Source organism: Centroberyx affinis, unplaced genomic scaffold (assembly GCF_046629955.1).
Source record: "Centroberyx affinis isolate AG114_WGS23_722 - 3 ecotype Tasmania unplaced genomic scaffold, CSIRO-AGI_Caff_v1 ptg000131l_1, whole genome shotgun sequence".
NCBI classification, from domain to species: Eukaryota; Metazoa; Chordata; class Actinopteri; order Beryciformes; family Berycidae; genus Centroberyx; species Centroberyx affinis.
The window spans coordinates 1977-146155 of NW_027278831.1; the positions used below are offsets into that span (position 1 = coordinate 1977).

The 144179-nt window shown below is 40.0% G+C and overlaps 4 protein-coding genes and 1 long non-coding RNA gene across 7 annotated transcripts in view; 4 read left to right on the forward strand and 1 right to left on the reverse strand.

The window, feature by feature from the left end:
• The first annotated feature begins 12357 nt into the window (after positions 1-12357).
• On the forward strand, positions 12358-16166 carry slc2a11l (solute carrier family 2 member 11, like). The gene is made up of 10 exons (XM_071530288.1): positions 12358-12364; positions 12516-12689; positions 12887-13016; positions 13707-13855; positions 14021-14208; positions 14610-14720; positions 15072-15173; positions 15360-15435; positions 15615-15742; positions 15951-16166. Exons 1-10 carry the CDS (start codon positions 12358-12360, stop codon positions 16164-16166), a joined length of 1281 nt encoding a protein of 426 aa, XP_071386389.1.
• Positions 16167-16934: 768 nt separating this feature from the next.
• Positions 16935-28579, forward strand: nt5c2l1 (5'-nucleotidase, cytosolic II, like 1). Its single transcript, XM_071530275.1, has 18 exons — positions 16935-17278; positions 18960-19033; positions 19353-19470; positions 19925-20020; positions 24006-24097; positions 24468-24525; positions 24675-24768; positions 24899-24952; positions 25083-25166; positions 25288-25323; positions 25431-25538; positions 25618-25684; positions 25855-26025; positions 26122-26173; positions 26262-26322; positions 27592-27768; positions 27876-27938; positions 28131-28579. The coding sequence occupies exons 1-18, from the start codon at positions 17139-17141 to the stop codon at positions 28170-28172; spliced, it is 1587 nt and encodes a 528-aa protein (XP_071386376.1). The 5' UTR covers positions 16935-17138; the 3' UTR covers positions 28173-28579.
• Positions 28580-46557: 17978 nt separating this feature from the next.
• Positions 46558-78887, reverse strand: sppl3 (signal peptide peptidase 3). 2 transcript variants are annotated; one of them, XM_071530320.1, is made up of 11 exons: positions 78437-78887; positions 59807-59884; positions 58104-58195; positions 57770-57889; positions 57388-57466; positions 56258-56370; positions 53881-53987; positions 51952-52115; positions 51318-51508; positions 50989-51098; positions 46558-49987 (listed from the first exon to the last, which is right to left on the reverse strand). In XM_071530320.1, the coding sequence occupies exons 1-11, from the start codon at positions 78460-78462 to the stop codon at positions 49916-49918; spliced, it is 1152 nt and encodes a 383-aa protein (XP_071386421.1). In that variant the 5' UTR covers positions 78463-78887; the 3' UTR covers positions 46558-49915. The 2 variants fall into 2 exon arrangements, with proteins under 2 accessions (XP_071386421.1, XP_071386420.1); XM_071530319.1 differs by having other exon boundaries at positions 58086-58195.
• A 9006-nt stretch (positions 78888-87893) lies between these two features.
• On the forward strand, positions 87894-116649 carry gnaz (guanine nucleotide binding protein (G protein), alpha z polypeptide). 2 transcript variants are annotated; one of them, XM_071530248.1, is made up of 3 exons: positions 87894-88094; positions 104632-105991; positions 116305-116649. In XM_071530248.1, the coding sequence occupies exons 2-3, from the start codon at positions 105269-105271 to the stop codon at positions 116647-116649; spliced, it is 1068 nt and encodes a 355-aa protein (XP_071386349.1). In that variant the 5' UTR covers positions 87894-88094; positions 104632-105268. The 2 variants fall into 2 exon arrangements, with proteins under 2 accessions (XP_071386349.1, XP_071386357.1); XM_071530256.1 differs by lacking the exon at positions 87894-88094 and adding an exon at positions 102657-102685.
• A 23989-nt stretch (positions 116650-140638) lies between these two features.
• Positions 140639-144179, forward strand: part of LOC139653615 (uncharacterized) — a 5537-nt gene continuing 1996 nt past the window's right edge. Inside the window, exons 1-2 of the long non-coding RNA XR_011695999.1 lie at positions 140639-140903; positions 141007-141084. This is a non-coding gene — a long non-coding RNA (uncharacterized lncRNA). The remainder of the gene's footprint in view (positions 140904-141006; positions 141085-144179) is intronic.

A 144179-nucleotide genomic window follows, 5' to 3' on the forward strand; every position in this document is an offset into this window, starting at 1 on the left:
CGAGACGTTCCTGATGTCGTTGCTGTTGATATTTGTAGCCATGTGTCCACAAACTACTGTATTTTACCAAAATGTTTAGAAATGCTTAAAAGTTCTGTTTTGGCCACTGTCTTATACAAATTATTCATAACGTTCTGTTTTTATTTTATAATATGTTATATAGCCAAACAGTGACAGCCAGTGACACAAAGTAGGCCTAGGCTATGAGTGATTCAGCGGGCAGAAGTTCAAATTCAAGTGCTGATCTAACAAAGCAACCTCAAACCAGTCATTCTTTAGTGTTTTGCTTTATCGTAGAAACTGTGGACTGTTCGTTATTTACTTTCAGACTCGATTGTAAAGCATCTTGACTGTAAAGCAGGGTATGATAGCAAAGCCAGATCACAAACCACTGCGTGTGTTGTGCTAGAACCGCGGTCCATTAAAAAACGCGCGGATAAAACATTTGTGGCACTTATTTTTTTACTCGTGTAACAGAAAAAGGGCTCAAGGATTTCAGAAAGCTTATCATGTCGGCAAAATTTTGGTCAGGAAACCTTACCTGCACGAAGTGAAAGATTTTAACCGAACGGTTTTTAATGGAACGCCTTGGGACTGGCAGTGCAGCGCCAGTCAGAACGAAGCTACTGCTGTGCTAGACCCAAACGAGACTAGCAAAACCGACAGACTGTATTACTGTCACTCTAGCAAGCTTGCACGTTATGCTACCCAACAGCGACGTTTATAATTTTTTATTACTGACCTGTAAGAAAATACCTGCCGCAATTATTTTTTATTACTGACCTGTAAGAAAATGCCTGCCGCAAAACCCGGTCATGAGTGGTTGCTGCCAGCCTGTCTCCAGTTCTGTAGATGCAGACGGCCTGTAAAGTATTATCTGTATCCACCGATTCTGTTAGGCTGCTTTAAAACTGAAAAAGCCTAAACCTAATCCATTATGTACCAAGCTATATTTGGCATTACAGCCCCAAACACAACCTGATTTTGGCATAATCGCTAATGTTTTGTTTAGTTGACTCGTATTTACCGCTACTTAAAACGAACGATTTCCGTTCCGAAGTTATCGACCCGGATATAAACAGGTTGGGAAAGATTTCATGGGGTAACGTTAGGAAAAATTTATCACGACACACTTCAACTTTGATTTGGCAAGGTAACGTTACTTTAGCGACTAGTTACCTAATGTTAAGTTAGTTAAACAGCATATTATGTTAGCAGCAAACAAGGCTTACCTCAAAACCAGTGTCCATTATAGTTGTAGTACCGCAAGATCGTGGCGGAAAATACGACAAAGCAGTTATCTTGGTTCTGATTGGCCAAATGACTGCCAGACCACAACTGCTGGTATGAGAAGACTCGAGACGTGTCTCACCAAAGATGCTCTGTAACAACAACTTTCTGAACCGTCTTTGGTCTCATGCTAGTCTATGGGAAATTGTGCTAGCCACTTGCTGGCAGACCACATACCTCAGACCCCCCCCCCCCCCACAATTCACGTGGATGACATATTTTGAATTCAAAATGGCGAATTTGGCCAAAAAGCGACTAGTTTGCAGGTATGCATTTCATACTACTTTCATATTTTTTTATTTATTGGCAATCATACTAATTCATTAATCTAAACTATAAATCCATTTTAAGATAAACTACTTGTATCTCTAAAAATTATTTGACTAAAAATGTATAATTCCAGAAAATTGACTAACTCACATATAAACATAATATTTTATATATACACATAATATTTGGGCTACAGATTATTAGAGTTGGGCTCAGACCCTCATTGCTGGCAAAGGCTGTAAAGGTGAGAGGAGAAAGAGTTACAAATATGAATACTTAGTACGTAAAGTGTTCAAAGGCATGACTATATCTTGCTAAGCAGTCTCACACTGAAGTAGCACAGTGGAAAGTAAGAGTGTTGTGGCCAGGTGGTGGATAGTATGCATTTACCTTCAGTGCCAGCAACCAGGGTTCAATCCCAGCTCCCAGCTTTCTACCATGAGTGAAATTTTTGTATTTAGGGAGTTTTTTTTATTTAACCATGCCCAAAGCCATCCCCTAACCTTAACCAAAGTTGTTTTACTTGCCTAAACTTAACCTTTAACCAACTTTAGCTGGAAATGCCACGTCCAATTTGCGATCACAGAATCCAATTTGTGGTAGAGGAACGTAATTTTCACATAATTCGTGTCCACAGCACGTAAATCTATGCTTCAGAGTTCGTGCTCATTTCACAACTTTTTGTGAGATCATGTTGACTAACACGAGCACGTCAACGTTGTCAATGTCACTTCCGACATCAGATCCTGGTCAGCGACATTAGCTAGCCATCAGTCCACTACCCTCATCGATAATATATAAGAAAGTAGGGGAGAACCAGGTCGATTGTAGCAGCGGTACGGTTGTAGCACGGACCCTTATGTGTGTTACACAAGAGCTAGGAACTTGAAACTTGGTGAGCAGATGATAAGTATATGCCATAAAAAGATGTTAGTTAACTGTTTTGTGGTCCATTTTGAGCGGTGCTACATTCGTCCCCCGCCTGTGCTACTTTCGTCCCGACAGTGAGGGGCAAAAGTAGCACTGTGCAGCTTCTCTTTTCGGTCTGATGACGTTTGATGTATTGATCCGTGGGATGAAATTATTGTTTATATTGGTAGGGCACATGTGAAGGTTGTCCACATTAAAATATTCTAACTCTAGGTGATTTTTGTAATGAGGAAAAAACTAAAAAGTACTACAATCGCCCCGGATCTCTCCTACCCAGTGGAGCTAAGAAGAAGTGAAATGTCTAAATATCTTTCATTGGTGGGGGAATGCTTTGGTACAAGCTAAACTGGAGGGCAGTTACAAACCTGGTTACAGTTACAAACCTGGCCCAGCGCCATACAAGTCCATGGGACTACAATCCAAATTCTCAATAAAATATGTCATATGTGTCTCATAATCCAATTTGTGGTTAATTCCTGTGGTTGAAAAGATTGTGCAAGGTCTGAAGTGCACATAGTAGCAGAAACTGTAGTGGTACAAGACTACCCCTAACCCTAACTCAGAAATGCTATTGGGTAACAATAAATATAATGTTAATTAAGAGGGGGTAATTGGGTTTATCCACAGTTCAATTGGATAGACAGAGGAATTAAATACAGTGACAGCTCTGGTGAAGATGCTCACGTCCAGTTGGTCTTAATTGTCACCCAGAGGAAAGTTTTTGGAACAGATGGTTGCCTGAGTGGGCAGAGTCATGTCAATCCCTCCAGACCATTTCCTTGATGGAAGGCAAATGACAGCCAATCACCCATTCTGCGATGTGGCTGACAGATTGGATGCTTTTGATTATTGACCTGTGAAATTATATCGGGAATAATGGTGGGATATTAAGGTTTTCCATTTGCTGCAGGATGAGCATTCTGTGTTGGGCTCTCTTAATTTAGCAGGATATATTCTCTCCGCATTTGAGATGTTGGTGATGTGGGGCCCTAGGAACGTGAAAGACTGAGCTGAGTTTACAATTGAAGTATTGATGACCAAGGGCGGATAAGCAGGCTGATTCCTTCGAAAGTGTGTCATCTCTACAGTTCTGATCGTGCTCAGCTCCACCGTGTTAATGGGGCACCATGATGTGAGGCAGTCCACCTTTCTCCTGTTGGTGATGAGGGCGGTATCAACCACACACTTAAGTAGTATGATGGACAGGTGGCTGGAGATGCAGTCATTGGTTTTCAGAGAGTGTTAAAGGGGACAGAGAGCACACATCCCTGTGCATCTGTACTCACAGTGAGGGGGTCTGACAAGTAGGGTCCCAGCTGCACAAATTACCTTATATCTGTCAAGAGGCCAAATATAGCTGGCAATGTTCAGCTGATTTGCAGTTGAACAGCTGGTCTTTGTGTGTGTTGAGAGTTCCAGACCTTCTTAAAACGTATGAAGAGTGTAAGAGTGTGAGGACTTGGATGCTAGTGGTGTGATCTTGTCCTGCATTAGCTGGCGGCTGAAAAAATTTCATCTTGCTCACCTAGCGAAAGGTTGCTTTCAAAAATAGGATAGGGTGACTAGTGGGATTTAGATATGTTGTTATACTTTCATAACTGAGGATTTTACTTTGCCCTTTTGTGATCCAATTTCAGGCTATTCCAACTCCTCTCTCCCAGTTTTCTTCTCACTGGCTATAAAACCAGTCATCCTTTTCCTCTGCCTTTGTCAGGTGCGGCATATCCCCCAACTCTCAATTATAATCAGTCTCCGCTGTCACTTTTTCCTCCCCAAATGCAATGAACCGCATCTCTATATTTCTCTCTCTGATCTCTGTGCCCTAATTTCTTCTCCTTTCTTCTCTTTCTCTCTGGTTGTCTAATAGGACAAGGGTGATAATTTTTAGCTAGTTCACCAGGATACCTTCCACATGCCTCAGTAGATGCCCGTGGGAATGTAACCGATCTGGACTAGCTGTTTTAGCATAGTTTACAGAGGGACAAAAAGTCAGTGGTTTATTTAGTTTAATTAACCAAACACACATTTGTGGGTCTCCAAAGTGAAAGGCAATCTGCAGTGGTTCTTCCTGGAATCTACAGTGATTATGACTAATGCTGACTACCTAAGAAAGTCATAAATGATGAGTAATGAGTAAGGTGATGAGTAAGGCTGTTATTCACTAAATCAGGATACCGATATGAATATGAGCAGTTGACTGACTCATCTTCTGGGCACAAGAGATTGGTTTTGGTGTTCTCTAGATAATATTACTTATAATGTATCAGTTCATCTCTGCTTGAAAATACAAATAATAGCTGATGACAGTGAGTGACCTAAGGCCTGTGAAGGACACAAAACATGCTCAGTTATTAATCCCTTCAATCCTACATTCTTCACAGGATTGTTGTGGAAGAAATTAAGATTTAATAATTTATATGGATTAAGTATATAATTCTTTCTTTAGTGTGTATCTGTTTGCAGAGTGGAAACCTACTGAATCCTTCATGCAACTTGTTGACCAGATCTGTGTGTTCTGTTCCTGTCGTTATCAGAAGGTCAAGGACATGTGAAACTCACACATAGTACCCCAGCTGTTACATTTTCAAACCTTCCCTATCCACTCCTTGTCTTTGTACTGAAAATCATACTTTTTTTACACTTCACTATTCAGAAAACTGCATCTACCACTGTGCTGTGCACTTCTCTCCATGCACGTATAATAAACCTTTTTGGAAAGTGTAGCAGAACCAGGTCTCCACAGCTCAAAATGGACCCTTGAGTAACATTCTTTCCCAGGAACAAAAATGACCCTTCACCTTTAAAGCTACAAAAGTGTCACCTTGACGCTGACCAAGACTAAGAGGGGATCTCCTCCACCAACCAGACAACTCTTCTGAAATTTACAAGTTTTATCTACAAGCCACATCAGACTGCAGACCAGGATCTCACACAGACTAGAAGACTGAGTTCTATTGAATTGATGTTGGACAATTAGTCACATTAGATAATTAAATACATTTTGTATCATGTTACCAAAAGGATCAGGAATTGCCTTCTCGTTTTAGTTCTGTAGGAAAACCCCACCTTTCTAGAGCCATAAAATCCATAAATTCTTTTCATTCTTGGTTTAGGAACTGAAAAGCTCTCATGATCTTTAGATTGATGACTGATTAGTATAGCCAAGTAAAGGTCTATTTTTCCTATGAAGGTGGTGCCCCTACGAGTGTAATTTGATATCTTGATCAAAGTTTCATATTTCTATACCTTTACTAAATTCCAAATTTGATATTTTCGACGCTACACTACACATTGTTTCTCTCTTCTTTAGAAAAAATTCACCAAAATGGTGAAAAATTATGCTTATAGGAGGACGTCAATACCAATCAACAACCAGAATAATATTGACATTGCGTTGGTCCAATTAATCATTTCCAAGTTTCATCTTCAATTGTCTACCGTCGTATTGTAGTGTGGCAAACTGGTGGTAAAGCAATTGATAGCAATTTATAGCACATTACAAAATAAATTATAAAATGCAAATTTGTTATATTTCCAACGGAGTCCAAATTCCCTTTTTTTTTAAGACTTATCTGTATCCATTTTTTATCGAGCAGTAGCTAGCTACTTGCGTTAGCCAACTGCTAACACAAGCTAACAGTTAGCTTGCTAGCTAGTTGTACCAGCCCTAGTCGCAAGTGCTACAACAAGCTTTTGATTGGAAGTACTACTCAGCGAACAGCAAAATGGATTTCGAGGAGTTGTTGTGTTGAACACAGTCTTCTAGACAACATGATCTCACACAAATATGTGAAATAAACATGAACTCTAAAACTGCGACTTATGTGCTGTGGACGTAAAGGGGCGTTTCTCCACCACAAACTGAATTACGTTCCCCTGCAACGAATTGAAATATGTTCCTAATTTAAATACGTTCCTCCGCCACAAATTGAATTACGTCCTAAAGGTTGGTTAGCGGTTACGACTTTGGTTAAGGCAAACAGGTTTGGTTAAGTTTAGGGTTATGGTTATGGTTAAGTTTAGGCAACTAAAAGAACTTAATTAAGGTTAGGGAAATGGTTTGGTCATGGTCATGGTTAAATAAAGAATAAAAAAATAAATGTGACTTACAAATAAAATGTAGAGGTGGGATGATTTTCCTCCTGTCCTCCCCAATATTTTGAGTCACCAGCCGCCACTGGACTAGTAATACTAATGATGTCTGGACAGGGACATTGGTTTGATCCGATTGAGCTACAGTTGCCGCTTGTTCGTCCATCTGTCTGCGTTCCTAGTCTGTGTATTCTGGTTCAAATGAAGGCTAGGCAAAGAACTGTTGTCCCTCTTGTATATCAAAGTAGTCGGACAATTTCTTCTTTGAAAGCCTGATAAGTAAGCGGTTAGCACAGAGCTCTCTCTGCAGTTTGTGTGACAGACCTAGGAGTGTAAAGTTGGGAAAGTGTCTCGAAAACAACTGTAGTGAAGAATTGCGGTAAATAATGGTGTAAATATAGCCCTTCTCCACGCATTGTGTGACCATTTGGCTTCAGAAGAGTTGGATTATGCTGTACAAGCTGTATGAAATCATTTTATGGTCATTTTTTTTGCTGTTTTTGGAACTCTAAAGAACCAGACCCCACCAACTGTAGTTGTTTTGGAGGAGGCTGCTATGGAGTTGTCCTGGCAACCTCCCTGGGTGCCATGCCATTGCTTCGACGGCCCATTATTCCGAAACCCCAATAGTCCGAAAACTCCATGCCTGGCTCCATCCACAACCGTGGCTTCTGACAGCCTTGACCGTAAACTTGCTCTAACCCTAACCTCAGTGATCCCATGCCTCGACCCAACCACCTCCGGGATAACGGGCTGTCGGACAAATGGGTTTTCGGTCCAATGGGTGGACATTTTTCGGATTATTGGGGTTTCGGAATAATGGGCTGTCGGAACAATGGGCAGTCCCCCCTTCCTGTGCGTTATATGGACTAACAAACTTCATGTGTGTTTCAACTGGCATGAGTAGTTAATGATTTTTCATTTTTGGGTGAAGTATTTCTTTAATCATGTTTTAACCAATGGTATTCATGTGTGGGTATACTGAATATGATCTAATGAACAAGGTTGTTGTTTTGATAAACAGTATTATATGTAATTTGAAAAGCAATTCATTTTGCACTAGGATTGTACAATTACAGTTTTGTACTTTATTAAGTAGTTAATTAAATCCAAGCACTATGTCTTTTTAGCCCATGACAGCAGGGGCTCTATGGATCGCATTGTCGGTCGGTCGCACTGTTATGGGGGTATTATTGTTTCAAAATTAAATAAATAAATAAATGAATAGTGTGAACATGTCACAAATAAAATAAAATCAACAAATAAATAATATGAATGATACACAAATAAAATAAGAGCCACAAAAAATGTCTCAAAAATCCACAAATAAATGCAAGTGATTCCACAAATGCCAGGTGATGCTTACATGCAAAAAACATATTTGTGAACCTTTTTTTTTTGTGAGATACGAAAAATATTTGTGGATCTTATTTTATTTGTGTAATGTTTGAGCGAGATTTATTTGTGAGTGCATAAACATATTTGTGAACCAATTATTTTGTTTGTAAAACACAAATCATATTTGTGGATCTTATTTTATTTGTGTATCATTCATAGTATTTACTTGTTGATTTGATTTTATTTGTGACATGTTCACACTATTTATTTAATTATTTCCCACAACATGATTTTAGAAAAGTACCCCTTAGCCACCAAGTAACCTCCTTACGGAGCCCGGGAGTGGCCATTGGGAGAGAAAAAAAGTTCTATCGAGTCCACGATTTACTGTAATGTGCGCACGTTTTAGTTCATTCGTGCGCACGAGATACAATTCGTTACCTCGATTTCGTTAAACTGTGTATTTTAGGAAAAAATGCAACTTAAAAGGTACCTTTTAGGTATTACAGATAGGCCTAGTAGTATGCTAATATCCATTGTCTGTTTACACTGAATAAGCATATCCCCCCAAATATTGCAACATACATATGTAAACACATTCAGGTGGCTGAACACACCCAGGGCAGCGCCACATTTAAACATAATCACCAATATGTGCACTGATTCCTTATAAGCTCGTGAAGAGCGTATGTATTATATATTGAGAGCACGATATCACTATTTCGAGGGCACGTTTTGGCAATTTGTGCGCACGTTAAGAGGAAATCGAGGGAACGAATTGTATCTCGTGCACACGAATAAACCAAAACGAGGGCGCATTTTAACCAGATCGAGGGAATGAATTGTATCTCGTGCCCACGAAAAAGAGAAAACGAGAGCTCGAATTGCATATCGTGCGCACGTTACAGTAAATCGTGGCCACAACATAAATAATTTTTCTCCCGATGGCCACTCCCGGGCTCCGTACCTTCTAACCCTGAAGTTACAGAGGAAGTATCTAGGTCTTGCACTGTTCAAAAAATTATTCTCTAACTGTGGCATGTTTAAACTTCTATCCTTACTTACATCACTTATATCCATGAAATATCTTGCAAATATCCCTAATAGGGACTTGATGCCCGTTTTCAATAGCATGAATGTCTATGTGCCATTGTATCAAGAATACTGGATGACAACGAGAGGGCATGGAGGATGAACATGCTGGAGAAAGCAAAGGACGTTGCTCTCACGGGGGATCACTGGACTTCTGTGAGCAATGACAACTACTTGGGTGTCACAGCACACTTCACTGATGAAGAATGGAATCTGTCATTGTTGCAATAACTGTGAGTAAAACCATGGAGCGCCACTATGCGGAGGGATGTGCTGAACATTTTCTAGATGTTGCAAAGGAATGGAAAATCGAGGAAAACTTAACCACACTTGGCACTGACAGTGCCTGTAACATGACAGCATCCGTGAGATTACTTCCATTTCAACACCTGCCCTGTATGGCCCATCGTTTGCAAAGAACAGTCAAGGTTTCCCTCCGCAAATAGTTGGGCAGTTTAAGCACAGTCCATCAAATGCTCAGGAATTAAGAGAACAGCAAGTTGCACTTGGGCGAAATATTGCTAGCCTATATCTTCAATGAAACAAGGAGATTCTATATCTATGTCCATAACAGGGTACAACGCATCAGGTGGTCGACTAGAAAAGTCAATGGAACTGTGTTCCTACTGATCTTATTAACCAAGCCGATGCTACACAAGGACTATAGCCAGTCAGCTCGCTCTTTCCACATGGTCTAGCTTTTCTCACCGCTATGCAACAGAGTCGGCATAAAGCCTTCAGCCTTGTTGACCATGACCAGAACCAGACATGGAGATATACCCACAGAAAATAACCAGCACTAAACATTTGACCCAACAACAGCTTGGCAATGGATGCTTAAAGCGTTTTTGGCTGCTCAGTTGCAGGTAGTGGTGTTGGACCGGGAATATGGAGAGCAATGTTTTTCAATTCTTCCCAAGTCTTCTGGCTGCAAATATGGCCCCATTGCTGCTTGACCCATGGGCACCAACATCTGGGAATCAATATTAAATACCGTTATCAGTAGGTCAGGTTGGTTGACATTACAGTGATATAAAATGAATGTCAAATTAAAATGCAAAACATTGCCTGATGAAAATCACACATCATTTCAGAAAATGGTTGGGGGAGATTGGAACGTTTTTTTGTTTTGTTTTGTTTTTTAAACGGCTTTAATATACTCGAGTTTGGGTCAGACAGCGATACAAAATATCGCTGGATGTTTTTTCTGGATAATTTTGAGGTATTTATTTTGGTAAAATATTTGGTAACGCTATTGATTATGGCCTGCTCATTACAGTGTAACTAGTTTGTAAGTATGGGGTACTAATAAAATAATTACGGGTACGATGCTGTAGTTAAAGGGTAACAAAACAAGAAGTCCGGGAATTAAGGGGCAACAACAGGTAGGTACCTGGAAACTAGGGGATGGCAAATGTCATGCTCTGCCACCCTTAAATGACGCCTATGAGTAAAATGGCACTAAAATATACAGTAGCCTGGCCCCTAATAGATGAAGTTCTGTACATTACTGTAGAATATTGAGGTATGGGAAATAAAGCAGTACCTATGACACTGAAGCAGTATCGGTGATGAACCAAGACCATCAGAACAGTCACAGAACTCAGGATCCTGAGTTGTGTGGTGCCTGGATGGCCACGTGTTTTCCATCCACCGTGCTCTTATGCAGTTGGGAAACTGCCACCGACTTTGGGAACCCCTTGCCACATCCAACCAGTGTTACTCAATGGCGCAGGCATGTACAGGGGCTGCAGTCGGGACCAAAGTACACCACACCTTGGGCCAGTGTTGGGCAAGCTACTTGGGAAATGTAGTCAGCTAAGCTACCAGTTACTCTGCATTATATGAAGCTCCACAACATTGAAGCTATCCCCTAGAGAAATGTAGCCAGCTAAGCTACAAGCAACATGGCAACAGTAGTTTGCTACATCGAAGCTACTTTGGGTTTTTTTGGTAAGAAAACAGATAGTTTTGTGATTTTTTTTTTTTAAGGAATGTATCCAAAGTGTACAAAATCCCTAGATTAAAGACAAAAAAGTTAGTTACATTTGTGTAGAATTTATTTATTTATTGAGAATAACTAGACAAACACAAGTAAATGTAGATATCTCACATATTTGCACCAACATAGACACATTTTGCCATGCTGTTACTGCGTCCTAGCTCCTTGTCAGATTGGATTGCTTCTTGGATTTGGATAATTTATTTGAACAGCCACTATATGACCATTGGATTATGGGGCAGTGAACTCAGCAAAAAAAGGTAATCCTTTGTTGCCTGCTGTGAAATTTCTTCATGTGCCTGAACAGAAGTTAATGATTTCAGTTCAAAGTTACATTTCACCACAACCAGTTACACATTTGAATGATGTGACTACACTCCAGACATGACAAACGCCAGACAGCCCCTGGCACTCCTGGTAAGTAATAATGCTTTTTTAAATGTTTCTGCTGCCCATTACTTCTAAGTTATAGTTTGATATTATGATGATGAGGCTTCCGAAGGTCATTAAGGACCTGGAATTTGAAAATTGGGTTTTCCAGGCCTGGCAATGCTACGTAGATATAGCCTAAGATATGAAAAAGGTTTTGGAAATGTCTTGAATATATTTTTGGCTGGTTAAGTGTCAATATCAAGCTTGGCTGTTGGTAGACCTAGGTACAGCTATCACTTTAATGGGATAAAAACCAAAATAATTAATTTTCTGATTAATTCACTGATGCCCCAAGTGATAGCTGTACCCAGCCAAACCAACATGTTGGTTGTATGTATTTTGTCTGTATGTATGAGACAAAATATATATGATTCATGTTTTGGCTTTGTCATTATGATTGTCCACATGCTCAATTTCTGCAGCTAGAAAGCCCTGTTGTAATTGCTGCCATTTTCATCTCCGGCATTGGTGGGACATTCCAGTATGGTTTTCATATATCTGTGATGACCTCCCCCTCTTTTGTAAGTATAGAACTAATTCAAACCCTCAAGGTAAAATGTCAATAAATTTGATTATATGGTTTAAAGAAGTGGAATGATTTGTAATTTACATTATCAGCATAAAATATATGTGTAGCACCTTAATGAAGGAACTATGACTAAATTTAAGTAATGGCATAACTAAAAATAAAAATGGGATTGAAATCCATGAATGATTGAAAAATGGTACATTACATCATGACTTCTGGTTATTGTAGTTCATAAAGGAGCTGGTGAACAAAACATGCGTGGAGCGATACGGTCTCTCCTTGGAGCAGTGGCAGGTCTCTCTCATCTGGTCCTTTGTTGTCTCCATTTTCTGCATTGGGGGGCTGCTGGGGTCCCTCTGTGCTGGTCGATTGACCTCAAACTATGGCAGGTCAGTACAAGTCACTGTGCATGGATAGTGGACATAGACAGAAAAGATATAAGGGCTTTAGAAATATGGTAAGAGTCACCAAAGACCTAAACTGTAATTGAACTCTGTAGAATTTTAGACTTTTTATCTTTTTTGCTGATTATGAATTTAGATTCTGTACCAGGAGTCACCACTATACACTCTATCCTCGTAACCCACAGAAAGCAATGCCTGCTGTTGAACAACTTTGTGGCTATCAGTGGAGCGGTGTTGATGCTGCTGAGCAAAACAGCCATGTCCTTTGAGATGATCATGGTTGGACGTTTTCTCTATGGCGTCAATGCAGGTGAACCCATGAGAAAACCCATCACTTCTCTCTTTTTTCTTTTTTATCTTCATAGATGGCTGCTCCATTACTCTTAGCGTCCCATTCAACCTTACAGACAATCAATTTCTATTTATACTTCCCCTAAGTCATTAGTCACCCTGTTATTGATTATTGGCTGTTCTCATGATGCATGTTCCCCTTGTGTCCTCCTCTAGGAGTTAGTCTCTCTGTTCACACAATGTACCTGGTTGAATGCGCCCCCAAGAGGTTGCGTGGGATGGTGGGCGTGACTGTTGCTACCTTCGTCTCCATGGGGAAGTTCTGTGGTCAGCTGCTGGGGATCAGGTGAGATATCCAGCGTCATAGATACTGTGGAGAATCTATTAATGAGTCAGGTGGTGTTGGGCTCAAGTGACAGCTGACATGTGAAACGAGTTCTCTAAAAGACCAGTGGTGGATGCAGTTCATTCAAAACATGGTCTTGAATTTTACCTTTTTTTTCTTTTTTTACTATATATGACAGTTGTTGTCTCCCTCATGTAGCCAAATTTATTTGATAACCATTGTAAAAATCCACAATTGTTCTCTCTCAATTCCTGAAAAGTTGAGTTATTTTAGATGCATTTCTTTAGGCCACTATTTAAAGATTATTTCGTAACACTTTATTTGAAGGGGGGTGAATAAGGCTGACATAACACTGTCATAACTATGTCATGACAACTGACATGAACATGAATTAGACGTTATGAATGTGTCATTCGGTTGATAATGTCACTTTCAACGCAGAGACATCTAGAAGGGGGGGTGACATGCGACAAAGATCCTGGGTCAGATTTGAACTCAGATGTGTTTACATGGTGTGCGCCTTAAACCACCAGGACGCCCCATGAAAGAATATGTTAGGTAGACTTAGCTGCTTCTGTTTGTATGCTTATTAGGCATGCCATAATATAGATGAATTTAGATTGCCATAATATAGCATTGAGATAGCTCCGCTCTTATCTGATGGTGATGATGTTGATGGTGCCCTTGCAGTGAGTTACTAGGTACAGAAGAGAGGTGGCACTGGCTGCTTGGTTTCAATGGTTTCACTGCCCTACTCCAGCTCCTCACCCTGCCCCTCCTGCCAGAGTCTCCCCGCTACCTGCTGCTGGACAAGGGAGACCGCCAGGGTTGTGAGAAAGGTGTGAACTAGCTTATAGGCTTGTTAAAAATGTCTGAAACTGCTTCCAAAACAGAACACAAGGGTTCCTTTCTAAAGCGAATTAATTATTGGTGGTATCACCAACACCACCCCTAGACAACACCTAGACCCAAGATAAATCTACTGCTCTGTCATGCTCCCCAAGCTATTAGGAGGCTATGGGGCAACAGGGACTACAGTGTGGAGGTGGAGGAGATGTTGGAGGAGCACGCTGCGCTGCAGGGGGTTCGCAGCCACACGGTGATGGAACTGATCCGTAATCAAACCGTACGCTGGCAGCTCCTCACCACCATTGTTACCTTCATCACATTGCAGCTCTGTGGCATCAATGCTGTGAGTGATACACAATGTATCTAATAATCTTTTGCATGAGATTAATAAAATGGTAATTCTACTACAGTGCACATTCCTTTGCATGATTTGACCTAACTTTAAGATCAGAACCTCACCTTTTTTCTTCTGTATTTATGTAATGTAGTGTGCAGAAATAAGTGATTAGCATTATATGTTTGAAGCATCAAGCCTATTTACTGAAAAATGATCAATATATACCACCCCACGTGCCCATTGGACAGAACTGTAGATACAACCACTAAACATAATTTTTACTTGTATTTTGAGGCTGTAAATGTTTCTTTCACAATGGTTAAGTTTGTAAATTATGTATTGGGGGCTTTATTTACTGACATCTAACATGGCTTGGTATCTCTCTGTATTCTATTGCTCCTCTCCAGGTGTACTTCTATTCATTTGATGTGTTCAGTGCGGCAGGAATCCCAAACCACCAGTTGCGTTACGCCGCCTTAGGCACAGGGCTGTGTGAGTTTTCCACCTCTGTAGTCTGCGTAAGTCCCATTTCACTGTATATCTTCCACACATCCTGACATATATGACATACTATATGAAATAGTAATAATAATAATATAAAGCTGTCTGTGTTCTTCAAAATCAATCAGAACTTTTTTTTTTTTTTTTTTAATCTTACTCCTTGGTGTAATTTAATAAAAGAATTAAGGAAAGACCTTTCTGATGCTCTCACATGGTTATTTCAAAATTCAGTCCTAAAATACAAATTCTCTCTGACATCTATCTTAATATACACTTATAGCACCCCCATGTGGTTGACTAAGGCTGTGCAATTAGTGATGAACATTTACTGTAACTCAGTACAGGTTAAATGTCTTTTGGTGTTGCAGTTCATGGTTATTGAGAGCACAGGGAAAAAAGTTCTGATGTTCAGAGGTTACATAGGCATGGCTGCCTCTCTCAGTCTCCTCATCGTCACTCTCTACCTGCAGGTGAGTCACCATAACACGACCAGGCACTACTATTAGCACAAAATACTACCACAGCATGCGTGGAGACTCTGTTATCATATGCATATTTTGTTGCTTACAACATGACAAGGTGATGAAAGACACCGGTAATGTTTTATCGTGATCTATAATAACTCTAGCCATCTAACATATTTTAATTTTCCCCAGGATCAGGTCTCCTGGATGCCATACTGTAGCATGGCCCTCATATTCATCTTCATCTTCTTTTTCTCCAGTGGACCAGGTATGTTTGTTGCTCCAGATCTTAGCTAACACTAGTCAAGTTTTCAAAATTATTCTTACAATTTCTGAAAGAATTTGAAAGAATAATCCATTTCAAAATGTGTCCTTTTCGTAATGGAAAGCAACAACGGTGGCATCTCATTTTAGTTTATAAATCCCTCCTATGTTTTTGGCCCTCAGCTGGAATTACAGCTCCCCTTCCAGGAGAAATCTTCACCCAGTCATTCAAATCAGCTGGATATACCATTGGCTGCACCATCAATTGGACGGGCCTGTTCCTGCTAGGAATGCTCTTCCCTCTCATAGTGGTGAGCACATTACCTATTTTTCATGCAGACATCTAGACAATCAAGCAGCAGTGTGACTGTTTAACAATCTCTGAATAATACAGTAAAATATATGAGCAGCAGATAATGATAGATTCTGATGGAGTTTGTCAAGTGAAAATCAAAAGACAAAATGCTATCACTCATGCTCATTCACTTTTCTTTCACTTTTCTCACCTTTTCTTTCCAGGAGCATCTTGATTACTTCTGCTTTCTCATATTCCTATTTTTCTGCCTCCTCTGTGGGCTGTATGTGAGGTTCAATCTTCCTGAGACCAAGAATCGAACAGTCCTGGAGATCAGCGCAGAGTTCCAGAAGATGCACTCCAAATCTGGAGGATCACAGAAGATAAAATCCAATGAACAGACACCCAATGAAATCCCAACATGTGTGACCAAACTGTGATTATATTCACAAAAAGTCTAAAATAACAGGCCCGAATGCTAAGAACAGCAAACGTGCACATATACATACATGCACTAAATAAATCTTCAACAAGTTCAAACAAGATTGTATTGTATAGCAGACATATTTAAATTGTAGGTAAATATGACTTATGCAGAAAATATTATGTGAAAATGATATCGTGATACAGTCAGTTAGATTATATTATTACAGGCCATTTCACACAATTATTAAAAGCTTGTTCTTGCCAGTCACCCATGTGAACATTGCAATGCTATAGTACCATGGAATAAATATGGCATTAGTTTCTTGTTTGTCCTGTTTTTTTCTGCTGCTATTTTACTGGTAAATTACCACGAGTTCAGTTGTGTCATACCAGTTTTGTCAGTAGGTTACAACATGAGGTTTCTGAGGTTATCAGAAGGCTCTGCATGCTTAACCTTCCTCAACATGTAGCTATCAGAAGGGAGGATACCTAAGACTAACATCCTGCGTCCAGTTGTATTGACTACATGCTTTATGAAATGCAAGTTGCATCAGTCGGGGTCACATTTGCATATATTTTTAACAGACATTTTAACAGCTGTGTGGCGAATTTAACATTCAACTTTCTGTTAACTGTTGTGGCTTCGTGTCACAGTGGGAGTGAAGCAGTCAACTGCAAACTCCTGCCAATTACGCACGCGTGCAGCCCCACGGCATGTGTGCGCCTCTGATAACACAATCTAGATGTTCAAAGCGAAATTTTAGCTGGACGAGTTTGTGACAAATGCGCGGTCAAGAGGGTTATTCGTCTCCCACAACCGTTTTACAACACCAAGCCAGGTAGGTCCCCGGAAGGGGTTTTAGCCTACTTACGAAAACAGTGGGAAAACCTCTAGGCTCACGCCTACAAAATTTGTGCAAATTTGGTATTTTAAATGCCTCTCCAATGAGTGACGGCAAAAGCGACAACGCACTGTGAGCTGTGACATGGGCAGCCTTAGTTCAGAGTTTGAAACTACGCCGATTATGGAGGAAAACACACGGATATTGAAAGATGGACTCAAGTTGGACCCAGATCCTTGCATCTCCTCAGATGCGCCCGTGATGAAGAGAGACTACCATCAAAAGTGAGTCAATATGTGGAGGGTGCCTTACGCCAATGATTCATCGGAATATCACAGAAACAGAACATGATACTCTAAAGTAAACAACAGTAATAGACTACTACTAACGTAACACATCTGTTCACCCCACTGGTACATTGTTCTTTATATGGTCACACTGTCAACACTAGGATAAGAATTTGTGCAGCTTTGTTTATATTTCCCAGAAAGAACATCTTTTATAATTTAGGTTCTCATGCGATTGAGATCGCAGCACCAAGCCAGTAGAGGTGCACATATTTCCAAAAATGTAGTTTACATGTTATTAGCAATGATATATTTTGTCCCACTAATGTACCATAGTTTCCAACACTGTTTTCAGTAAATACATTACACAAGACAATACACCAATGCTTTATGACACTGTTCACCTGTGTTTTTTTTCCATAAATATTCAGAAAAAATACCTGCTTACATCATACTGAACACAATAGTCCCCTCATCAGTAAGCGCTCGTGCAGTACCATAAACCACCTGTATCACAAACACTGTCTCCCTGCCAGCTTCTAGTTGCCATAATAGATCTCACGTGAGGCGTCCTCAGCGCTCAGCAACATACTTACAAAACAAGAGCTTGTAGGTAAATTATTAACAGAAACCCAATAGGTATGAACTGTTCAGGAGGGTTGAGTGTGGGCCGTCCAGTCTGGAAGTAGATAGGCCTCTCTTTCAGGGTGTCACTGATAAAAACAGTATCTGGGAGCAAGTGACAGGAAACCCCTTAGAGTTAACTTACACTGAACTCAGGACAGGACAGACCTGAAATGACATTTGTTAACAATAGATAATGGATCCTCTCTTTTATATTCTGTTTTCACACCTCTACTGTAAACGTTTAAAGTCATTTCAAACATAGATAGTTGAGTATGGGCTTTTGATAGCATCTCTAGTCTCCACCCAAGTATAGAGAGCCAATTTTCAGAGAGAGAGGTGTAATGTGGGACCATCATAAAGATTTTTTTTTACTACAGAATTGACAGATAACATGTAGAATTTAGAGGGACCATTCAAGATATCTAATTAGAGTACGAGACATTACCAAATCTTGGCTATAAGTCATAATCAAATTGCTTCTATTTCCCTGAGATGACCTCTTTCCCCAAGGCCTAGATTAACATTACAACCTTACGTTTTGCAGGATTGATACAAACATATGCTATAAACTGATAAGGCAGGAACAGTAATGACGTGATGCAGCCCCACTGCCAGCAGACTGAGTGTGTAGTGAGACAAATCAAGAAAAGCAATTAACCATTACAAAACTTTATTGTTCACAGTGTGGGAATTTGCCTTTGGCTTCACCACATAAAGGATGTAACATAAAAAATAAAAATAAAAAATGTAAAATAATAAAAATACAAAAAATCAACAATATAAACATGACCAAAATGCATTGTACAAAGTGCAAATATGCAGGAAATAGACTGTCCAATGACCTCAGCCACGTTTTAGGAGCACCACAGGAATAGATTGTGCTTTTGCTGAATTTGATGACAGCTTTCAGAGTTCAGTCGCAACCATGAACTCACCACATTTAGTCCCGTGCTTCAAAATGGCTATGGAGCAATCTGACAGTGTTGTCCTCAAGCATCATTCCTGCTCACATGTCTGAAGACTTCAACTGTCTTATTCAATTTGATCACAGGGTGTTCGTCAACAGGAGCCTGACACTGGAAAACATCAAATGCTATGGCTTTGATATGGACTACACTTTGGCAAGTATGTAAAAACTGACACCACAACAAAAGGACCTTTGAGTGAGAATTGTTGTCCAGTATAGCAGTAGGGACATCATGGCGCTAATGCTGCCAGATTTAGGGATTAGTTTCCCACTGGGGCCATCCATGTTTCTTACGGTACCATGACGATGCCCTCATGGTACTACAAGATGCTTTGGATGAAAGCATATGCTATGTTGTGGTGAATTATCATAGTTTCAGAATTTCCTGGATAAGCAGTATTTCCACTGTACTGGCTACATACGTTTTCTATTTGTTGGCTGTATGGTAACGCCTTTGGTGTGTGTGTGTGTGTGCAGTGTATTCGTCTCCTGACTACGAGGGCCTGGGCTTTGAGCTGATGAGAGACAGACTGGTGTCCATTGGCTACCCTCATGAGCTTCTACGCTACACATACGATCCCAGCTTCTCCACACGGTTAGTTCTTCGCTATACCTCAGTACCTTATAACTCAGGGTTCATGTCGCAATACTTCATAAAGTAACCTGTTCATCTACCATGGAAGTACAACATGAAATTCAAGCTGAGGCAGGGCAATCCAGCCATTTTTAAGGGTTAGGGCCACTTGCTGTGTATTCTATTTTCAGTGTCTGTGGCCCAGGGAACACAAGTGGGCAAAGGCATCAGATATTCTATCGTTCCATCAGTGCAAACAAATAACCCACCGATTTTTCCCAAAGGCCCCACACACCGGTAGAATGAAAACAGTGGTCAAAATAGAGGAGAGATAAGAGCCTTACTTTAAAGTCAGAAGAACAACAAGAACGTAAACAAACATTGCTCTCCCTTTATATCTGATTCCCCTCTCCGTTCATCTCATGTCTGGATAACCTTGTTCTCCCCTTCCTTTTTTTTTTTTTTCAACCGTCAGTGGTCTAGTGTTTGACACCACATATGGAAACCTCCTGAAGGTGGATTCAAATGGGAATATTTTACTCTGCAGTCACGGCTTCACCTTCCTCAAAAGGTAAAAAGAAATATCCCAGAGAATCCAGTGCAAAAATTGCATGCGTCTGTGTGTGAGTGTGTTTACATGATTTTTATATGCCTAAAACAATTCTGGGGTCTGCCATTCAGTAACAGGATATCCCAGCCTCTTAGGAGAATACATCTGCAATATCACTTGAAAAAAACTGGCAAGAGAATAGGGTCTTACACAAACACAAACATAAATAAATATAGCCTTTGGTGCTCACACAAATACACACACACACACGCACAGTGTTTGGCCAACAATTCAGCATGTGATTATTTTTAAGTGTTCTCAGGTCAAAGGCTACATTCCTTGAAATTGTAAAATAGCCACTGACATGAAAAATAACCTTCTCAAAATGTGGCACATTCAAGTTGTAGATAAATATTTGTTATATACACACTTATTGCTGTATGCTGAAAGTATGAGAAGAAGTAAATCATTACACTGTGAGCACAAGGGGATGAGCTGCCTTGAGTGGGCTGCCCTAACAAAGAAGAATTTTGTCCACCAAGCAGTATCATGACCTGTTTTTTTGTTTTACAATATCATACTTATTACAATAGTAACATGACACCATTTTCTGTGAGCCTGTTGATTAACAGTGACTAATTGTTTCAGTTTTTACTACAGCGTGAATGTAAACAACATTTTTTCTTTTAAACTAATTGAAGACAAAAATAGCAGCACTATCTGGAATTCCCTATGCTTTGTGTTGGCTTACAATGCTGATGTAACCGCTCACAAATATCAAAAGTATATTTATATCCTCCACCTGGCACTGTGGGGATTTGGGAGTGAGTGTCTGTGTGTATGTTTGGGTTTTAGCATGATTATTAGAGTTCATGTTGAAATCAGGTCATGTTCATATCTGGGTGGGTTACCATGAATAATATATTACATACACTGTGTGTTTGTTGTTTTATCATATATGGATAGTATAATTATGATATGGAGACTAAAATAATAATAATAATAATAATAATAATAATAATACTATAATAATAACACAATTCATTTGCATAGGACTTGTCAAAACAAAATTATAGAATGCTTTTATAGGCACAAAACCAATAATAAATAAAAGCCAAAAAATAAACATTTTAAAATGTGATTTAAAAGAGGGGACTGATTGAGTGTAGTGCAGTGTTTAGTTATGGATGGGATGCTCATGTCTTGCCCCTCCTCCATTTATAAATATTCCTCTGGTATTCCTTAGTAGCCATCATAGATACCAATGGTTTCTGACTCACCTTCCTATCACCACACTGTAAGTCACGTCAGGTTTATTTATATAGCCCTTCATCACAAGCATGTCTCAAAGTACTTCACAGACAACAAGCTTAGCTAGATCTAACTAATCAACAAATAATCACAAAACAAAATGAAATAATGCAGCAGCTGCTGCTATGTATGTATCTATCTCTGTGTTCAAAGGCAGACTGATGCTGCCTCAGTACAAATATCAGGGAAAGCTGCTATGTGTAAAAGTCAAGGACCTTTTATTTTGTTAGATGATAAATATTAGGTATTGATATATCAGAACTGTCTAATAAATGAAAAATAAAAGTCCTTACTTCATTTTTGATACGTGATCATACACCTGATACATGGTTATTTATCTGGGCAAAAAGTCCAACTTAGCAGAGTTGGGATTCATCTATTCAGGTTTTTCTTCTCCAAAATCAAATATACCGAATGGAATTAATTTAAAATGGTCATCAAACAAGGAGAGTTTGAATTTGAACTTGCGTTGTAAGATATAGGATTGAATGAATTGAAATTCAGAGAAATTCAGAGGTTTACCATGGATCCAATAGTAGAGAGGACATCTTTGAGTAATTCTCCTTATGCCTTGACTTACTGGAAAAAAAATGCTTCCCTTCTTCTACAGCTACAGTTTCATAACATTGTACTCTCTAAAAATGAATAAGTTTGGACCCAGCTGAGAAAAGGTTTAAGCACAAGTTTAAGAGGTTTAGGACCCAGGTGCAGGAATTGCTAAGGGCCCCCTTATCTCAGCACGCCCCTCACCCCCCACCCTCCCGCAGTACAACCTACCCACCTCACAAAATGGACTGAATGCAATTAATGTCATGAATAATGAATACCAATTTTACACTGTTATGCTTTCCTATAAATATACATTTTAAAGTTGTAAGGATAATTAAAAAAAAAGGATCACTGAGAAATACTTCTAAACAGTGTTCTCCCCTTTATGTGCACAAACCCTGAGGTCTACTTGCTACACACACCTTTGCCTTCATAAAATGGTCTCCATTCATTAATTCAGTAGTGCTTTTCAGATCTCCTCTCAGGACTGATGTGGAGTGATTTATATGTAGTATTAATTTATTGTAAGAGAGCATAAAAAATATGTCCTGATACACCTGTGATACATGGATGGATGCGGGAGAAAAGTAAATCAGCTAGCTAATTTATTTGTAAGTAGTATCACTAACATCAACTTGATTGCAATTTGTTACTAGGTTGTTGTTATAGACCATAGTCCCTGCTGACAGGAAAACCCAAGTGTTAGGGTTTTGGATTCAAAGCCATATTTTGGCTACAGAGCTACTTATCTTTTAGATTTTATTTTTTTTTTGGCATTTTCACATTTATTTGAAAGTTCAAAATAGAGATAGACAAGAAAGATTGGGAGATAAAGGGGGATGACATGCAACAAAGGTCCCAGGCCAAATTCGAACCCAGGATGTCATGTTTACATGGTACAAGCCTTAGACCACTGAGCCACCAGGACACCCCACAACAGATGTTCTTAAACGGAACCCTGTCAGATAGTAGGAGACAAGTCTGTGGTGTCCCGCAGGGCAGTAGTCTGGGGCCTTTTATTTCTATTTTTACTAATGAACTTCTTGTTACTCAAAGCTCTGATATAGTTTTGTATGCAGATGATTCTACATTATACTATTCTGTACATAACAAGTAAAGATCTATATTCAGTCCTGTCTAAAGATTCGAATGCTGTCTCGGAATGGGGAACATTGAACAGATTTGTTTCGAATGTCTCTAAAACTAACTAAACTTGAGCTACAGGTATTGGATCAACCAGTGAAACAAGTACATAAGGTTAAGTTACTTGGGGTGATCCTTAGTAGTACACTTTCCTGGTCTGAGCACATTGACCAGATTGTTGGTAAAATGGGAAGGAACATTGCGAGTGTGCAAGTTGGCAATCATAACCTGTTATTGTCACCTCTGCTTAATTTCCCATCATTCTCACTGCTAAATCATGGGGAAGAAAAAAAACACGATTCTCCCATGAAACTGTAAAATTAAGTGTTACTTTTAATCAGTGTAATTTTGCAATAAAGATGGAGGATCAAAATTGTATGTTGATGCAATGACAAAGAACATGCCCGTCATACATAGTTTGAAAGTGGCATATATAAAGGCACTTTTCTTAGCATGATAGTGCAGACACTTTAAGAAGTACACCCTTGTCGTGGGCCCCTGCACAGTTGAGACTTACGCCCCTGAGTTTAATTGGATATTGTTAATAATAAAATACAAAATAAAAACAAAATGTGTGAAAAAATAGAGGAAATATATGTCACATTTCAGTCCATTCAATTTTATTTGTTTTCAGTTTAGATCCCATTGCAGTAGATTCAAGATTCAAGATTTCAAGATTTCCTTTATTGTCATTGTACAAGTACAACGAAATTGCAATTGCAGCTCCCTGAGTTTGATGCATAACAAACTAAACAATAATCAACAAGTAAATAAAGTAACAATAGAATAAATAAAAAACCCTAAGAGTAATCAGTTAAAAAAAAACATGAGTGTGTCTAATTTGTGTGTTTATGTTTTACTTTTTTACAGCAAATTTCCACAAGTGTTCGCACAGATTTTTTTTTATAGCCCTCAAAGTTACATTTCCTTATAGCCTTGTGTAAATTGGGGTCTGTCTGTTGTGATCTGTAATCCTGACCTGTAATATGTTTCTTTACCACAGGGAAGACATTCCTGACTACTACCCCAACAAGTTCATTCAGAGAGATGACACTGACCGTTTCTACATTCTTAACACTCTCTTTAACCTTTCTGGTATAAATTTAATTCTTCTCATTGTTCTTTAAAATCATAGTTCTAGATTTTAAAATCAGTTACATTGATCGTTATTGTGTGTTTTTGCGTACCCCCAATTCAGTTATCTTGAGGTGAAGGCAAATCATATTTTTAGAAGTAGAATACATCTCTTGGCTTGGTAACTCTTAGTATTAGGATTCACTTTAAGAGTATGTGAGTTTGTGAGATTGAGAATCTGATTTAGAATTACAGTACAATAATAATGACTTTATAATGACTTTATTGTTTGTCGGCTTTTCACTATTACACAAGTAAAAAAAATAAGCTGAATGATATAAGCAACTTAAATTTGCTGGCTCACTGGTCTGTGTTTACACTCACTCTACAGAGACTTATCTCTACGCTTGCCTTGTGGACTTCTTCACCAGATGTAGCAGATATACAAAGTGAGTGGATACTTTTTATTCCCCTCATCCTTTGACCACTCCCCTCTGCTCCTTTTACCTCTCTTGCCTCAAACAATTGTAAAATATACAATGCATAGTCAAACAAAACCACTTTCTCCGCTCTTTCTCTGCTTTTAAATTTCTTCCAGCCTCCTGAAAGGCTACCAGCATGGCGACTTGTTTATGTCCTTCAGAAGCATGTTCCAGGATGTTCGAGATGCAATGGACTTTGTTCATGATACGGTTAATTAATAAAACATGTCATTCTGTGACCTTACATAAAAAATATTGGAGATGTGAATGTGTTTCACTGTTGGCATGGCAAAAAATACATTTGTCTGTATAACAACTTTAATATCTGTGTGCTATATAGGGAAGCCTGAAAGAAAGAACTATCAAGAATGTGGAGAAATATGTTGTCAAAGATGTGGGTACTTAAGATACAAGTCTTTGATCATTTCATGTTCCAAAATGTCTCCTGGCCTTTTTAAAAGAATGGCTAAAAGATTGTGGTCTCACATTAAATTTGTTGAATCTTTACTTACTGTCTCACTCAGCCAAATCTCCCTATACTCTTGAGTCGGATTAAGGAGGTCGCCAAGGTCTTCCTTGCCACCAACAGTGACTACAACTACACTGAGGTGAGCTTCTAAACTTTGTGTACCATGATTACACAACAAACAATAAATGATATCAGTATGAAGAGGAATGCCTTTAAAACTGCCATTCATTCTAACAGTTTGTTTTATATTTTTCACTAAGGCCATCATGAAATACTTGCTTGAAAATGGTTCTAAGGTAAGATAATTTGTATTTGGGTTTAAATATTTAGTATTGTTGGGACCAGTGAAGTTCCCAGCTAAGATGATCAAGCACATTATTTACTGCATTGTTCTTCATTCCAGCCTGGCAGTACAAAAAAGTCATGGCGCTCCTTCTTTGACCTTGTCGTTGTGGATACTAGGAAGCCGCTGTTCTTTGCCGAGGGGACTGTGCTGAGACAAGTGGACACGGTATTAAAGAGCCTGTCATAGATTCACATATAAACGGGGAACTGCAACAGATTTGTAATCTGTTATATTTTGGACCCAGAACACAGGAAAGCTCCGCATTGGGACTTACACTGGAGACCTCCAGCATGGAACTGTGTACTCTGGAGGTGAGAAAGGGGACAGATAGGGAGAAAGGGTGAGAGGCAAAGGTATGTGTGTGTGTGTGTGTGTGTGGGGGGGGGGTTAGGTGTTTATGCATTTCAAAGGAAGAATAGGTATCTCATTTTGTCCCTCTATTGTGTTGTCTCCTTCTGTATTTCTTAAAATCTCGCTGCAGGCTCCTCAGACATTGTCTGTGATCTGCTGGATGTGCGGGGAAAGGACATCCTCTATGTTGGAGACCACATCTTTGGGGACATCCTCAAATCTAAGAAGCGCCAAGGCTGGAAGACCTTTTTGGTGGTACCAGAGCTCGCCAAGGAGCTGCAAGTGTGGAAAGAGAAGAAACGTAAGAACAAGCAGACTGTATCTTCTCACTCTATCATTGTGGTCACTTTGGGGGTTTACAGAGTTTTGATGATTTTTTGGTTTTTCTTGCTTCTAGATCTCTTTGAGGAGCTGAAGCGTCTCGATGTCTTCTTAGCTGAGCTTTACAAGTGAGATTGTGTACATCTGCGCTGCATAATTTATTAAATTAAGTTACATAGCTGTTAATTATCTGTCTTCTGTCTATGTCCTCCCAAGGCACCTCGACAGTGGCAGTCGAGAATGTCCTGACATCAGTACCATTCAGACCCGGATGAGGGTGAGCTCCATCTACCAAAACAGCCTCTTTCTCCTCTGTCAAGGAAATTCTTTGACCAAGGAGTTTCCTAAACATTGTTGGAACCTGTTGTTGTCAGGGAATGGTTTTAATAGGTTTTTGATTCCATGGATGACTTTGTTTAACTTGCTGGGAGCATTACCCATTTACATTTCCCAAAAGGTAGTCTGTGTCACCACCCTTAGAAATATTCAAGCACATCAACAAGGAGATGGAGGAGGACCCCTGGTGGACGATGAAGGAACATACCATGTGCTAAAGGGATTGAATTTGGTAGCCCATTCAAATCCTGCATCCTTACTGCATCTCCCCTGCATGTTGACAGCTCAGATCAGTACACTGAGAATGGCAGCACCTTGTTTATAACAATAAAATAACAAAAACATAAGCATCAGGTTAAATGATGGAACATTTGATGCCTACTAGTAGGCCTTAGGTAGGAGACCAAACATTATACTAGAGTGAGATTATGTGGCTCAGCAGTGCATTATAATATTGGCATGTGTAAAAGATATACATTTTACATTACTTTTTTTTTTAACAGAGTGTAGAAATTATTTAACGTAGGGGGCATAAAATATGTGGGTGGCATTCTGCACTGCACAATTTCTCATAAAGAGAAATAGAATAAAAAATAAACAAGTTTAAGGAAACTGATGTATAATAATGCCAAATTAGTGCTAAAGTGAGGAATGAGTGGCATGCCAGCATGTTGTACATACACCCCATTGGTTTTATGAAAACCTTGTGATTACAGTTTTGATGTCTCATTTTCTTAGTAGAATTGTGGGTTTGCATAGTTCTTATGATGCTGAGCATGTTTCATAACACTAGGGCCCATGAAACCTGTTCAGTTATGATTCAGCTTTCCTGTTCATGGTACAATATCCAGAGTAAGAATAGTTTTCTCAATTTCTGAAAAGTAACTTCTTTGGAGTTTTTATCTGACAGCAGTGATGCGTATCAAAGCCAAAACGCATCTCCCAGAGACATGAGACACCAAATGCCAAGAAAACTAAAAAGCAAGCAACATAAATGACAATCAGTAAAGTGGCTGATATGGTTATAATGGTGGCTGAGACATCATACATGTTATTCTTTCAACTTCAACCACTATGCTGCTACCTTGAACGTGTTACAGTGTAATTATATGTAAGGCCTTGTCCAGTGTACTTGTACATTAATATGCCTTACTGCAACAGAAACCTGCTCTGTTTCAGAGGTTTTTGTCCAATGCTGGTTGTGTTGTAGGTGGTGACCTACAGAATGGACATGTCCTATGGACAAATGGGCAGCCTCCTGCGCAGCGGCTCCAGACAGACGCTGTTTGCCAGTCAGCTCATGCGTTATGCAGACCTATACTCTTCCACCTGCATCAACCTGCTGCACTACCCATTCAATTACCTGTTCATGGCTCCACCAGTTCTGGTTAGTCGCTTTCCTCACCCATAGACTCAGAATGAATCCATCCACAACACATCATGTCGTTGTTTTTTACAGCAGTTAGTTTTCATATCACTGATGAACTCTTTCAGATGCCCCACGAGTCGTCAATGGAGCACCACTCTGTTGCCTTTCCTTCAGCGGAACTCGCTATTGTAAGGACAAACAAAACAAAGGCTGTATTATCATTATGACATAATATCATTCAGCAGTAAGCTATGTACAACTGTATGTAAGCTGTGTGTGGTACATACATTATACTTGATCTTGTGAGTATTTAAAATCCATCTAAACCATAGAGTTAAATTACCAAGTTATTAACATTTTTCTCTCTTGCTGTGCTGAAGACCGGTGACCAAGACAATACAGAAGAAGTTGTGGACTCGTGAGGATGCAGCGTTTACCAGAAATATCGACTATGCTTCCAGTTGAAATGGACAGTTTTTACTGATGATGGTGGCTGCTTGTAACTGTGCATATGAGAAGGGTTTGTTGCAGCCATAATGTGCCTAGTAGATGTTCATAACCTCATTTAGATAAAATGTAAAACTAACTTATTGCGCCACCTGCTGGATATGAATTTCTATGCCATGTAACGTTTACCAAATAAACCCATTATTGAAGTGTATTGAGAGTTTATGATTAAAAACAAAAACAGATTCAGGGTTACTGTTTTTAAACATGTTTAGCTATTTTTATTAATATCTAGTGGTGCTGGTCTAGTGGTTTGTGTAATGGTTTTTAAACTTTTACCATATATTATCATTATTTATTTGTTTGTGTAAGATTTACCAACTTCCATTGAATCATTTCAATAAATGATTAATATTCATTTCTGTGCTGTCATTGAGAAGTGGGCAACAGTAGCTAAACACATAGCTATACATATCTGGTATTTATACTAGAGCACCCCAGCTCATATGGTCATTTTACATTGAAGTAATATTACCTATTGACAATCTGAAGCAGCTGATGAGTTGAAAAAAGTAAATTTTGCCGTTCTGCACTACATCTCTAGTCCATTGGATGGCACTGAGTCACCTCTGCAACTGACTTGAAAGCAGAATGATCTTGGTGTATGGAATGGCTGAATTAAATAGTCTAGGTTATTTCTCATTCACTGCAAACAATCTAAAACTGTTCTCAAAGTAAAGTTAGGCTTCATTGTTACCTGTATTTTTACAAAACAAGGGTAACTTTTCCAATAAAACAAAACTGGTAAAGTGAAGCACCACATCAACACCCTGCAGATACAGTAAAATATATGTTTTGAAACATTAACTCCACGCAATAAATAGCATTGCTATGGCATCCATTTTTTTTAATAAAGATTACATATTAATTATCCATTCACATTGGCAGAGAATATTGGTGCTTAATAGTGCCACAAGATTCTAGTACCTATCATTAGAGCAACAGAAAAAAAATCAGAATGTGACATCGGTGCTGCCATTACACACACACACACACACACACACACACACACACACACACACACACGCAAACACAGATAAATAATAATAACCTAATAAACACATATAATGACTAATGACACACAAACACACAACATCCCTTCTGTGTTACTTTCTCAGTCTGTGTCTCTCTCTTTCCCTCCTTGGTTCAGACAGTCCCATGGGAGCTAAAACCTTTATCAACAGTGAGCTGATATGGACTTTTGGTCTCTCTCTCTCTCTCTCTCTCTCTCTCTCTCTCTCACACACACACACACACACACACACACACACACACACGCAGACTATCCCTTATGCTGTGATCTCTCCTCCTCCCCATCACAAAATATGCCTCCATGCGCTGTGATTATGAGAGCTGTTTTCTCACAGGAAAGGATAGTGGTCTTATGGGGGTAGAGGTGTGAAAAATATCAGGGTTTTCTTGCTGTATTGATGTACAGAGGAACAGCTTGTTCAGAGCCTCGCCCACATTTCACTCTGCAGAAATATCTGTCAGCTTCAGAATAACAGTTCACTGCCCATGTGGATCTTGATCACATCTCTGATACTGATGTTGACCAGGAGGAGGAGAGAGGAGGAGCACTAGGGGGGAAACACTGGGAAATGTCTGAGACAGTGGACAGTGTTGAGTTTGACCCTGATCATGATGAAGCTTCCACTGATGTTCATAAACAGCTTACACTTTGGCCTCAACACCTAGAAGAGGAAAGGCAGCATGGGACATAATATAATGAGTGTGACCCAATGCTCAGTCTGACTTTTATATTGTTGCTGAGTTGTCGCAAAAACTAGAAAGAGCTGGTTTAACAAATAGCTGCTTATATCTGGATCATACCAGCTTGTATACAAGGCCACGCTCACATGATCCATATAATGCTGTGAGAATCTGTTTACGGTCTAACTGGTTATTCACTGTCAGCTACGACTTCTGGATTTTCAGACATCGACTATTGGCTACTTCATTGTTTTTGTCTTCCATTTAACATGAATAGAAAGTACAAATTAGGATGCATCCTCTCTGTGACACAGTAATATGCAATTATTGGAACCTCCTGCTTGTACCCACACACACACACACACACACACGTATACACACACACACACACACACACACACACACACACTTCCCAGATGATTTCATTTCCTGCATCAGAGCTATTTCCTATGTAATTTTGTGTCCGCTTGTCCGCTAAATTTTTTGTTGTTGCTGTGTGTTTGTTTGTTTCTTTCATTTTGAGGTGAGATATTTTTCTAAGTCATGGTTATTTTTTGTTATTTCATCTTCACAAATTAATGAGTTGCATCTCTTCTGTCTGTTTTTTTAAGCAGTTTTTTTTAATCACTTCTCTTCTATGTTCAATCATTGTGCACATAAACTAATCTTATCTAAACTATGGCCTCATCTGATTAGGAGGTTTAAGGTTAGCGCTCATCCTTAAACTGATGCTACATATTTTAACTTTACTTTATTGCAACAGTAACTGTGATGATGTCAAACTCACTAGTCAATGAAATTAATCCAAATCATGTTGTTTTGATCATGATGAGTGTAATTCTCACAAGTCTCTTAAATTAAGGTTGAAGTTACCCTCCAAGGATTTTCTAGAGCTATTACATCAAAAGGACAGATCATTACTAAACACCATAATTTTGTTCTTTACTTTTGAATGTAAGTCATGTTAATCATCTACTGTATAAACCAAAAATATTGTGATTTTCAGTTTACAAATTGAAATCAATGGCTGACATTCTGCACTACATCTCTTGTCCTTTGGATGGCATTAAATTGCCATTCTGCAACAGACTTGAATGAAGAATGGCCCTGGTGTCTGTGGGAGCTACATGATTAGCCCAGGTTGTTTCTCACCCACTGCAACCAGGCTATTTCATCTCAACGTGAAGATAGTTAGAGCATTGTATAGAGGCTCTATATATTTTTTTTCTCAACAAATTAAAGTGTTTCTGACAAGAAAGCGACTGGTAAAACATCAATGCCCTACTGATACAGTGAGATATTTAGTCTGAAATCAAAGTTGTTCCTTCTAGTTAAGAGTATAGTCGATAGCACCTCAAAGTTCTAGTGCCTCAACACTTGTTAAAAACAAACAGACATGTAAATAATGACTTTGCCCCTCACCACAAACACACAACCCCCTTATGTATGACTCCTTCTCTGTCTGTCATTTTGTTTCTCTCTCTCTCTCTCTCTCTCTCTCTCTCTCTCTCTCTCCCTCCTTGGGTCAGACAGTCCTGCTCCCATGGGAGCTAAACCTTTATCAACAGAGAGCTGATATGGACTTTTGGTTTCTCTCTTGCTTTCTCTCTCTCTTTCACACACACATGCACACACACACCCGCAGACACAGACACTATCCCTTACTCTGTGATCTCTCTTCCTCCCCATCACAAAATATGCCTCCATGCGCTGTGATTATGAGAGCTGTTTTCTCACAGGAAAGGATAGTGGTCTTGTGGGGTAGAGGTGTGAAAAATATCAGGGTTTTCTTGCTGTATTGATGTACAGAGGAACAGCTTGTTCAGAGCCTCGCCCACATTTCACTCTGCAGAAATATCTGTCAGCTTCAGAATAACAGTTCACTGCCCATGTGGATCTTGATCACATCTCTGATACTGATGTTGACCAGGAGGAGGAGAGAGGAGGAGGACTAGTGGGGAAAAACTGGGAAATGTCTGAGACAGTGGACAGTGTTGAGTTTGACCCTGATCATGATGAAGCTTCCACTGATGTTCAGAAACAGCTTACACTTTGGCCTCAACACCTAGAAGAGGAAAGGCAGCATGGGACATAATATAATATAATGAGTGTGACCCAATGCTCAGTCTGACTTTTATATTGTTGCTGAGTTGTTGCAAAAACTAGAAAGAGCTGGTTCCCATGAGTCTGTGAATTTTATTGCATTGATTTTATTTCTCTATGGTTCACTTTTGTCACAGAATAAAGACTCTGATATATCACTGTAATCATATAACAAAACAACGGAAATATTTTTTGTCTAGTACTGCGTTATTATACAGTATTATAGCTTTATGTCTTCATAAACATTTTAAGTTGCGGCTTTTTATTTGAAATTCAAATGTTTTATGTTATTAGGAACATAATCAATGGACTGTCACTGAAAACACCAAAGCATGAGTAGACTTTGTAATAAGTTGGTTGTAAGGTAAAAGACTTTACCCTAACCAAGGTCTGAACATTGATTATGCAAATGCTTGGAGAAATTTACTCCTGACTAATGTGTTTTCCCTACCTTTTCATTACAACTTTTAAAGCAAGCTACCTTTTTTCGGCCTGAGATTTCCCAGTTCAAGCTATAGTATTTCTATGAAAGAATGAGGTTCTTTTCGGTTCGTCACTTCTCATTTAAAATCTTTCTTTCATTTCTAATTATTTTATTACTCTGGCCAATCAGGCACAAAAACCTGATAGCCTTGAAAAATATAATAAGATTTTATATAATTAGAATATTGATTGTCAATTTATTTATTTTTAAACATCAGTTTTTGTTTCATTTCGTTCCCCAAGAACACAATTAGGACCAGTTGGAAACATTAATTTAATCATCTTTATTCAAAGAGAAGGTCACAAAAGCAAATAACAATTTATTTTATTAAAAAAAGTATAATAATCAGTGCCACATCTAAAAATAAGTATACATTTAAATTAATTTAACATCACTATAAATGTTTGTATAACAGCTGATCGTTTCTTTTCCAACACTTTTTCCAACACACCCTCTTACATTCACTTAATTTACGTTTCCAAAAAAGTTAATCAGCAACAGTACAATGAAAACAAATCCATTCATGTGCAGCAGACCTTTAAGCACAAACAATGAAAAGATCCATTTGTTTTATGTGTAACAATTGCAGTGTGGCCTCTTTTATGTATTTAGTGAAATCCAGTTTTCATTAACTAATTAGCTTATATTCTCTTATATTCTCTGCAGTTTAGTTTGCAGTGTTGCTTGTCTAATTCACACAAAATGCTGCTCAAAAACACCACTGATATGTTGGATTTCATTGCAGGATACTTGGTGCTCTATCCAGTCAGATAACTGCAGAAGCACCACCGTCCCCCATTCCACACATTCCAGGATTTCCCAGAAAGCATTGCAAGCAAGCCTAAACAAGTCACGTTCTTCACTCTGGGAGAATTTCACACAGTCAAGTGACTGAGGTTTGCCTGGCTTTACGAATGCTGCCTTCCCTTCAATATGCAAGCACACCTTTACCTCTGAGTCACTCCTTACAGTATTCACCAACTATTTTTATGGCCAGACAGTAAAATGGCTTTACAAACAGGCTTTAATAAGCCTGACCATTCTGACTGAGTAAACATGCTTACACCTGAAACACTGTATTGGAGTGGAAGTTCAGAACTAAAAACATGTGTGACATGGAAGGATAATCTGTACCAGAAATATTTCCTCTCCATTTTTTTTTTAAATAATTACTTGTGTCCAGTTGTGGCAGCTTATAACAGGAGTTGGACTGTGGTTAAACATTTCCACCCACAAAGGTCTGCTGACAGTCATCAAAACAAACAAACTTGTCTTGCTCTTACTATAGGGTTCACACACGAGGCACACACAGGAGCAGTGACACTTAATCTCAACACTGAAAGAAAGAAAGAAAGAGAGAGAGAGAGAGAGTGAGCAAGAAACAGAAAGAGCGAGTAAGAGAGAGAGTGAGAGAGAGGGAGAGAGAGAGAGAGAGAGAGAGAGAGAGAGAGAGAGAGAGAGGGCCTGCTCCCTACATTCCTCCCAAACTTCCCCTCCCCCATCGACCTGCTACCACTGAGGATGCTCAAAAACACACTCACATCAACTCTCTCTCTCTCTCTCTCTCCATTTTCTGTATTTTATCTGCTTCTATCTTTACCATTTACATACTTGACACATTGGTTTGTATGACAACCCAACAACATACAGGTTAAGAAAGCATGACATGATTCAACTCTACTGAGGAAACTTTGGATTTAACAAAGAATTCAACCAACATAAAAACTGACATACTACAAAAATGGAAAATACAGCACAATTCAATGCATAGACAACAGAACCAATCGAGGATTTAAAATCTATCTGTAACAGATTTTTGTTAACACTTTCCACTTTAATGTACAATGATTCTACACCTATTGCTCCTGTGATGTTCAGTAAGCATCAGCACTTTATGACCGCATTTTTACACTTCACCTTAAATAATTAGCCACTTTTTTCATGATATCTTCACTCCTTGGCAGTGACGTATTGGTAAATAAAATGGTGGGTGAACTATAACTTCCAGTCAGTGAGGCATCACGTGAGGCATCGCAACCACAAAGATCAATAATACTTTTGCAAAAAGCATTATGTAATATTTTTCCCTTAAAAGACCCTATTTCCATATAACTTTTATGAGTTTGATGCTACCTACTGTGATAAATACTATGAATTTACGTCATGCAGATTTATGTCAGCCTAAAAATGTGGGTAAAATGTATTCCGTAAAAATAAAAAGGTAGGTTTAGGTGGGTTTACCCTGCACTACATCGCTGCTATCAGTAATCAGCCCACTTCTATTCAAATTTCTGCAGCATTTAAAACAAGCCTTTAACATCAGTTCAGACTGAACTGAGGCCAAATGCTATGACAATACTATTGCACTGCTAGAATGGATGGTACAGTAGTGCAACATTGTCAAAGCAGCTGACCTCAGCATGTGTCAGCACGTGGACATGGGGACAGCCATTCTTCATTGCCAAACTAAAATTACATTTACATAAGCAACGATAGTATTTGTCTACCCACACTGTAGGACATTCCCAAGAAAGGGCAATTATGCAAATGTTCAAATTGTGCTGAAAGGCAAATTTGTTTGTTTTGTTTAAATGAATATGGCTGTTCAGTATGAGCTAAAATAAATATGAATCAGGTTTCTAAAACCATGGCAATCATTTAAACAGCATCTTTGCACCTAGAAAATTTAGTATGAGCCTTATTAACTGAAGGGAGAGAGCGAGTCACACAACAGTTCTTTTTTCATTATGATGTCATTAAGCAGGGAGGTATTTGGTATTCCTGCTCACAAAGACACACACACACACAAGCACACATACAGTACTGTGCAAAACCTCTTAGGCACGTGTAAAAAAATCCATAAAGCGAAGATGCTTTCAAAAATAACGAAATGAAAAGTTTCTAAATATAAAAAAAATCACAATAAATAGCAGTCTACAGATACACTAATGCAGTAAATAATTAACATCTAAGACAAAATTTATATAAAAAATATAGGGCGCCTAAAACTTTTGCACACACACACACACGCGCACATTTTAGGAACCCCTTATATTTGTGGCCTGACTACATCTGAAGGGTGAGACTTAAGGCAGTAAAGGGAGGTGTGGGTCTCCGTTTCATCAGCCAATGCCCTTTTAATATTGCACTGCTCATCTCAATGTCCAGTAGTGCAACAGAAAAAGGGCAGTGGACAACAACATGGACACCATCAACCTCCGGTGCAGATACTGGCTCAACTATCCACCAATCCCTCCATGACAGAGTCAACCAGCAAGAGATGATCACTTTTGATACTGTGGACCCAAATTACAACTCATTCATAACACTAATAAATGGATTATAAACTCCTATATTGTTATTTGTAAAACTGGGAAATTGGATCTAATAAAAACTACTACTTCTAAAGTTAGATCACAGAAATATGCCAGTCTATACAGGCTCAGAGTGTTTGAAGATTTCACAATCCAGTTAAACTGAGTTATAAAGTTTGCAAACTGCTGACATACAGTATCTTGGTAGCAGTTTCCCTGCATGCCCTCTGCACACCATCTCTATAGCTGCAATTTTCACAGAAAGATTTAATGCACTAATTATGTTGTTGTGGGTGACAAAAGGTTAAACAATACAGTATAATAATATAACTATTATAAAAAATTGAGTTTAATCAACTTCATAAACTTAACAGCATAGGTTACTCTCACCCTATAGGAGAAGGGGAATTTCCCAGCATGTGGGCCCATACTATTCTTTTCCAGTGAATGACATGCATTCTAATTTTGGGGGAAAAAATGGGAGGTTCGAGATAGGGGACATACTCTTTTCAAAGGGCTGTAGGCTGAGCCCAGCCACCCACCATACCTACTTATCAAAGGCATTTTATCACTTAAGTACGAATTCTTAACTCTGCATCCAATTGGTCATTATTACTTTAAAAAAAACACCGAGGTTCCGACTAAATAAATTAGGCCTAATTTGCCTATCCGATGTGAACAGTCAAAGGGAAAAAAAACTTCTGTGTGTCTGTCGATCACAAAAAAGTTGCTTTTCTCTATTTCAGTGACACTAGCAACAAGAAAACTCAACAAAACCTAAAACATGAGCAAAGTACGTCCTGCAACTTTGCACAATTAATGTTTTGTTACATACCATGCGGAGGATATTGCATAAAAGAGAAAAAAAAATACATTGGAAATCTCTGGATAACGAGGTAGGCTTTCTTGGGCCTGGTCCATATGATGATTACTATAAACACATAGAGATATTCCTATTTTTGTTTTCTCCGCCATATACATGCATATATCTATGATAGGCCTATAAGCCTCCTTAACACTAGAAGCACTGAATTTGCTCTACAAACCATTCGTGCCAGCTCACAAGCCTATCCTACATTACAATACTGACGACTTGTTAGATTGCACAAGAGACTAGGTTACACGTACAAACCAGGACCGTGAATATGCTTCCCTTAGAGGCCCACTACAAGAGCCCAATAAGATGCAGGACGCGTTTATCTATCTACAACGCATTTAATCGTAGTGATCAAGTTTTGAAGCGAGCTCCCAGATGCGCAGCGCACGGAATTGACTTCACTCTTATTGGTGTTTTCCTCCTCAAGTCGCATAAATAAACACTTAATCGCCACATCTCTACCTTTACAACTTCTAAGTTTGCACCGAGCTCCTGACAATTACGCAAAATGCAACTCACAGCGGACAACCCCCTCCAAATTCATGAATAGTATCTAGCCAAGGGAGGGACAATCCGTTATAGGCAAAAAGAGAAGAAACAAAAGTTGTCCATAAAACAAAGAAAACCAACCCTCTCCACAAACCACACTCAATGGTCCGCCGCTTTGGGAATTCACGCCGCCATTCCTAAAGGACGGGAAACATATAAAAATCATATCTGTGGAGCTTGAAGATTGAAAAATCGCAAGTCTTCCATGCACAGCCACACGGCCTCCCAGATCCGGACTCCATCTTTGACTACTTGACATTCAGAGCCTGCCGGAGCAAATTCCTCGTTTGCATGCCTCCTACTGATTGGCCTCTTCTTGCGCTAGTCTTTGCTATATGATGAGCCATTGGTTTGGTTTCGGCGTGTTCAACATTTCCATCGGATACAGGATTGGCTGCACACAGGGAAGCGTCACACCGTACAACGAATACCTGATTAACTGTCTCCCATTCACAAATTTCTCATCATCCGTTTCACTGTAAGGTTACTTTATCCATCTCGTTTTCACACAACAATTTAGCGTGCGTTTGTAAAGGGAATTATAGCCTAATTAGCCTGTTGGCCGCTGCAGGAACAGTAATGCTATTCATTAGTTCAAACTACGGATTAACCCGTGGTTCATGAATGTAGGCTATCTTCTCATAGGCTATACTATAGGTAGCGGTTATTATACTGATAACGCTGCATAATTTAATGCGTCGTAGCCTATGAGCAAAATGACTTGAACATATTTAAAAAAAAAACAACAGACACTTAGTCCTAGGCTCTGTTCTCCAGTACATGCTGCTTATTGGCTTGGCTGTTATAATGGGCGCCTATAGGACAGCTGACAGATTTCTATACTTGTGTAAACTGCTAATAAAAATAAAATAAAATAAAAAAACACCGAAGTAATTATGCAAGTGACTCAAAGATCACCAATTGGGTAAGAAGATGCATGATTACAGTGGATCACATTTATAGCGCCTGGTGAGGACCGAAGGATCAATTCTTAATTAGACGGTGCTGTGGACACGGGTGGTGTGGACAGTGGTGGAGGCGGTCCCAGTGGGCGCCTGAACCCCTTGCGAAGCTTTGATTGACGCACAGAGAGGAGTAGCGGGCTGTGAAATTTGGCATTCCTGGCCAGAGGAGCTGAAATAATGGTATTATCCAGTGGGAGAGGGCCCACTTTTTACTCCCCACACACCCACCCACTTCAGCCCACTCAGAAGAGATCTGATTGTGCAGCCAGTCGGCAAAAATGTTTGATGTAAGGCGGGGCATGGTGGATCCGGTGAAGATTTAGGAGTAGTGATGCCCCCTTTGCCTCTCAGACTGTCTTTCCATTGACTCTCCTGAACTGGACTGAACTTGTCAGACGTTGTTTTTCAGTGTGAACACAAAAGTTATTTATGAAAATGCACATGAAATGTAGCAAGACATTCTGCAGTGGATAGAATCATGTAGGTCTATTTGTTTCCTAACTCTTATTAAAATGGTGTTTGTGCTTATATTTTTTACATCTCATATCTTTGTAAATCCATGGTCTGCATAACAAGTCTTTATTGACTCCAGTTGAACTGGAGGCAGCCCAGGAGCAGAAAATTATGACTTTAAATGGATGTATCTGAAATGAAAATCTAATATTAGTGGAGAGAGAAAAGAAACTGAGGATCATTATTTATCTTCACTTCAAAGAATAGCATAAAGCATGGTAAAAAGATGTTGATAACATGGAAATTAACTTCAGTCAAATGATCAGTCTATATAAAATAAAAGGCTGCAGTTATTTTGCACATAAGATACATTTTAGAGTTGCAGATATTAAGTGAAATTGAGATACAATGATTATGAAAGGAAAGGTTTCAGAGGTGTTATTGAACTGACATACAGATTTAAAATCTGGTGTCAGATAAAAGACATCAGAATCTGACAGAGCATCATTCACAATTCCTACAACATCTTCAGATTTTCAGAGAAATGAATACAGTCCCAGAAGAAAGATTAAAGAATTGTTTATACACAGTTTGGTTGATTTTCCCTGTCCATCAACACTTGTTTTCTATAAATATTCCATTATAGAAGAGACAAAGCAGGCACAATAATTGTTGTACAATAATTGATTTGTTTTAAAGATTATTTAATTGTATATTAATATGGGTTTAGTGACTTTCAAACAGAGTTAACTAATGAAAAGCACATTCACAGTGGGAATTTCATTCGTTAAAGTCAGTCCATCTGCTCTGGGTAAATGAAATCAACCAACTTTAAGAAGCACTGAGGATTACATTCGTATTTTCTACCAGATTTGTGCAATAAAAACGTAAAAAAAATTATGTATTTACCATCTTAAATAAAACACCATCTGATAAAAGGATATATAGGCTTATTGTTTTCATTAAACAAATTTTCCTTCACCTAATTTATAGATATTTTCAAATCAGTTTCCATTACTGTTATTATCCTGTGGTTTATATGTATTCAAAAATATGTTAAAATATTTAATACAATGGTATTCAACTCAAATTCAATATTATTACACCCCCGAATAGAGGGAAATCACACTGGTATTGAATTACTTGAAATTAACTGATATCAAAATGTTGAAATTAATCAATTCATCAATTGATTCATTTTGGGATTTGTCTTTACTCAAAGACGTCTGCACTAGAAAAACATTAAAATAATTTAATAAGATTATTTCAAACGTATGTTTTCTGAGCTGAATGTAATATTCAGCTCTTTATGGAATTTTAAAACCCAAATTCAAACATGTAATTGAAACATTTTGTAAATAAACACTGAATAAACAGAGTAATTCCAAACATAGGACAGTAAATTACTTTTACTATCATTGAAATTTCAACTTCCTTTCACTGTAAATGAACATCCAGTCTAAATAATAATGCACATAAGTAATAATGCAATTTCTTAAGAGTTCTGATAACGAAATAATTTGCTTTCTTAGGCCACTTCATCCATGTTCCTGTAAGATAAAGAGCGGCTGTAATTTCATCGACAAATTCCTAAAAAAAACAAACTCGTAATCATATTTGAAGGGATTAAACAATTCTTTTTTGTTTGATTCTGCAAGCATTTCTGGTTCATTGTGGTTGTAATTGTATGTTTTTGTAAGTATCTATCTTCAGAGTGGCAACACAGAGACACTTTCAACTTAGATGTATTTAATCTTGGAAAATAAAGGATATGTAGTTAAGAAAAAAAGAGAAAAGTCTACACGGTTTCTGTTTTTCCCCACATGTTAATATTTTAAAGTGTACCTTTTTTCGTAACAGACAAGAAAACCAGAGAGGCAAAACAATTCAGTTGCATGTTTTGGAAATGTTTATTCTGAAAACCACCCTGGGGGGAAGGTGCAACAAACAACCAGTCCCATCTGAAAGGCCTGAGTCTAAACTGTTGGCTGTGTGAGGTGTCATGGGGGCTGCGAGGAGCCTTTTAAACATGGGAGTTATTGTTCCCTCTCTTTCCAACCTCCCATCCTCCGAAAATGTACCTCCTTTCTTCCTCTGCCCTTTAACCTCTCCCAACCCCCACACCACCATCTTACCTCTCTCTTCAGATTCCCTCTCATCGGGAGAAGACCAAACAACTATGATGGATTGTCATTGATAATTTCCCACCAAAAAGGTTAATGGATTAGTTTTTTTTTTTTTTTTTGGCTGTGTGGGTGTGCAGGAGGTGTGGGGGTGGGGAGTGGGTTTTCTGCCTATCTTTTTCCATGAAGTAGGAGACCCCACCTCGAGCACCAAGCCCCTCTGCACCCTGTCTCTTCCAAAGAGGGCTCCCCTCTCCCCCCCTGCCTCCCTCTTGAAACAGACTCTATGGACTGCATGCATGACATTCCAGCTGTGTGGGTGGCACAGCCTTTTACAGCGTCTCCAACAGCACACAGGGCTCCTAAAGCACAACGCCAGGAGAACCTTGTCCCACGTTCTATCTTCAGCTACACATTCTCACCAGCCGCCTGGGTGGTGCTTCCCCAGGTCCGCAGCTTTGCCAGTGAAGTTTAATGAGAAATGTTTATATTTTGCTATTGAAATGTCCAGAAGTTCATAGAGAGGGATGTGTAAAGCAACAAGTAACTGAAGAAGACATTCCTTCCTTCCTTTTTTAAAACAATAAGTAATGTAAATTGTATGTAAATTGTTGAAATTGTAACTGTTCTGCTTTTAATCACATGTTTTTAATGATAAACATTCAGCATTATTTTAATCTTTGTATTGCAAGACAGAATGGGAATAAACTCAAACTATTCATCTGAATAACTGCAGATAATACAAATGTTTTCACACTTGTAACCTGTGTGCTTTTGATATGTAATTGCCCACGGTGATAATACCATTAATATTATTGCTACTATATTTCTCCACCAACAAAGTGGTCAGAGCAGCTGAAATAAACCAATGGAAGAACTAAACAAACTCCACTTCCTCAAACCTCCACACTCCTCCTCCACACCGGCCGCCATTAAATCAATCACTCATGATCCCAGAGGATCATTGTTGAAGTTTATTGAAGCTTGAAATCGCGATCTGCTAGTGGGAAGAATGGATTTTTAACCACAAACTAACAATAAACTTCATCCGTAACTCACACAGCTGCCTAACAGTGCACACCAAGATTGTTTTTCCTTCCACTGGGCGACTGGAGCAGAGTCCAAAGGATGAAAACTCAACTCCATTAACTGAACTTCAGAGGAATTCCTCACTTTACATACGGAATGCACTTTAGGTCAAAGGGCAAAGGGCCAGAGGGGAATCCACCCGCGCCCAGGCAAGCAAGCCTTATTTAAACAAGCCTGGAATGCCTGGCTAGGAGAGAGGAGAAGGGGAAGGAGCCGCTCTGCCATTAATATGGGCATGAGCAGGGGCCATGGCCAGCAAACACAGACACATTTCTACAGTACCTCCAACTGGCTGACTTCATGTGCTACTGAATTTGAACTTAATTATGAGGTTTTTACAATTACATATTTGCTTATTACCACTTTGCCACATGTGAGGCTGGGAATAGACGTGTGCAGCAATGATAGAAGGTAGAATTCAGCATTTTTAAATGTCTTGGCCAGGTACTGGATAAAACGTACAGGTAAATGCAAATAGTACATTCACACAGGATTAATGCTCCTTTTGTGGTTCATTTCATATGCCATTTCAGTCACAGAAATTATGAAACATAATCTTCCTCAAGCCTGGGGAATCTATGCCATCAACTTGCAAATAAAGTAAGTTTTGTCTTATTTTGAAACTGAAAATTAAAGAGTTCTTGTCCCTCAACATCAAAACCTAAAATGATTACTGCAGCAGTGGTTGGTTGTTTTGGGCTGCCCTATCACCTGCCTGTCTGTAATCTCAGGATCAATGGGACAGGGATCCTAGGACCTCCTCTAAATACAAAACCCTGCATTCCAAATGTGGGCCAACCTCTCCTTTTTTAGGACCATCTCGCCAAAATGTTTTACAAATGACATGCTACAATCCCCATGGCCCTGGTGGAATTCTGTCCACTTCAGGGCTACAAAGCTGCAAAGAACTCATTGGCCGGTCTGGCCAATAGGTGATGAGGGGTGGACCCTGCCTGCCTTGACCTCACCGACCTCCCCCACCCCCAGTGTCCTGGTCCTCATCCCCCTTCCACTTCATCCAGGCAGTCAGTCAGCCAGTTATTCACTAGGTCAGTCTGTCTGTCTGTCTTGCAGTTTGTCTGCATGCTTACTTGAATGTCTGTCTGTCTGTCTGTCTGTCTGTCTGTCTGTCTCTTTCACCCAACACCTTTTAGCTCAGTACCATCAGCAATCTGGAGAACTAAAAATTGCTGTGAAAATAGACTATTTCATGTAATAGTGTTTCAGAAATATTTTGGGGGTGAAATGCCCCTTTTAAGCATGAAAACATGACTTGTACCTCATTTCAACTGACGGAAATGGCAACAAATATCGAAGTAAAGCTCACTGAACTGTGAACTGTATTGATTATATTTTTAAAAAACTTTAAAAAATTAGAGGCTAAACGCATATACTCAGTGAGTACATTTTCCATAACAGTGTCATTCCCCTCCCTCATATACTTCATTCTTGACTATGTTCATTTTAGTTCCACCTACAAGTATTCGCCCTACATTTGTCTTTATAACAGGCCTGTCTTCCAGAGGGCTAAAATTTGTTTTCACTGGGCAACTAAATGGATCAAATAGACAAAAGGCTTCACACCCAGTGATGATGAATACAAGCCCAGAGAGAAGAACTCAGCCTTTCTGAGTGTTATTCCTATTCTGCACCAGCCGTTCTATAAACTCTTGACTCAGCATCTTTGGCCTGTCATTGAGGCCGCCATTTTCGCATGGAGGCTCAGAAGATTTCTCCATGGTGGCCTACAGGAATCGATTACACAGTTTAATGAGGAGATGTCTTTCATTTGAACAGACTTCCTGATAAATGAGACTGATTTTTGTGAATTGGCCCACAGAAAGCCCACATCCCAGAGACGGTTTACTGTGAAAATGTGGTTTTTGTAGCTTTGAAGTTTGTATTCATTTTAGCAAATTAAGCTGTAAAGCCGCTGTAATGTTACTAAAACAGTTTAATTTGAACAATAGCCTTATCATTTTGGTTGTCATATGCCATGAACTGATGATCACTCATGCAGCATGCACCAGCTGTGGCTACACAGTGCTTCAGTGTGGTGTATTTGAGGACCGACATGAAGGCTTCTCATGTTGCTCTGACGTCTGGTGTTTTCAGTGATTTGGACTGTGTCGCCATCTGCTGGACACTGTTGGAAATACAATTTTATGCAAATTGCCAGTGGAGACGTCATGACTGTTGTCTCACTTCTACACATCAGTCAAAAATAGAAAGTTTGGCCCCAAGAAGACGTATAAGAACAACATTCGAAAATCTTATACTTAAATTTCCTGATTATGTTTTAGTTATAGTACCTATAAAATGCTGTGGATTCATCCGTAGCACAATTAGTACTGTGTCAGCTGTTTCGATGGTTTGAGTAAGGACATTTTTAAGCTATATTTTGGACACTTTCATGTCATTAAAAGGAAGTAAATAACACAAATTATTTCTAAATCCATCCGTCTTTCCTAGATGTCTGTCAACAATAGTTAATATTTTGTGCTTATATTTTCTTTGAAAAATATAAATAATGATTCCAAAAAATCTTTCAGCTGTATTTATGTAAGGATTTCTGTGTAAAATTGAAATAAAATAAAGATAATTTTGCAAAAACTATTCAATCTAACCCTTGTTTCAGTAAGGATATATACACTGTACCTATAAATGACATTTTTTGTTTTACATCATATCCGGTGACATAATATTCTTCATTTTCCCTTGCACAGTTATTCATAATGAGATGTCAAGGTAACAGGCAAGAATGAGAATAAAATATAAACCCCTATCTCAAGTAAGTCAGAGCAGACATGATACATTTGAAAAATTCTACTCTGGCTTCCACTCTAAAAATAGTAAAGCTACTAGGAGCCAGAATGATGCAGATAACTTCTAGTTTTATTGAACTTAACATTGCCAATGATGCTGTTGATAACATCTTAATTGTCAAGTTTTGTGGGAATTACAGACACTGCTCTTTTCGGTTTATACTGTATATCCCTCAGATAGGCAGTTCTCTGTTTCCTTGTGTAGCTCTAAATCATCATCATCAGCACAATATAACTGTGGAGTTCTTCAAGGATACATCCTGGCTCTTATTTTTGTTATGCTGTTATGCCGATAATGCATACAGTAGCTGTATTTGTATCTGATATTCTTACAAGTTGTCAGGAAGGCATTAAATGTTTGTCTCAAAACTTCCTTCTTTATATTGACTACTGTACCCTTCTCTATTCTTGGAACAGCTCAGAATGCAGCACTAGGCTTTTAACAGGGAGAGATCACTTCAATAGTAATCTAGCTACCTTTTAATTGTAGAGTCTCTACTGGCAAATTTCTTCACTTGCTACATAGCAAGATTTGCTATAGGATTAACTCACTATAGCCTATCCCAGCATGCATTGGGCAGAAAGCAGGAAAACAGACAAATGCAGATAGACACTCACACTCACATTCACACCTATGGCAGTTTAGAGTCTTTAATCCACCTGCCCTATATGTGTTTGGACTGTGGGAGGAAACCCAGGCGAACATGAGCAGAACATGTAAACTCCACACAGAAAGGACCGGGGCTGAGATTCAAACCCACGACCTCCTTGCTGTGACAGCACTAACCACTGAGCCACTGCACGCATATCTGTCCTGTAATATGTGATTTTGTAAGGTGATTTATATTTTATTGGAAGCCCTAACAACTGGACTTGCATGTCCCCATAAATGAACCATATATTTCAGTTACTATTCCCACACATTTTCACCAATGAAATTTCAAAACTTTTCCATGACTTCTCCATGACCCCTTTTCAGATTTCCATGTCTAAATTTTAATGAGACTGAATTAAACACTAAGCAACAGTTTGTGTGTGTCACTTTAAAATCAAGGATTATAATATTATTTTAACTCTGTCAACAAAAAACAGTCAGCAACCAACCAACCACAGCTTTTTGTGACATTTGACATCATCATCATTAACTTCACAAATACAATTTCATGACTTCTCCAAAACCTTTCTCCCTTTCATAATTTTGTATAACCTCTCCATGCCTGGAAAATACAATTTTAAAATTCCATGACTTGGGGCATCCTGGTGGCTCAGTGGTCCTGCATTCGAATCCGGCCAAGGACCTTTGTCGCATGTCATCCCCTCTCTCTCTCTCTACATTCCACTGTCCAATAAAGGCAAAAAATACCAGAAAAAACAGAATCCATGACTTTTCCAGGTTTTCCAGGAGTGTGGGAACCCTGTATGACCCAATGAAAGTTAAACTTACTATACTATACTATTCTATCCATAACAAGCAATCATCCAAGTTGAGTTTCAGAAATGTGGGCTAAAACAGACTCCACTCTTGGTCTGATGGGATTCTAAGTAAATCTGCAGTAGGCCTCACATTGTTTGTACAGAAGGAAATTTTAAGTATCTTGTAACTTTTACACACACTGTTTGTCAAATTTCCAAAATGCTTTTTGCAAACAGTTACACATTGTGAGATCTATGCATATGATTTAATCAGCTTTGCAGAATACTGATAATATGGAAAGGACTTTATGGACGGATGTAAACAAACTTCTTATAAATGTTTTTGCATATGACCCAATGAAACACAGACACTGGTAGTACAGTTAGAGTCATGTTTATTTACAGCAGAATCCTGAACGAGTAGGGAAAGAAGGGAGAGGGAAGGGGCACAGGGAGGGGTTAAAAGGAGACAAAGTGTTTAGGTTAAGCGCTTCAGGATCCATGTTTCACTACACAGTTCTTAATTTATTTATTCACCTTTTTTCTATACAGAATCCATTCAGCTGTAATATCAACGCACCAACAGAGCTAGAACCCTCTGCTGGAGGGGAGAAGAGGTGGAAAGAAAAGTATAAAATGGAAAACCTAAAACTAAAGCACTAAGAAAAAAAAAACAAAACAAAACAAAAAAAACAACCCAAAAACTTTACAAACAAGGGGATAAAAAGAAAGCCATCTTCCATAAAAAATGAAAACAGACGTTATTTTTTAAAATTGTTATCACCATGATCGTCATCAGTTATTTATATACGTATATATATACATATACACATATATATATGTATATATAAACATGTATATATTTTTTCTTGCCATGTCCGTAGAGAGGCGGGGGGGACAGGGTCGGGGGTTGTGGTTCCATGATGTCCGAGTTGAGGCAACTGGACTGGCGGGCGAGCCGAGTGTCCCAACCTGACAGTATTCAGGTAATATTCAGCCTTTGTGAAATCGGTCAGGCCTGTCAGAGGAGGTCAGTGCTGACCAGTCTCAGTCTTTCTGACCTGTAGCCTTTGTCCATTTGACGTTCCTCTGTTTAGCCTAGCTCATAGGTCCAGTGCCTTGGTGTAGGCCAGCAGAGTCTCAAAACTGCAGTAGCCCTGTTAATGCAGTCTGAGAAATGACACACTGTACACTTAACATGCACGGCCAGATAGCATAAAAAAGTAAAAAAAAACAAAAACAACAAAACGCAACAAAAACAAACCCAAAAAAAAAAAAAAAAAAAAAGCCAGCGAACTGCATCGTCCATACATCTCTCCCTCTCCGATTTCCAGCCGTGCGCTCACTCACACTCACACACTTTCCAGTATACTTTAGTTATTAACTGACAAGCACCACAAAACAGCGGGAGGACTGACAATCAAAAAATCAAAGACTGTAAGACTGTTGGGTACCAAATGGTGACAGTAAAAACATCCTATGAATTAGCTTTAACTTCTAAGGGTCCATTGATTACAATCCATTTTTGACTTCTGAAGGGCATGACAGATTTCCTCCCCTCCCTAGGTCCAAACAGACTTCATGAAGGTAATGTTATTTGATCAGGCACTCACACACACCTAACCATCCACCCAGAGAACTTCAGTGAAAGCCTTGGCACATGCCGAGGATCATGTGCAAAAAAAAAAAAAAAAAACTCTTGAAGTGTAACTTATCTTTCAGATTACTACATATGGATCTACGTCTTCATGTCCCACTGACCCTTATCTCCAGGCTTTTATGTCCAGAATCTCACAATAGTCAGGTCTTCATCAACTTAGGCAGAAATATACTTTTGACATTTACAAAGTTCAGACAAAATAAAGATGTGTTCTTTCCATTGATCTATTTTCTGTCAAAACAATATATAAACAACTTGATGTAATGATATCATGCCCAGAAAAAAGACTTTTACGCATAGACTTGTGGAAGCTGAAAATAAGATGCTTGTAGTGTTTCCATGGCCATAAATAAGCAGAGATTTAGGATGACATACCTTGTGCAAAGCATGTATTCAGTAGAAAACGCAGCAAGATATATAATGTCCATGGGTAGTTTGCAAATAACCTTCAAACACAATTCCTTTTGTTTTCACACCTTAAGTGTGGGTTCATATGATCAAAATGACATAGCATACCTTAAAATAAATTTGACATTCATTTATTTGAAAAAACACTGTTTACATTTCCACTTGTCCCAAGAAAAACTGATACAAGAAAACTGACCCCCCTGTTGAAAATATTTTTTTTTTGTAAATTTCTAGAAGATTAGAGACGCACTGTTTCCATTAGACATGTCATGTTTTTTTATTGAACAAGCCCAGGTCAATGGAAACCTGACTATTGTCACTGTTTTAACTGTGTTCTGGATTTCAAATTAAAACCAAGTAAAACAACCGTTCACACGTCTCTCTCGCTCTCCCACACACACAAACACACACACGCACACACACTGTAACACTAGGGCAGGAAACTAACTTTCTCGTCAACCAGCCACAGAGGCAGAGGTACTCCAAAATGCACCAGCCACTTTTCCATTATACCAGCCACTCAGCTTTAGAAAAGAACCTCCAAATGATGGACGCTCACTGCTAGACTAGACAAAATTCCCAGCCACAGCCCAAATTTACCAGCATTTGGCTGGTGGCTGGTGTTAGTTTCCCACCCTGTTCAACATGCTCCCAAACACAAATACAAACTCAAGATACCCCAAATACATGTGTACACATATATACAAATAGAAGTGCCCCCATCAACACTGGGGACACATTCACAATTTATAATGCATCATTTCTGTATATGCCAAGAATAAAATTTTTCTAAATAAAATACATATCGTATCTGTGGAGGGTGGGGAATGGGGACAGCAGATGAACAGAGGATAATGGGTTTGGGCAGGGAGTGTCAGAGAAGGGCTGGAGTGTTGGTGAGAAGCCACTGTGGTGGGATGATGGACAGATTAAGAGAGCAGGGGAAAGAGGGAGATGGATGGAGGGGGAAGACTCTTCTCCTTTCCTGTGTCGCTGCTCCCAAGCACTGTCACTGTCCTGTGCGACTGCAACACTCCGCCTCTTCTCCACTGTATGTTTGTTTAAATCATTCCATAATAATAATAATAATAATAATAATAATAATAATAATGACCACAACAATGCTAAAAAATATATATATATAAACCCCAGTCATGTCTCACAACCGTAAGTCCACAAAAAGGGGAGGCCTGGCTCTCAAGTTCATCTGAGTCAGTGAAATACAGAGATGCAGGGGGGTAGATGGAGAAAATGAAAGACCCAGAGAAAGAGGGAAACAGCAGAGAGGAGAGGCCTGAAAAATGGAATGGACCATGGGAGGGAAGTGGAAAATGAGACCGAGTAGAGAGTTAAAAGAACTGAAAGAAAGAGAGGGGAGGCGTACGACAAAAACAGCATAGGCAGGATGTGCTATAATGAAGAGGAAATGGACAGAAAGAAAGAAAGAGGAAGCGGAGATAAAACAGGGAGGATGTAGGGAACAGAGACCAGAAGATGAGTCGTGTTGGGCGTTGTGGTCCACACACTGGTGTCCTTCTGAGGGATTCACAGAAGACTGGCGGAAAGCATGAACAAGTGATGACGACAACATGGCCTCACTGTGAGTGCGCCCTCTCTCCTTCCCTCTGTCAAGGGTAGGGTTCTGCGGTCCTCCCCGTGCTGGTCGTGTATCCCAGGGTGCATCATACCTCCAGGAAGCGGGAGCTGCTGGTCTTGGCATGGAAGGGCTCTGACCACATGCGCCGCAAGTCCCCCTGTAGACCGCACACCACAGTTTGGACACAAATCAGAATGTTTCCATATACATCCTGACCTATTGTACCTGTTGTGCCACTAGCCAGCTTTTTATTGAAGAAAAAAATAACATCTCTACCCTTTTCTAGTCCTTATTATTGCTATACACATATTCCTCCATTCTACTTGTCCTAAGTTTGCTTTTAGCCATCCTGAATTTCTTAAACATTAATAAATACGTATTTATCAGGGGTCACCGATTGGCCTCTGATCATAATTGGCCAATAAACTATCTAAATAGGTCATCGGTGATCGGCCTGATCAGAAAAAACATAAAGTTTCAATTGCCAGATCAGGAAAGCGGTCAAACGTTTACTGTAAAAAGTATGAGCAGATTTGCAGCAGTCAGCAAAACGTTAGCAGCGTAGGCATGACAGTTCATTTCTGATGTTGTGTTTGAATTTCACAGCCTATGATCCTACATTAGAACCAGTTTAATGTATTAGACAGAAGGCAGAGCCTTTGCTGCCGCAATGAAGACCTGACTCAGCACCTCAGTCGTCAAGCACACACAACATGTAATTACTATGCTTGGATAAAACCTATGGTTTATTTATGTTATGCAGCCATAAGGACAATCTGTTAAACACAGTGCTATACTGGAATATTACTATGCATGCTTGCTGTGCATCATTTCAATCGGTGATCGGACTGATAATCACCAGGTCACACCATTAAAAAAAAAAATCGGTACATCTCTAATATTTATCCTTTTGTACTTCTTGCCAAAGTTGCAGTTTTTCTTTACCAGGGTGCTTACAATTATGGAATTCAAGAAGACGATGTTCTTCTGTGGAACTTATTTAAGTAGCTCTGGATAAGAGCAACAGCCAAATGACTGAAATGTGATTTTTTATTGTGAATTAAATAAAATACTACACTCAGTTAAGTGTTAGATGCAACTGCAAAGCTTAAAAGCCATTTAACTCTCACACAGGTATGACTCCCATTCCCAGTTTACCTTCAGGTAGGCCATAGTGAGCAGAGGCAGCAGGGTGAAGGGCACCAGGTAGAGCAGGGCAGGCTGGGCTGCGCGGTGGATCCTGGAGGCCACAGTAGCAGTCAGTAGCCCTGAAGACAGAGTCACACACAGTCAATGATATGTGAATGTCAACCCAAAGTATCCTCATAAAACACTGAAAAAAGCAGCATCTGTGCAACTTGAGCTTCAAAGTTGACATCGGTATTTGAAATCATTCTGAAAGATTATACTTCTACATTTTCAGTTCAGAAGCACCTAACAAGCACCTTAACCCTTTCCATCCAGTCATCCATCGCTTGCTTGCTTACCCACAAAGTATCCGATGAGAGTGCAGTGGAAATAGGAGACGCGCTGCATGCGTCCGGACATGTTGCCAGGTCCTGGGACTTCCCCAGATGCCTGCTTCTTATAGTTGTCATAACGCAGCACAAAGCATAATAGCAGCCCCGGCATCACAATGTCTCCTATTCCCAGCATTGAGAAGTGGCTGCCTGTGGAACTGAACGGGTGAGAAAAAAGGTATGAGTAAGTTTGCAATGCTAAAATGGATAGAGACTACAAGCATCACTGGTAAGTTAGTTGTACAATGAAAGTACCACGTATTCTCATGTGTATCTACTGTGAAGAATAAATCAACAACTTGTGGAATTATTGTTTTAGATTACCAATTCACTACTTTCTGTAACACAACTTAAGGTCCTGGCCTAGGTGTCAAACAATTTGAATTCGTTTTGTTATATTACAGCAGAAACCAGGACAGAGTGAGGGGAAGAGCTTCAATGAGTGAGGGGGGGGGCAGGGTTCAGTGAGGAAGAGGAAGCTCAGGTTTCAGAGCTCATATGAACAGCAGAGGTTGATCAATAAAACTTGAGTAGATACATTTTTCCTGAATGAACGCGTAAAGATCACTCTCTGCTACTCCCACGGTCCCATCAGCCTTACCTGGGAAAGACCAGCTTGCCGGGTAGGGAGAGGCGGGGCACGTCGCGGCCCATCCCCGGCCCCAAGTGGAGCTTCCTGGACAGAACGTCTATGGGATTTTCAGCAGGTTGGGTGGCGACCTTAACCATCACATTACTGTTGAAAATGTAGGCAGAGAAGAACACCTGGAGGGAAATGCAAAGAGGAAATTTAGCTAGTTACCAAGGGTATTCAGCACAATCTGGTTAGTTAACGACAGAACATAAATAATATGCAGAAGATTTTGTTGTGCAATCCGAAAAATGATGTCCTAATGCCAGTCCAACTTAAGAACCATGTCAGTTAACCTTTCTTTCAATTAAACTTTCTTTAAACTTTCTTTATTGCACACATTCAAGCACAGAAATATTTGTGGGAGATGATTTGTTACAATAACTTTCAAGTCTTTAAATCAACTGAACAAGCATGGATTTTTCTATTGATGGAAAAATGATTTTCTTATTTATATGCCTGAACACATTACAGCATTGGGTTTCCATTACATTGTCATGACTTCTGCATAACCTTGAGCCAAATTCCCTTCCATTCCCAAGAAATTGTAAAATTTTCCTTTGAAAAAGAGTTTAATTCTGTCTTTCTTGCCAGCAAATTCAAGAGTACATCACTTCAACATATTCGAATGGGATTCTAATGGGATTTCATGGTGTAAGGTGAATCTTGAACAGTATGGAGTATATGGTTCAATTATGGATTGCTTTCAAATGCAGTCACTGACAAATCCAAAATCACTCTTGAATCCCTATATGCTAAACTGCAATGTTATTAGTACCTCTCAGACTTCTGCTGCTGCAATTTACTGCCATATCACTAACTGAGTAGCTTCCCAGCTGGTTTCCAGGAACACTAGCTAATATTACCGAGGTAAGCTGAAAGGCAGACTTGATCAGAGCTTAAAACAACTGATGCTCTCAAACATAATCCTACCAAATTATAAAAAGAGCAGGGTTTCATTCATATGTTTGCCTATTTTCACAATTTTATGAAAATAAATGGCCAAAAGAAAAAAAAAGTAAATAACTGTACTGATTCAGCTTTTGGGGGCGTTGGGTTTCTTAAAGATGCTGATAATACTCATCTTTATTCCTTTATTCCTCTCCTAAGAATCAATGGCAGCAAATGTCCCAACCGACAATTATTATGTTACTAGTATTCAGTGGTTTACTGCAATTAATTGATGTAAAATACATACTGCAGTCTATCAAACTGAATAAAATAAAATAATATACTTCCACCTCTCACAATCACCAACTCAGCCACCCATATATTAAAGTGATAAACCACAAGATTCATGTCTTTCTTGATTTTGGTGACACCTTTGGAGATAAGCGGTCCTTGCTTTGGCGTTTTGCACTGACTGCAGGGATTGGCCTAACATAATAATGAAGACACTCAATGTCGACTGTGGCTAATGAACAATAGAGAACCCTACCAGTTCAAAAGAGAAAGAGACATCTCCAACTCTCCTCAGTCCCTTCTCATCTTTGAGTTTTTTTTTCCATCTTGAAAAGACAATGCCGATGTTCACTCTAGTATTGGCTCGGAGACGGTCACTATCCTTTTTAGCACGCTTCCCTTCCTCTGAGTTCCTTCCTCTATTCTCTGTTGATGAAGTTTGATTTTCTGTATGTATCGATCTATTCTTTGTCTGTTCAGCCATGGTGCTTATCGCTGCTCATGCTAACTACCCACATCTTCTACCCACATCTTTTACTGGGAAAGAGGTACCTGGCTCATGGGTGTTTAAAATAAACAAATGTAAAAGCTTTCATGAACTGGGTATAGGTTGAATCACTATTCAGCTGTAGTGTGTCCCTGTGTGTTTGCTGTTTTGATAACTCAGTGGCTTGTGCATCAGCTGTATCTCAGGTGGAAGCATATCTTATATCTTACCCAGAACACGTCATAGATGAGCAGACCTGACAGCAGCAGGCAAGACACCTTCAGACTGGGAAGCCGCACAAAGGCGATCATGGCCACACATAAGCCCATGGCTAGAGCTGAGGAGAGAAAAACACAAGAGAGTTAAAACACATGATCCCACATGAAGCCACACGTGTCACAATAAGCAGAGCAAGGCTTTCAGTGACAGAGAACAACATACAGTACATGACCTAGGTGAAGTACACTGACATGAACACACGCACACTTCAAATTGACAGGCATGAAGGGAGAAGTTGTTCCAGACTCTCTTTTCAAACTATGGGCTTTAACCCACTATGGGGTTCCAGCAAACTAGATAGGTGATGTTCATACTTTTTACTAACATTTTAGCAGTAATGACCTAAAATGAATTCAAGCTATATGGGGATTGATTTTAGCAAGTTGACTTAAAGAGCATTGATTACTGTGCACAATGGCCGCTGAATCTAATTAGGGAGAGAATACTGACAATTGTTCCCCCATTTCCTGCTTCAATGCACATATTTTCTTGGTGCTAAGGATGGAACACCTCTATAAGAGCTGGGCTCTGTGTCCGTCAGTCCTCACGGAGTCTGCGGGTGCGTCTGTGAGGATGTACGCCCCGACGAGACACTAGATGGCGTTGAGATTGTACACGCGGGCATGTCAGGGTTTTTCATGCATTAAAAGTTCCTGGGCAGCTGCCTGGATCATTTTCCATGCCACATTGATAAAGATATGCCCAGTGTTGGCCAAAGATGTGTGTATATAACCATAACAATAGCTGTGTTGCGCATGGTAAAACTCCTTCAGTGTTGCACTTATTGTAATAACATGCAATGGCGATGGTAATCCAGAGGGGCATTGTAGTGTTATCTTACTATATCCACTGTAGGGACAAAGAGGAACGTCAAGCTTGTGTGCCTGTACGTCTTGAGTTGGGGCTTTAATCTGCATCGAAAGCAGCTTCACTCAGAGAATTTCCCCGCAGCACATTACACGAGAGAAGCCACAACCAGCAACTTGTGTGGAAAAGGTGAATTCATGTTTGAAACTACCACTTTAGATTCACGTCAAAGATCCACGTTTATTTGACTAACATGGCTTGATCAAATATTTTAAAACTGGCAGATTTTATCATGGCTGGCAAGATAACAGCTTCCTTTAGAAAGAGTGTGCAGGGAGGATGAGCAATCAGAGCAGCGGGACAGGTGAAAAGAAAAATGTTTAGTAGGAAAATCATGTAATAGCTTAACAATATGACATCATCATGAATGATTATTTAACCAAAGCCACGATTGTCATTAATTACATTTTCTAGTGTTTTATAATAAAGTATTAATTGGTTTAGGGTTAGTGCATGAAAGTGTAAACTTAATGGATTAAAGATAATTTTGAAAACCATGTTATATCAATCATAGCGGTAAGGCTTTACTCCATTAAGTGAGCATGGGCAAAAAGAGGGCACATGCACTCACAGAAGTTTTGGTTAACCCGAGTTACCAGCTTTTCTAGATTTTGATCCAGGACAAATCTGCATTTATATATTTACTGTTGCCCTGTGCCACTCCAATAATGCTCGCTCACCACCCTCCCCCCCTCCTTCTTTAATGCTCCATTTCGCATTAGGCTGTCATGTCCAGGATCGGCAAAATCTATTCTACTAGTAATAATTTAAGTAGATGTAAACAAATGCTGGAGATGTTCATGCTTCCTGTGTGGCTAGTACATTGGAGTGGCAGACATGCTGTCCATGTTCCTTGGTATTCATGCTCAGTGGTGCTGTAGGAAAAATTCAGCGCTCCACATCCCCCAACAAGACAGAAGAAACTCCACCGGAATCGGCCAGTAGTAACAGTTCCTATTTGCTCAGCCAATCCTGGATGGAGCTGCTGCGGTGCCGTCCATATTGTTTGAAATTTCAGGTGGTGCACACGACTCCAATACACCCAGTCGTTTTGGCCACAATTACATCATTTTAATCACACACACTCTGTTGCTTCTGTTTCTGTGTGAAGCATGAACCAGGCTGAAGTCTGGCTACTGACAATAGACCTTCCCCTGTTCTCCGTTAACTCTCTCTCCCTCAACTTGTCTCCTCCGATCACGCTTCTCTCTGCACCATTCCTTCTCTCTCCACTGCATCCCATTAAATCCATTACTCCATTAGGGAAGGCCGGGGCGGGGGGGGGGGGGGGGGGGGCAGTTTGATGTGTTACTTTATTCCTCCAAAAGATTTTTGTCAATGTTGTGCAGTCCTCCTTTAAATATCAATTTCACAACTTTCATGTATCAAATTCTAGTGAATTAAGGCTTAAATGGAAAACCCGCCACAGACACATTCACACAGCAGCCATGAGTGACGCACCGTCCATGAGTAGCCAGTGTCCAGTCAGCACCCAGATGAGCACCAACATAACAGAGAGGGAGAAGGACAGGAGCTCAGCCAGAGTGAAGCGCCCACAGCAGCCAAAGGAAATCCTGTAATGGGACACACAGCAGAGGTGTACTGTCACACTTAACTATTCACCAGAAAAAAACAACGCTGAATGATAATTTGATTTGAATGAATGAGAACTGCACCATGTACAATGGGTGCACTAGGAATTTGACTTGCTTAAATCATGCTGACACATTAGAAGACACAATACAGGATTGATACAAAACATGTACAGACCAGACATACTGTGACAGACTAACCATAAAAAGACAAATATATATTCAAGACCAAACAATTTTCCCTGTGTAGTAGCACTGGCACAGAAGTGCAAAGAACCACTAGGCTTCTATACAAGATGCACATGACAGATATGCAAAATACAAAAAGCTCGATAAATGGGCTATATAGTTTATATTCGTGTCCATGTGCAGATTAGCAGGGTTCAGTGAGTGCGATTGTCCAGTAATGATTAAAAATTGGTCCTCACAAGGAGATTGATCTTGCTCATTAAGCTGGAAAGTAAAACAGTGTACAAAGGAGTACATGTTTATGCAAAGAGTATATAGGGTGTATATGACGAGGCAATACACAATCATGCATCGCAAACCTTAATCAACATACATAAAACAAAATAATCAAAGCCCTGCTATGTACCAGTGATGCTAACGTTTGTGAACTAAGGGGAGGACAAAAATTTCCTCAGTGTAGCAACATTATTTCTTTCAGTTTCTTTGCTGGACACTTGCCAGTGTTTCCAAATGTGTACAACAACAGGCAACGTTGCATTTTTAATATCTCATTGATGAGACCGATGATGCAAGGCAATGAATGTGCAGCTTCTGTAGAGGGAAGGGAAGCTTATTTGCATATGCTGTGAAATCATTATTGAGATTTGGCTATTTTTGTTGCATAATTGACAAGAGACTGATGCACTTAAATGTTGATTCACATGGCTCTATGCAGATTTGTGAAAGACGCAGAGAGAACCTTAGGAAGGAGGGTGATGACGAGATAGACAGGATTATAAGAAAGAAAGAAAATCCACATGGTTTCCTTACTTGTTCTGCGGGGAGCAGGGTCTGGTCAGATACTGGCACATTGGCAACAAGAGGAATGCAAATGCAATTGTTGCAAGAACTGAGGATAAGGAACAAAGCAGAGCAGAGAGACCAAAATCTTATTACACCTAGACTGGTTGGTTCAGTTGTTCTCTGTCAGCCTAATAGGGCAGCTAATGGTCTTTATAGTTTCAATAATCAATCCAGAAAATAGGCTTTCCCCAGTCTGTGACCATTTAACAGAAATAGGAAAGCATTATACCGCTAATTCTAAAATAAACGAAATATTTCCTTCCTACTTGCCTATACACCACACAAGGGGTGTGAAATTGCTTCACTGACATTGTGGTTTTCTTGTGTTATATTTAAGAACGGCAGATACCTGCAGTGCAGATGGTGAAGACCACCTGTACTGAGTCAAAGAAGAAGAACATGACTAGCAGAGACACAGAGGCTCCTATTGGCAGGAACAGGGCCTGTGTGGAGTCTATGGTCTGAATACCTGCAAAAGAATACAGACATGCACACATCAAGAGAAAGCTTTAAAAACACACACAAAACATGCACAACATACAAATTATAAATATGTACACCTATGAATCATGCCTATTATCAGACTGGATACGAGCTAAACAGCTAACCAAATTATAGGGAACCCATGGTCCACGATGAATTGTAAATCAAAGAAAATATCTCACCATATGTGTAACACTCACTGTTGTTTGTGTTGCTGTTATTGAAGGACCCTGCTGTCGAGGGGTTTCCATCTTTATCCTTCTCCTGGTTCTCACAATCCATGTTTAATGATCTGCATGAGGGTGGACAGGAGGGAGGAGGGAAGAGCAGGAGAGAGTGTTGGCATCAGTAATCAGAAAATAGCAAGCATCTAGATTGTTGATAGAGGTGAGGAGTTGTATACTAGACATGGGAATTTAGACTAATTTCATTGCCAATTAATTCACACTTATTTAACCATCTAATTGAATACAAATGGAAACACACTTCAAAATACTGGCTCTTGTCAAAATCACACAACCCCTGCACAAACAGTAAGTTTAATAAAAATAAAATAAAATCTGTGTGGGAATGATGAGTGTTTACATTGATGACTCACAGAAATACAGTGTTTAGCTGAGCCAATTTTATGTTGAAGTTTAATCAACATTGATTTCATGTAGACTAGTAAATCACCCAGAAATTAACCAAATAGTGCTTTAATCACTCTCTTCCCTTATGTATATGTTACAGCAAATGCAGTAAAATGGTATATTTACCATTTACCTGTAAATATACACATTTTGCACCAGTAAATGTAACTTTTCCCAAGGTAAATCTTGTAAATGTGTACATTTCCAAGTTAATGTGTGTGGAAAACACTTGTGACAGTAACTTTTGGCTCTCTCACAGTCCTGTCACTATGTTCTGTTGTGGGTAATTTATCTTTTCCGATTGGCCTCTGTAATAAACTGATCTGTGAGGCATGGGAGAATCATTAATGTAACACTAATTGGCAAATGCAGACCCCGCCTTAGCGTTTAGTAAGTTTTCATGAACGCCCTCCTGGCTGACCCACATCATGGAGTGAGGACGGAGCCCATCTGAGGCTTTTTTTCCGCCATATTGGCATGCGTTGGCATATGTGCCTCTTTGCTAGGCAGATGAGACATTGCTGTGCTGAGAGCCCATGTATTCATCTAGATGTAGTTTGGCCAAGAAACTGATACCTAATTGATTTTATATTTTAGTCCAATAATGCATGCACTAGTAACTCATTTTCATCCATGTGTAAAAAGATATGGACATGTAAAACTTGTCTCTCAATTAGGCCGGTGATTTTAAGGAATCTAATTCCCTGAGGCCAAATACCTGATAATAAAGCAATGAATACTTTTTGGTCGATATCCTAATCTGCTTAAATTCATCAAAAGACCCTCAGGTGCAGAACATTAGCTTTGGACAGTGCACACAATGCGCAACCATTGTGTTACAGATATGCAACATCAGGGCACTCAAGGACTGTGAGAGGCCTTGTGCTACTGTGACTAGTGTTTTCCACTTACATTGACCAGGAAATGTACACATTTACAAGATTTACCTTAGGGAATGTGTACATTTACAAACTGTGTGGTAAATGTGCACATTTGTAATTTTCTGCAACATAGACACAACAAAAGGTCTTTTCTTTAGGCCTTAAATTCCTGCAGCCTGGGACCCAAATTGAGAAAATTTAGTCTGACCCTAGGACCCAAGCTTATTAAAACATACTTCCACTTTTGTTATTTGGGGCCCCACAAGAGACAGACCTGTGACCCAATTTGGAAGTTTTAAGAAGAACAAGACATGCTTTGCAATAGTCATTGCTGTCCATTACCCTCTTATCATGTTATGTGATTATCTGGGCAGGGCTGATGACACTCACCTGAAGCTGCCATAGACGATGAGAAGGATGGAGATGAGGAAGGTGGACACCTGGCTGGAGTCAACTAGGGAGTACGCCCTGAAGAAGGGAAAGAGGGAATTATAAACACAAAACTCTTAGCACAAAGGCCTATGCCACGTTATCAAACCAAGTAAAATAACTGAGTAAACAGTTTCATATAACTGCAAACAAAATATTTCTGCTACATATCCAGAAAATGAATAGCCAGTTTCCATAACTGTCATCATACTGACAATACACTGATGAATTGTGACAACATCATGTTTAAGCCTTTCTACAAAAATACGTTACAAATTGGCTCTACCCTAAACATCCAAGGACAGAGCAGCTGGAATGTAAAGTTGGCTTTAAAGACACAAATTAAATTCTGAAAAGACTCCAAGGAGGCACAGGAAACTTGTAAATGTCCTAGGAGCTCAGTGAGCACACTGACAAACAGGAAGAATTGCAGACTATCTGCAGCAGAAGCGCTGCAACTTAATGCATTTAACATTCTGACCCTCACTAATCTGCTACCTCCTCCTTTCTTCTGCCTTGACTGGTTTGTTGGCTCTCTGACTAGCACTCTTGGTAAGTGTTGCATCGTGTTGCATCTTTTTTTGCATCTTTTTTTCACCTGTTTGTGACTTAATATTAGAAATCATGATAAAACGATCTTATTTTTTGTCTCTATGGCCCTGGTTTATTACAAGGTCTCCATTGGTGTGGGCATGCCGCACGCAATGAGTCAAACACACTTATTGGTTGGGTGGTATCCTCATCTGATGTGATCAGTTTTCCTGTGGTCTTTCAGATCAAACGCATTTTCATAATTCAGTATGTTAACGTTACACTTGGCAGGCCTCAGTGATTGCCTTTCAAAAGGTGGGAATGGTGTTTTACGCAAACAGACAAGTTGTTTCACTTAAATATTAGAGGATACTATAGTTCTGACTAGTAACCATGGAGCTATATTGGACTTGGGAGAGAAGAGAGGACACGGTGAGGCATGTGCCAAACCAGACACAACAGATAACACCATGGTTTGCAGGAAACTAAATTTGTTTCTAGGGCTGTAAAGCTATTAAAGCTACTTAAAATAGAGCCCTAAACAACGTGGCATATAAATGACTGTGTATGGCATCTAGTTAAGCAAAATAATATATCTTAGAAGTAGAGCTGAACAATTAAGTAAAAAAAAAATGCAATTGCAATATGAACTTCTGCAATTTTCAAATAGCAGAGGCTGCAAGTAATTGCTTATGAGCGGAGCATCCAAAATGGCCTAATAAACAAGGTATTTTAGTGCTCTGAGTAATCTTTGGTCCATGAATCAAGTGCAATATTGGTGAAAACCTTTCATCATACTAAAACTCAGCAAATCCTGCACACTGGCATCTATTTTTTCCCCCAACAATATCAATTTTCTTTAGCCTAAACAATTTTAGAGTTCTAAAAAAACTGTATGGAAAAACTATTAATCGCAGTTTAAATCGCATTACAATATTCTGTCAAATTATTACAATTAGTCTTGATTTTTTGTCAATCTTCCAGCCCTACTTATAAGTTAAAAAAATGATTGAATTTCTTGACCATGTTTCTATTGGTCCCATAAAACTAATACGTAGTTTGCCTCACAGGCCTAAATATGACAGATGAATGGCTACATGGTGCTTAGATTTAGCCCTCTAGAGATTGTTTTCTGGCCTCTTTGCTCCCACTGCACACCTGACACCTTTTCTTTGATGCAAGTTCCTCAGTCCTTGGAATCAAGTTTTGAGCTGCAGCTACTTTCACAATGGAGACAGTATGCCAGGTCAGACCTGAGATTTGTTAGTCATGATTGAAATGAAAGGGACAGTATTCTGGCATCCTCAGTGCATCAACTGCAAATTGCTTTATGAACATAAAAAAATGACTTTCTGAGCCTCAATATCAGCAACTCCCAAGGGCAACAAACTGTGCCCTTGGGATTCTTTAAGTGTGTTGAATTTGTCTTAGTATCCCGTTCTCAGGCAAGTAAAGATAGTTTACCTGTTGACTTTTCTCTCTGACAAACTCAGTGACATGTGATTTTATCACCACCTCTTTGAGTTCCTGTGTGTTTTGTTGACTACTTAAAATAATATCTTGCCTAGTACAAATCAGCGGTCATGCAACATCTCTGCCGGGGATGTGATTTCACAAAAAATTTTTTTGACAGAAAACATCACTCTTTACTGCTATTTCCGTTTCAAACATTAGCCTACTTTTTGAATTTGCATATTGCTCTGCACATCTAGGTTTGTATGACTACATTTTTAACACTGTATATTTTATCTTGAGCACACAACTTCCTACCAACTTACAATAAGCTTCTGAATCTACAAGTGGATTGTAATTAGGGCTGGGTGCAAGTAGTCAAATCCTCTATTACCCAAAATGGATGTACAAATCGACTTCTGACATCCAGAAGTCAGAAGTCGAATGGATGGATAATACACAATAAATACTTCAATTATTAATCAACTTATTAACTTCAACTAGGGCTGGGCAATATATCGATATTATATCGATATCGTGATATGAGACTAGATATCGTCTTAGATTTTGGATATCGTAATATCGTGATATGGCATAAGTGTCTTTTCCTGGTTTTAAAGGCTGCATTACAGTAAAGTGATGTCATTTTCTGAACTTACCAGACTGTTCTAGCTGTTCTATTATTTGCCTTTACCCACTTAGTCATTATATCCACATTACTGATGATTATTTATCAAAAATCTCATTGTGTAAATATTTTGTGAAAGCACCAATAGTCATCCCTACATTATTGTTGCAATATCGATATCGAGGTATTTGGTCAAAAATATTGTGATATTTGATTTTGTCCATATAGCCCTCACTTCAACTTAATTAACTTTACATAAAAAGCAAAGTCCTGACAAAAATACACAGGTTAACGACCCATTTTGAAATAATAATGGCTAATGATTTTGATCAGTGGTGTGGGTGACATGGTTAGTTGGGTAGAAACTGACTGATTTGTATGACAGTGTCATTGAGACTCCGGAAGCTGAAAGCACCACAGCAATTAACACTCTTTTTGCAGACTAACTGCGCTACGGCTGCAGAGCAAAACAAGACGGAGCTTGACTGAAAGGAGACGTGCATCTCACCCAAGCAAAATCCACTCCAACGGCGGCAGAGGAACAAGAAGCGTTTCCAGAGACTTAATGTCCTTACCAAACAGTACCTTGCCTTTCCTGCAACCTCTGTGCCCACTGAGGGAGTATTTTATAGTGGTTAACAGACTCTGTACGTGTATCACCCCAGAACATGTAGATATGCTTGTTTTCCTTCACAAGAACTAGACCCATACATAGTAAGGCAGGGTTTCCCACAGTGCTATATAGTCAAGGTGGGCCGCCTCAACAAAAGAATACCACTGCTTTGACAGAAAAATACTAAAACAAACAAACAAAACAATCTATTATTAATGACTTCACTTTCAGTGATGCCAGAGTAATAGTGAACAGTGTCCAACTGCCCCATCTGTGGCCAAAAGCAGTATTGTGAATAATGAGAAGCATATCTGAGAGCATCACGTTGTGTGAGTCAAGTACATTGCTAAAACTTCAGCTAGGCCTAACCTTAACAGTGTATTATCAGCAAGCTCTGTCAAACAAGTTGATATCTGGCTATGTTATCAAGTAAGATAAACCACAAACCATGATTTTGCATTGCCCTTTTCACTGTATCCAACTACTGGTGTCATTCATGACCATCGATGAGTTTGACTTGGCAATACAAATAACTCTCCCCCTTCATGCCATTGCCAAACATGACTTTTCCCCTGCATTTTGCACTTCCCTTTTCTCTGCATTTAAGTAGCTATGGCTAACACCATAATATCACTATAAACTAAACTGATGATAATTGGCTATGTCAGTAAGTAAGCAATATCTCAAGTTATTTATTTCATAAAAGCAAACAATGACTTTTGCATTGCCTTTTCTCTGCATGTAACTACTGGTAGTCTGTTTGACTTGTCAAAGCAAACAGAATGACTTCCTTTGCACATTATTGCATATCATATACCAAAATGGAAGATAGAAAGATAACCATTAAGGTGTGCACAAGCTTATTTCCATCCCATTTATTTTGGTGAGCTAACACCTGCATTGGGAATTGATAAGATTTTCTCAATGTCAATTCCTGCTTAACAACAAATCTTCATCAGTCCCCTTATATTACCTTTATCGCACCCCGAAAATATTAAGTCTGAATTGATTTAAATTCTGCTACTAATCGCAAATGAGAAAGAATAAGATAAATGACCTGCTCATACCATGATGTTTTATCATATCACTCAATACCCACAACTCCAAAACTATACAAACATCATAAAACTGTATGCTGTGTATGCAGGTGGCTGAGCGGTTGTGACGTGACTTGTGAGTTTAGGGGGAGTGTGTTCAGTTCAGTTCTCTGTGGAAAGGGAGCAGTTACTTAAGTGCATAGCAGCATAGTGACAGAGGACAAACTAGACTCTTTATTGAAGTGTAGCCACACTTTCAATCTCTTCTTTCTAACGCTGCCATTCTCTTCAGCTCCTGTGTTGCAGACAACTGAACACACACTGCTCCCCCAAGATTACTAGGCCTCACAGTCACTCACACACAGCAGACAAGGGAAGAATGGCGAGTGAAACAATTCGATAGTGAATTGAGAATTGCAAATTTTGTTGCAGTTAAAAAAAAGAGCAGGGAGAAAACTGGGAATTGGTAATGAGAATTGATAAGGCAAACGTGTTTTGATCTGGTCGGTTCTAGAGACATTGGAACCGGTCTGCAATGGAACGGGGCCTCAGTTCCCAAACCTGGCAAGGTAGGGTTGTGATTTGTTTGTTTCTTTCAAATTTGATTAGGCCTCTATGACACATTGCTACGTTCCAAGATACTGGTGTGACTACATATAAAAAATGTCAATTTACACTTTTTGATTTTACTATAAAATTCAGGTCACTATTCAAAAATAATTGTGAAAAATTTGAAAATGCCCATCCCTATTTGTAATGTATGTCCTCGCACAAAAGGCCAGCAAAGTCAGGAGCCGAGCAAAAAGAAAAAAAAGACAACAGAGACTGACCCATAGTTTCACAATAGGCATCAATTACAACAAAGCCAAGCCTTGTCAAGGCAACCTGCTCAGTCTGAAAGCCATGTCACAATATTATCACATTTACCTCGTTAACAATAAATGAAACGATAATTTGTTTATAGTTTTTACCTTGGTGCACAAATATTGCATTCTCCATTAGTGCTGTGGCCCTGTGTCAACTACAGCACTGGAATAATCAGGATAACCACAACATCCACTCTACTGCTACACTCAGGTAGGTTCTCTGTCTTTCGGTATCTTAGTAGTTTGCTAGCCAAAATGTTTTCTTAGCATTGCCCACACTTATAAATAAATTCCAAATCTGTAGTTGCATAGATTATCCACCGCAGTTACAAACACACATTGTGATACACACACTAGGCGATTGAGCATCACTCAGTATGAGGTAAGAGTGTGCTGTTTAGTTAGCATTGGGCAAACTTAATGAATTCCACAACTGTTACGCAAAACTGCTCAGTTTGCATTGTGGCAGTTTCACATCAGCTCTTCTGTATAGTTATTTGTCTTCTCTCTGCAGTGTGCAGAGGGGGGACAAGTGGTGAGTCGCCTTTTGGAAACTGATGTTAAACACTACCACTAAGGGACTCAGGGCGTCATCAAGTTTCAAATTCTTCCAGTTGCAGCTTTAAAGGAACAGTTCACCCAAAAATGAAAATTCTGTCATCATCTACTCACCCTCATGCCAAATGAAACACAGGTGAAATTTGTTAGTCCATATAACACACAGGGAGGCTGCCAGCACAACTTGGTAGCAGCCTTCTCCAAAACAACTGAAGTCAATGGGGACCTGTTCTTTAGAGTTCCAAAACAAAAACAGCCAAACAATCACACTGTGAATAGAAAGACCTATACACCATTATTTGTTGCAAATCAATCAGCCGTAGTTAAGATTTGCACTAAATTATGGTGTAAATATACTGTAGGTCTTTTTGGAACTCCGAAGAACTGGTCCCCACTGACTTCAGTTGTTTTGGAGAAAGCTGCTATGGAGTTGTGCTGGCAACCTCCCTGTGTGTTATATGGACAAATTTTACCTGTGTTTCAACTGGCATGAGGGTGAGTAGATGATGACAGAATGGGTGAAATATTCCTTTAAATTTAAGGAACACACACAATGGACTGCACTTACCTAACATACAGACGTGGAAAATAAGGTCAGTGAAAGATGCAAACATTTGACCGACTGAATTTTCCCTGAGAATCTAGCTACCTCTTAGCCTAGGCCTACATTCTTCCAGACTACTTGTAAGTTTTATCAGAGTGTTTGAGATAGCCTAGTCAAAATTTAGAGGAACTTGGACAACATAATGAAAAGTCCTCTGCTCACAGTTGCCCTCAAGAGTATCCATGCATTTCAAAATAAAACACTGCTTTAAAGACTGAGGTTGGAGATGAGTCACAGTAACTTAAGACTTACACAATAAGCCTTCTGGTCTATGAAAGAGAAATTGAACTGTCTTGAGGAGGGAGGAGTGCTTTGAGGGATGTGTTTGACCTTAAAAGCGCTTACTCAGTAGCTCTGTCTTTAGTCTGTTAATCAGTCAAACAAACTGATTCTGCCAGGCGTTCTGATAACAGAGGCTATAACATTAGCACATCTTTCTAGCTAATCAATCCTCAATTTCAACCTAAAGCGAACACAATTTTCCCCCAGACAATTAAGTGTGTATTCAGGCTTCTAGTTTGCAGACTGACAGTGCTTCTAAAAACCAAATGCTCCCATATCAGTGATCTGGGGCCTTGACATAGCCTAGACCTTACGTGCGACCTTATAATGCAGGCCTTTTTCTGGGGCAAAGACAAGACTGGCATTGTGAAGTGCCGTCTTCAGTTGAGAGGTGCAGATCTGACCCCTAGTCCTGACCCGTCTCTCGTTTAGCTCTCCAGCCATGGGTGTGGAATGTGGTCTGGGGTTAAGAGGACCCATCACCCAAATAACAGTTTATCTTCGTCATCACCGCTCAACCTGTCAGCTGGCGTTAAAGCTGCACTTAGTCTGCATTTTAGCTTCCCAAATTACACCACAAAGTATTAGGGGGCACACAACAGCTCTAATACTACAATCTATTAGCTAGTGTTTCCCACTGGTTGGCAGTTTACCTCTATTCAACTGTTCAAGCAATGATTGTCTTGATGTTGTTTTTCAGTTGTGTGTATATTTAATTAGGATATATTGTGGCTGCATTTTTATTCGAATTTCATTTAGTAATCTCAGTATCATATTTCTATTTATCAGGCAATAAATTATATTACTCTATTAACTATAAGCTAATGAGGCTAGCATTGACTAACGTGCTACTGCAACATTAGCTGGCGATTATACTCCCATTTGATTATTGCTAATTTTGCGAAGCAAATGTAACATACAGCTAATTATAAATCAGCTTATTTTTCCAATATCACGTAGGCTGCATTTCAAACTTCAGTTCGGTTGGCACTGCCAGCACAACTCACAGGAGTACATTGCGCGCTGTGTCATAGGGACAACGAATTATGGTTCATCAACATCTAAATTCACTAAAATCTTTTTTTTGGGAACTACATTGATGAGAAATGCCAGGTTTGAAAGCCAGCTGAGTATATCATAGCACCCAAAATATATATAAGAAAAGTGTAGCCTACTTGTGTGGCTGTTAATTTATCTCAATATATTGAAAACCCTGGCTACTGAGCATGAACTCAGAGGATAACACATTATCACCACCATAACATGGACAGGAGCCATGGTGTAATGGATTTTGCTTTGGTCACAAATTTACCCTTTCAACAAAGTTCAGATAAAATTCAATTTACCCTGGACACCCACTGACTCAGACCCATTTGTGACACAGGTTGATCCAGTTGGAAAATTACTCAGAAGGGATATTTGTATGTGTAGAGTAGCCAGCAAAAATATCAGGCCCCACATCTAAAATCTGTCGTTTTCTGCTGGGACACAGTCAGTAGTACTGTTTCAGTTCTGACTATCACTGGGCTGCTTTTGGCTGGTCTGCATTACTAGTTTTGTTTCAGGTACAGAGAGAGAAACAGACTTAGCATAAAAGGATTTAGCTCTTTCAATCGCTTTTCATTCTAGCGCACCTCTGACACAGGAATTCACAGGTTTCACTGGGGTGTTGAGGATAAAAAGCGAGAATTTCCTGTCTCTTTAATTCATTCAGTAATACAGGAATGACTAGAGGGTGTCTAAGAGGGGAGGGGTAACATGTAGTTCACTGTTGAAACAGGACACCAGGACAATGCTTCATGTCCTAGCTGTGGCTGGTCCTGTGTGTCCAATATGGGCCTTCTCCTAATGACTGAAAAACAGACTCGGCAGGCATCATCTTTACAGATATATCAAAATACAATGGGGCTGTGTATCCTTGACCCAACAGATCTAGGCCATAGTAAACACCTTCTAAAAAGCATACCCAATCTTTCTAAATATGGGACACCATTCATGCAGGTGTCTCTCCTTTGCGTGTGTTACCTTAAACAGCTTAACTGTCTAACATACAGTTTGGCTTAGGCCTACATTTGGTCAAGCAAAAGGTGCTAAAAAAAATTATAAGTGTTTTCAAAAGTGATTAAGTTAAGCAAGTGATTGAGTTCTTCTTGCTGAAACCTAGACACTAATGATGTCACTGACTCACTGTCAACATAGCAAGCAGATAGACAGCTAGTTTTATCTAGCGTAGACCTAATTCATATTCTAGTATCGAACTGGTTCCTCTGAATTCTGTGCACAGAAGCCTGTAGAACATGGGTGAGATAGATGAATGGAACATTTAAAAACAAAATACAATCCCGGACTGTTGAGGGCTGGATGGCAGCCCAAAGTGCCATAAGACGTCCTTGTTCACTGACAGACTAGGTTTTCAATAACACAATTCCAATACCGTCCTCCATCAAGCCAATCGCATGCATGACTTGACCACTAAGGCCTAGGTCACCAGGCAACAATGAAGACTTGATTTTTCAAATGTTGCCCCTGTGACAAGTGGCTGGTTGAGAGAGTAGCCAAAAATATCTCACTCAGGTCTGTCCTCATACAGACATGCATACCTCAAAACTGATGGACTTGTGGAGCCCTAGCATATGGTTAACAGCAATTTATTAATTTCTCTAGTTTTATGATTTACTCCAACCCAGAGTAACCAATGTGTGGAGTTGCCAATGGGTCTCCAATTGAAAATTTTGATTAATTTTTGACCCCATTGTGATATGATGGGCTACACCCTCTAGGAGCATGCATGTAATTTGTGATAAGCTGCAACTTATTTAGCTCTATGAAAACAACCACACCTCCTCTGTATTGCTCTTCTGATGTGCCATGTGTATTGGGCTTGTGTTTGAGGCATGTTTCCTGATAAGCTGTCAGAGCTTTACTCTTTTGTCCAGAAAAAAAACCCACAGAGAATTTAGTCATGCTTATCAGTGCAACTTTGGGATCAATAGATATAGACAATAAAGTGCCAATTAGGAAAATATATGACATCTAATCTACACAAACCGAAAAGCTGTCACTCATGCCAGTGCAACTTTGGGTCCAACAGATATAAGCGATTAAACATGTGAATTGTGGATCAATAGATAAAGATGATCAGAATAAAGCCAATCGGGAATGGGGGAGGGGCTTTTCTGGGGATTACACTCCTGAGTCCAACAAACTGTCACTCATGTAAATGCGACATTGGGATCAATACATATAGATGATCACACGTAGGGTTGTCAAAAGTATCGATACTTCGATAAGTATCGATACTAAAAATTTGAAACGGATACAATACTCATTTGCAACAGTATCGATACCAGCAGTGCTTTCTCTTAATGAAAAATCAAACATATTATTTCTCTGCTTCCACTAGCCACACACACACACACACACACACACACACACACACACACCCTGCACCGCTGCCCACAGCCTCTCCTCTCACTAGTAGCAGTCAGCTGGGTTGTTGCCTCAGGCAGCAAACAATGCTACAGAGTGTTGCCGACGAAGGGGGGTAACACGCCAAACTTGGCGAAGCACCTTAAACATTTATCATAAACATTAATGTACCCTGCACATCATCCGTTTTAGTTTAGCTAGCAAACCAAACGTTAGCTACAGAGCTAGCTAACGTTATCAAGTAGGTTTGCCAGATGCCCGGTTTTCGACCGGACTGTCCGGTTTTCAGATGCATTGTCTGGGCCCGGTCAGAAGGCTTGACCGTGTTAAAATTATATTTTAACATGAAAACAATATTTAAAAAAAAAGATTGAAAATTCATTTTTTCCCCCTGTGGTATCGAAAATGGTATTGCATATCGATATTTGCCTGGGTATTGTATCGAAGTTAGAAATTCTAGTATCGTGACAACCCTAATCACACGTCAATGCGACTTCAGGATCAATACAGCCAATCAGGAAAGGGTGAGGAGCTTAAATGACATTACCAATCCATATAACTCTCTCCCGAGTTCTAGAATCCATCAATCAAGTCAGTGCGAATGTGGGATCAATTGAAAATCTGATAAAAAAAAATTGAAAATTTTGGGACAGACAAACAGAGCAACCTGGTCGCAGCTAATAAGGCCAAGGTCCAATAATTTTGTCAAATTTCTCTGACCGCACTGTTCTTAGACCGCATGGCTGAGCGGCTTAGCTTCACAATCCATACAACCTTGTAAATTCATTACAGTGCATACTGTCCAATAGGAGGCTTAGACTATTGTGTCTCCAAAGAATCGTATAAGTCAATGTAGGCTCTAGAGCACAGCAGCATTAGTTGTGTCAACAATCATAGAATCTGTTACAGAAGAACAAAGGGGGAATAAGGGACAGTGATTGGTACAATTAAAAGAATAAAAATGACTACCCAGAACAGATTCTCCTTAACAAAATGTTGAACATCAAATGCAGCAAGAGCTACACACTAGTCACTACTTACAACTTAGTAAACAGGCCTATTTTACAACACGATTAACACTTATTAGTCATATGCCAAGTGAATAATCCACATAACGCTTTCTTACATGACGCTTTCTTACACTCTTTCAATGCCTTAAAACTGTCCTTACAGGAAGGTAACACCAGGAGAGTTAACAAACATAAACATGCTTAACCATGCCTGTATATTCCATTACATTGTGCACCAATATTTTTTTAGAAACGGAGTGGGGAGAAACCAGGAGTAACAAATTGCTTAGATACTCAGTTTTCAGAAATGTACAGAGAGCCATCCCCCAACAATTGTAGTTTTCAAAAATCACCGCGCTAGGATTCTTGACACAATTATAACATAGCAAATCCGGAGTTGGTATTTCCAAATGGAGGCACGACACTCCTATGCTTGCTTATAAACCTACTAAATAAGATGTAGGCCTATGTTGTTTTGTAGTGTTGCCTTTCTTTAATAATTTCCTTTTATATTCCTTTTATATGTGAGCAGCTATATAAAAAAATCTTCATGCAGTAGGCAAACAATACCAGCTTCTGACCAATATTTTGTTTGATTTTCTTCTTTCAAGGTTCCCAGCTACCATATTAGCAATCTTAAACTAATTTAACCAACTAGCCAACACATGGCTGGCTAAAATAACACCAACTTATAGTCATGGTGCACAAGGCCACCACAATTAACACGTTTTTCAAACTTGTCATTTTCAGGGATATTCTAATAAAGGAAAGCAACACCACAAAACAACATACATCTAATGCCATCGTTTTTTAGGCGACCATAGGAGTGTCAGTGCTTCCGTTTGGAAGAACCAACTCTGCTCGGGTATTTTCATTTTCTAAAGTCTGGGTTTCAGGAGTTGCTAAATTAAAATTATGTTGCGAATCCTAGCATGGTAATTTTGAAAATTTCAACTATTACGGAATGGCTCTCTGTGGCCTCCATGCCTCCCCCTCTCAAGGACGAGCTGGTTTGTTAGGAGAGTGCACAAAGACTTAGAATATCTGTTGTTGTTGAAGGCTAGCATATTAGCCAGTTAGCTCCTGCTCTGCTTATTTCCAAAAGCTGAGGTAACTATGGCTGCAGAGGGGAATGTCCCCGTCGAAAATATATAATGAACGACAACAATTTTCACACATTACCACATTTTATCAAAGTCAACGCTTCATCCATATTTGTATGCACCACAATACAGTGCTGAGGAAATTTTGCAAAGGAGTCAAGAACAAGCTAACGCTGCTAGCCTGGGGGTAGGCGTCACTGGGACAGATGGAGGGGCTTGAGAGGCACAGGCTAATTTTGACTGCGGGTGCATATGTACGGATTACTGGACAGCCATGCTCACAGAGATTGAGAATAGCTAGCCTATATATTTGAGTCCATGGATGACACTGAAGTTCGTTGCGAAATGAATTTCCACAATGAACACATCGCAAAGGAATGCAATATCAAAAAAGTGTAAAAAATGTAGTGTGCATCTACATTGTACATTATGGTAACACGTGTGTCACCTAGCGTCAGACTGTACGCCTAGTCGCCTTGTCAAGTCGACAACGTAAACAGATCCAATTCCAAGGATAAAAAAGGCTACTCTGAAAAACTTTTCAACAACATATCCGCTCATCTCCCCATAGCCCGGCGAGTCAGACCCATGGAAGGATAGCCATTTAGGCAAGCTTCATATCGCCATTGCAAACAGCCTACAATAGTATTGCACATTGCGTATTTTCCCCACATTGTGCAGCCCTACGCTGAAGAACAGTGATCAATGCGTGTTACTGAACATCAGAGTTTTTTGCAATTAAATTTGCATTAAAAAAAGCAATGCCGATATTCAGGGATCTTGGGGGGTCTTGTCTGATGCACATGTTGCTGTTTCTTACTGCCTTCCACCATGACTGTTGTTGCTATGAATGACTTCCTTGCACTTGATAGCCACTAGCAAGCTCACCACTGGCCACGCCCATGCAACACTCATTCATCGATGTTGGACCTATATATAATTTGTCTCTTACATACCTGTAATACTTGAAGCCACAAAGACTATTGGCTCCTGTGTAAGCTGTCAGTTGAAATGGTGAGCTCTACTGCTAGCCTCTTGCTGCTAACAAGCAGTCCTATGGGGCATATCAGAATATCTCCAAAAAATCCAGGCTATCAAAACGATATGGTGACCAACCATCGTCTTGATATCCACAGCCCGGAAAGCAGCAGCACCACTACTACCATTCCACCCAGTGGATAGTCTTCTCACAAACTCTACCCGGCAATTGTTTACAATCTGACCTGACCTTCCACAAAACTCTAGATCACACGGAAAGTGGCGCACTTTTACAGCGCAGCATTCTGTAGCAGATAAAAAATTGTGATTTCCTGTTTAAAATGAAAATGTGCATGATGACGGAAATGCATCATGAAATCACGGCAAATTTTAATTTATGTGCTTTGCAACTTTTCAGTTTACTCTAAATTTCCCTATGGAGCCTGCAAATTGCTTTTTTGGAAATATATTGACATAACCCATTTACTTATTAGCAGCAAGAGGCTAGCAATGGGAGCTAATATTCTCTGTAGGTCCAAGTAAGACAGGTATGTAAGAGACAAATTATATACAGGTCCAAGATCAATGAACTGAGATGAACTTATCCTTTAAGTCAATGCAAGAATTAAATATATTGTTCAGTGATTCTCTTGGTTATAACACTGTACTACCATGGTAGTTTTGGTGTTAACAGATGGGAGTTTTAAAAGCCGTAATGTAATTTTACTCCAACCATGCATACTCCACAATCCTACCTGACCTAATTCAAATGTGAACAACTGTGAATCATGTATTTTTGTTTTTCACTTGTCAGAGACTGTCAAGTTGAGAACCCTACAATAGTGATAATACAATGACTAAACAAGTGAAAACTACCTCAGTGCTCATTTCAAGCTCACTACCTGTTTTGTCTGTGAAGCTGACCAGTAACAGCTTAACGTATCAAACCTAATATCAATTGTACATTCACAATTTCCAATAATTCCAACATCTAGGCTAAACTGATGACAACATGCCTGATCAACCAATGGAATGGAAGTCTATGAAAATTCTCACCCAAAAGGTTCCTCCTTATGGACAAACCAACATAGAAGCTCTCCATATAGTGGCAAACGTAAAAATGTAGTGTCTGGCACTGTAATGATAAGTTCTGCAAAGGAAACAGATTGGGGATAATTTGGTTTCCTTCTGATAACCGAGAAGGCGAAAGCACAAAGCCAGCAGGGGCAGGCTATATGGACAAAATATATTTTTTGTAATATTTTCAGATATGATGCATTGTGATTTCTTTCACTTTGCTTCTGTAAGGCTAATGTTGCTACAAGTAAAAGAATCATTTTACAAAGACAATCAGGATTGGTCAGTAGGTTTTCAGACCTATTTTAAATAGTAACTAAACCCCAAACCCAAAACTGTGTAAAGCCTAACATCTAATGGTAAAAAGCATGCTACTGAAGGTGACATCACCTGGCACTAAAGATCGACCAATGGCAGATAGCAAATCAGCAGCATGCTTTTTACCATTTGGTTTGGTGTTTAGTTACTCTTTAATGAAGACTCAATCAGGGCTCTTAAATACCAATACACTATAAATTGCTTGTCGTGGCAAAACATTGTAGTTACATCTTCAAGTTGGTCTGATATTTTGTTGCTGCATTCAAAGACCGCTTGTGGAAATACCAGTTTCAGAAAAAGGTTTGCAGCAGGGCATTCAATAATGAGGTTCACCCACTAGAGAAATCTATTGAAACTTAAATTTTCAAATGCTCCATCATTTAACTGAACCATCATTTGCACGGTACAACATTACAGCATCTGTCACCTCTTGCCAGTGTTTTCTTACTTTTTCTATGTGCTTCTCTCAAATAACTTAAAATGCACTCGGTCACTTCACGTTTGTTGCTCCAAATTGCAGCGAGAGCTAACCATTTGAAAATGTGAACTTCCATACCCAAAAATCAGGTAATGTAATGTCAGTAAAATGCACACAGCACATTCATGTTTACCAACCCAGCCAGTCTGTGACTGCATATAGTGGGAGGAGAGAGGCAAAAGATCTAATGTAGGTGGTCAAGCTTTCCAAACCTTTCTCTCAATGTTTAGGAGAGTTTATATTTCACTGTGGGTGGAGAAGTGCACATACCCGACATGGATTTAATTGAGGCAAATGGGACGAACTACAGCATCTCAATCAGTGGGATGTCTGATGCTGCCTTCAAGTGAATACGTAAATGCATGACAATTACAAGTTAAACAAAGACTGAAAATAGAAACATACAACAGTACTAATTATTGACATCGAATGCCAAATAATAAGTTACACCACTTGTTGACATGGCTTCCATGCTCTCCGCCCCCTAACCGTCACACCTTGGCAATTTGGGTATCAAACTAGTCCTGACTTTCTCAGTCATACTAAAAAATGTTTGTCATTCATGCGCACTCGCCACATAATCATGATAATGCCAAGAGCACTTTAAGGCAGCATAGGTCGGTCCCTTTGGCTGTGAGATGTTGAACAATGCAATTGTAAGGTTTCATTGTAGTCGGTGTAATCTGCCTGTAAAGGCAAATTGTGACAAAATTTTAACCGGTGATGATGAAAGATTGTTATATTGTCCACTCCTGATTACCAATTAAATGCTTTCTCAAGCTGGTACAACCAAGTGTAGCAATTGACATTGGTTGTCAGATTGTCTAGGAAAAGTGGAAAAAATATTCATACAAGTGGCACGTACCTGTACATAGACAAGTGGCACATATCAGATACATGGGTCAGAATAACAAGTACTCTGAATTTAGGCATATGCTCTCTCCGATACTGTGTGTATCTACGTATGCGCGTAAGTAGCATTGATCACCACTGTTACACTGATTGTAAGGTGTGATTGGTTGAAAAGTTTTTAGTTGTGTGGTACGAGCTTTGTCAAGCTGTTAAACTCTGTGAAAGAGAGAGAGACCAAGTGAGAGAAAACAATATAAAACCAGTAAATTTTTCCATAACATGTAAGAGCAATCCGCTATTGCCTTGACTGACAGATGTGCTGGGTAACAGAACACAGCGGTGACAGCTATTGGAAGTTAGCTATCTAGCAAAGGTCACCGACAGTGGCACAGATTTCTAGCAAACTATGAATTGCAGTTACCAAACAGGATATCTTTGATACTGTACATTAGCCAGTTGTCTACCACAGGGCTAAACAGAGCTAGCTGAGGCTTACTTATTAGCCACTGGTTCACTACAGGGCTGAAAGGGGTCGCCTAGGCTTACTCAGCTAGAAAACATAATATATAATCATAGAAGCACTGCTCATACAAGAGTGTGCTTTATTATAAAATGTGAGTTTTTCTGTATTATAATCACAAAAAGATTTACTTGACTATACCGCAGTAGTCCATGCATACTAATCGCAATGAAAAACCTATAAGTAAGTTCTCATGTTGTGTGATGTTGTGAATTTCATCTTCAGTTCAGGCCAACTCTGCTTTGGGTTTCAAGCATAGCCCTTCTGGGTAAAAAAAAAAAAGAGGAGAATTAAGTTCATAATTTAAGATGGTCCTAAACTCTTCAACAGTGACTAATGGCAAACCAAAATGTGATAGGGAGGATTTGAACTAAACTCTTCATACAGATTATTTAATCACCTATTGTAGAAAATAAATTAATTAATCTCAACCACTATTATACTTCAACAGGCGACACATTCATCAGCGTGTAAGAAGCAGTCGCCAGATAATCGTTTTCTATTGACCACTGTAGAAAACGCATTGGCCCTTTGGAAAAGTAGACCCTCCCCAAAATCATCCCGGCTCAAACTCTGCTAAAGAAATACTCAGGAGTCGTGTGATCTCATCAAATGTTAAAGTAGCAATCTGAAAGAAAAAAATAATAATAATCATTTCCAAACCTCACACAGCAGGCTAATTTGAAGTGGGACTTAAACTTTTTATAAACACTGGCAGCTTGGCTTCCCTGATAAAATGTCTGTCATTATCTACATCCTGAATATCCCTAAGTATTATGGGGGTTACAACAGTTTTTACTTTACCAAATAGCATGTAGGTCAAATTCTAAATGTTAAGGCTAATTGACCTCCTATGTCAATATCCTGGATGGATTTTTATCATGGATAAACATTTAATAAACGTTAATTATCTATCTAGATAAGAAGTATTATTTTTACAATAGACTGGGACGTCTGCAGCGATTAGGCTTATCCTTAGAACCATTTCCCCTAAAATGTATTACCCAAATAGGACAGCTTATTAGAATATGTTACCTTCTAGAATGACCAATAGCCCTTCCAGTAACAGAATAAAGAAAATTACCCAACTAAAGACATGGTGGTTAGCAGTATCTTAATACCTGGGTAAGGCTTCATTTAATCCAGGGGTTCACTCTCAGAACCTTAAATTGATAGGCAAGTGATGCATGTGAGAGGACTACAAGACAGGCATTTCCTTGGAAACTCAAAAAAAGATCGTGACAAAATCACAGAATAAGCCAAAACTAGGCTACTAATACTCAGCATTACTGGGGACCCCATACCCTTCAGTAAACCTGGACTCCACCTGGAGTGTCACTAATTTAGGCTATTCTTACACAAGAAGATGTGGTTCAAAAAATAATATTTCAACTCCTTACAAACACCATACATGTTGCAGGGCCCAAACAAACATAATTTAGCTATGGTGACTTAGGCCTAAACAAAGTCAGGGCATTTTCATACACGGGGACAATACAGTTCAATGAATAGAATCATTGGCTACGTTCAATGTAGCCTACCAGCTCGTACTGCAATTAAACTGTAACCTGGCTTTAATACGTACACCGCACACTTCTGCAGAGATGGTTTATCACAACCAGTCGCGTGTCACAATGGCAAGCTTACCCTGAAACTGGCATTTGAGACATGATTGCGCTGCCAGCTAGCTAACCTAGCTCTACGACAGAACCTTTGTTATTGTGTGCAGTTGGTCGACGACGAATGCTAACTAATCAGCTAATTTGTTGGTATACTGTAATCTTTTGACGTTGATACGTCGACATATAACATTATATTTATTGAACAATATTAGAATTTTCGGCAGGCACGCACTAATATATTAGCGAAAGAGAAAGTCATTCACCTACTAGCTAACCTAGTGAGCTTATCAAACCGTTAGCTAGCTAGCCCCTTAGCATTTGCTCACAATGGCACCATTGGAATTGGCCGAAGCTGGATAGCACACCATCAGCTGGTGGGTTTGATTAGCCGCTGCTAGCTAGCCAGCTCAAGTTAGCTGTTAGCAATATCAGAGCTGCAGGAAAATACTTGGATGAGTAATATTTTGCTCTCTGGACATTGGCAAATGTATCAGAGAACATCAGCGTGCAGATCACAGTATTTATGAGAATTGACAGAAACACGATTCATCGGTTTGTCTCAAACAGACTTGCCAGTAGCAGCAGCTAGATTGCTACTAGTTAGTTGGTAGCGCGATTCCTGTACGCACTCACCAAGATGAGTAGCCCTGCTCCGCCATATCGCCGAAAACAGTGGGTTCCGCGACTGTGGCTAACACAGATTCAGGTCCCAGTGACAACCCGTTGGGACCTCGGAGACGTTTTCTGTCTTTTCTTCAAAATCAGGCGTCCTAGTAGTCACTTTTAGATGACAACATGGTGATACATCCCAGCCCCAGCTAGTAATCACTAGCTGAATATCTTGCAATCGAAATGGCAATGATGGTTTGCTATCGTTCGGTGGCCAAGACAAAGCACCCCGAGAAAAAAACTAATGTTATTTTCGTCGGTTTCGCTAATGTCCTGCCGTCACCCTAGCCAAGGAGGCTCGGTCTCCAACGATGCTACACCCACTGTAAATCCATATTCAGAGTGATGTATCCAGTCTAAATTCGGATATTCCTGAAGTCTGCACCCCTAGCTGTTATGGAAGACGTTCAGCTTTGTTTTCTATGGCGAGAGTCACGGGGACGCGCAAAATCGCCCTGCTGTAGAGGTTTACAAGTAGGACGTGCACTGAAATGCTTTTGTGCACTGAAAATGCTTGCAACGGTTTCTCTTCAGTTGATAGCATTGCAGCCTATCACATACACCTACAACTGAAGCATTTGTCAATCATAAGCATTACGTCGATTATAAAATGCAGTACACGGTATAAAATAAATAGGAATAATTAATTTTACTGCCTCGTGAATCAATATGTAATTACGAAACATGATTATAAATACAATGATATTAGAAGAATAAACCTCACAACAAATCACTATCAGGCTCTAAGGTTCTGCCAATTTACTAAAACCGAGATGAAGAATAGGCATGAAAAATATTTTTGTGAACTGGAATAAAAATGATGACTAAGGTTAATGAAACACTGTAACCAAACTGGGAAAAAAAAGAACCTGAATTATTTTCAATAATATTCTTTTGACCACTGTCACAGCCAACTGTGAGAAGGATGGATAAATCATTCTGTGGAAATTAATAGGCCCACATCAACCATATGGCCATCCAAAGACAATTTTCTGTCTGTAGAGTAGGCTGCACAAAACAGGTAGGCTTTCAGTTCAAATCACTTAGGTTTTTCAATGAAACCTAAAACTAAATGAAAACCAAACAAATACTAGCAAACCCTCTAAAAATTCACTGAAACAATAAAAAAACAAAACAAAAAAAAAAAAAAAAAAACACAATGGAAGTGGAAATTGTTAAATCTGTAATGACGCTGGTTTATCCTCTTGTAAATTGACCAACATTGTATCTACACCAGTCTCATCTCTTGGCCAGTATGCTGGTCTGGGGCCATAGCATTGCAAAGCTTTTAATGCCCCGCCTGATTAACTATAAATCACAGAGAAAAAGAGAAGGAAATCATTGTTTTCCCTTTCCACCATCTCCGTTGTTAAATTTGAGCATTGATCACTGAGGCAAGGTCTTGGTCATGAATTTCACACTTTGATATGATTAGGTCAAGTCCAATTGAATGAGTAACCATGCTTGACAATAGAAAACCTCCCTATTGGGCTGTAGCTGATGGGTGACAAGACAGTGCCTTTCCTGCAGATAGAAAAGGCATTAGGGTTTAGAAAGGGGTCAAGGGGATTCCCTCTCCCCAAGGAGTGAGGGGATTACCAAAGTCTGCAAAGAGCTGCTTTTCTTACAGATTACACACAATCTGTTCTAGGCAACACAATCACATATCTTGAGACAGGAACAGTATCCTTCAACAGCCTTATGAAATCGAGGGCAACTAAGGTTATCTGAGTATCCATTAACCTGAGCTCAGACCCTGTGATGCAAAGCTTCCGTTATCTGCTGTACATTAGAAACAATTCAACCTTCTGCTAGTGAAAAGATGGCCATTCTGTAATTTACACTTATAGTTTAGGGGTCAGTTTGCAAAATAATACCCCCCCCCCCCTCAAAATTGTATGGACTCCAGCTGGAGAGATGGCTTTTCACATCAAGACAGGGTCACAGCATTAATGACACTAAAGTCAACTGATGCTGTGTCAGCAGTGTCCATCACTCTGAGCTTACCCAGACTGGGAAGTGGACTCATAAATTACCTGCTGCCCACTGTCAGCAATGCTCAGTCAGTCAGGCCACTGAAAAGCTAGATGTTCTGTGATTTAAGTATTTCAGGAGCAGGTGCGCAATAATCCATCTACTGTACTTGCACAAACCTCACTGAGGGCCCAGCTACTCTGGACTAATCTGGCAAACACTTTCAAATATGGCAAAAAACCCAGAATTATGTAATTTAGTGGCCATTACGATGGTGAAGTGGTGTATTTTTTATGAGCTACACCAGAACCTCTGAGGAGAACGATGGCTTGTATTGGGTATATCTGTGACTTAAAGGTCTTCATTCAGGTTCTCAGAAGTCACAGCCGACAACTGGCTTTGGAGCAACAGTTCACAAAAGAGCATCAGACGAACATCAGAGATGTCTGGGAGGAATATTCACTGTGGCTGTCAGTGGAAACGCCAGCTGGATCCCAGTGCAATCAAGGAGAAGCAGAGGCAGATACAGAGGGCCTGAAGTGGCAAATAAGAAATCACTGTTTGTTTAAACATCAGGTGATAGACTCAAATCCATGAAACTCTGAAGATTGAAGGTGCCCGCTTGAAAACCATATTTTCCAATCTGGATCTCAGCAACTCCTGAAGAATGAATGAGATTAGTGCATAAGGAGCGTTTAATAGCTATGTTAAGGGTTAGTGTAAGGACTGGCATGAAACTCTTGATTGCTGGCAGGATGAATATTTTAGACAATGTGCTCCAAGTGTTTCAGCAAGTTGGATGGTAGAGATGGAGTACCCCCTTTCTTGTGTTACAATTAGGAAATCAGAGAGCAGTCCAACCAAGTTCCCAGGCTGTGTATCGGGTTACTGGATTGTAATGCTTACAAGCCTAAAACAAGTTAAAGATACTGTGCATATCTGGGATGGACACCCACACACTGTAGACCGAAATGTTGCTGTTTTATATAATCTATTAGCAAGTGAAGACAGTGCGCAGGCATCCATCCTTTTAGATAATTCTTACAAAATAAATTTTTTTGTTGTTGCACTAATGCTGATGTTACCTATATAGGCTACAAAGTGGTGTTGTGTACAATGTAACTAAAGATAATAAAAGTTGTAGATGTGTTATTTGCCTGTTCACTAAGCACAAAGCTATTTGATTTGCAGTGGGGCATAGCCATCAGTAAGTAAATATATGAGTACCATATAGCCTACAGTACATCAACCTACATGTGGTATAAACAATACAATATGATGTTGCATTTTAATACTGTTCTATAGCTTTTAATAAGATATGTTTTTCATATTCAAATTTCATTTAGCATTTGGTCTATGTCACTGTTTGTCTGGCACACCTGCTGAACTTCATCCCCATTTGATATTGAACTGATGTTATTTTAAAGCTGAGCAAGCTGTGCAAATACAAAATGTTCCTTCTTAATGGCGTAGTACATAGTTTTGTCCGCTAGATGTCAGCCTAGACTTTGAAAATGGTGCGGAAATGGTCTCAAACCGGTGGGGGGAGGGGGACGACAAACACAGCCTGTCGTGGAGGGTGGTGTAGTAAGTATTTCTATAGCCTACTTTATCCAGGTAGGCCTATTTCCATGTAGGGAAATTTATACTTTTATACTTTTATACCAAAGCATTTGCTTTGGTGTAAAAGGTTTTGCTTGCAAAATGTAATGAGCAGGTAAAAGCCAGGGAAAGCAAACACAGCAAGTGTAAATGCATTGAAGATGGAAGCCTTACAAACAACAGAATATTATGACATTATATCAAAACATGTGATTTTACTTTAATCATAATATCAAACACTTTAATACTTCTACTTAGGTAGAATTTTTCAATGAGGACTTGTAAAGTCTCAACCAAGAAAATGTGGGGAAGGTGACTGTGGTGGGATGATTTTCTAAAGACTGGAGCCCAGTTTCTGTCTTTTAACTGAAATCAGTATAATGTATACACTAAACTAATTTTAAATCCTTTGCTGCTGGATGTTAAGTAGGTCAACAGGGGGAGTGCTTAGACACTTTTTACGCCTGTATACCACAACTGTGATTGAACAACTGTTCTCAGGCATGACATCCTTGGCAATGCTCTCTATCTCATGTCTCATAGCTACACACACATTTCACTGTCGTATTTATTGTCCAGGATAATGAAGACTCAGCTATATTTATCACAAAATAGATTGCTCTCTCAGCCATCTTAAGTTGAAGAATGGAGCTCATTATGCCACATTACTTTTCTTTTTACTGTTATTTCTTCAGCTTTCTCCAACTATCCTTCTATTATCTAACTGTGATTTGGCACATTGGTGTGGCAATTAGACTGACCTGACAACACTTCAGCATAAAATTACCTTTTTTTGCAATCTCTGATGGTGGAACTCATGAGTGGTTTCATACACTGAGACAGATAGATATATAGATAGATAGATAGATACTGTAGATAGATAGATAGAGAGAGAGAGAGAGAGAGCGAGAGAGAGAGAGCAGGTGGGTACATACTATGTATATCAGATGTTGCACATCATCCTGTACACAGCTGGGCCATTCTTCTAAATGCCTCATTTCTCTGGCTGATTCAAAGCACCTGATTACATTTCTGAACTGATTAAATATGGAGTCTGAGTACACTGTCAGTATTGTTGTGGATCTGCAGAGAGCTGTGGCCCCCAGGTCATGTGGTGGTGAAAAGGGGAAAACTTTATGTATATAGGAACCACTCCTGTTGTTGCTGCGAGGTCCCATGGTCTTGAACTGTTGTCTTACATGATCTCAAGATACCAATATAGAATGGTATGTGAACTAATCACCTTTCAATTTGCTGCATCATCTCTAGATGTATAAGAATGAATAACTAATTGTATGTGGTGATAAATTAATTGAGCATTTTCTTTAAATCAGTACAACAAACAACTTTCACATCTGTTGAACATTATGACTTTGAAGTGCACTATACTGCAACGCCAAGTCAATAACTGTCTTTTCCAGAGAGAGCGCCCCCTCTAATACTAACCTGAAATGAAAGGAGCCAGTTTGTTTGAGTTATTGTAGCGCAGTGAGCATTCCCAACAAATCTGCAGAGTCGGAGGCTTGGACTGAATTGATGGAGCAGAAATCGCTTTGGCTCAACACAGATTTGAGTTTTCTTTTTTTTTTTTTTTTTTTTTTTACAATTTTGTTGGATGCTCTGGGCAAACCTGACCTTAAAGGAAGGCTAATTTTCCTGTTCATGATGTATTTGTACCACAAAACCAGCAAGTGTTGTGTGACATGCCTCCCACTCAGCCAGGTATTATCCCTGGGTGTGGATCACAATACCAAAACACCAGTGACACAGATTCCATGCTTGAAGTCAAGGACACCATTGATAAAAGTGGATAGACTTTCACATTTCTCTAATATACTGAGCCACATATTACGTTATCTTGGCTGCTGATCTCCTTTCACATGACAATTGAGTTTATGCAGAACAATGTCCAAAAGGAAATGTATCATCACAGATAAATGATGTCCAATCAAGACACAAATGTTTGGTAAAAGAAAGAAGGGAGGTTGATGTCAGAGTCCTGTACTGTAGCTAGCGGTGGAGACAGGAACTCTGCAGCCTTTCTTTCTCTTCCTCCCAAGCAGAGCTAGGGGGGTGAACTCCTGTTTGAAGCTCTACCCCCGGGCTCCAGGGTTCTGTGGGATCCGGGTGTGCTGACACTGTTAGCACGCCTGATATGAGAGCCTGATCAAAGCTGGCTCGTTCTGCCTGACCGATTTCCACAGGATTAAGGATTAGGGAGACAGGAAGCTGGGAGAGGCACAGAGACAATCTGAGAGAGAAAAAGGGAGAGACAAAAAGGGATAGTGAGGGATATGGAGAGTGAAAAGGGATGGAGAAATGGGGAATGAGACAGAGGAGTCACAACGCACTGACAGAAAACAAAATCCGAGAGACAAAAGACAGGGAGTAAAGTCATGTCAGATAACTCAAAAGTAGCAACACCTCTGTCAGTTTACAATAGTAATACGTTTTGTTTTTAGATAAGAAGATAAATTACTAAAGTGGATTAAAATGTCATTACAAAATTACAACAGGGGTAAAACGGGACATAAAAGAACATCATAGAAAGGCTTTCCTGTAGAAGTGTGTTTTGAGAAATAATTTAAAAGACAACACTCATCTGGCCCCCTGACCTCCTCCAGCAGGACGATCTGACAGCAAAGACTCGTTCACCTTTATTTACCAGCCGAGTCCCTGAACAACCAGCAGGCCTCTGCCAGAGGAGCTCAGGCTGGGCTCCGGCTCATAAGGGGTTAACAGGTCTGATATGTAGCTGGGGGCCAAACCCCGCTGTGCCTTAAAAGTTATCAGTAAAATCTTTAAATCAATTCTAAAACTAATGGGCAACCAGCGAAGAGCCGCTAATGATCCAGTCTTCTTGATCTGGTTGAGCGCCTTGCTGCTGCATTTTGCACTAGATGCAACTGGGAGAGGGAAATCTGACTCAAACAGGAGTAGAGGGAATTACAGCAGTCTAAATGTGAAGAGATGAAGGTGTGGATAACTTTTTCCAGGTCAGCAAAGGACAAAAAAGACCTTATCTTGAAGAGAGAAGAGTGAACAACCCTCTTAACCTGATCATTAAAGCAGAGGTCTAATTAAATAGCACACACATATCTGCATTACAGGCTTAATGTCTTGAATCTGATTGATGGAGTTTGGGGAGCCAGATAGAACATTCTCAGACTTATTTTTATTAAGTTGGAGTAAATTTTTGAACATCCAGCACTTTATATGAAAGGCAATCGTTATTAAGGGTGCTGGAGTCTCCTGGTTTTATGGGCACACATATCTGCGTGTCGTCTGCATACCAGAGAAAATGAATATTATGTTTACAGAAGATGTCAACAAGTGGAAACATATAAATGGCAAATAATGAGGACTTACTCTTGCGGAGCGCCATATTTAAGAAGAGCTGTAGAAGAAAAGGAGTTATTGAACACAACAGAGAAGGTTCTATTCAGAAGGTAAGATTTAAACCAATTCAAAGCTGTGTTAGTGGGTCCTACCCAATTTTCCATCTGATCATGCAATATATTGTGATCAACCGCGTCAAAAGCTGCGCTAAGATCAAGGAGAATCAAGATGGAACAGTTATATTTATCAGCAGTAGGTCATTAGTAACCTCAGGAAAGCAATCTCTGTACTATGGATGTCTCTAAAGCCTCACTGAATGTTTCTATTGAGGAAAGATATTACCTTAGAGGAGACTTTTTCTACTAAATGGCTAAAATAGAAGGTTTGGAGATAAGTCTGTAATTGTTGAGAGCAAGGTGTTTTTTTCAGTAAAGGTTAGACAATGGCAAGATTAAAGTAAGAGGGGATTGTACCAGAAGTCAGTCAGCTATTTACCAAGATATTGACAGTTATTCTATTGATTGAAGTTGATTGATAGGACTTTGATGTTTTGTATTCAAACCCTCCTACTAGATTTTCATAATCAGATGAGACATGATAATACAAGAGATGACAGCGGGAATTAAAAACTTTGCCTTTTGATTCTCATACATCAAAAGATGTATGACCTTAATGTCTCTATCAGACCTGGAGATACAGTATATCTCCTATGTGACGTCAGGCAGAACTTCACAGAGCTGACATTTGAAGGTGAAATGTCGATGACAGCTATTGAGCCTCAGCGGAAGCACTGACCTGGTTCAGTCCCAAGGCTATTGTCTGTGCCATCTTCTCTGAACAGGCACTTTCTTTGTACCAATAAAGGCCTCCAAACGTATGCCGTATTGATTGTCAGATGAACTGTTCGCATCAATATAGGACACTTTTGAATTTGATTGTTACCTTATGTAGGTCATATATAAAGGAAATCACAATGTCATGGTTTTGTGGCAGCTGAGAGTATTGGTAGTTAAAGTTTCATGCAATTACTGACACACACTATGACATTGTTTTTGAATGAGGCAAGAAAAAATGGGCTTTTATGGTAATCTTGTAATCTTGATCCAGAGACATTGCAGTTACTCATTGCAATTTATAAAGTGTAAAACTATTGATATGTTCATTGTAGATCTGTCTGCTCACTCTCTCCACTGGTGCTGACATTGTAAAGGGCTAAATTACTGTCATCCAGTATTTTTTACAAGTGACCAATAGATGGGAAGGGCCCGATTGAGTTGCGTCTCGAGCTAATTAATGATCTATAGGTTGGAGAGGTGATAGGGAGAAAGAGAGAGAGTGAGAGAGAGAAAGTGACAGAGAGAGAGATTGGGGACAATACACCACCTGCCTGTCACAGTGGATTAAAAGGGCTGGATGGAGGGTCGAGGGAGGCAAAGTTGTTCACCCCCACCAGATGTGCACTTGCACTGGCCTGCGGCTGATGAATTATCTCGCTGTTCATGACACCAGAGTTGGTGTCCAGGCAATTACATTACCCAGCACACCCTGAGCAACCTGATATGTTTTTTTTTTCTTTTCTGCTAGACAGTGTGTGTTTGTGTGTACGTGTGTGTGTCAGGTGGGGAGGAGTCTTTTTACACACTGGTGGCATCCATAATGACAAAGGCATAATCCACGTCATGCAGCTGGTTCAACAACTACAATCGTTATGTTGGTTTCTGTGTGTGTGTGTGTGTATGTGTGTGAGTGTGTGTGTGCGTGTGTGTGCATGCATGTGTTCTATGTGGCTGTAGACAAGCAAAACACATGCTTTTTTCCCAGTGATAGATAAGGGGAGGGAGAAACAGTATCAAATAAATAGAACCACCCATTCACACCCCATGGCATGCTGCCTCATTTGCCCGAGTCTCTATCAATTCTTGGTTAGAGCCAATAGCAATAAAGGAAGTGGTCCCACTGTCACAGAAACAGTTGGCACGGAAACAGCACATTACACCATCATCCAATCCCCCTCCCAGTCCTTTGTCGTCATTTCTCCCCTCCCCTCCCTTCCTCTCCTCTTCTCTCCGGTCCCCTCCTCCTCACTCTCTCCCTATCTTGTATGTTTTTTCAGTCATCAATGAAATCACAACCAATCCTGCTGTTGACCTGTCAGCAAGCGTATAATATCTTAACAAACAGATCTAGTCACACATCGACTCCATTACTGCCAGTATTGCTCTGCCTCCTCATTACAAACGTGTATATATTCACTATAGCATAGCACAAACATACACTGTATGGTCTTGTTGTAGCTCCTCTATGGCAGCCTTTTTTCTCTGTTACTCTCATGATTTAATCCTGACCGTTTCCCCCTTCTCTCTATCCCTGCTGACTCCTCCCTCCATTTCTGTCCTGCACTCCCTCTCTCTCGCTCTCGCTCTCTGACACACTCAAACACACGCACACATACACACACGCCCTCCACCCCCATCGCTGCAGTGTCTCAACTGCCTTGGAGCAAACAAGAGAGGATATAGAACACAGACAATAATAAGACAGAGAAAGCGGGGCGCTGAGAGAGAGGTGTACGTGTATCTGAGTGTGAAAATGAGAAAGATATGAAGATGGAGGAGCAGGACTAAGGGTGGATTGCACAGAGCCTTTCTCTCCCTGCAAGGGCTTGTCTGCAGTATCCTTTGTAAATGGATGCTGGATTGTGAGCACGGTAAGCCTGACTACTTTATTTTCTCAAGCACACATGCACACACATACCGTTTTTTTTTGCAAGGTTAGCCTCCTTTGGACTCCCACCGTTTGTCCAGAGGAGGGACGAGTTGCTATTTAATTGTAACCGTTCTGTGGAGGGCGAGTATGTTTTCCTGATCAAATGGGGAAGGTGATGTTCAGAGATGGCACCAAGGCAGGCAGCCTCTCCAGTCCCCTCCTCCACCCTGCTAGCTCTGTGCCAACAGACGGAGCTATCTATGCTTGCAATTGACTCATCCTCTCCCCAGTGCATCCCTGATTCTTATAGAATGCTTATGGCTGAATGCAGTGCTCAGTTTATATAATTCATGTATATAGGACAGGACAAGTGGAGGATGCATCAAGGATGTGTGTGTGTGTGTGTGTGTGTGTGTGTGTGTGTGTGTTTGCGTGTATATGTCTGTGCTCTGTCCAGGCCATAAGCTAACAGACAGAGAGAGGGAAATGGGAGTAAAAGCACCATCACGTACGATCAGGTGTTCAGTACTCATGACTGGCTTTACGAGACATTGAATGTGAATGTGCAGTGGGAGGTGCACACATCCCGCGGAGCTTGCCTCTGCAGGCACTAGGATAAGCGGACAAATTGTGGCCCTACAGTGGCTCAGGAACATTGTAGGATTTGCCCCTGCAGCTCCACTGCCTACCGTTCTACAGGAAAAATTACATCAACATTGATTAATAATCTTAGCCCAGGATTTATTTGGTTTATTTGTGTCTAGCTGTGTGCGTGTGTCTGTTTATGAATGCAATTCTGAACAGTGAGAGAGAGAGATGGAGAGAGAGAGAGAGAGAGAGAGAGATAGAGATGGAGAGAGAAAGAGAGAGAGAGAGAGAGACCATGTTCACTACTCAGCAGCCAAAACAGGAGAGTGATTTGTGACATTTTCTGTCTCAACAATCCCTCATAATTTTATCAGAGTATTATTGTGTTTTTTCGATGGGGGTTGGGCTCAGTTGTGTAGCATCAGGAGAGCATGTGTATTTGTGTGTGCTGTATGTGTGTGAGTGTATGTGTGTGTTTGTGTTATATGCTTGAGAGAGCGAGAGGGAGAGAGAGAGAGAGAGAGAGAGAGAGAGAGAGAAAGAGAGAGAGAGAGAGAGGACCGGTGCAGGGAGGGGTCGAGGGGCTGGGGGGTTTAACAGTAGGGAGGCAGATGGGGCAGAGGGGCGGAGGTTGATGCAGCAGAGAGAGAGAGAGAGAGAAAGAGGGAGAAGATTTGGAACAGAATGCAATACAGAGAGAGGAAGAACATAATAATTTGAAGGTGGCAGAGAGGAGTGTTTTTCTGAGCGTCTGACACAGAAAGAATGCTGGACATGTATGTGATACTTCCGCCAGCAGCTCACTCTGAGGCCCTCAGACAGCAGCAAATCAAGGCAAAAATGGTGGATAGATTCCCCAATGCCTTGTGTGGGAATCTCTTGAGCACTACTGATATAGCAAAATAGATTAGGAATATTAGATTGATACCATTGCTGAACCCTCCCTGCAACATACAAAATCAGATAACCTGCTCGATTGGGGTTTTGCAAGATTGATCAAAAACTGGATGCTGAGAGATTCGGATGAGCCGTCATGGGTAGACACAAGTTGAAAACATCTGAATTGAAATATTCAAAACATTTGCGTGCATAAGAAATATATACATATATATATATTTTGCAGCCTAGTATGATCAAAGAAGGTATCATCATTTCTCAATATGTATAGCTCAGAATCAGAAATCAGTATCAGAAAGGAGGCATCTGTATCATGTACTTGACATGTTTTATTTCTTTTTGATCAATTCCTCCTGATTTAATACCTTCCTGTATTACCAAAGTTGATAAATCAAATGAATGGATGTCTGCATATTTATAAAGTAAATGTGTAAATTGATAATCCAGAGCAGACAGAGTACACTGATGTTAGAACAGATGATGTGATGTCGGTTTCAGTGAGGCTTAAAGGGGTCTGAGGAATAGCAGTGAGTTAAGGTGGCACCCAAAGACAGCAGATGTTTAAACGTTGATGATGATGACATCACAGGGGAAGTTGCCTGTTTCTCAAGGTACTGCCATGTCAGTTACTGAGAGGAAGAGCGGGCAATATCATCACAATCAATAAGAACCAACCAAGAGAACAAATGTATTGCATGTTTTTGCAGACAAGACACTGTGCAAGTCTTTCCCAGTCTCACTGTCAGTGTCTTGAGTGGCTGTGGTAATATTGTCCAGTTTTTGTTCTTCTCTCAAGATCAGCTAGTACAACTTCTAGGTCACCACAGGGACGTCCACTAGAAGTGAAACCTCACTACTTTCACTTCCATAAAAAGATCTCACACACACCCCTTGTCAGGCTGCCACTAACATCTCACCAGCGTCTGTTCATCAAACTGATGAGATTTCGGTTTTCCCCAGCAACATGTCAGAAAATGTCAGAGGTCACTGATGACCTTGGCTGTAAAATGAGGGATGACAAGGACCAGTTTGTCAAATGAAGGCAAATCACATGCCTCCATGGTGGGCCCTCACTGAGTTTCACACACACACACACACACACACACACACACACACACACACACACGCGCACACGCACACACACGTTATTGACAGACTTCAATGAAAAATTATGTAATTAATTGGTAACAGTTAATCAATACGTGATAAAATGTTAAAGTCATGATCAAAGTGTAATCACAAATGGTGCATTTGTTTGATGCCAGAGGGAGGCAGAAAGGAAAATAATGATGAAAAATGCTTCTACTTGTTGCAAGTTTAGTGTTGAGCAGCTAAATCCAAATATGAAACAAATAGAGTTAATTCTTGAAGAGGAACTTTGACATGAATGCTTAAGTCAGTGGAATACACATCACACAGCATCAATAACTAATCTCTTTGTTATTGCGAAATGCCATTCAACTAACCTTTGTGCATATGAAAACGAGGAGAGCAATAGTCCGACTAAACCTATGTAGGGTTGACCTCCTTGAACCTCTTTCATTACTTGCTCCATCCACTCCACTGGGTGACATAATGGCCAGGGACAGCAGGGACAGATTTGGTTTTAAAGTGGCAGTGACTGTTGGAGGCAGTACACCTTAAACTGAGAAGGCCAATGTCATTGCCCTGTGCACATCTAACCATCTTTAACCTTGCAGGTGAGCACACCACTGACTTGGACAATTAAATTCAGCTCTATTACAGTAAAGTACCAAGGGGGCTTTGTATAATATCAAGTCCCCTCTGCAGCCTACTTAATAAAATGATTAATCTGATGTCATTTTAATTCCTGGAGAGGGAGCAGCAGTGCACAAATCTTATACATTTGCTTTAGTAGTTTAGAGAATGAACAACGCCGCTTTTAAAAATGTACACTAGAGAAAATTAAATAATTTATATATATGAATTGGATCTTCTCTTGTTAAATTACATTACATTATACTGTATATATGTAGATTGTTTTAAATTGATCAAATAAATCAAATCATAATGTTTATCTTCAACACTATGCAGAGGCAATGGCATATCCCATGAAACATGATTGGAAGTATCTGTTTCTAAGCTAAATCCCTGGTCTCAGAGTCGCTTCATGACTCCATAATTTTCAGACGGGGCATTGCTCTGATTCAGCTGGCTCAGCATTTGTATTTGTTTTGGGTCTTTAATCCTTGTCAGGTACTGGGCCAAAGTGTCATCTCCACACAAATGGCAGTAAAATGCTGTTTGGCAGCCCTTTCTTCCTGATAGGCAATGATCTATGAAGGACTAATAAATTACTGTACATTAAAGCATCAGTGAGGATTGCTGTCAGTCGGATTGAACTGGATATTAGGGCGGGGCTTTGTGAGCGAGTATGGTTTAAGTTATCTTTGGGTGTTACATAAAACTACAACAGTTCAATATGCCTCTCTCTCTCTCTCTCTCTCTCTCTCTCTCTCTCTCTCCCTCTTGCTCTCCTTCATAACCTTTGCTGGTAGTCAGAAATAGGGCCTGTCTGTATTCCTGAGGACGGCCAGTGAGAGGGCCTTCCTTCCAGCACTCAGTACTGAGAGGGCAGAGCAGAGGGGACTAACAGAGCATCTTTGTGCTCCATTCCACACACATAACAGCGGTCATATGACAACAAGGAGGTGGTGGAGAGGGAGGGGGACGATGAGGGCTTGCTGTGGCCTACCACCGGTTGTTGGGTTGTAGTGGAAGAAATGGAAAGAGTGTATGAGTGTAGGTGTGTGTGTGTGAATGTGTAGGTGTGCGTATGTGCGCATGCGCATATGTGGCTACATATGTGTAAGTCTATATGTGTGTGCTTTTGTGTGCTGATGCATGTGTAATTGGACTCTGTGTCTGAATGGGGGTGGTAACGCACCTTCGAATATCCCAAGTTAAAGTATTTGTTGGTTATGTGCCTGATAAAAACAGCATGGACTGCCGCTAAAGCTAAATAGAGCAAGTAGCTTGTTTTAAAATAGGGCATGTAGGTCTAGTTTTCCATGAAAACACCTCAACATGGCGGAAAGCTGAAGGATATGTCAGCTCCAGTGCACCTCAGTGACCTCTACGGGCCACTAGTGACCTCTGTCTCTGTACTGACTATAAAGTTGTTACAATAAACAAAAACAAAAAACTATTTTATCCTATGGTGGGGCAGAATACTCAATTCTGACTTACTGTATCCATTGTTTAACATGCAGTATAATTATCTTGCCCCGTTTAAACAGGCAACCTTTTCTCATATCTGATATTTTCTTATTTTTCATAAACCTGGGCTCTAAATGTGTCCCTCCCCTCCCCCACCCATCCGTCCTGTAACCAATACCACAAAATCCTGCCTGCATTACTATCCAATGGGGGCTTGGCACTAGAGCAGGTGTCAAGTTCATGTCAGGATGCTCTTTTCGGTTTATATTTGTTCTGTCCTATATCATTCAGTTAACATTTTGCTCTTTGGAAGGTGATTTCATTATTTACTGTAGCTGTAAGGATTGTGAAGTCTCTGCACAGGGAACAACCCACTGCTTCGCGTTGGATGGATCACCTCTGTGTCCTTCATTCAAGTAGTTTAGTATACACCTCATTGGTCATTGTCTCAATATAGTATATAATATATACTGTGTAGTGCTGACAAGTTGGTTGCATGGCTGATATATTGCTGCACCTGCAGCAGTGTGAGATCTTTCAGAGTTGCAATTGAATTTGAAATGATTTTCACCCTCTTCCTGTCCCAGTGATCAAATCAGCAACTGTAGATAATGTTTGTCTCAAAATGGCTGTTTCCCACAGTTTCCTTCAGCTGCAAAAACCGTTTATCTTATCTGACATGACCCAAATGAATATTATGCTAGTGTTTGAACATAGATAAGAATGCTTATAACACTAACCTCAATTGGCTGAGGTATGCAATATAGCACAAGAAAAATAATTGCAGAAAAACCAGATTGCAGATGAAATGAGCTATTGCCACCAATGAGAGCTGATAAGTGCTAGCTTTAGCATTTCAAAATAAATTATCTTTATTAAACGGGTGAAAGCAAAACAGATACATCGACTGGTAATCATGCATGAGCGTACAAACAGATCGACAGACAGATAGACAGGCGCACACATGCATTCACATTTGCATGTACGCCATTGAATGCGCGCACACACAATGTACCTACAAGGTCACACATGACATGTATGTGCAAGCATGTACACACACATGACTGTAGTGTCCACCTTGTGCCATCTCATCCCTTCACATCAGACAGCCTGCCCATAGCTCTGCCTGCGCACAAACGTGCCATTGTCATCACTGGCTGGCCTTGTGACTCAGTGTGACCCGCTGGATTGGAGCAGGGGGAACACAGCCATTGAGATCAGGAACGCTAAACAGACCGTTATCACAAAAAAGCATCTAGCATACTGAGACCTCACTCCCACCCTGCCTCCACCCTCTCAACAGCCCACTGTTTTGGGCGAATGAAAAGGAGAACACTGCCTATCATTGTTTTCCATAATGAATGAGTAGTGTCCTCACATATATACAGGCGTCTTTCTGTGAGTTCCACATTCAGGACAGAATATCAGCAAAGGATAATATGAAATGTTGAACAAACAGTTGTGAGAGCCGAATCAAATCTAGAGCTTACAAAATCATTTCACTGTTTCATATAGCATTTTTTGATAAGGGAGAATAAAACACATATTAGCCCATTTAGTTCAGTTGATTACATTGGAATCCGTTGTGACTACTGGATAATCTGGTACATTGATGATGAATAAGTGGATTCATCGCACTGGAAAAGCAGATACTCAGCGCTCAATGTTTTCACATGTCTGCAAATGTGTCATGTGGCATGGATGTTTATGAGCCAAGGACATTATGGGTCAAACTGATTTTTTACTGTAGTGCATTTCAGTGAGGTGGGGAATGGATCCGGTCCCACGGAATCAGATGTGATGTGTAATGATGACAGTCAGTGATAAATTTCAACACACCTGTGGTTATGGTTGTGAAAGCCTGACATCTTAGGTATTTCTACATATCAATGAGTCACAGCTCAATTGCACATTTAAGGTAATGACTGAGAGAAAGGCACAATATCGTCAATTATAATTATAGTTTATGAAATGTTCAAGCGGGTGTTTATGAGAAGCATAAACACTGAAAATTATGACAGAACATTCAAATTAAACCATTAAATCATTAAGCCATTTATCCAACAAAAAAAGTCCCTCTCAGGTGAAACTTCATGAAAGCATGTCCTTTGTGCTATGCAGTGTAATGGGGAAATTGACTGCGTTCAGGCCTAAGGCCCAATAGGGAACTATGCTGGGAATTTTCTGAGGCCAACTAAAAGCTCCGCTCTGAGCATGAAGAACTTTCTGAAGTGACCTTGGTTATACCCCAGGAGCTTTGACCATAATGACGATATAAATGACTTCAATTTGATGATTGAACACAAGGGCACTGATCGGCTGCAGTTCTAATTAATTTATCCCCACAGAATCAAATTAAACACTAGTGCTTCACCTCATGTGACAGGAATCCTGGGTAATCCAGTCGATACAGTGTCAGCTGACACATCATTCAGCAGTGAAGGTGTTATCTGCCGTCCATGGTTCTCACTCTGCTTCCTCTAAGAGTCGTCTGGTAGACAGATGTCAGACATGCGGCTTTGACGGACTCATTTTTAAGACTCAGCCCATTTAGTGTCCTCAGTGCATAAATATGGTAAACTACTGTAATATATATGATAGTGGCCTCAATGTATAAAAATGTGCGCTCAGAGAGGGCCCGCTGCTTATTAACTTTTTGCTCTATTTTCCAAGCAGTCCTCAAGGACAAATGAGATACAAGGAGGTAGAGCTTTGTATTGGGATGAGGTCTGGTTTATTGTAGGAACATCAAGGCTAGTCACGGCACACTATCCGGCATATTTAAGCAACTCTTTTTGGACCAAGTGCTAAATCTTGCATAATGCAGCGCAAACTGTTGAATGCTGAAGATCACTCTGTCTGCGACCTACATCTCATATGATTCTGACGTAGGATCGGGCGACCGCGCGGCAGTGACTCACCACACGGAAACGGGCCTTCTAGGTTGGAATACTTCATTTGTTTTGTTCCACTGAGGAGTGCGCAGCAAAGCATGCCGGTGCCTTTTATTTTTTGCTTATTAATAAACAGTAGCAAGGCACATAGTACGGATTTCAGAGGCATCACATGACACGGTGCTATCTGCAGAATCTGCACAGAAACTTGTGCCGGGGTAGACAGTGATCTATCACTCTGCAGCTAGAAGCATGTTACAGTGAAATTGACTGTGTGCTTTTTGTCCCAGATTCCAGAAGGTTATGTGACTTGCATTTTATGGTTGCAGACAGTATTCATTCAGTTTACCACCACACAGATCACCCACCTATATGTTCTAGCTATTCAAGTCTTGGGGCTGTCTCATCCTTGGCAAGTCAAGAATCTTCCTATATAACCACTGACTAAATACATCCATCCTCATAATCCGTTTTGCCTTGCTGAATTTATACTTTGCAAGCACTGCTTCAATTGATTTGTGATATCAGTATTGAGTCATTTGTAAGTTTCCTAGGTATTTCTCAGTTTCTGTCTTTAGCCTTAGGAACTGGAACTGGCAACACCTAACTGTAGTTACTACTCATGCAATAAATCAGCTCTAACTTTCATTATGCATTTATTCTCATTGAGCATCTAAGGTGTGGTAAAACAACAAAACTCTGAACTAGTGTTACCTGGGGGCAGAGGTGAGGACCCAAATGCAGACAGGCAGGCAGAGGGCTTTACTGTTGTTAGAGACTTTTAATACAGGCAACAGGCTGGCAACAGGCAAAAAACAAGGCAAGAAGTAGAAAACCGGTGATGAGGCAGGATAACACAAGGACGGGTAACACTGGGAAATAGAGCAGGTAACAAACAGGTAGCTAAACAGACGAACTGACCAGGAGTGGATGATGAACCGGGGTAAATATACTGTGGGGATGGGTGATAAGTGATGAGGTTCAGGTGTGTAGGTGAAGCAGGAGCTGGGGGAGAGAGGGAGCCACACCCACACTACACACTGACAGACAGACCAGGAGGCGGAGACACAAGGGAGGCGGGGAACACAGAGAAACACAAACACAAGGGCAGGCAGAAACCATGACAACTAGAGGCTTAGAACACCGTTGCCTGAAAATATTAGGAGGGTTTCTAGGTTCCATTTAACGTAAATATGGGGTTTGATCCTGAGACACGTAAACCTACAGTGAGATCCATAAGTATTTGGATAGCATCACATTTCTTTTGTTTTGACTTCCCACTGCAAGAGCGGATTTTCATAACACGCCTCTTTTTCATTAATGGTTTGCTCTTTAGAGTGCCAAAAGGATTTCGATAGATTAAGATTATATTCAATAAAGTCGCCAGTTTTAATATCTTGTCAAAAATTCTTGCAATGACTGCTAGATAAGGAAACTGGAATCCCCACCAGACTGATAATATATTTTTCTCAGATTGTCTTTCCAGTAACTCAATGAGGATTTAGCTGTGACTCCACGTGGCTCTGAATTACTCTGAGGCAGTGTGCAGTATGCTGTTGGGGTAAATGGGAACACATAAACAACGGAGCGAGTTATTAATCATCATACTCATGCGATAGAGATTAAAGATTCGGATGATATATAACTGTAGTTTTATTACGTAGTTTTCATTTTTTTCTTTTTTCTTTTTGGACAGAGAGAATCCTCCTTCAACTTTGGGTTGAGTGATAAGCCATTTTTTTTAATGACATGGCACTTTGGCTGGCAACTTTGAAGGGCTTAAACTTTTGTTTAAGCCCCCAGTGACACAGTTTTTACAGCATTTCCTGCAACAAAGTTTTGTTGCTAAACAGTATTAGCCAAAACTGGCATTGAATTTGTTTCCTGGCAGTGTTATTATATTGGCCATTTTATCATGAAGCATAGGGAAATATTGGGGCCTCAGTGATTTCAATGGCATAATTCTTTAAGATAAAAAACTTCTAGTCAGGGCAGATAAGACTTGAAAAGGGAAACTGCCTCATGTATATCTCTTCCCTTACAGTCGCTTTTCTTAGTTCCACCTCCCTCTTATCTACCTATCTCTAATGTTCTCTTGGCTCCACAATCCTAGAATAGTTAAATGTGAGTTTGAGCTTTCATGGGCAATTAAATGGTTGATTTGAGTCATGTGTAGCCTATTAACCATTTAGACATTGTGGTGCGCAGTCCTTTGCTTGGTGCTGCAAAGATTGAAAACTCATGTCTTCAATCCAAAAGAGGATTTTTTTCTTTAGAACAGACAATTCCAAGATGTGTTTCTTAGACAATGCTTTTTAATTTAAGACTTGTACTTTTCCAGTAATTCATGAAAAGTTAACAATCCCTTGCTGTAACATGATGTCACTGGCCCCATGTACATTAATGGTCATCATTTTTGCATGTCACTTTGTTAGCATTTTATTTAATTTATTTGGGGACATATAATTGAGTTCAAACAAGCTATAAAATTCTATTTGCAAGTGAATCTATTATTGGCTCAGAGGTATTCTTCTGATATTACATTGCATTTGTTTGTTGACAAAGGGTTGACTGATCAGTCACAAAGCAATAAAGCATACTCAAATGGGTTTTAAACTCTATTTCAAACTATGCAAATGGAAAATTGGAAGACATGAGGAAATTTAAAATCACATTTCACGTTGCTTTATGGGAATTACCGGCACTGTTGGAACTTGTCTGATCCATTAGATTGCTTGGATGAACGTATTTGTTTTAAAATATTTAAAAAGCACAGATGATTACAGCCTCTGAATATTACTGTGTTGTCAGTAACAGGCTCAAGAGAGCTAATATGTATTAACATTCAGATGTGAGTTGTACTCTCATACAGCAATCATTTAATAATTTTTTTCTAGGTGTCACATTTCTCAAATAGTTGATATTTCACTTTGAAATGAAACTGTTCAATTCTGCTCTGTCAAAAGGAGTGCTGTTTGAAACATTTTTGCTATTGCAGTTGATATTCAGAGAGTATACTTTTCAAGTGTCAACAGTGTCATTATAATTTTGGCCTTCAAAATTCACATTCCTTCCATAATCTAAGTGGAGATTTTACATAGCTTTCAGTATGCATATAGTACACACAAACTTTGATGATAACAAACCACCCAACCCTATAAATCCCCACCTCCAAAAACACCATCAACACAGCAAGTGCTCCAATGATCCAGACGACCCTGTGCATGTCACCCCAGAACAGGACCAGGGTCTATAGGATAAACTGACTAACCACACTGTGGATTTACTTCAGTGCAATTATATATATTTCATTTCATTTCAATCCCCCAACCAATTCTGATCTACCCCAATCGGTTCAATTCAATTCAATTCAATTCAATTCAATTCAATTCAATTCAATTCAATTCAATTCAATTCAATTCAATTCAATTCAATTTATGAAAACACAAAGCATGGAAACAAAAGAGCATACATCTATAATGTGTTAAACAAATTACATGAAGTTGTAGAATTACATCACTCATCAGGGTAAAGAGCTAGATAGGTCAATCAGATGTTAAGATGGCTTTGGTGGGTTTATGCCAGATGCAAATCAACTTTTCCTCTATAAGTTTCTGGCCTATCATAGTCACTCTTCACTCTAACTGAATTTGTGGCCTTCTGTCTGGAAGTAAGTTCCTGCAGATAATAATCAGAACCACGATTAGTTGGCCCTAACCTCCATCTACCAAATCTTTTGACAAATTTCAAAGCATTCCATGTATTCTTTGTTCTCTATGAACTCGAAATTCAGCCATCTACTGTGTTTAACTGTTCATCAAATGCCTTTGCTGACTTCTGTAAACAGCCAACGTCTCTGTCTGTACCACACTGTCTTATCTGTGACCTTGTGATGGCTGTACAAGCTGTGGAAGACCACTGCAGGCAGGCATGACTATTGATTACCTCACATTTTCTGACTGGTGCATTGCTTATTGAATATCTCTGTAGCATCACATACATGCATAAAGTTGTGGAAAAGACACAGTGGAAGAGCTCCTTGTCCAGCTTAGAGGCCTTCTCTGCTCAGTTGGGCAACTTACTGTCCCAGGAACCTCAAAATGCTGTTTTCATTGTAATTCCATTTGGTTTATTTTTCTGTGCTGCTTTCTTTTGCTAAAATACACACCTCTGAGTCTCTCATAGCATCAAGTGTTTGTGTTTCATTCAAGGAGTACTAGCAGTTACACAATCCTGACCGTTGAGACTATAAATCCAAAACCCACATAATATGACTGGTCTTGACAACTGCTGCAGAGCTCATAAATATCCAACAAGGACCAGAGGATTGATCACAACTTCACTGTGACTGCTAATCTTTATATAATAGCAGGACTTGGGATCTCGGAGTTAACTACTGTTTTATTCACAGGGTTGTAAATATTATTGTAAAACAATTACCATACAGTTTTTATGATCACTTCATTGTGCTCCAGTATGGGCCCTGAGGCATGTAAGGACACTGACCAGACAGGCTTGTGTCTTGAGTAACCTCATTTTGCCAGGCAGCCAGGGGAAAGCCAGCCAGCAGCAGGAAGAAACCCTCCTACCACTTAAACAACTGCCAAAGCTTTGGACTAGCAACAAAAAAAAAAGAAAAGAAAAAAAAGATGCATAAAAGCATAAGCACTATGCAGCTGATCCTAAGGCAAGTTTCAGTCCAAGAGTATGAGAAAGAGAGAAGAGAGAGAGAGAGAGAGAGAGAGAGGGAGAGAAGAGAGAGAGAGAGAGAGAGAGAAAGAGAGAGAGATAGCAAAGGAGAGGACACCTCAGCAGGAAATGAAGTGTGATTCTTGAAATATGGCCTAGGGTGAGACAGTTTGCGTGCACGTATGCGCTGTATGTTAGTTTGCGGGGGGGGGAGGGGGTTGTATATGGCAGAAAGTACTCCAACTGCTGGGATGTTGCTTTATGTAATGCCAACATTCATCAATAAGGCAGAGATGTGATTGCGCTTTTTTATCAGGACTTATATAACAACAATCTATTTATTACACAAAGCTAGGCCTGTTGTGTGGCAGGGGGAGGATGAAGTGGTGACATGCTAGGTGCAGTGGGCCTGCTAACCCATGGGACACATGGATATGAACTAATGCATACAGGCATCATGACTCCAGAAAGAGGCCCATTGCGCTAACACCATACCTTTCTGAAGACTCACTATAAAAGTGGGTCCAAATATATTTTCTTACGCAATCCTAACTGGTGTTTAAAATGAGTCCAGCATGTCATAGCAGCATTTTTCTAAGCCAGTTTTCCCTAGACAGGTGCCTATCCCCGGGATATTTAGTCCTTGGCCTGCTTAACTGTGATGAATGGGCCATTTTCTTGTATTAGTATTAGTTTTAATGCAAATGGGTACTGATTAAGTGGTTCATAAATGGGAAATACAATTGCTCGCTGGTCCCCAAATGAAGACAAATGGTTATAGGTGCCCAGACTGAAAAATGTTGTGTGAGAGTGTACAGCGCTCTTCTTTCCGATGCCCTGTCTGTCCGCTGCATGTTTATTCTGACTGGGACACCTCATCTGATCCCTCTTGAAACGCAAGCCCTCTGACCAAAACACTGACATGCACACCTGCATACCTCATTCATAAACCATTACAAGACAACTAAAAGCACACCTGTGCCTTTCACCTTTCTTTTAACATCACACGCGTTTGCTTCTCATTCATAAAAAATCGGTGCCTCTTCTGCATTTGTTCTTCATCGTCTCGGAAACATAAGCCCTGAGCGCAAGCAGGACCCTCCTGTTCCCTGCATCTGTCCCTCTCAGCATTACACATTACACCACTGCACCAGAACATCACCCGCATTTTCCATCATTTTATTATTATCATCATATGTAGCTTAAAAAATCTCTCCTCTTCAGTAGTTTAATTAATCTCACACCAATGTATAATGGATGGATTTATTGGATTTGAGATGTTCGTGTAGCTTTTTCCAATTATGTACGATATATTGACTATATATTGAGTGATTTCCGTATGCTTAGCAATGGTTGCATTGATCTGGAACACAAAATCCATTGTTTCCGGTCCAGTTGTTTCCAGTTGTTTCCAGTCAGCCTGTCTCTCTCCAAGCAGATGAGAGGACACTAGTCAACTGACCCATTTATCCCCTTTTGAAACTTACATTTTGTTCTGTAAATGTAATTTTTATGACACTTGATGAATGGATATCAGAATACCTGGATTCATGTTCTCACCTTCTGAGGTATTATAAGGCTAAACAAAAAAATAAAATATATAAATAAAATAATTATAGATAAAATCTATACTGAAAGTTTTAATAAGATCTGTATTATTTATATATGTGCATGTAAGTGTTAGATCACCAATGTGTTTATTCTGTGTGTGTATATTCACAGATTGTTCAAACTGGCATGGCATCTATAGATTAAACCTGACTGTAGAGATGCATTTTCTTTGAACAAATGTTGTCTCTGAGCTAACCGGTAACCTAATGTTACTCAGTCTCTGATGGATTAAAATTACCACTCAATCTAATGTGATTGACCCTAATTTTAATGGAAATACTGCGGATTCAACAGCCACAACAGAAATAGAACATTATACAACAGTAACAGACTGTGACTACGTGTGCTCATTTCTAATAAAGAGCATGATTGTAATTATTTGCAGCACGGTAAATTAATAATATGAGGTAAGCGCAGGGGAGAGCGAGGGACGGAGGGAGAGCTATTGTGCCGTGTGCAGCAGGAGCTGTGAAGGAAAGGCAAGAGAGTGACAGGGCTTGGTCTCACCCTGGCTATCACATTACCTCAGCCCTCATGATACAACAAGATACTGGCCTCTCTCCATGGCCCCCATGGCTCTGCCTCCACTCTCTTACTCTTAAAGAGACACACCTCTTCTTCGTACAAGGACTAACTATGTGAGAGCGTAGCTAGGACTTCCTTCATAAGACAAACACTTTTTTTTGGAAGATGGTTGGGAGTATGTGAGGATAGATATGAGGTATGAGAGTGGGTAAGCTTTGAAATGAATCCTTATAGACAGTGGCACTTCAGTGGCAGGAATCTTGTGAAATCCTGCCATAGGGATGATATTTTGTCAGATTCATATATTATTATCAACTCCACTCTGTATTACTACTGATTATATATGATTATTTGGAATCCATTTGTCGTTGCTTGCAGTTAGAAGTATTTCAGCTTTGAGTTAGACTGTGTATTTTGCATTTTGAGTGAGTTTCCATCCTTAATATTCTGTGTGAGTTTTGCCCATGTTTTTATTTTTTTATTTTTGTATAAACTTCAAAGTTCCACACATTTCATTATCCTGCATTATGCTCTATTCATTAGGGTTTAGGTAAGCAACGGTCCACATTTTCACTCCATACAGTGTAATAGTGCTAGAAATATTATTCATAAACTGTTTAATGTGATAATAATGTGCGGTGAAGAAATGCACTGCCTGCATACTACTTCCTTAGCAATTATCTAAAGTGGTATTACTTCAAAAACAGCAGAACTGCAAGTACTGCATATTTCTGAAATAGCAATTGAAGAGACTTCACGCGCAGCTTTAATGTGTTTTATAGGCTCTCAAAATCAGTGATGTGCATTAACCGGTTTGGCTGGCTATGCCATTTTGAGAGGGTAGTCAGGTGCCTGAAGCCAGGGAACAATGCTCTCCACTCGGTTTGTGTTGTGATGCTTTGTTATGGCTTTGTTCTGCTCTGTTTGTCCTCTCAATCTTTTGAAGAGTGGACCTCACTCACTGAGCTCTGCGTAATGCTCTCTCTCTCTCTCTCTCTCTCTCCTCTCTCTCTCCCCTCTCGCTCTCTCTGTCTTTCTGACAGGTCTGCAGAGTATAGTTTCGCCAACAAAACTAGGCCACAGTGTGATTTCACATTTGTTACTCAGCCAATAGCATACAGCCTGTCTCAATGTGCATCTATTTATCACAGAATCCCACAGGCACTCACTGCTCTGAACTTGTCTTTGCTTTAAATTTATCACATACGATAAGCGACTATTGTATTCCGATTCATGTCCCCTAAGTCAATAGAATTCAGTATTTGTCTTGAAAGAGTAAAAGCGGTGCCTTCTGAACAGCCAATACATCAAAGCAGATGTAGAATGAAAACAAATATTCTGAAAAATATTTTATGGTAGCACCTGCAGGATAATAACACGGATGTCTGGGGAAAGAGAAGGGGCTTTACAGTGCTATGAAAGCGTGAGAGGCACCTGCTGGCTTGAGCCAGTTATTTTCCACTGTGATAGTAAATAAGCATTTCACCTGATGTCATTTTGCTGAACAGCCTTAGGAGAATGGTAGACCAGAGAGGGCAGGCAGAGGGGGCGGGGCAGGTCGGAGTGTGAACGGGGAAGGCATTGTTGGTTACAGGGAAACACATTCATCTTATTCACCTTGTACCGGTTTCCTTTTCAAACTCTGGATATGTCTGAGTTTGCTTTTGTAGGCCTGCGTGCATGCGTATGTTTGGCCTTCCGTGTGGAGGCCTGTGTGTATGTACTGTGTGTATCTGTGTGTGTGTGTGTGTGTGTGTAGTTGTGTTAAATGGGTTGGCGAGGTCTGCTGAGATCTACTCTGGTTGAGAGTCTATAGCAACACAGGACTGCAGATAGGGAGAGATGGGCTGAATGACTGTCGGGAACAGAAGACTAAAGAGGCGGTCTACACAGAAAAAGGGTAGCATGGCAACATTGTTGTGGTTCAATAGGGAGTGTGCAGGAGAATATGTATGTGTGCAGTTGCAAGCAAATTCCCCGTATTGTCTAATTAAATCAATCAATTACCTTTTGGATGTAGAGAGGAGCAGTATTAAATTAGTGTTTTCTCAGTTGTGTATTAGATGACTTGTGTTTGGGATGAGAAGTGATGAAACTGTTCTTATTCATCCTGACCCGTTACTCATGTCTCTCCCCTGTCTTTTGTGTTGGCAGACTCAGAGGCCTTTGATCATCTGAGAGATATCACCAAGAGAGCAAGCACAGCAGAATCCAGCAGGAAGATCAGGCAAAGCAGCCAGAAAGTATTGGACTGACGTGGATGGTTGCAGTGGCCAAACCAGGGAGAGGCACCACAAGAGCCATGTGGGAGGAGAGTGAGGGGGTTTTGCTATTCACACGCATCAACCCCAAACACTGTCTCCACTGACATACACTGTAAGTTTCCCCAACCCTCCTCCAGAGCTTTCCTCAGGGGGAGCCCCCTGCTATGAACCCCAGCTCCCTTGGCTTCAGCAGGCAGTCAAACCTCAGTGCCAGGCGCCGTGTGGGCATCCCACAAGTCTGGGTTCTGCCCACACAGGACTCACAGACTGCCCCTGAACAAAAAGAATGAAATACTCCTGAGTCACTCCTTCTCTGTGGTGGTTCACTTTTTTCACTGCTAGATTCATAGGCCTATTGAGAAGATTCGTCTATCTCTGCCACAGCAAGTTCCTACATAAGTGAAAAGCCTCTCCAACTCTTCCATCTGTTCCTTCTTGGCCTCTCCTCCTCCACTTTATTAGTATAATAGTTTGCTCTCCCACCAAGCAGCACGTTTTCCTTTGTGCTAACCACGTGGCGGAGGACCATGGGATGCCGTCAGAGCTCGGAAGAGAAGGAGGCGGCGCGGCGCTCGCGGCGAATCGACCGCCACTTGCGCTCAGAGAGTCAGCGGCAGCGCCGTGAAATCAAGCTTCTGCTGCTGGGCACCAGCAACTCTGGCAAGAGCACCATCGTCAAACAGATGAAGATCATCCACAGCGGAGGCTTCAACCTGGAGGCCTGCAAGGAGTACAAGCCCCTCATCCTGTACAATGCCATCGATTCTCTCACACGCATCATCCGAGCCCTCGCCACCCTCAAGATCGACTTCCACAATGCTGATCGCGCCTACGACGCCGTGCAGCTCTTTGCCCTCACGGGGCCGGCCGAGAGCAAGGGGGAGATCACACCAGAGCTGCTGGGGGTCATGAAACGTCTGTGGGGCGACTCAGGGGTCCAGGAGTGCTTCCACCGATCCAACGAGTACCACCTAGAGGACAACACTGCCTACTACCTGAACGACCTGGACCGCATCTCTGCACCTGAGTACATCCCCACCGTAGAGGACATCCTGCGCTCCCGTGACATGACCACCGGCATTGTGGAGAACAAGTTCACCTTCAAGGAGCTCACCTTCAAGATGGTGGACGTGGGGGGACAGCGCTCGGAGAGAAAGAAGTGGATCCATTGTTTTGAGGGCGTGACTGCAATCATTTTCTGTGTCGAGCTAAGTGGCTATGACCTCAAACTCTATGAGGACAACCAGACGGTAAGAAAAAACTGTTTTAAGGGCCCCACACACACATACTTTCACTTCCATGTATGCATGTGTGAGCACACACACACACACACACACACACACACACGCACGCACACACGCACACACACACACACAAAATTTGTCTTTCGGTCTCACTGATTAATCCACCTAAACAATGTGAAATATAAAGTTTCACTTATTGCTATGACTTTAGATAATATAATGTTTACCAGGCTATTATCCTATTTTAGTTAAAATGCTTAACTGAAACATATTTTGGTTCCCTAATGTTAAGACTCCAAGTAATTAATATCTAAAAAAAACCCAAAGTTTTCTAAATTTCAACTTATAAAAAACGAAAAAGATGAATATAGGCCATACTTTAAAGTTGACAATACTACCAATTACTGATATCTGTATAAAATGGGTTAACAGTTGTGAAAAGCACACACATGCCTGATTTTTTTTCTGCTGTGTCATTCCCTCTCTATACCCTGCTGTCTACAGTATAACCTTGCTTTGGTTACAGGGATACAGGCATTACATTTTCCATTTTGTTTACATCATAAAAATATGATTTGCTATATTGTTTACTAGAACCTGTTTGAAATTTGTTGAGGGTATTTACACATTTTGTTTTCGGTAAATTGTTTTGTTTTGTTGATTTTTTTATTTTCATTGGAGGTAAGACTATTTTCTTAAACAACAAAGGGAAGACTTTGTGCATGAATTTGTATTTCATGACTAAGAGATAAAAGCATAATTGTATTATTTTTCTTTAATTAATTTGAGAGGTTAGTAGATCTAGTAGGCTACATCAAATCTACATGGTTGAGTCAATAACCAGGCGAGAAAAGCAGAAAGTGACTATCAAACCTTCTCAAGTTGAAAGCTTGTCAGCTATCACTTTCCAAAAATGTATTAAGCATTTAGCTTGTGCTCTTATCCTATGGCTTACAATGACTGATAGCGTCTTGCTAAAGGACACTTTGACAGGACCCACAGCTGTCTGATGGAGACATTGGCTGTCGGAGGGATCAAACCAGTCTTTAGCCAATGGGATGGATCCTCTAAGCACCAGGCCACCATGCCGCTAGGCATTTAAGTAGGAAAAGAGATAAGCTTAAACAAACAAGCACAGCCATGCAGACGTGGGATGCAAATATCATGGACTTGCCTTCTATGAGAAAACAAAATGACTGCCAAATATTTAGGCATCAGGGGTTGCAGGCAGCGTGTGTAATCTTTTTGCTGGAGTGCTGGCCGCTTGATTTGGGCTCAAGGGAAGGGAGTGGAGACTTAACACAAAGCCAGAAATGCAGTGTTTTGGTAGAGATTCATCACAAAATACTGTTGATGTGTCAGTTTGTTGTATTAACGTGAGCACTGACTGAGCACTGTTTTTCTTATGGTCATCAAAATATCCTATTGCAACAGGCAATATTAGACTAGTGCTCTCTGTAGATGGATGTTTTTAAAAGGCAGAATTGGAGAAGGAAGGGAATATGAAGATAGTTTGTCTGATATCCACACAGGACAGCCTGGGCCTACTTATGTGTCCTTTTCATCCTTTCATTCCGGTCCCAACTGATATCTGTCTCTAATTCCTCCACAATTCATTCAGTTCTGTTTCATATTTTTTAATCTATTCCAATAAAATATGTTTAACAGATTTCAGGGCCTTATCCAAATTTTGAGGTGCTTATCCAAGGTTATTTGTCTGGGAGCATGAGTAGAGTGATAGAATTTTGTAGAAATGAGTGAATTGTATTTGCTATGGCTTTATTGTATTAACAAACAAAGCCATTTCAAATCTGGCTGAATGAAGGGAGAGGTTAGTCCTTGTTATCTCCAATTCATGCTTATGGAATTTGAGCAATTTCCTATCCATAGCTTATCCATTCTCTTATCTGAGTGTTTTGGAAAGGTGGGGTTGTTATAGCTTGTTTAACTGTCTTTCTGATAATTGAAGGTCAACAATAGATAATCTTTTACTTTTTGGTCTAGGCCAACTAGGAGGGGTCAGCTATTTTTTATTTCTGAATGCATGATCACATTTTTCTGAAGAAGGCTCCAATATTCATATTCCACCCAAATGTCTTCATACTGTCTCTACAATAAATAACTTGGAGTCTCCAAAGTACAGAGGAAAACTTTATGATCTTTGTTGTCTCTAGCTGCACTGGCCTGATAATTCATGCATTAGGATGTACATTGTGCCAAGTTAGAACATGAAATCAATTAGTTTTGTAGGGTAAAAATAAACTCTTGAGGAGAAAAATGCAGTATGGTGCTAATTGAGTTCACAGAATAAGGTGTGAGGCTGTACCTGTGAGAATTAGCAGATTGTGAAGGCACTCTGCAGCAATGGGAGTTCACAGGTGCCGGAAAAACCTTGCGATTCCTAGATAGGAGAAGAAGGAGAAAAAAAGGAAGGGATCAAAAGTACAAGAAAAGGACATCTTTTAGAAATTAGAACGGCCTCCCCACTCCAACATCTATAAGCCTACTGCCAGTGACGGTATAAATGAAGGAGGGGTGTTGCTGTAGTTGGCAGTAGTTAGGGGCTTTGAACTGTAAAATATCTGTTGGAACTGTTTGCATATTTTATCCTTTGGTGCCTGTTTTTTTTAAGCCAGTCAGTTCTGGCATGAATAATATTGAGTCTTGCCTTCATTTTACTTTCTAAAGAACTCGTAGATTGGGTTGGTTTGCCTCAGTGTAAAGCGAACAATTGAGAATGGGGTTGCTGAATCATTGAGTGGCTGTGTTGATGTGGCTTAATACACACCAACAGGTATGCAAGGAGGCAGGGATCCTGGCAGGCAGACAGACTGGCAGGGTCTGTGGTGAACTTGTGAATTAGATTGCTCAAGGACCACTCAGCACATTAAGGCTCGTCCTGATGCTCAGTGGCCAGACTGTGGCCTATATCTGCCTCATCTCCCTCAATACCTCCTCTGATACAGCTGAAACTCTTTCACAAATAGTGTTCCTTCCTCCTTCCCTTTCTCTCTGAACCACGCACTCCTTAACTGCATTAGCACAGGGACTCATCAGACATCGACTGAATGATTACATATAATATCCAGGGGTATATTTCATCTCTGTCTGCATATCCCCAAGTGAGAATGAAACTCTTATTACTGATGGACTGTCTGAGATAAGCAGGCACCGTTATTCTCCAGGTGGTGGAGTGATGCTGATCATAGTTAGTCATAGCTTTTGCATATGTGAGTTTGCGCCTGTGTGTGTGTGTGTGTGTATGTGTCTGTGTACAAAAATATATCTACCTCAGATAATTGATTGTAATTGTCAAAATAATACAATGATTGTACAATGATTAATGATTAGCATAATAGAATGCAATGGATGTGTCCAGAGATGATCAGGCTGCTCTCAAATGTGTTTCTTGATGGGTATTGGAAGGAAAAGTGGACGGCTCGCTCGTAATCCACATTCAGTGTAAAGGTGCTAACCATGCTACTGTGGCTATACTACCATTCAGCTAAAGGATGTGAGGCTCTGCACTGGTGACAAATGAGGGATTTTATGCAAAATTTTGCCATGCATTCAATCATGTATGCCGAAGTATGATGGATATAGAAAATATAGTTAATAATTACTATAATAGCAGCCAAAGAAGAATTTCTATATATTGCAAAATTTCATCCACCTTTCTCCCTCCATTGTAAATTGTCAATTATAGCAAATAATAATAATAATAATAATCATCATAATAATAGAAATCATAATGCATCATTCATTTGTCACAATTTCAGTGGAACATTCTTAAAGTGATACAATATTTTTCTAACCTCCTTGCCTATGGAGCTCAAATCCATGGATACCAAAAATACAGTCAACAATTACTGTAAAGGCAGATACAGATTGTGCTATAATAAATCACACATAATCATAAATCTACAGGACCATCTGACAGGCAACACCACACACTAACAAATCAAAGTGTTACATTCACTATCCATCTAATATAATCTGTTACAGGGTTGTGTGTGTGTGTGTGTGAGTGTGGGTATGTCACTGTTTTCATCAAGTGTGCACCTCCCATCACAGATGTTTCGTTGAATTAGACCCATGACACCTCCAGAAGGCTCCACAGTGCATTCCAGTATCCTGGAGCCTCCGCCCTCCATATCCGCTCTCAGCAGACTCAACTGTTGTACGACTGTTACCTAAGACCTAACCTGCTTCTACATCCCCAATCTGGATGACTAGAAAGAGAAGTGAAAGTGTGTGTGTGTGCGTGTGTGTGGGTGGGTGAGGATCGAAGGGTGGGGTAGGGATGTAGACCCTGTTTAGGGTACAGAGAGAGAATAATATTATACTACCAAGCCACTACAGTAACATAGGCCTAGAAATAAAAATAAAAAAGCCAGCAAACATACTAGTAACAAACAGGGGGACAACATAGCAGATGTCTAGCGATGCACAAGCCGATCTATCACAACACCAGCAAGCCACCAGCAACTACAATATATCTGCAAGCACAATAACAAGCCAACATATGAACATATGAACATGCTAAAAAACCACAATATACCAGCAAACAAGCTATTAACACACACACACACACACACAACCAGAGCAACCAATAGCATGCTATAGTCAACTAGCATGCTACAAGCAAACACAAGCTAACAAGTATCAACAGCCCAAGACAAGAGAATATACCAGCAACCATGCTACTAACAAACAGCCAGAACAATCATCCTACCAGCAAACAATATGTCAGCTAGCATGCTACTGGGAAATAAAACCTAACAAGCCGAAAATATCAAACATGCTATCAAACTATCAAACATGGGATCAATATACTATCAAACATGCTACTAACAAGCAGCTAGAGCAACAATGCTACTACCAAACAATAGAGTATTATGAGGCAGGCATTGTTAAGAACTATGCAGAGGAAATGCATTTATTTTGAAACCTCCAATGCAATCATGTCACATAAATGTTGAATACATTTACAATTAGCTTTTATACATGCTGATTACTCATTCGTGGTTCTGCCATAAAACAATATCTCAGAAACATGTCATAATGTGTACCATGTAATATGCTATCTAGGCTACCCCCTTAGAACAAAACAATTTTGGGGCACTTAACCTCAAAATGTCATCTTTGCCACTGCATGCCACTACCAAACTATTCTTGCCATATCAAGAGGAGTTGTAATTTTGGTGTATAATAAAAAAATTAGCCATAATAAATTTGACAATAATGTTAGTAGAGGATGGCAAAAACGCTTGACTGCTTTTGCAATGGAGATGATTTAATTCCAGCAAATATTTACTCTTTCACTCACTTTTATATCAGGCTTGCCAACATATCTTCCTGCCCCCATATGAAGACAAAATACCTGCCAATAAAGACCTTCCGGGTCTTCCTATACCTTCGCACTTATAATAAATAACTGAGTCACTATAAGAGGCCTGTGTTCTTTATATTCACTGTATGGAACAAAAAAAAGCTTAAGTTAAATACAGTGAGATAAAACTTAGCGAGATAAAACTATCCTTTAGCACAACACAGTCGTTGCCAAATCTGATACAACTTTCAGGACCAGTGGTGATTCATCAATTCCAGTTCTAGTGAAAATCTGAGTCATCTATTGTTGACTCCGAATACGGCAAGCATGGGCCCAAGTACTACAACAATACTTTGTAGATAAGCATGTTTTAGCTGCCCCATACACTGCACCTCATCAAATGGAAGACCATGTGATTCATGTAGAAGGCAGTATGACTGATTATTAGATTTAGATGGCACAAGTTAGGGTAAGAGGAGATTGGGTTATAAAATTAAGCAGGTCTTAAAATTGTCATGAAGAATTAAGGGGAATTTAGAGGTTCTGATGTGCACGAGTCCCCAATTGGTCTCATAAATTGTACTTAAGTTCTTATAATCATGCTTTGTTGTGTCAAGTGATCTTAGTTCACTTCTCATGACCTTCAAAGCTTTATAAATATATATCCAGTCTCACAAACAGAAAGCAAACTCTTTCATCCACAAGTGAGACACAAGTACAGTCTCAATGCACTAGTCCACATAAGACAAAAAATACACAATAATAATTACAGTATAACATTTACCCATCAACCCATTCCCTGATGCATTTTCCCTGTCCCATCCCTGTCTTCATAATGAATCGGTTGCCATAGTTACTGTTGCTTAGCAACAGGCCAGTCAAATGCTCCTAATCCTGTGCTGTTGACAGTGAGCTGTGACTAGGGAAAGGAGGATGAGGAGGGGTTGGTACAACAAACAGCAGCGCTGGAGAGAATAGATATGAGGTGTATGTGTGCGTGCATGCGTGTATTGTGTATTGTGTGTGTGTGTGTGTGTGTGTGTGTGTGTGTATATGTGTGTGTGTGTGTGTGTGTGTGTGTTGTTATGTATATGTAGTGCAAGTTTATATGCCATAGCTGAGGCTGAGCAACTGCAGCGAATTCTGTGTATGTGAGGTGAAAATAAAGAGGAGGAGGTTAGGGTAGCAATGGCCAAACATCAAGCCACTGTGAATCCAGAGTTTAGTGTCAGTTCTATTTGAGCTGCATCATTTCTACACTGAACTATTCTTTCAAATAGGGGATTATCAATATCAATTACATCAAAATAGATTATAGACTAATGAATTGTTTCCCATGTTTTTTATTTTAAAGTTTGTGATGTGCACTTTCCTTTCAAATCACATGATAGACAATGCATGAACTGAATCTAAAATGACCATGAACCTGGTCAGTGACTTTAAAATGAAACCATCCCATCAGGAACAAGCTGGCAGGTGCCATCAATCAACGTTTCAAAAATGTATTCAGGAATGTTCTCTCTCACTCGGGCTCGACACCTTAATTGGCTAATACATTATCGTAAAAACATTACTGTCATGTAATTGAATTGGTTTATACGACATAATGGTGTTTTGAAATAGAGTATTCAAGCAAACAAAATGAAATATAATGAGATTATTTGGGGATGCACTGTGAAAAACAACATCCTTGTACGTATTTGTCAAAATATTCTTTATCAGGCCATAAATGCTAACATAGCTTTCAAAGAGGCTTCTCCCGCATGCCATCTGTCCAGTGTGCGATGTAAAACGTGATTACTGCATAGCTAAATGGTAGTAGCACTGTATTGTCAAAAAAGCTGAACTTAATCATTGATGTTTTGGATTCAATTTATTTAACAAGGTTATAGATGCACATGACTATTCAGGTTACACAAGGGATGAAACTAACTCACCAGTGATGCTACCAGTCTCTCTTTATGCCTCTTAGTGTAACAAACTTATTTCTCAGCATTTTAGAGTTTGACGGAAACAGAATGTAAACGGTTATTCTGTATTACTCACATCACAACAGGCCAAAATACAAAATAGACGTTTATAGCTGGTTAACTGACAATAGACAGGAGGACGAACACGTTCTAAGGTAATGTTTTTTTGTTTGTTTGTTTTTAAGGAAACAGAAAGCAAAGGAAAGACTGAAAGAGAGCAAGTAGTGTAATTCTCAGGTAAAGCAGAAAAACAGGGCGACAGACAAATTATCTCCATTGATAAATGTTGGTGTACAAAGCGCACCTTCTTGTAAGGCAGTGACATTTGAAATGAACCTTAATGAATTACGAAGGGGTGGCTGCTCACTTAAGTGATTTGTATTTATGGGAAACAAAGCAATGACACTGGGTTGAACTTCCTCATTAATACTTAAGCTTAATTAAGGCCTGTGCCTCTGGAGTACTCTGACAGGAGGACGCTGCAGGGAGGCGAGGGGGAAACGAGTATGGGTGATTGTGTGTGTGCGTGTGTGAGTGTGTGTGTGTGCGCGTGTATATCTGTGTATCTGTGGGTATTTGAAGCGTAGGAAGGGGGTCTTCACACTTAGTGCTCCTGGGCTCTCCTTCTCCCACTCCTTGCTGTGCACCCCCACCCCCCCGCCTCTCCCCTACACATACACACACACCCCTCCCCCCACCGCATTAAAAAAATGTTACTGTACGAGTGATGTAGTGGCCAGGTGAGGAGGCTAGAGACTCCCTAAGCTCAGCTGGTTGTCTCCTGCCCTACTCTCTTAGCAGCTGGGCGTTTGTTTTGACACCCTGGGCAGAAGAGGAGGGAGGTCAAACAGCACGTCTGACCTTGTTTAGCGTGCACTGTTTCGGGGCCATCCTTAGTCCCCGAGGATGCCTACTTGTATAGAAAGGAGAGCGCTTGTTTCAATCTGGGTGACAACATGTAAGAGAACGGGAGCAGAGAGGAGGAGATGTGGGCACAGAAAGAGCCATTTTAAATGCAACCGCAGCTTCCCATACCTGCAGCCTTTTCATCATAATCCAAAAATTGTGCGTTTACACTACTGAATAATCAGGGTTTGCTTTTGAATCAGCGGCGTGATTGTTTAATTCTTCACTATTTCCCTCTGTATCTTTTCAGTTCGAACAGATCTTGTGATTTGCTCAGAGCATCATGTTGTTTTTTTTAAACAGCAGCCCAGTCTTCCGTCTGACAACCTCCCAGTCACAAGCTACCGGCTACTCACCACATGCCGGCAGCCTCCCTGAACACACCCACTTCCTCTGTCTTTCTCCTCTCTTGTACATTCACAGTCACATATGGCACATACAGACACACACACACACACACACACACACACACATGTATGCACACACACGAACAGACTTTTTCTCCTGTACCAAATATGGATGATTTTTACTATATGGTAATTTAAAAGATAGTGTGTGTTGGCATCAAATACTATTTGCAACTGGCGTGACGTACCATTTGAAATTAGTTATTTTTTGTAGGTTTGGTCTTGTATGGCACAGTGGAATCAAATTAATTGATCTGTAAGTGCAAGTCATGCGCCTCTTGCACTACATGAAAGGCAAAGCTAAATGATAAATGTAATTTTAATTATGGAATAACTGTTCAAGGTCTGGTTGGAAGCCAATATACCAGTCACATTGTTCATGTTTTTGCTTTTGCTGCACAATCTGACTAGGAATCCTCTTTTGCTCGAGACAAATATTTTTCTTCATTCTCTACCTCATATATTGTCTTGTAATGAACTAATTCGAATGCAGGGTATATCAGACATCAGGGATTTCCATAGGGGAGTTGCAAAAGTATTGTTTGAATATGGCTTTTATATGTAGTCATTGTAGATGTGTTTAGGCTTTAAGCCTATGGGGATTTTGGACAAACTGCATTAAAAAGAATGTGACACGGCACCATCAATTTATAAATGTGGTGCTATTAGTCATAAATGATGCTGCGAAGAGCTCTAACATTTATTTATGCAGTTGAAAAAGGTTAAAACAGAAAATAAGATATCTTCCTGGTTTGTATAGGGTCAAAGCAGTCATGGTTTGCTGAGAAAAACATCAAGATCACATTAAAGCAGATTTTAAGCATTTAAATTAATCATCATTGCACTGAGACATGAGCCAGGTGGAAGAAGTCAAAGTTGTCCATGTTCTGCCTCTGCAAGCCTATCTAAAACCCAGGGGTTGAGTGACTGTGTCATCACTAAGCATGCATGTATAAGGATAGAGCTGTCTGGTGTATACAACCCGTCCTTAAGCGTGTCTGTCCACACACACACACACACACACACACACACACACACACACACACTTCCCTGGCTGCACACGATCCCTTCAAACACTCAGATATAACAAATGGTAATAATTCCTCGATGCAATTATTCTTTCCTATATTGGGAGTACGATTATTTTTCACAACACAACGACACGCTGCTGTATACCCACAGTAATGACGATTTATTATTTGTTATTTGAGTTTAAGAGTTCCCACAGTATAGTGACTGAAAATTCCACTACTAGACTTGGAGAAAGTGAGGGATGGTGAGAGATGTAATCTGTTTCAGGAGGGAATGTGAGTTCAGCTGCAGGTCTTTGTCTGTCTCAGTCTCAAGCCCATGTTGACATAACAGAGAAGCCATACCTTTGGCTAGTGAAGTGGATATCTGTGACGTGTGCTGTATGAGTTTAGACCTCCTCTTATCTGTCTTCATCTTCATAGTCAAATCTTGCTTTGACCCTACATGGTCTAATTTTTTGTCTTCAGTTGTTCCAAATCACATGATCCAGCTTGTGAAAATGAGGACTGATTGTATTTGATAAATGGAGTTGTTAGTGCTTGGTTCAAAGTAAATATTACATTTTTCATAGCTGTTAAAACCCTGTGAGCCTCTTTGAAGAAACCGCTTTCTCATGATTTGATCTTTTCTTTTTTTCCCCTCTACTGTTCTCTCTCTCTGACATCTACACAGAGCCGTATGGCAGAGAGCTTGCGCCTGTTCGACTCCATCTGTAACAACAACTGGTTCACCAACACGTCACTCATCCTCTTCCTCAACAAGAAGGACCTGTTGGCTGAGAAGATCAAACGCATTCCTCTGACAGTGTGCTTCGCTGATTACAAAGGTCAGAACACCTATGAGGAGGCCGCTGTGTATGTGCAACGGCAGTTCGAGGACCTCAACCGCAACAAGGAGACCAAGGAGATCTACTCGCACTTCACCTGTGCCACTGACACCAGCAACATCCAGTTTGTGTTCGACGCTGTCACGGACGTGATCATCCAAAACAATCTCAAGTACATCGGGCTGTGCTAGGACCTGACATAGGGTGGGGGGTGGGAAAGCGGGTCGCTTGGCAGCAGTCGGCCCGCCATCAGGCTGAGTAAACAAAAGGCATGTCAATCTGCCTGATGGTTTATCTCTTTGAAGAGGTGCAACAGAGAACTGCAAAAGAGGTGAGGTGGTCAGATGGTCAGGGATTGACTATACTGTAGAGTCAACTGTTTCACTCGAAACAAAAAAAAAGTTGGTGGTTAATGGTCAAGATGGGATTTTTACCCAATGTGTTTGCACTGAATATGAGTATGCAGAGACACCCAAACACATGCACACACATCCTTATGTTTGCTCACACACAAGAACTTTGGATCAACAGTCAAGCACTTGTTTGACGTGGCAACACTGGAAATTTTAGACAGCTACCCCTACCTGCCTGCCAAACCTGAGACTGAGTAGTAGGTCTCTACTGGTGGTTTTTGGTTACTTTTGTCTTCTTTGGTTGTTTTATTTGCCTGAGTCAATTAATGCTGCTTTACGAGAAGAATTTTGACAAAATCAATGTTCTCTTTTGGATTTTCACCCTAACAATCGTAAACAGCGAGTCCACCCGATGAGAAATAGGGAGAGACCACAGTTCTGGGAAAATTGTCAATAGACATGATGTCACAGGGTTTCTGCCTAAAAGAGAAAACTGCCACAGTCTAAAACTGAAGTGAAAGGCTTTTTCTACACACTATAGCTGTTTTTCCCCCAGATTGACTCTCTAATGTTGTTCTTTTCCCCCCTCTTTATTTTGTCTTTTTCTTTTTGTGTTTTTAAAATGATTATGTCTCTCAAACCTGCTGTTTATAGCAGGTCTCTGACTTCAATACCAGGAGAGTGTTACACTCCATAGAGTCAATAGTATTCTTTATGATCATTCCAGTTTCCAGCAAAAGAGACAACAAAAACAGTGCCAAGATCAGTGTAAATAAAAAAACAGATCCTATCCATTATGTTAAATTTTTTGGTTTTTATTGACAAATACATTAAAACATGCATGATTTTGTTACTTTGGGATATTAATATATTTTCTTTGGGATTATGTTTCTCTTTTCTTAGGTTTAAGTAATATATTCCCAAAAATATATATAAAAGTCAAACACTGTGTACGATTGTACAGTTGTTGTCAGAGAGGAATTTATTGAAAAGAGTTATATCAATATAATAATGGTGATCATGATGTTATAATGATGATGATGATGATGATGATGATGATGATGACAATGATGATGACGATAATGATGATGATAATTACAATGATGACAATGACAAGCTCATTACAAACCCAGCATGAGAAGATAAAGTGGGACAAGGGAGAACTAAAGCAAAACAAGTTTAAGACTGCAAAAAAATATGAATGAGAAGAAGCAAACCTTTCAGTTCAATCTTCCTTGCGTTATCTAAGTGGAAATTGTTATACAGTCAGTCGGTATGATGTGTAAATATACTGTAAGGTACACTCTTTGTTAAAACAAATGATAAATAAAGGTTGAGTTGGGATACTGTTAGTGAGATAAAGAGAGAGAGAGAGTGTGTGAGAGAGAGAGAGAGAGAGAGAGAGAGAGAGAGAGAGAGAGAGAGAGAGAGAAGGAGGAAAACCCCACTCCACTCCTCCAACCCTTACTTTTCAGTTAAGAGGGTGATGTGCAAACAACTCAGCTAAGGGCTTAAGGCTTGACTTTACGGGATGTCCACTTCAACAAAAAACAAACAATTTAGAAGAAATATAAAAAGGACAATAACCATGAATAAAACAACTTATGCAAATTGTTATTGTGTAGTAAATGTGTTTTTGGGTGGCGGTTGGATAGCTGTGTCAAAAGTGATTTAAATGCCTGTTTCCATGTTTGGGATGGGAACGTTCATAGATGATGCAACTGTGATGAACAGCTATTGGCCTCAAGATGCAGCCCTCTCTGCCACTAATCTCCCTTATTCTTTCATAATTATGCTGCATCAAATTATTTGCAACTTGCGATGGGACATACTGTTCTGAAATCATTGCTCCTATCTACCATGTCCAAAATCAGAGTTTGTTCTTGGCCATACAATGCAGCCACTGGGGCAAAAATAATTAGCACATAAAGTATGCAATTAAATTACTCCTAAATGAACTTGGCCTATGTGCGATGGGGTGACAAACAGTTTAGAGGGCCATACAGATTCCACTCTAATTAGTGTATAAACCCCAGTTGACCCAGCATGTCTGCAGATAGGTCAATGTTTAGTCACTCAGTGTTGCATCTACCCCAAATATAAGGTTTATCTGCTTGTCTTTCTATTTGCAGTGTTTAAAACATTCTTTAATCTCAAATTTAGCATACAAATTCAATTTTATTTTATGCAATGTTTTTGGCAAATCCCAAAACCATTGCATAAATATTGCATAAGCATTTTGTAGAGCACATAATTTGCAGGAGCAGTGCTCCTGGAGCTGGTAAGTGTCTTGTTAAAGACACTTTGACAAGGATGGACACAATGGCTGTGATCAAACTTGTGACATTGCGGTTACGGGATCATGTTTCTAACCATCAGGCCACCCTGCTGCTCATGTGTGGGGCCAATGTGGTCATGACTATTTTTCATGAGTAAGATGACTGTAAAGTGGAAGTGCACTGCCTCGTGGGAGTTTGTGAATCTCCCAGGGCAATAGAGAGCGCTAAGGGAGTAAGGGAGTCAGAAACAGTTTACTTCTCCACACAGGGACCTTAGATATTAGCGTACTGTGGAGCTAATGAATTAATTTCCTCCTTTATGCTTTGCCTCTGCAACTTCACAGCCTGGCTTACATCATTATGCGAAAAACGTGGGTAGGTCATGGGAGTATTCTGTTGTGGATTTAGTTATAAGCAACAGTGGGAATTTGTTTGAGAGATGAACATAAATAAAATCCACTGTTGAGAAGGGAGAGCTCTGCTGAAATCATGCCTTGTGACTGTCATGTGGTAGGAGCTGGTACAAACAATACAAAATAAATGACGTTACTGAATGGGAGGATAGCGGTTACAGTAATCAATGGAGCTTCAGAAACGTTCGGTATTCACATCCATTCATACAAATCAGACAATAACTACAAGAGAATGTTTTATGTCCCAATGTTGAAATGGTCAGCAGTGGGGACAGGAGTTTTCTCAACACTATTTTGTCACAAGGTGGTGCTAAGGTGCTGACTTTGAAGTGATCTCTATAGACTGGGAGACTGGAAATTCATTATGTGGAGAAGTTTCAATTTGTTACACATTAGGGGTAAAGCCTGGTACAATCTATTCATTCTAAGTGAAGTCACTAGGAATCAACACAAATAGTGATATTAGAGGGGAACATTACATGGTTTATCTTCTGTATTATAGCACAGATTGAGCACAAGCACTGTAGATTATTTTGCCAATATTGCCTCATTTCCCATAAGGTTCAATTCAGTGAAATTAAAATCACCACAACCATAAGAAGAGGGAATCAAAATAAACTACCTCTGTCACACCTTGCAAGAGTCAATAATTAGATAATTTAACTCAAACACCTAAGCTGTAATGAGTGATTCAGAAAGTGCATCATATCAACTTTTGAACTAAACCTGGAGATGAAACTTACACTGAAAATCACTGAATTCCAGCTGTCAAACAAGGTCAATCAAAGAGGAAAAGTCTTCGTCCAGACGGCTCAACATGTAAACTGTACAAGATTGTGTCATGAAGTCCCTAATATGTATACTCAAATATCTAAGCCTGGGGACCTCTCCTATAAAGCGCATGGTGTTGGGGGACAGCTGATACAATTGGCTTTTCCACTGTCAACATTTTAACGTATTCTGTTATCTCTCAGTTTTGCAGGTAAAAGAGAAAAATAAGATGTGTCAGCTCAAGGTGTAGCGGTGCTTGAGAGCAAACTTAAATGTGATCGGTTAGAATCAAATTCTGGCGTACACTGCCAAGTACAATAAATGTACAGGAATTTGAATGGGTGACACTCATGCACAGACATATTGACAACTTACGGCAGGGGTGTCCAACCATGTGCTGTGGAGTGCTGAGAGTCTGCAGGTTTTCGCTCCAACCAATCACTACACCAGGTGATTTCATTGATTACTTCCTCCTCTCTGGTTGAAGTTGTGCTAATCAGTGAAATCACCTGCTGTATTCTTCGGTTGGAAGGAAAACCTGCAGACTCTCGGCCCTCCACGACACATGGTTTGAGACCCTTGACTTACAGAGTTTCACAGAGCATACTGACACATACAGTATGGTACAACACCAGCACATCGCAAAGACACACTGACTAATTATGCCCACGACCAAAGTGAACAGACACGGTAAAGGGGAGGTAGAGGATAAAGATAAAGAGGGTGATGAAAAAATGGCCAAAGCTCTTAGAGTTTCATGATATATAATACTATAGCATGGTATATTCTTATTTCTATATTATTATTATTATCATTGTTATATATTGTAGTATAATGCACATATTTTACATATTTCTTACTTTCTTATTTCTATTTTTCTTATAATTTCTTATAATTTCTCTATGCTTATATATATTCTCCTCTACAATGTGAGCAACTGCAATGTAACCCAATTTCCCCTCAGGGATCAATAAAGAATTTCTGATATATGGTTAACATGATATATAACACTATACAACAAAACTTAATAGCTAGGTAAATAAATCAGTCAATAAGTAAACAAATAGATTAACAAACACACAACCAAACAGTGGACCTGACAATACGATTTGAAAAGAAATTAAGGAATCAGGAGAAAAGGAGATATGAGATAAAGACATCATCCCTCTTTTTTTTCTACCTCATGATGCAATATTTCCTGATGTAAAATTTAAGCCCTAGAGAGTGCCGACATTGTCAGTAAATCAGAGGCAGATTTGGATATAGCTGTGTGTGCTGCTCTTTTTGCACAGTGGTAAAGGTTTGCATACCTTAGTAGATCTGGGTCTGAGTTTGCTAATAGCATTTCCTTTTGCCTTTAGTCTTAGATTTGTCAAAAGAGATTTGTCTGTAAATCTAAGACTAAGCTTCTGTAAATGGAGAGTTAAAATCGCAGTAATATAAGCTGGGGCCAAGTCAATCTCAGATTTGTCACAAGTAAGTTGGAGAAACGTTTGAGCTGTCGAATATCTAATAAGGAAAAAGAGATCCTCACAAAGCCTTTATTCTATATGGCTATTCTTTATGAAAAGTTTAAAAACTGTGCTTCCTTACTCTGATTAAGACCATGGGGCTGAAACTTGTCAGGCACAGTTTTTAAACCTTTCATAATCAGTAGTCAAATAGAATAAAGGCTTTTTAAACCTATTTTGGATGCCTTGGATCTCTTTTCCCTACAGGACCCATTGACATCAGAAGCTAAGAGGCTTTCCAGACAATCTGTTATCCAATATTTAATGTCTGCTAGACAATCTTTAAGACCGCCAAGGACATTTGTAAAACTGGAATTTACATGCAATACAGCTATATATCATCGACATAGCAATGGAAAGAAATATCTACAAATTGCATCATCAAGTGAACGCATGTGGGCAACAAAGTAGGGACCAGGATAGGACCTTGAGCTACTGAACTGTGCTGAGGAGCAGCAGAAAACTTCCTCTCTAAACCAAGTAAGATCAGCGTCTGTAATTCCCATAAAATCTCCAAGATGGCCAATTAAGATGCTGTAATAAACGGTGTCAAAGACAACGGATCAAGTACCATCACCACCTGCTCCTGCCTTGCGAATCAAATGTACAAGGCTTCGAGCAGCTGGGAGAAAATTCCACAAGTCTGGCTTGTTGGATGACTTTCAATATCTCCTCTCCTCTTTCTGTCTCCGCTGCTAAATCAACCTTTTACCGCTCTGAAATCCAATCATCTGCTTCTATCCCCCAGAAACTTTTTCTGTATCCTCTCCTCCCTTCTCAACGCTGCTCCACTTACTCCTCCCTCGACTCTTTCTGCTGCACAGAAAGAGTGACGACAGCCGGGGCTCATCCTCCCAGCTACCCTCCGGCCCCCCCGCTGATATCCACTGCCTCCTCTCCTGACCTCTCTGACACTGGCTTAACATCCCGCTCAACCCTCCCCAGATGAAGTCCTAAAATGATCCCCACGAGCAGACTTAACTTCTGCCCTCTTGACCCCTCTTCTCACAATTCCGGACCATCGCTGTTGATCTGCTCTCCTTCCTGACTGCCATCATCAACCCCTCCCTGACATCTGGCTGTGTACCATCTGCCTTCAAGTCAGCTAGCGTCACTCGTCTCCTCAAGAAACCTCCCCTTGACCCATCTGATGTCTAAAATTACAGACTGATGTCCCTCCTTTCTTTTGCACTCCTTACTATTGGTTGCTTGTAATTATGGTAATCTAAGAATTGAACCTTATTCTACTGTTGTACTCATTGTAAGTCCCTCTGGATAGGAGTGTCAGCTAATTAATCTAATTAAATTCATATTCAATCTCTCAATACGAGAGGGTCCAGATTAGGCTTTTTAAGAAGAGGCTATAAAAGTTCACATTTTAAATGTGATGGAACAGAGTGAGTGGCCAATGAGCTTTTTATAATAGAAGGAATATTAGGGCAATTAGTTATCATGAAATCTTTAATAAGTGTAATATTAAATATTATTGAAGCAATTGAGAGATAACATCCAATTTAGAAGCACTCTCAAAAAGTGTTCCTATTGATATTTGCTCAAAAGAACATAAAGAAGTGCTCAGTTGGTGAAAAACACTCCAAATACAATCAGGTGGTGCAATTTTAATTCTTATATTGTCAACTTCTCACGTTCTTCAGGAGAGCGTCCTATTTTAGATATTACTTGAGCATTAACAACTTAATTAATGGCAGCACCATATACAATTCTAGGGTTACTGTTGCTCTCAGGCTTATACATAAATCTTGTGATACACTTGGACTTCCAGGAAGTCCAGGAATCACTTGTTTCGATCCACAGTCAACTTGAGGCCCTCTCTGCAGGCTCTGAACCCTCTACAGCCTACGTCAATAGGCACATACCATGCACACAACTCCTGTCTGCAGCACTTGTCCATCAAGTCCTCATACTTGGCCCTGTTTCTCCCATGGGCCTCCTCCATCCAACACACCCAGGGAGCAGTCAGTTCAAGCATGAACACCTGTCTTGATGTTTTAGACAGCAGAACAATGTCTGGCCTAACATGGACACTGCAATTGTGTCTAGGAATTTGCTTGTGCTATTCTGAGGAGCCCATCTGACAATTTCTGCTTAAGTTTCTCCCTGGATATAATGAAAAGCAATGGCCTACCTAGCCAGGCCCTGGGTGATGCCTGCTATATCCTTCAGCTGTTGTGGTGCCATTGATAAAGTCCCTCTCCCTGGGCTTTTGGGCATCAGCTGAGGATGTGCTCTGGCATTAGTCTGTTGAGACAAAGGGTATAAAGGTGATTAATACTTATATCAGCAGCAGAGGTTGGATGGGGTGGCAGGACATAGACTGACTGGATCATAAATTTAAGCTGAGGCTCAGCCTGTTAGAGCTTGCTTGAGATATATGCAATGTGAACAGTTGAGTAATGTTAGTTAAGAACTGTTCAAGGTAAAAAGCTGTGTTACCCCCATCCTATACCAGTAAAATTTGTATAAAAATTCTGTACGTCTTAGTATTGAGCATTAGCTAAGTATGTTATACTGAAAATACCCAGTGGGAGTCGCCATCATATTCTCAGGAGGTTGCTTGCTGTATATGAACCATGTATTTCCCATGGTATCGCCTCATGCATTACCTGCCTCCATCGTTTTAAACACCTTGTTACCCTTTATCCTTCAGGTGCTCAGATTCTCCACCTCAGAGGGCCTTAGCACTCCACATCTGCTGACTTGATCAGTCTTGACTTGAACTTTTTTTTAACAGGGTATTCTCATTCAACCATGGAAAACTTTGGAAGGTTTGTTTACCTTTAGTTTTAAGAGAAACAGCTTTGTTGTTTAAATTGAGTTGATTGACATAAAAAAAAAAAAAAACATTTTAAAATTTCCCTGCAGCGGTAGAGTTAATCCTATTGGTCTGTATGTCAGATGGGATCTTGGTCAAGTAAAAACAAGGAATATGAATATAATGCCAAGCTGATAAGCAACTTATTAAAGCTTTGTTCTGTATTTAGACTGTTTACAGTAAGGACAAATGTTATTTCATGAAATGTATGATCGAGTTTATGAGTAGGGATTTTCCAGATTGCACAAGATTAAAAGATTAAATTATATTTAAAATTTCTTGACCCTGTGTATTATTTGAACAGCATGCATAGATGTCCAAAAATAATAAACTTGTTGCACATGTAAACATTGTCAAAGATAAGAGTTTATAGAAATCAGGGATGAAGTTATTACTGTTTTTTTTGGAGGTCAATATGGCAGTACACACAGATTAGTCTGTTTCATGTTAAAAGACAACATTAGATATTCAAGTTGAGAATTCTCCAATTAAACCTTCACTTAAAGCTTAGTGACAGTCCCACCACCACCATCACTAGTAAGTTTGTTTTTTTGAAAGAGAAACGATGTGGCATGACTTCCTATAGATGGTAAAACTAATTAGAATTCAACTTTGTCTCTGTCAACATAATGAGAGTAAGGCTATCAGAAGAAATGAAACCACTGGAGCACGACAGCATGAGAGCCCATGCAGCTGACATCTTCAGCTGGATTAGTTCCTAGATTGTTGATGTTAAAGCATATTTTTCAGTTGCACTCGCTGTCTCTGAATAAGAGAGTCAGCTAAACCTGTCAGTGTAAACGCATGCATCATCGCTATGCAACACTCCCTTTGCTAGAACCTCTGCACAAAGTCTTACTGTGAAAAGTTTGGAGTTGGGACAGATGGATTGGGAAACACTAGGTATGATGATGAAATATCGCTGCTCCCTTGTCTAGGATGCAGGGAAGTGAGACACAGCAGCACAGGGGGGAAAATGAGGCAATGTGGTATCAGGTAGTGAGCGTTGTCCCCGCTAAATAGAGGTTGCTGACTGACGCACAGGCAAACAGGAGTAAATGAACAGATATGAACTCTGACTGTTAGGATAGAGAGCGACATACAAGCTACATGCATACATACAAGTCAGATAATTATTAGGTGCTCAGGAGGAGACCCTCTATGAGAGCCAGGGTCTGTGTGTTTGCTTGTTTGTTCGTGTGTGATGCTTTTTGCAATGTGCTCTGCTTAGGGGAATTACAGAATGGACTGTTTTGGCTATCCAGAGCCCCAAGAGCCCTGCATAAGGGAAATACAGTGTGTGTTCATACACCAGTCAACACATGAATGACATATTTTGTTTAGTTAGGTGCAGTTTTTAAAGTGTTGTTTCACTCAGTCCAAACATGCATAACCCTCACCGCACCCCAACACCAGAGCACACAAAGCACTAGCGCCCTTCTTACTGACCAGCCACAAATTATGGCAGTTAGGGCAAACTAGGATTTGGGAAATGCAAATACACACAGGCCAGCAATTTACAACTTACTGTCAGCACCAGCCTAAGACCTTAACTCGCCTTGTGGTCCAATACTCAGCAAGCTGTTTACTTTATAGAACTTACTGTGCCGTGGCTTTTTACAGCCTTTTCTTTAAAAAAGGGCATATGGAAGGATGAAGATTAGATACACTGAGCAATCAGGCTGAGCGAGGCTGAAAAGCCAGAGTAGCCAGACAGTCTGTGGAAGTTGGGTGCTCTGGATTTGTAGCGCCCCCACTCTTTATAGTTTACTCAGGGATTCGTGGTCAGGGATTATGGCGGGCCACAAAGGCAACTTCTGAGCAGCCAAAAAAAAAAGCTGCCCATGGCTCTGGCTGAAACAAAAGAACATCAGTTGGGGTCCAAAGCATCAAATTATATCCCTTGACTAAGAGAAGAGTTACATATCATATGATTACATAGCTATAGTATCAGACATGGGTATGCAGTGGATACTTATACACCGTTTATAGCTCTTCATACAATTGTGTTACATAATTACACCTGATATTTGCTGATACAATTTCTGTTTCTCTTCCAAGTGTCTGAGCTGCTGAGTGAGCTGTTTCAAGTCAGCAGGGTCAGCCGTCCCTTGAGCATATGATTGTTGGTACAATTCAGTTTCTGCTGAATGGGCCGTTTCAATGGACCTCTGCCATTCCCAAAACACAGTAGATAATTTGTGTGCAATTTTTACTTTACAATTTACAGAGATGGCAGATTCACATGGGAATAAAATCACAGACGCAATTATTCCACATCACTTGAAGCTAGGAAGACATTAACATGTAAAATCTAAAGCTGAACCATAATGAAAGAGGGGCTGTTAATTTTGTAGATCCAAATGTTTTAATATTTACACACCAAAATGATCTTTACTGTACAGTAGTGCTAACATTTCAGAACTAAAAAATGTCCCCTCATCGCCAGGCAGCCCCCATGGGTGCTCTGACCTTTACCCTTTACCAGAGAGCTTCGACTTGAACTTGTATTGTTACCAAGATCGACATCGGCTCCATAGAGAATGAACTGGGAAAAATGCCATTTCTTTCTTTTTGGAGCTGCCCACACAGGTTCAAATATTAGTTCTCCATTTTCATACTTTAGGAGAGAGTTGTTCATGTAAACATTGGACTGGACATTAGGAAGATTATGAAGATAGAACTTTGAACTAAAAAAAACAAAATTATCCAAATATTTTATCATATGATCTAGTTCAAATTGTGTTCAATGGGACATACTGTATTTTGGATTTACTGGATTTGGATTTTGCATTGATATTTGCATAACAGATACACAGCAAGCCATTGTGCGATCATCATTTCATGCAGTATGAACATCACTTGTCTATGGTCCTGGTCTTTCTAGTGATATACATACCAGGATTGTCCTAAGGTGAAAAAATAACTGGAAAATTCAGGCTAAATCCCACTCTGGATGGGATTAGTACGCTTTCACCAGGCAATGTCTGATGTTTGACATTGTAGCTGTGGGGCTACACCATGTAGACTACTCACTCATAGATAACTTCATATGTAAAGAATCCACTTTACTTGGTAGTTCATCAAATGAACTACCATCCCCAAAATGAATAGCAGGTATTAAATCCCCCACACATACATTGGCAAAATAATTAGGTAACACAGTGTATGGTTGACCTTCATACATTAGAACATTAGAACAACTGAATTATGACCCGGGAATTTTATCCCGTCCGCAAAAAACATGTTAGTGTAATGTAAGTGTTTTGAGTTAATCCCGCCTGAATAGACATTTGACGTTTCACACAATTACCGACTTGTTACCTGGCATCTCTGTTATAAGGATCATATAAGACTTCACAAAGATATGGAGCCACTAGAAAGTTTTGTCTGTTTTGCTGTGCTGTGGGTGACATTGTGTGACACACATTCAGGGACACATGGGTGTGTCCCTGAAATGTGTCTACGCTCCCCCAGTAAATTATTTTGATGACTGACTGAAATTACCAATGTGCATGGGCAGAATCAAATTACTGGCCTACCCTTGCAATGCTAATGCAGTTTGGAGAGGGTTTAACGCTGTAACGACAAAGCTGCTGGGCATCACTCATCACAAGTTACCAGTCAAAATGAATATGGCACTCTTCCCCGTGTTCAGATCCAGCTGCTGCCCTGGAAGAACTCAAGTGGGAAATCTGGAGCGAGACCTGACCGGGTTGAGGAACCTCTGACCCGCCCTAAACTCTCCTCCTCCTTCTCATTTGTCTTCTCCTTCTTCTTCCTACTTCTGCTTTAGTACCTATTGTTTAATGGCGGTTAGGAAACAACTTGAAAGATTCATCACCGCCACCCACTGATCTGAAGTGTGGGCTGGGGATTTACAACATCTCTAATAATAAATTAAAAGGAAAAAAAAAATCAGTCTAGGCTAGATCCGTTGCGCATAAATATGCTACTCTAACAGAAATGTAATGCCTTTAGCTCCTTTTCAGAATTCCTTTAACATTAAGCTCCTCGCCCACCTCTTGCAGACTAGATTTTAATAAACAGTTTACTATTTCTTCTCAACAATCCATTAATATTCTTATTAATCAAGAAGAGTGCTATTTAAACTATATGACCTTAATCAGGCAATGCAGTTCTCCTCCTTGCTATTGCCCCCTCCAGACCATTTCATCCCAACCAATGGATTCATTCAGAATAAATGGCGACTGTCACTTTCTCTATTCCATTCCTCTTGCCATCTCTTTTCTATTTGATCTTAATTACCCCCTTCAAAGCCTATTTTGTGCATTTGCGTACCTCTTTATTCCCTTTAATTCCTGCATGAGCCAGTATCAATACAAACCGAACACGCAATTCCAACCTTTGGATTGTGAGTAATGATGTTAAAATTTCAAATAAAATATCCTGTATGTTTCTGGAATTGAAGAACTGTAAACTCATTAAAGCTGCATGAGAGTCTGAACTAATTACCACCCTCTCAGGTCAAACACCCTCTACTGGAGTCATCGGTTCACGAAAATACAGACAAATCATCTGATCATCTTTGTGAAAGTATTAGCTACTATATTTCCATAATTTCCCTTATGTTCATCTCTTATTAATTTGAGCAGTTGAAGATTTACCATTGGTTCCTGCAACAAACAAGGCGGTATAACTGGAAGGACAACTATCTCCTATTCCCATCTCCCTGACCTTCTCCTTAACAATCCACCCAAAATATTTAGTCTGCCAACATGGTTCAGTGACAGTTTTAGTAGGATGATTTTTTGTGTCCTTGTAAATTAACCCAGTACGTCATTAATAACTGTTGTTTTCTAAGTTCTAATGGCATTTGTCCCACCTCCACTTGCAAGGCCAGCACTAATGTAATTTTAAATGCTCCTGAAGTGCTTGACTTTTAATTACATCCAGCTTTTTGCAGCAATGGTTTTCAAGCGGATCCATATGCTACAGTCCCATAGTACAGAACTGATTTCATCAATCCCATATATATGGCCTTCAAAGCTGATCTATCTGCTTCCCATTCCTTCCTAACCAAACATCTCATAACATTCAAAACCTTCTTACATTTTGTTATAATCTTATCAATGAGCGTTCCAAGTGAGCATAGTATGAAACAAAACTCCTTAAAATCTAAAAATATTTACCTTTTCTAATTATCTTCTTTATATTTTAAATAGAACTTCATTCATATTTTTTTGCATGGAAACAGTGGGGTTTTTTTTTTGGTTTTTTTATCAACAGAACACCTAAAACTTCACTCTAAAGACCACTGCTCCACTTTTTTAATGCCCTCAATTTCTTCACCATATACTTTACATTCCTGCCTTCTTCCAGTGCTCCATCATCTGCTCAATATGTGAAAAAACATAATCAATCATATAATATTAAATAAAAGTGGGCTAATAACATTTACTTGTGGGCTCCTATTACCAACCAAAAAACAAGATGAGAACATTCTTCATACTCTAACCTGAATAGAGCGTCAAGAAAGAAGAGAATCCTCAATTCAGTTAAACATCATACCTGAAATTCTGAGTCTTTTCTTTTTGATTAATAACACATCCTTCCACATTAAATCCGAAGGTTTTTCCACATCAGAAACACAGTTATAGCCATCTTCCTATTTATTTGTGCCTTTCTTACCTCTCCCTTTCCTGAACTCACTCCTGAACTCACTCACTGAGATATTCAGATGCATTTCGCAAACACTACAGCCTGGCAGCGTCTTGAGATAGGAATGATGGCAGGGTGCTCCACTTCCTATCACTGTGACAATGGAGGGAAAGGCAGTATAGTATGGAAAGGCAGTATAGTATGGTGTGCCTCCCACCCATTAGGGCCTATGGACAACTACCATAACGACTACAGCTCATTGTAAATCTTGCTGAATAAATTGATTGATAACCTAATTGGGGGTTAGGATAAAAGTTAAACTGAGTATATGAAGGAGTATATCCATTGTTTGCTGGTAGGCAAAATTACATAGATGAGGAAGCTATACCAACAGTTTAGAGAGGCCTGTCAAAAGCCTAGAACGGTGGTATGATACAAATCTGAGTGACAGGGAGCAGGTTCAGGAGATAAGGCAGCAGCTAGTTGGAGGCATTCAGGACAGAGAGATCAAGGTTACCAAGGTGTTTGGAATTTGGAGTATTGCCCTGACAGTATATGAGATATAATTATCAAAGGTGGAGAAGTTAGATAGGTCAGCTCATATGTCAGGAGCTGGCTTGGAGCTCCACACTGTCTTAGTAGTGTAGCTGTGTATGGGAGAGGAATTCTGGAACTACCTATATCTAGCCAAGCAGAAGAGTTTAAATGTGCAAAGGCTGGAGATGGTACTGACAGAATCTGAGGATCCAGCAGTCAGGAGTGCAGCACCTCCTGTGTTAGCAGGGCGGAAATTGAACTAGAGGTCCTCTTGTTCACTTTTTTTTTTTTTTTATCATTTTTTTGTTTTTATCAGTTTACTATGGAAGCCCATGTGATGAAAAAAAAAGATCCTGTAAGGGTTATAATGAGAAACGTTCTCAAAATAATGAGTTAGTATCTCAAAATAATGAGAAACTTTCTCAAAATAATGAGTTAGTATCTCAAAATAATAAGAAACTTTCTCAAAATAATGACTTAGTATCTCAAAATAATGAGAAACTTTCTCAAAATAATGAGTTAGTATCTCAAAATAATGACTTAGTATCTCAAAATAATGAGAAACTTTCTCAAAACAATGAGTTAGTATCTCAAAGTAATGTTTCTATTTCTATTTCTATTTCTATTCTAGTTTCTATTTCTATTTTGAGATACTAAGTCAAAATATTGAGGTGTCCACATAGACAACCTTCTTGCTGGAAAATACACATTGATAACCTGTGCAGTAGACTGCAGCAGAGACTTTACTTTCTAAGGCGATTGAGACTGTATGGAGTGAGCAGCCAGATCATGCTGATGTTCTACCGGCAACCCTAGAGAGCATCATTAGATATGGAATTACAGCATGGTTTGGCAACCTAACAGTGCAACTGAAAAGCAGGCTTGCCAGCATGCACAAAACGGCTATGAAGGTAATAGGGAAGAAAGAATATGAGCAGAGCCTATACGAGCAGGTAGTCATGAAACAAGCAACAAAAATCATTGCACACTCTCAACATCCCCTCTTCTCTGAATACGAACCTCTACCATTAGGAAGAAGACTCTGTGTGCCAAACTGCAAATCAAACCGCTTGAAGCTATCGTTTGTTCCAGCCTCCATCAAGCTGCTGAACTCTAATGCTAAATCTTAGTGCAATAGAGCAATGTGCAATAAATACACAAGCACTTTAGCACTTAGCACTTTTGCACTTTAATTCCTAGTTTCTTTTTAAGCCGTCGTGTTGTTAATGTCAAATGTATAGTCAAATGTCTTTTTTTTTTATGTCTTTAAGATGTTTTTATGTGAAGCAACTGTGTCAAACGCTTCTCATGTTTTGTGATGTTTTGTGATGTTTTTTATGTGAAGCAACGGATTGTAGCACTGTGCCCAAGACAAATTTCCCCTAGGGGACAATAAAGTTTACTCTACTCTCTACTCTCTCTCTAATCAGCACTAACTTCACATAGGACGCAATAACTGCATCCCCATGTTCCAAACCCCATTATATCAAATGGCTTGTGCCACGCTTGAACAGATTTTCGTTGAAATCGCTGAAAAAGAAGCATGGAGCCTGGCACCCTTGTGCCCAAAATTCAACCAACTTGAACTTTTGCGCTGTGACGAAATCCCCTTGAGTCCAATAGAAATGACAAGTGAAGCCAGGAAGTGAAGGAGGGGGGGATAGGGCAACCTTTATGGAGTTAGGTAACTTAATCAGGGAAGAGAAAATGGTTGTAGATCAAATACATTGACGGGAGGAGACAGCAAGGTGTGCCAAGACAGTGTCTGAGGCAAAGCAGGGCCAGTGGATGAATTGAGAGAGCGTAGAGAGAGAGAAACTCAGCTGGAGAGAACTATGGGGGATGAGGCAAACGCATTAGATTCATCATAGGTGCTACTTATGATGTGTTACCTTCTCCCCAGAATCGTAGCCAATGGGTAGGTGAGGATCCTGCCTGTCCATTGTGTTCAGGCATAGCAACGCTTAGGCATATACTATCAGGTTGTAAAAGTCTGTCTCAGGGAAGTTACACCTGGAGACATGACAAAGTGCTTATAGGTGCCTAGCAGCACCAACTGACAATAAACGGTTAGAGATAAATTCATTGCCTGATAGGAAAGAGGGTATCAAGATCAGATTTGTCAGTGAGGAAGGAAAGATATGGAGGTGAGCCATTTCAAGCAGGCATGTTGTAGGGATGTATGGATTTAGGGAAACTGCATATAATTCCCAAGGAAATAGTGAGCTTGAACTTTAGGTCAGACTTGGTGTTGCGGTCACAGTCACAGCGGATTGTTTTTTTATGGAACTCACAGTGCCATGGGAAGATGCGGCAGATCAATCTTATGAAAGGAAAATGCTTAAGTATTCTGATTTAGCAGCTAGGGTGGAGCAGTGAGGCTGAAAAGCTAGAGTGTGTCCTGTGGAGGTAGGTGGCCAAGGATTTGTAGGCAGATGAACATTACCACTCCCAGGTGAATTAGGCTTAAAGCAGGCAGTTAAGACTATGACAGAAGCAGCTATGGGAGCTACTGAGTAGTCGTTGTGTTGCAACAGAATAGTTGGGGATGAGGAAGAAGCATGCTAACTGGGGCACAAAGTAGCTTATGTAGCTCCTCTGCCTAAGTGTTTAGAAGTAAAACTGAGGTAGCCTTGTGTTAGCATTAGCCTTGTAGCATTCTTGTGCATTAGCGTATTTGTTAGAATTTGTTTGCACATTAGTTTGGTAGTAGCCTTATACTTAGAGACTGCACAAACGGGGCCTCTGTGTGATGGTGTGACTTAGTTAGATAAACAATGAGGGTGGCTGGACAGCTGAGCAGGCCCTGGCATTCAGATGAAGCTGCCAAGCCAGCAGGCCAGACTTAGCTTAGCCTAAGCAGATAAAATGCGGATATGGGGACTGCTGAGTTGGCCGGGTATCTGTTCTCTGCTGAGGCAAGTGTAGGATGCAGATGCAGTGTATAACTTTTATATTGTGTAACTTTGTAGAGTCCAGATGTAGTGTAACTTTTGAATGAGGAAGTGCATGTTCTGGAATGGAAAGGAATATTGATGACAGTGTGTATTGTCAAGTAGTGTTGTTGGTGACAAAGGTGCAGGTGACAAAGACGGGGGTATTTCTGGGACGCTGGAACACACTGTTGAGCCTTCTTGAGGTGTTGTGGGCCTAATTCAGCGAAACATCTGTGAAGGAGGGTGCCCACTTGATAACCCCAATGACTTGCCTACACTCACTCACCCTGAAAGCTAGGTAGCTATTGAATGTTGCTGCCTGTCTGATGTTGCTCTAGATTCATGACGTGTAGCCTGATGTTTTCTATAGTCCATAGTACTCATTTGCATGGTATCATTCTGTTAAACTTTGAATTGGGCCTCTATGAGGCTGTATGAGGCTCACCTTGGATTATGGCACAAGGCATAGTGACATCATATTCTTTGTATTGATATATACTTTAAAGTCTTTCTGTAATCATATACCATTACTTTAGTTGAGATGTCAGAAGAGCAACTGGTCTACAATTAGGCCTAGTAGTGGGATCCTTTCCCGGTTTCCTGATTGGGACAGCCACAGTTTGCCTCCAACTTTCAGGCAATCTACCCTCCTGCCATACTTTATTATACAGTTCTAATAATACCTCCATTGCTGTATCACTAAGATGATCTAACACAATATAACATATCTTCTTTTCTTTTCAACGTTAATCGCTTGGACCTTAATCCTAACTTGCTATTTGCCTGTTTCTTCTAATATTAAAACTGCACTAATAGTATCTTCCCTCTCACTCCTCTCATTTTAGTAGTAATATGCTATCCAACCAGAGCTCTAGCCCACATGTTTCTCTTTTTCTTTAATACCCCATAATTTTCTCACACAGGATATCCTCATTCTCTCCTCACACTTTTTTTTTGGTTAATCATTCCTCTCATCTCATCATCGGTCTATTTGTTGCAACTCCAGTACTTTATTTTAGCCTCTTTAATGGTTTTTCTTACATTTTCTCGCATTATTTGAGACATTATACAATGCTGAAAAAAAAAAAGCCTCATTATGACTCTTGGCAACATCAGTTCTCTCTTGCATCCATGGTGCCAACTTCCTCCTCCTCTTAACGGATTTGCTTAAAATGGCCTGACTTGCAGCTCACATTACAGCTACTCTAACGTTTTCATTGAAAATATCTATATCCTGGTCTTTGTATATCGAATTCAATCTGTGTTGAAATTTCTCTCACTCTGCTTTTCCAAATACCCACAGTCCTACCATATCATTTTGATCTCATCTGACGCCACACTATTCTCTATACCAATTTGACATGCAGCTGAATAATGACCGACTCCTACTGTTCAATGTCTTCACACTTCCACTGAAGAGTAACTACTGTGATGCTGAAGTCAGATCTAAGACATATTCTTTTCCCGTACAGAAATCCATAATTTAAACAATCCATCATTTAAACACACAAGTCCTTTAGCTTCCATTAAATCCTCCGCTATCAACCTACTGCTATCTGTCTTATCCCCCCACACAATGCATGAGCATTGAATGAGCATTGAAGCCTCCACACCAAATTGCCCTTCTTCTGCTTTGTCCTCCAGTTGTCTCTATAAAGCATCTAACTCCAGCCTCTGAAACGGATTTTAAAAACTGTACAATAAATAAACTGCTATCCTTCAGTCCTTCAGTCCCTCAGCAACTGTTTTTTCATATTTTTTCCCTTAACCTATCTATGAATGAGGGAGGTAGCACATCCTCCCTCCCCACTTTGACCACTTTCCTTTGGACTACTATGGAAACCTGCTCTTGCTTCTTGATTCCAACTGTCCCCTTTTGTGAGCACCTTCATTACTATCACCTCCAACAGTTTTTCCATGTCCTCTCCCTCTCCCCAATGAGTCCAATGATTCATATCCATATCCTCATCCTGATCCACAACCTCCCCACCCACGTTTCCACCACCACTCCCAGCCATCCCCAGTCAAGTCACAGACCAGTTTATGCACAAAATGCAACAATCCACTCAGTTCCAATCCGAATTTCCTTCTGTGTTTGATATTTGAGTCTTGGCCAACTGGAGACTGTAGGTCTCAACTCGCTTTGCACACTGCTTATGTCCTGTTTACTCGTTTCAATTTAGAGATATGTGTTTTTGTGCTGGCCAGTTTATCTTGCCACATAAAATTATCAAACATTGTAATGTAAAAACACCATGCTTATGAAGAAAACCACTGGGTCACTGATGTGTTTTGTCTTATACTGTTTTGCTGTACAACAGGACAGATTAAACAAAAACAAACAAAAAAAGCAGATGTTTTTGTAATCTCATTTTTGTGCCACTCCCACAGCTTCCAACAGCCACAACTCTTTCAGCCTTTTCACCCCTCACATCAAACTGAAACTGCAAGGTACATCTGCACAATTTTTGCAGTACTGTGCCACCTTGTGGCTAACATGTCCTGACATTTTTCTTGTATAGTTTTACAACTCAGAACAGAACAGAAATAATGACATTGTTTTTCTTTTTATTTCTAGCTCCATGCAGACAAGAGGACCAAAGACCACAGTAAGATATGTATCTTGCTTCCAAAGGACTCTGAGATCAGGCTGCTCATACAGGTAGACTGTGATGCCCATGATGCTGTGTTGGACATCTTTGTCCATCACAAGCCCAGAGGGGCAGCTACCTCAGGTTTTGACAGATCCCACAAGACCAAATTCCTCTGCAATACACACTCAATCGAGAGTTTTTTTTTTCTTTTTTCCCCCTTCCTGTTATCCAATCTGTTGAGGACAAGTAACTCTGTGATTGTCCCTCTGGATGGGCTGAGGTAAAGAAATGAGTGAAAGGAGGAGCCGGGGCTCGGCAGATGTCGGCAGGGCCTGGGGACGCGCCCCCCTGCTCACTTTGGGGTTCTGACGTGCAGCGAAGCCTCACCTCTAATGAAGGCCTGAGGGCTGTCTGCTACATCCAGCTGACCCCCCTATGCCCCCCCCTGCCCCATACGCCCCCTACCCTGCATGACATCAGCAGCTACCCGGGTAATTCCCCCTCAGTCTTTGTCATGACTTGTAGTCATAAAGCTCCTCTGTTACTCAACATGGAACTGTGCCCAGAGATGCTGTGGTGATTAAGACTCTGATGGACTAAGCTGGCCTTTAAGTGAATCTTGCCACAGCCTTCTCCTCTGAGTCCCTAGTATTGTGTGTTTATGTCTGAATCCCTCCTGTCCCAATAAAGAAATAAACACTGTGAGGATAACACTACCTGCTTTTCAAACACAATAACAGTTACAAAACAAGATAGAAGAGAGATAGAGTCAATCTACTGAAATATTTGCGGTTCTTAGTGCAGTATATGAATTACATGATTTACGTATTTTTTCTAACTTCTTAATCCATCCTACCATCTTGCTCTCTCCCATTCTTTGTGGTTGTTTTCCGGAGATGCTGGAGAAGATGGTGAATCTGAGCCAGACTGCAGCAGTCCTGGCAGGTTCACAGTTGGCAGTAGACACTCACCCCCAGCTGCAGGTGCTGTATTTATACCTTCCCTGTTAGTGAAGAGATAGACACACACACACACACACTCTTTCATTCATGTAGAAATGCATAGGAACCATTGGCGATTAAATACTCTGCTTCATTCTTTCTAATGCTGCAAATAAAATGGTATTTATGATGGTACAAGTAACCATAGAGATAGTTCTCATACAAGCAGCCCATGTCACTGTTGTGTCATAATCCCATCTGTGAAAGGCCATCCAGATCAACCACCACACTATAGACCGAACAAGCAGAAACATCCCACCCACATGTGCTTTGAGCTCCTGGAGCCGGCCTTATTCTGAGGCCACTGGAAGGTCGGGCACAGCTTCCGACACAGCCAGGGTTTTTCCATTTTATCTCAGGTTCAGTTGAGGATCAGGCTTCCTCAGTTGTTGTTGATACTGACCCCTTTGTTAAGGAGCGTAGCATCTCAGCAGGCAGGAGAGAGTGGGCAATACATCAGTGTGGCGATGGAAGAGTTTGTTGGAAAGCAGTTCTCATACACATTCCCAACAAAAGCAGCAATAAAGCTCATATAATCTTCCCTATTTAAACCCTGCCTTTGTTTTTTTTTATGTTGCAAAATGACATTCACATTAGTTAAAGCATCTCAAGTTTTTATGGCAGGTTAGAAATGAGATATTTACTTTTGCAACCACATTTGTTTTAATTCTGATGTCTATACAGGAGCTTGTGTTTTGTTAGTCCTGATCTAAGTGGGTTTCTTGTCCTTAGGTGAAATACTCGCAGGTCAAAAAGTCACAAACATTACCATGCAATGATAACATCTTATCAGCTTTGTTAGCAGGGGATTTCTTCATCACAAAGCAGATGATTGTAATAAACCTGAACATGATATAACCATAGGGCGTATTAAGCTATGACTGGGCGTCTATCTTCAGGGTTATAAAGGGCAATTTCACCTCTAAGAACAGTAACTCTGTTTCACTCTCTGTATATTTTTCTCAATCTCTTTCAGTGTCATGATGTCGCTGTTTGAATGATGCACTTTTGAATATCTGCCTCACTTTGCCACTTATGCTTATACCAAGTTAAGACAGTTTTATCACATGCATGCGACACACGTTACAGACTTTTTTTTTTGTTTGCATTGACTGTCGCAGTGTAACAATCTCCTGCATGTCATCATAGGATCATTGTCCTATCATCATCATTGTGCAAGTCCCACTGATATCGTCAGCAGGCGTAATTTTTTAACCATTATTTTTTACCAGGTTGTCTCATTGAGATGCAATCTCTTTTTCAAGAGAGATCTGGTTAAGATAGTGTAATGAAATCAATACAGTAACACTTCCATTCTGCCTATTTTTTTTTAATCTTTCGCTATTATATTTGTTTGTCTTATCCTCAGCTGTCAATGTCTATCTCAAACTTTTCTCTCAAATCTTTCATCTATAGGTTTTCCTATTCAGATCTTGACTTCCCTTCTTTCCCCTTTACTACTGTTTTAGTGTTTGTTATTGTAATTTTGTGCATCTTAGTCTTATTATATTATTTTATTGTGTGTATGTGTGTGCACATGTGTATATTGAGGGCTTGGAGCCAAGGGGGTGTAAGTGCATTATAGTAGATTTTACAGGAGAGCCAAAACAATTTTTGATCAAACTTGGATCAGCTGCCGTTACCACATACTAAGCACAATATTTTAACTTTTTGTGTTATCAGATTGAGCATTACTATAAAAACAATACTGCTACGGTGTAAGATGAATTATATTTGTTAACTTTTTTTAAAAATGGCAAGAGTGAAATACGCCTTTTCGGCACAAACATTGTCCCAATACAGCCATGCAGAATATGGGCATATGTAAGTAAACAATTGTAAAACACATTCATTTTAATACAAATCTAGCAATTACACTTCAATCAACCCTGAAATATAAAATAAGATCAGAATGAATATCTTTATCTTGAAGTAATGCTCAGCAACTTTCACCAAGGCCTTTAAAATTGTAGGCCACATGGAACATATCAAATTGATTGATACATTTTTTCTGTTAAAAACTTTTAATAAACTTTTTTAATAAACCTCTATAGACATAAGAAACTACTTTTGATTCTAAACTACTACTTTTCTTTTCTTTTGCTAGTATAATACATTTTTGTATGTGTCCCAGGACACATCACTTATTGATGTGTCCTGGGACACATTCAAAGACCTGTAAAACTCCTCATAACACTGAGGCATAACTTCAGCTACCAGCAGTCAGAGCTCATCTTGACCAGTTCACACTCCTAACATTATAAAATAACATTTTGAATCTATAGGCCTAAGTATTTCATGGGAATATTAACATATTTACATTCATCTAATATTGACCTAGAATATTAATTAGGATATGAATAGGATACTAAAAATGATGTGATCATGCTGCCATGCTAGCATTACTTACGTCAGCATGCATTTTGAGTTGACCTAAGTGCTGTTATAATCCTCTACCCACAATGCTTGTTCAGTGTCAAAAGTGGGGTTTTGCTTGGCGTCAAAAGGGCATAAGTGCAGTTACGCCCTTTTGGCAGCAAACAAAACCCTACTTTTACTGTTACGGCTTTCAGTTTTTGTTTAATTAAAACTTATGGGTCATGATTTCAGTTGTGTCCTTTCGGCACTGAAAAGATCTCACTGAGACCGTTCAATTGATATATAATACTCATATTCGCCCAAAATCGCACTTACGCCCCTTTGGCTCCAAGCCCTCGTATCAGCATGTGTATGTTTGTCTGTATGTGTGTTGGGAATGCTGTGACACCTGGCAGTGCTCAGCCTCTGCTGTTTCTGCAGTAGGCTACAGTTGAGGTGAACTGGAAATCTCTGACCACAGCCACCTGCCAGCGCCCCACCAGTGATGAGCTGACAGATGCTGCAGAATCAGCTCACCAAGGCCGGGCTGCTGTGATGTGCTGCCACACACTGACCTGGACATGTAGAGAACACACACACACACACACACACACACACACACACACACACACACACACACACACACACACACACACACACACACACACACACACACGTCAAAACAATGATCTATCTTCCTGTAGAAAACCAGATCAAATATCATAGTAGTGAGATCACGTTAGACACATTTCGATGCTACTTCAATATCGTTATTTAATAAACCTTCGTCAGTTTCACCAAATGTGCTCTGCATGCTGAACTCCCATCTCCTATCAGCTCCTTCTCGGGAAAAATCCTGTTACGCACAGGAAGTGACGTTGTTGACGCGTCAGCGGTTTGTTTGGAAAACCGTGAGCAGCGATTGTCGCCACCATGGCTAAACAACATAGCGGTCCCTTACTTACAGAAATACGAACTTCATCGACAGGACATCCAAGGAAAAACAAACAGATTGATCGCTCTGAGGAAATCAAGCATGCTAAAAAAAAGAAAAAAAAAGAAAGCGACCTTTTTCCGAGCCAAAACTACAGTGAACATCATCGGCATTGGCTTCCAAAGATGAAAAACACTCCAAGATGAGAAGCGATGATGAGGAGCGAGCGTCTAAAAACACTCCAAGATGCTGAAGAGAGACGGAGGAGAGATGCAGATTGTTTCTCTTTCTTCTTTTGAACTGGTAAGTTTTTTAACTAACGTTTTTTAACCGCAGTCGATATTGAGTGTCTTTATTAAGATGTTGGGCAAGTTCCTACAATGAGTATGACACGTTATCTCCAAAGGTGTCGCCTAAAGCAAGAAAAACAAGAATCACTTTAAACTCGCCACTAGGAGGAGAGCTCATCTGGAGGCCGTTTGGGGTAGGTAGGCACATAGATATATATACGTATATATGTCTATGGGTAGGCACACATGTTTTTCACAAGGCACATGGCATGTTTGCAAACCTATAACCTGCTGGCACCACACATCTGTGCAGCTTCGGTTGAATTATAAATTAGACTTTATGTTTCAGAACGTATTTTCATGTGTAATTATGTCTGTAATACAGGACATAACAAACACTTGTTAAACGTAACTGAATCATACTCTAAAATTTGCCTAGTGTGACTTCCGTGCATAAAATCATGACTGTTTGTTGCATATTGAATGAAATTACTCCTCTTATTAAGTATTGTGGTGTGATGCTTGAACTGTGTAGCTGCTGACTGAAATTGAAAGAGGAACCATAACTGAGAGGGAACAGGGAGACCAGCAGCAACACAGAGACCTGGTGGGTCAACATACTCATGGAAGAATTATTCAATACAATACTCATAATAAATCATGCAGTATTCTTTGATTCTTTTGATTTGGCTGTTATGCTAAACTGTGGTTTGTTATTTAGCATGTTGCTCAATTATTCAACCTTTACTTAGTTCACTGAAGAGACACAGAGTTGGGACCCTCTTTTCCAGGGGTGCTGAGATTACAAATAAGTAGAGTCGCAAGCAACAAAAGGGGGAAAAAAGAAAGAAAGAGAGAAAATAAATGAATAAATAAACAATTAAACAAAAAGACAGTTATTTTAATAGAGAATCACATAGGTTCGCATATATCAGTCCATCCTTGCAAGGGAACAGATAGAGATGTGAAGAGTGCATCAATTAAAGCAGGTGCAATTAAGGGTAACGAGTTGATATCCTTGACTGAAAATGTCCCAGGGGAACAAGGGAATAAAATTTCAGTAAGCCGTGTGAACCATTCCAAGTCTGTGGAGCGCAACATTTAAAAGCTGTCTTTCCGAAGTCCGTGGAGACATCGAGCATTAGCCAGTCCTGGCTAATTATATGTTGGTTTAGTGTAGACAGTCTGGAACAGGACTTCTATCGCTGTCCTCATCTTCAATGCTCATGAGATCCTAGAGACCATCAAGCACTTCAGATCATTGCTGTGTGTGTGTGTGTGTGTGTGTGTGTGTGTGTGTGTGTGTGTGTGTGTGTGTGTGTGTGTGTGTGTGTGTGAGAGAGAGAGAGAGAGAGAGAGAGAGAGAGAGAAAGATGTGCAGATGTGCTGGCGTGTCATGCATAGTGTAGCCTGCATATTATTTTGACTATTTCCCCTTGATCCTTTTGGTCATTGTCACTGAGATAGGTTTCAGTTAAAGAACTTGATGATATAAAGTGTATGATTACAAAGGTATGTTGGGTTGTTGAATTTTGGTTTTCAGTTGGATTGGTGTGTGCATTCAGATTTTATTTTGACTGCTATCTGATACAGGTGTACAGCTGCTAGCTGAATAGAAAGGCCTGACTCTGAACTGTTTCATCAGGTCTGAGGTCAGCCACTGTGGAGGGTGTGGCCACCCAGGGCGTTGCTAATAACATCATGCAAGTGGGACTATGTGATGATGAAAGTGTGATAATGTTCACAGCTTGTATGTAGGAAGGACACTGGAGATTTGCTTCTGGTTCATGGTCGTAGTTTGACACCAAAACATAAACAAAGCACAACGTGTGTGCTTTGTTTATGTACTATGTCTGTGTCTGTGTGTTTATGTACTCACCACTGGTGCTGAAGTAAGATGAATGCTTCCCAGGTGTTCAGTCCACAGGCTCCTCTCCCAGAGTTTACTGAATCATACAGGTATCCAGGCCGAAGTTAATTAGGAGCGTGTGCCTTGTTGCCCGGCTGGATGCTCAATCACTGCCCTATTTGCCACAGAAAGCTACAGTATTTTTCCATAGTTTTATGTACTGTGTATAGTGAAGGAATTGCTCCCTTGGTCTGTTTTGTCTCTTTTAAAGATGCTGGAGGCTTGGTGCCCCATAGCAGGCCCCTCTAGTGATGCTGTGTGCACCATTGTCTATGGTTGCTACATCAACAGAAGTGGGAAAGATCATGAATGAGGTTAATGCATGCAAAAGGCATGAAGCTCATTTGCAATTGTTCCATCTAAATACAATTGTGCAGATGCTCAAACATGCACACACAAACCCACTTGTATTCGCAATTTTATATACACCTGTTTTTATATAATGCTGTCTGTTGGGAAGCTGTTCACACCGTGTGATGGGACAAAGATGGGTTGTCACACAAGGGATCGCACAATACACAATTGTGTCATTCAAAAACATTTTCCCATTCGTCCCAAACAGATCACTATACATTTACAAAATAGAGACATATCTATTGTTTCTTGCTTCATGGTACAGAAGCTACAGTTCACATTGTATTTTGAAGTGACATCACTACAAGAATAACATGATGTGGAATTTTGTGTGAGTTCTTTCACTTAATTTGTAATTGCACATTGCCATTTTGTGCCATTTTATATCAGATTTATTACTTCAAATAAAGTTGTATAGCAACTTATCAAGGGTGGAGTTGTTATTGTTAAAATCAGCTTCTCTTCCAGTTCTTTCTCTTTTACTTCCTCATTGAGCTGAACTCCCATTGGCTGTTGCCAGGGTCACTCTCAGATTTCAATCTTTGTGAACACACAAGCTCAGCCAGGCTGGGCCAGGCTTGTGACAAAATTCAACACGTCTGAAAAAATCTTATCAGGCTCTGACTGGTCTGGAGTCGTGGTGAAGTCTCCAGCCCGTTCACACTACAGGATAATCTGACCAACTGTTGGGCCCAAGTGCCCCCCCCCCCCCCCCCCCCCCCCCCCCCAGCCCTGACTCACCCCCACCCAGCCCTGACTCACCCAACAGTCAGGATGGTCCAGTCAGTGTTAAAATCCTCTAGTGTGACCTAGCCTTAATCCACACAGGGCGCTGGCCTCATTCCAGTGATTGATTCTCATTCAAGCGAATATTGATTGTTCTCATTTAGAGATTTCCAGCAGACATTTGTAACGAGAGCAGTTCAATAACTCCCATCTCACTCCCTCACATCTAGTCCTCTCCACCCCATCCGGGCTGTAGCATTTTGTTGGCATTTTAGAGCATGCTGTGGTAGTCGTGGCTGT

Coding starts and splice junctions, on each gene's coding strand:
- sppl3 (XM_071530319.1), bottom strand. CDS start 78,462: ATGGCGGAGCAGGGCTACTCATCTTG. Junction 59,885..78,436: donor GAGCAGGGCTACTCATCTTG/GTGAGTGCGTAC, acceptor TCCCTTCTTCAG/GGCGTACTCCCTAGTTGACT. Junction 52,116..53,880: donor TCATCTATGACGTGTTCTGG/GTAAGATATAAG, acceptor ATTTCCCTCCAG/GTGTTCTTCTCTGCCTACAT.
- slc2a11l (XM_071530288.1), top strand. Junction 13,856..14,020: donor CCGCCAGGGTTGTGAGAAAG/GTGTGAACTAGC, acceptor ATGCTCCCCAAG/CTATTAGGAGGCTATGGGGC. Junction 15,174..15,359: donor TCGTCACTCTCTACCTGCAG/GTGAGTCACCAT, acceptor AATTTTCCCCAG/GATCAGGTCTCCTGGATGCC.
- gnaz (XM_071530248.1), top strand. CDS start 105,269: ATGGGATGCCGTCAGAGCTCGGAAGAGAAGGAGGCGGCGCGGCGCTCG. Junction 105,992..116,304: donor TCTATGAGGACAACCAGACG/GTAAGAAAAAAC, acceptor ACATCTACACAG/AGCCGTATGGCAGAGAGCTT.
- nt5c2l1 (XM_071530275.1), top strand. CDS start 17,139: ATGGGCAGCCTTAGTTCAGAGTTTGAAACTACGCCGATTATGGAGGAA. Junction 25,167..25,287: donor GTGACTACAACTACACTGAG/GTGAGCTTCTAA, acceptor TTTTTCACTAAG/GCCATCATGAAATACTTGCT. Junction 27,769..27,875: donor TCATGGCTCCACCAGTTCTG/GTTAGTCGCTTT, acceptor GAACTCTTTCAG/ATGCCCCACGAGTCGTCAAT.